The 112512-nt window shown below is 39.2% G+C and overlaps 9 protein-coding genes across 17 annotated transcripts; 2 read left to right on the top strand and 7 right to left on the bottom strand.

Annotated features, from left to right (window-relative positions):
• Positions 1 to 32722: 32722 nt before the first annotated feature.
• On the top strand, positions 32723 to 46186 carry RB195_020943 (uncharacterized protein; the record flags this gene model as incomplete). 2 transcript variants are annotated; one of them, XM_064189506.1, is made up of 12 exons in its annotated part: positions 32723 to 32803; positions 40262 to 40346; positions 41531 to 41643; positions 42153 to 42293; positions 42376 to 42479; positions 42532 to 42681; positions 43257 to 43350; positions 43427 to 43543; positions 43617 to 43747; positions 44286 to 44378; positions 44441 to 44639; positions 45920 to 46186. In XM_064189506.1, 12 exons carry the CDS (start codon positions 32723 to 32725, stop codon positions 46184 to 46186), a joined length of 1575 nt encoding a protein of 524 aa, XP_064045387.1. The 2 variants fall into 2 exon arrangements, with proteins under 2 accessions (XP_064045387.1, XP_064045388.1); XM_064189507.1 differs by having other exon boundaries at positions 32780 to 32803.
• A 1004-nt stretch (positions 46187 to 47190) lies between these two features.
• Positions 47191 to 55219, bottom strand: RB195_020942 (uncharacterized protein; the record flags this gene model as incomplete). The annotated part of the gene is made up of 12 exons (XM_013440917.2): positions 47191 to 47230; positions 47291 to 47375; positions 47430 to 47509; positions 48203 to 48273; positions 48354 to 48449; positions 48509 to 48622; positions 50266 to 50374; positions 50437 to 50574; positions 50907 to 50977; positions 54016 to 54124; positions 54710 to 54750; positions 55160 to 55219. The coding sequence occupies 12 exons, from the start codon at positions 55217 to 55219 to the stop codon at positions 47191 to 47193; spliced, it is 1014 nt and encodes a 337-aa protein (XP_013296371.2).
• A 19-nt stretch (positions 55220 to 55238) lies between these two features.
• On the bottom strand, positions 55239 to 57982 carry RB195_020941 (uncharacterized protein; the record flags this gene model as incomplete). 2 transcript variants are annotated; one of them, XM_064189505.1, is made up of 6 exons in its annotated part: positions 55239 to 55244; positions 55299 to 55307; positions 56967 to 56987; positions 57047 to 57175; positions 57270 to 57345; positions 57942 to 57982. In XM_064189505.1, the coding sequence occupies 6 exons, from the start codon at positions 57980 to 57982 to the stop codon at positions 55239 to 55241; spliced, it is 282 nt and encodes a 93-aa protein (XP_064045386.1). The 2 variants fall into 2 exon arrangements, with proteins under 2 accessions (XP_064045386.1, XP_013296372.2); XM_013440918.2 differs by lacking the exons at positions 55239 to 55244; positions 55299 to 55307 and having other exon boundaries at positions 56949 to 56987.
• A 743-nt stretch (positions 57983 to 58725) lies between these two features.
• RB195_020940 (uncharacterized protein) lies at positions 58726 to 68640 on the bottom strand (the record flags this gene model as incomplete). Of its 2 annotated transcripts, none has more annotated exons than XM_064189503.1 (19): positions 58726 to 58770; positions 58983 to 59029; positions 59457 to 59533; positions 59586 to 59647; positions 59718 to 59866; positions 59924 to 59987; positions 60055 to 60141; positions 60228 to 60307; positions 62416 to 62528; positions 63004 to 63251; positions 64517 to 64735; positions 65332 to 65498; positions 65739 to 65833; positions 65885 to 65964; positions 66020 to 66050; positions 66172 to 66235; positions 66300 to 66384; positions 66974 to 67023; positions 68622 to 68640. In XM_064189503.1, 19 exons carry the CDS (start codon positions 68638 to 68640, stop codon positions 58726 to 58728), a joined length of 1782 nt encoding a protein of 593 aa, XP_064045384.1. The 2 variants fall into 2 exon arrangements, with proteins under 2 accessions (XP_064045384.1, XP_064045385.1); XM_064189504.1 differs by having other exon boundaries at positions 59742 to 59866.
• Positions 68641 to 70642: 2002 nt separating this feature from the next.
• On the bottom strand, positions 70643 to 77273 carry RB195_020939 (uncharacterized protein; the record flags this gene model as incomplete). 3 transcript variants are annotated; one of them, XM_064189502.1, is made up of 20 exons in its annotated part: positions 70643 to 70725; positions 70786 to 70873; positions 70930 to 70986; positions 71046 to 71119; positions 71332 to 71421; positions 71501 to 71711; positions 71808 to 71903; positions 72450 to 72584; positions 72641 to 72805; positions 72906 to 72995; positions 73328 to 73432; positions 73557 to 73679; positions 73742 to 73852; positions 74243 to 74350; positions 74467 to 74598; positions 74662 to 74820; positions 74882 to 74971; positions 75694 to 75798; positions 75852 to 75938; positions 77163 to 77273. In XM_064189502.1, the coding sequence occupies 20 exons, from the start codon at positions 77271 to 77273 to the stop codon at positions 70643 to 70645; spliced, it is 2220 nt and encodes a 739-aa protein (XP_064045381.1). The 3 variants fall into 3 exon arrangements, with proteins under 3 accessions (XP_064045381.1, XP_064045383.1, XP_064045382.1); XM_064189501.1 differs by lacking the exons at positions 74243 to 74350; positions 74467 to 74598; positions 74662 to 74820; ... (2 more) ...; positions 75852 to 75938; positions 77163 to 77273 and having other exon boundaries at positions 73742 to 73792; XM_064189500.1 differs by lacking the exons at positions 70643 to 70725; positions 70786 to 70873; positions 70930 to 70986; ... (7 more) ...; positions 73328 to 73432; positions 73557 to 73679 and adding an exon at positions 74070 to 74101 and having other exon boundaries at positions 73822 to 73852.
• Positions 77274 to 80005: 2732 nt separating this feature from the next.
• On the bottom strand, positions 80006 to 85061 carry RB195_020938 (uncharacterized protein; the record flags this gene model as incomplete). Of its 3 annotated transcripts, none has more annotated exons than XM_064189498.1 (17): positions 80006 to 80092; positions 80246 to 80323; positions 80508 to 80636; positions 80805 to 80879; positions 80929 to 81030; positions 81107 to 81188; positions 81285 to 81383; positions 81599 to 81762; positions 81979 to 82122; positions 82200 to 82275; positions 82437 to 82573; positions 82657 to 82740; positions 82796 to 82906; positions 83026 to 83083; positions 83753 to 83862; positions 83986 to 84094; positions 85027 to 85061. In XM_064189498.1, 17 exons carry the CDS (start codon positions 85059 to 85061, stop codon positions 80006 to 80008), a joined length of 1680 nt encoding a protein of 559 aa, XP_064045378.1. The 3 variants fall into 3 exon arrangements, with proteins under 3 accessions (XP_064045378.1, XP_064045379.1, XP_064045380.1); XM_064189499.1 differs by lacking the exon at positions 85027 to 85061 and adding an exon at positions 84372 to 84472; XM_064189497.1 differs by lacking the exon at positions 85027 to 85061 and having other exon boundaries at positions 83986 to 84087.
• Positions 85062 to 87011: 1950 nt separating this feature from the next.
• RB195_020937 (uncharacterized protein) lies at positions 87012 to 91014 on the bottom strand (the record flags this gene model as incomplete). Of its 2 annotated transcripts, XM_064189495.1 has the most annotated exons (8): positions 87012 to 87101; positions 87158 to 87272; positions 87502 to 87611; positions 87673 to 87801; positions 87866 to 87990; positions 88190 to 88298; positions 90772 to 90934; positions 90992 to 91014. In XM_064189495.1, 8 exons carry the CDS (start codon positions 91012 to 91014, stop codon positions 87012 to 87014), a joined length of 864 nt encoding a protein of 287 aa, XP_064045376.1. The 2 variants fall into 2 exon arrangements, with proteins under 2 accessions (XP_064045376.1, XP_064045377.1); XM_064189496.1 differs by lacking the exon at positions 90992 to 91014 and having other exon boundaries at positions 90772 to 90933.
• Positions 91015 to 94945: 3931 nt separating this feature from the next.
• On the top strand, positions 94946 to 97937 carry RB195_020936 (uncharacterized protein; the record flags this gene model as incomplete). The annotated part of the gene is made up of 4 exons (XM_064189494.1): positions 94946 to 95073; positions 95154 to 95259; positions 95611 to 95951; positions 97763 to 97937. The coding sequence occupies 4 exons, from the start codon at positions 94946 to 94948 to the stop codon at positions 97935 to 97937; spliced, it is 750 nt and encodes a 249-aa protein (XP_064045375.1).
• A 1067-nt stretch (positions 97938 to 99004) lies between these two features.
• Positions 99005 to 110341, bottom strand: RB195_020935 (uncharacterized protein; the record flags this gene model as incomplete). The annotated part of the gene is made up of 22 exons (XM_064189493.1): positions 99005 to 99108; positions 99762 to 99889; positions 99951 to 100123; positions 100208 to 100321; positions 100833 to 100970; positions 101052 to 101263; positions 101318 to 101404; positions 101463 to 101570; positions 102379 to 102448; positions 102743 to 102823; positions 102896 to 103009; positions 104105 to 104290; positions 104375 to 104590; positions 104743 to 104859; positions 105969 to 106126; positions 106216 to 106342; positions 106415 to 106502; positions 109021 to 109175; positions 109831 to 109911; positions 109968 to 110053; positions 110142 to 110217; positions 110285 to 110341. 22 exons carry the CDS (start codon positions 110339 to 110341, stop codon positions 99005 to 99007), a joined length of 2676 nt encoding a protein of 891 aa, XP_064045374.1.
• Between the last annotated feature and the right edge of the window lie 2171 nt (positions 110342 to 112512).

The raw sequence follows: 112512 nt of genomic DNA, 5'->3' as shown, positions 1-112512 counted from the left end.
GGGTACGATCCAAAAGGACAACCGCTTTCTAAACGCGAAAAGAAGTCATCTCTAGCCGATTCTTGACGATGGTTTGGACGGTATACTCCGGCACATTCAGCACTCGGGCCATCTGACGCACACTGCGCTTCGGATTCCGGTCGACGCACTTTAGGACGTTCGCGAGTTGATCGTCATCACAGTGGAGGTCTTGCTGACTGCACCGTGCCAAAAGTTTTGAGCTTGTTGATTATCTGTCCAACCATTCCACAAATCAAACCGAGAGATCGCGCGATCGCCGCACTCGTCATTCTGTGTTTGTGCTGCTCGACATCGAGGTGATCATGGTGCAGATGCCTTCATTATGGCTTTTGCAGTCAATGAATTTCCAAGAAACTTAGTGAGCATGTTCCTACAAATACAGTACGTCAAAAAAAAAAAATCTTTTAGGACACCGAACACGGCGCCAAAACGAACTCATGGTGTGATGTGTTCTTATACATTCATCACACCCTATCAGTACGAAAACTTGATAGAAGCATAGGGTTTGGGATGTAGATTACGAATATGAGCAAGGTCTGCTAAATTTCTCTTACTTTTCTTAAAAGACTGCATGGAAACCGCCTTTCTTCCTACTAGGCACTTTAGAACGCGACACCCTTCTACACGCTCCAGTTCCTTCAGCAGCCTGTTCACTAGTTCTACATGAATTGGGTGCTGAGGAGACTTGATTCTTGACAGCTTTCGTGGATGCGACGTCTGCACAACTGTGGTGCGTTCTCAGCTATCTCTTAAGAACAAATGTCGTTTCTCTTTTTTCAGGAAGATCAGGGAATTGAAGGTGCCCACATTCATACACCCTCATTTGCAACCTGAACTCTATATTTGCCCACAGAAACCACAACATTGCAAGTTTCGTGATATGCTACCTTCAAGCAGTGACTAGACCGTAACATCAGCAATCAATAGCTCACAATGCACTGGTACTATCACCCTGATCGACTTCGTTGATCTTTTCTGTTATTAAAATACAAAAAAAATCCACTCTTTCCCACCCAGGGGTCGAAACAGAGCTGGACAAAATTCCTCTGCAGGGAGTAAATTTCTGGGATTTAAAGTATGAAGTTAGCTGTGGCAATGCAGTTTATTCTGAGTAATAGATTTGGAAGTGAAATAAAAGCTTCTTACAATTCATGATATTCATATTCAGCATCACTGCTTAGAACAAGCATATGCATATACTTTATCTGAGCAGAAAAATGAGAATCATGACGATTCTGTATTTTGATAATCACTTTTTATGCTGCAAGGACAATTATTAATTATTGAAGGAATATGTAGATTAGAACCAATGATGAACAGCAAATGAGAAAAAAAACCTAGACTTTTTCAAAGCCTACGGTCTCATAGGGCTTGGATTGGCTAAGGTTGCGCATGGATTGAAATGCTTGCACTTCATATGTGCATTTGACTGTACAGTTCGCTTGCAAAAATAGTTATCTTCAATGTATGCCTTCAAGTTAACAAATTTAAAATTAAAAATTCTTATTATGAAACAAACTCTGTCCAATTAGCTTTAAAAGGAACCTCTTAAACAGCAAAATCAATGTGAAACGAAGAAAAAATTTCACAGTGAAGGAGCAGAGCAGATTACTGAAGTCATTAAAGTGTGTTTGACAAAAATAAAACATTTGACAGGATGGATAAAAGCAGGGTCGACCATCAAAATTCAGAAATTGGAAAAATTTTATAGAAAAGTCTCTATTCAACTAATAGAAGTTATTTCCGATTGTAAAAACATCAAAGTTAAAGGCCGAAGGTGGCTGAATGTCCTGTGTTTAACAACGGCGATTACCGGTGGTCACCTGTTGTAGTAAACTGCAAATCAACGTTGCACCCAAATAAGCACCGTTCACGATGTCTCTTCCTTGATTATAAAACCTCATATTTTCAATTTTCCCATTATCGATAGAAAATTCCTGTCAAAAATTCTGTTTTTCAGATGTACGTAATCGAAAACCAAATTGGTCGGCAAGAAAAGCAGGTCATTAGCCATAATAGCCAGCCATTGATCATTTTGAAGTCCTTAATCTCTTGATATCACCTATGCTTAGGTTGCTCTATCTATTTCATATTGTTAATACGTATTCAGAAAATCAAGAACTATTTTTGATTCATCTCTACTTCAAATCAATAAGGAACCATAGTTGTTCCATAAATATCAATATTTTGGGTGCATGTGTCATTTCAATTAAAAAAACATGGATTAGAATAATGTATTCGATCTTCGTGATAGACTTTCAATGCCGCTATGCCAAAATTCACTTCCCGGTGACGGAGAATGCCGTCACCCCGCGATAGACATCCACCAGTGAAATCGAAAAAACCGCACTATTTATTGGATAAAACATACATAATACATTTTCTGATTCCAATAACCAAATGGAACAGTTTCGCCTATGAATCGTCGTTGAGCATAATTCTGCAGAATATGGAAGGAGGGAGCCAAATGATGAACGTAACTTTCTCTTACTCGTTTAGATATGGCAATCCCCTGGAATCATGGTAGTACTACACATTAAACAAAGATCAAGTAAATTGGGTCAACGGCACCGCTGGTCAGACAACGTTGGCGAGTGTACAGTTTCGGCAACGCGCCGGTGTAAAATCTACGCTTATGTGAGGTTTAGGTGAATTCGCCTTGACATTAATTGCAAACGGTCAATGCCATTGTTCGCCTTGTTTGTTAACATCTTTTTCTATTTACTAATTGACGTCCACTAGTGGTGATAATCATTGTTGATTTAAACCGTTGTATTACGTTGTCATTGAATAATCTTATCGTTGTCTCGTAACTTCCAGATCTCGTCATTCTTATTCCAGAAGTGTTGACACCCATTTCAATGTCAAAATTTTTTCTGGCAGATAACGTAATAACCATCAGATTGATTTCTTTTCTAAGTCCTATGAAGGAGCTGTCATTCCAACAGCAATAGGGGGATTTGAGCCATTCTTTACCAGTCATACTGGATTTTGTATATTACGAACTGAGTTGCGCACAAACGTGAAATGGTTGTGAGGAAACAATTCATGAATGGAATCCAAAAAAAGTCTCAAAACTGTGAAAGTGACTAAAGAAAGTCGTAGGATGAAATAAAATGTAAGAATAAACGGTGATACACCGGCGACCTCACTTTTCTCTACAATTAATATCCTTTTCTCTCCTTTTATGGAGGGATCTCAAGGATACCCACTCGCTATGAGTGCAATTTATCTACATATATTGTTCCGTTATAATCGCGCTCGCCTAACATCCATTTAGGTTCCAGGTCTGTGAGAAATATTGCAACACGTTGTAAACAGCTGCATATGTTTAAGAAGAAAGTGAAAAAGAGACGCACTCAATATCTTGCCGTTAAAAGTGGAACAGCCATGAAAGTGCGAAAGTGTGGAATGATCTCTACGCGAACCTATTTTTTGCGTGCCTGCTACAGTATTTATTGCACCTCATCATTCTTATACCTTCTAATTTAACTCGTTTATAGCGGCTTAGAAGTCTGCGCCTCATTTTTTCTTCACTCACACCACCTTTTCACCGCATGGAGTAAAGATTTAGATTTTCTTACTGTTCTTGACTGTAAAAAGCAACGGTAACTAAAATTATAAAGAGAGATCCTAAAAATCGAATAACGTAAATTTCCTCATAATTCCTTGTTACTTCACCATAACCTCATAGCGTTCACTCGCCCATCCACCCCACAGTTGCTGAAAGCAATATGAATTTCTTCGTTAGAAAATGGTCAAGTTTTTGAAGTGCTCTTCTTTTGATGTTACCTTTCACGCTATCAATTTCTCACGTCTCCATCTTTTAAATCAAGCTTTAAACTCTTACGCAAAAATAGTCTAAAACTAACATGAACGCGTGTGTTTTTCTCGTCTCCAATTCATGTCTGACTGGAAAGTTGATATTTATCGCCAGGACATGTTTTGATACGAAGAAAACTCTTGTCATCGTCATGTCTGTTACCTTACACTGCATGCGGTTGTTTATAGAAATCTGATCCCCATGTCAGGTATTTTGCACGACATTCTCGCAGTTAGAAACTCGTTCAACTGCGCGGCAGTTGATATCTCGAACTCACGGTTCAGTCAATCACTATAGTTTTTCTGATGACATTATTACGAAAGGTGTACGGTCTAAGCGGTCGTGTATAAATTCAACGAAGCCTGTTGTAATCAGACAGGCTTGCTCACTCGTTTGGAAGCTTCTTCTTCTGTAGCGTGATAATCCCATGGGTGAGTGATTCTTTTTAGCGATTATCTCCGCACATGCCTCTCGCTGCAGTTTCAACAAAAGTCTGTATTATTGTATTCTGTACAACTGACTATGGTTTCTTCTATTATTGTATTTATGCACTTATTATCACTTTCCATCACTGTATATTGGCTTTTGATCTAACGCAACAACGGTGAAAATAATGTCTTTTGAATTTTTCATTGGTTCAAGTAGACTGATTTTAATCACAGCAAGTACCAACTGCAAAACAAACAAAAAAACAACAAACCCAAGGTCAGACGCGAGTCCGCAAACTGAACGGGTCTCTTGTGATATGCTGATAATGCTATAGTCTCACATAGTAATATGAGTGAGCAATAGAGCGGGTGTAGCGCAGTCGGTGAGGGGTTTTGCTGCGACAGTACAATCGCTGGTTCGAAACCGCCCTAGTGCCTACCAAACGTTCCATCCCTCCGGGGAATTCATGGACACCGGAGGAATGAAAGGAACATAAAAACATTAACTTGGAACGGCGGTTCGATCATGCCAGTTATTTTAAGGCTGGACATGTGATCATAAATCCCCACACGTTCCTTAATTGAAGTCGAAGGCATAACCGCATCCCCAGGAGGACGAATCAACACAGTGCATCTTATCCTTTATCCTTATCAGTGCCACGCCACCCTTCTGGCACCACGTAGCACAACTATTCCGAATCCGCAATAAACAGCATGAGCAGTTTTTCTTCTTCTTTTTCAGGCTGTGAATAGTGATGAGACTCTTTAGTGTGTTTCAAACGCTGTTCATTACTAGTGCAATCCTCTTATACAAAATATTTCTTGAATTCATCGTATTAAAATACAGTGGAGCGGGTGTAGCCCAGTCGATTGGAGGTCCGCCGTAGCCAAACGGTCGATGGTTCAAGACCACCCTAGGGCCAAATAAACCCGGTTCATCCCGCCGGGCTTGATATTTTGATACCAGACCTGTCTGGGAGGATGAAAACACTGATTTGATTAGATCGTCGGCTGGTCCTCGCAAGGAATTGTATAGGCCAACACGCGTTCGAAAACCTCAACGATCATTACGTGCTGTAAAACGCGTTGGTGGATATCCTAGGTGGATTGATATGCCAGTGGCCTTATCCTTTAAGATTAAAATGTACTGCTTTGAGCAAAAATCTACCCTACTCTACTCCACGAACTCCACGCTTGGAATTGCTGTGCTTCAGAACTCACCCTGATTTTGACCTAGGATTCATCTTGACTTTGACGTAAATTTATAAGCGCAATGAGTGAGTGTATCGAAAAATCCTGATCCTAAGCAAAATCCAGTAAATGTGAAGCCTCATTTATCAATTTCTCCTTAAACATAGAACGATAACTGGTCTCGACAGTGCACAAGAGCCTGTAGGTGTTTTGAAAGGTCAGTTCTATTATGACTCCTTTTGGATTCATTTGGAATTGCTTACCGATTAACAACTTGAAAAAAATTCAAATGTACAGTTCAAATTTTAAATGTGAGATATTTTGCAGCAGCACATAATCGAACGTAGAATAGTTGGAATATCTAATTTTACGAATCTACGTATTCTACTAAACGAAACCCGTTACCGTCGCACTAAGCAATTTTCGGTTCATATTCCCAAAAAAAGGCATGGGAACTAGTCGCGTCAGTTACCTCTTATAAATTCAGACCTCGAGCATTTCGTTCTCACCTCTCCTTTATTCTGTGTTTTCCCTAATTCTGACGAGGAATTCTGGTTGTGACTGAAAGTAACTGCGCATCTATTATTAGAATGCAAACTTGAGAGCTGTGTAGTAAACATTCTTAGGGAAGAAACATTTTTAGAAACACATCTACATCCTCCAACGGTTAGTGGATTGTTCTTGCTGCTCATTTCTGTGCTAATCTGAAAGTTGTTCCTACCATTTATACGGGAATCAACGTTTCTCAATCCAATGAGTTCTGATTCTTCAGGTCTTCTGAGCTCATGTTCTGATTGATACGGAAGTGATGCATTAGTTCAATCATCAGTCAAGCTCATTTAATTTCTGTCTTAATAATCTCCCTTCTCTTTTACATTTTTCTTCATTTTCTTTCCCAATAGACTTTTATATTCTCCGCTAGAATTGAGAGCATCTAAGAAAACTGACAGTAACTAAACAGTAGCTAGTAGACTTTTTTTATATGGCACCACACAATGTCTCAGAATATGATGGCATACATAAATACTCCTTTTTATAGAATAACTCATAGTCTGGCGGCACACACTTTCTAAAGGCCGCAGATACTTTTTAAAGATGTAAGAGGCGATGTGTTAGATTTATGGAGGGCAACAAGATTTTCTCACACACACGGCTCCACCCCCAATAACTAAGTAACTGCTTCTCTTTTGCAAACACATACTGGTTTGGGAGTCGTTCTGCCCACAATTTTACCTTTAGCTGCATCTAATAAAACAAAACTTTTGGAGAAATTTCTATTAATGATGGAGTCTGCAAAGAAAGTATGGTAAGTATTTCGAAACTGAGGTGAGTTCTAAAGAAGAGTCTTAATCATTCCACGTTATTTTTGTGGTTTTCTGATAATGACTGAGAACAGAAATAGAAACTGAAGTAACAGTAGAAGATAGAGCAGAATGTAGGGCTGCCACGGTTATTCTTGATGCAAAAATTTGGTAATCATACAATTGATCTATCTTAAAGGCATCACCTCACGAATCTGAGGTGGCACGGATTTCAGATAGAGTATTCGTATACGGGATAGTAGATTATCTAGAGGGGGTGATTCCGTCTGTTTCTTCCTAATTGCCGTAAAAACGGAAGATGCGGCGCGTGCAAAAGGCTGGCGCGCCTCCAGAACAACCCCTTGTAGAAAATAGTGCGCCAGAACGCCCGAAGCCGTATCTTGCGGGCCGTTTTTTACGGCAATTAGGAAGAAATGGATGGAATCTCCCCCTTTCCATGATCTACTATCCCGTAACTCCACCTGAAATCCGTACCACCTCAGATTCGTGGAGTGATGCCTTTAAATTTACCTTACACTAGAGAACAAAACCCATACAAGAGGGCGTGGCTCTGCTATGCACATAGGAACACGAAATCCGATCTCTTCGTAGCCATCCTTAATCAAACTGAGTTGAACAATTTCGGAATTTCTTCCACAGACTGATTCCTTTGCGCCCGGTTTTATTCGTATTTTTTTCTCCTAGCAAAAGAAAAAACACGAAGAGAAGATCAATACTGGAGTACAATTAGCAAAATTAGAGTAATCTTCTGTCAATTTTGAATAATTCAGGTCTTTTACTCAATTTTGTTCTCGAACAGTCACTCATGAACTCTGGATTAAACAAAAATTTGACGGTAGCTGCAAGGCGCACATTAACAGCATCTATTATATATGTGCGAACTATGGCTATTTGAAATAATTTCACATTTTGTTGGTCGAATTTGAAATAAAAACTCTGCAAAAACCAGCAATTATCCAAACAAAAGAACGCTCGAAACACGCAGAGCACATGCTCAATCACGTCATTCTCGATTAACCGCTGCTCGTCGAGAGTACGTCCACGCCCGTAGTTTTTATTGCTCACAAGTTTGGTGCTATGGCAATCTTGCTCCCTCTTGCTCCGATCTCAATGCTATGCCAAATTTTCCTCAGTTCTCTTAGCTTCGAGATTTCAAAACTTTTAATTAATTGATTAATTTCGAAACCGAGTTTTCAAGCAGTTTTCCTGACATATCTCCTTCCTGGAATCGTAGTTTTTATCTGTCGACATATCTCCTACATTTGGGTTTAATTTATCATTATTGTCCTATATGTTTTCTGTCATATTGATTCTATTTCTTTGTGTCATGTGGTGTTATGGATTCCTCCATCTTTATCTGCTTCAAAAATGCTTCATTTTGATTTCTTGATGCGGTTTATTTCTTTCTTGCGTTTATATGTTGTTGTCAAACCGTAAATCATACCATATGCCGAAAAAGTCTGCTGCTGTGACCTATGCCCTTCGTGATACCGCGATACCGCCAATTGTTATTTTACTAGCTCGCCTAGCTAGGACCCTAGGTCATTGGGATACTGTAGTATGCACTAGGATGGACAGGATATCCTTCTTATGGGCTTAATTCATGGGCAGGGAATCAATCTCCTCACAGAAATAGTACCCTGGCCACGGTGATGCCTACGCAACCAACAGCACTCGCCTTGAGCAATCAGCTGGGTCAATTTGATTGCTATACTTCAGCAGGTGAATAGACAAACAAAACTGGAGTTGTCGTCTTAGCAGAATGTTAAAGCAGATGAAACTGCTTGTTTAGCCGCTCCCACATTTTGTTTTCCTTGTTCAGAGCGCTAAACTCCGCATCTGAGTACTCTCAGAGTCAATCTCCTTAGAGCAAACATTGCATCAGTTATACAGGTCATGGAAGAGTCAGTAATGAAGCGTTGTGCAGTTGCGTGGGTTATCTGGCTGTGCTCGAATTGGCGTGGTGATCAGCTGCTCAAGATGGGACCCTTACCGATCCTTACAGTCTGCAACACGCAAGGATCTCGATCGCAACTGCTATCTGCTCCACCACGCTCAGCCGCTGCACCTGGCTCCAGATCGTTTTGACCCGACCTAGCACCGTAATTACTTCCACAAAATCACTCAAGTCTGTGCTAAACCAGACACAAAAGGAATAGCAGTGGATCAACGCTGACTGCCACATTTGTAGAAATTTCTGTCTGCTCCGCGCGAATTTTCAAAGAGCCTGTTTTTCCTTCCAAATAACTTTGCGAAAACCTCTAGAACAAAAACTTCTTCAGCCTTGTCTCACGCAACTTTTTTGCCGAGCATATCTACGACAGTGAGTGATGACCAACGTTATCGAAAGAATCTGCTTTTTCACGTAGCTGCACCTGGAACGTGTCCATGTACGTAACATTATTTATCACCTAAGCAATTCTGAATGGTTTTCTTTGCCGAAGGAGGAGGGGAGAAAACACGTTGCCGCTGTATCTGGTCGCAATGACGCCGTTGCTGTTGTAACCTCTTCACGGTCTCTTCAAGAATAATTTGCAAGAGTGGATGTAGATTTTTTACGGATCATCTATAGAGGTTGTTTGGAATTGCAGCTGAAAATTACCGCGGACGCAAAAGAAAGGAAAAATCGAGATGCAACAAGCGGTTTAACTAGTTGGCGGGGTTCCTTCTGGTACATGAATGTGGCATGCTTGAAACATGTCCACATTAACCCGTTACCTACGGTCCACATTAAAATTAGGATTTAAATCGCAATCAAATTAGGATTCGATGAAGACGGACCCGATGGCACACTTGAGAAAACTTCCTACAATGTCTTCGCGTAAGAAAAATTCTGGCATTTTAGCAGCTGTCTGCTCTCTAAAGAACAGATCAATGCCAAACACCTTCATTTTTTCAAATTGTTTTGAATAGGATTCAACTTTCTTCGCTTCCCCACCACTACCTTGCCGACAAGGAAATGCTCTTGCTGATTACAGCAACGAATAGCTAGGCATACAGTGAATAAATCACAGCAATTATTTTCGCACTGATATTAAAACCTTAATAGTTAATATACATGTAGTAGGAAATGCTAGGGGCGGTATAGCGCAGTCGGTAAGAGATTCCACTGCGACTGCACGGTCGACGGCCCGAGGCTAACCAAACCCTTCATCCCTCCGGGATCGATAAATTGGTACCAAATTTGTCCGGGAGGATAAAAACACTGACTTGGCACATCGGCTACCCCCATCGAACTCGTAGCTGTATATACATAGGGATTGAACATCCTCATGTATATACAGCTACGAGCTAAGATTATCCTTTAAGAGAAATGGTGGCCTTATACAATACCTAAAACAATGTACAAATATAAATTAAAGAAGGAAAAAAGTGGAATATTGCGTTCTAAAAACTTAGAACTTTTAATTTTGACCAACAAAAACGTAAAAGTATATAGAAATGTTTATTTGGAGAAAGCAACAGCAAACTTGAACAAGGTTAAATTATGATAATTAAAGTTTAGTGCCGTAATAATGACTGATAATACGGATTAAGTTGTCTAATAATAAAGAAAAAGAATCCCTAATAATAATAAAGAGTAATAATAAAGAAAATTGATATTGTTAGATGTTTTCTAGTGGAAGGAAAAACTGTAGTTTTCAGTGATTGTGAAAAAAGCGAAAGTTCTCCTTACGGCTGAAATAATTATGCTGCCCTCCATTAGTATATCAAATGACTACCCATTTTTAGTAAATTCCAGAGATTGATGAGGCCATAATTATACGTAGAAGTACAGAAAAAGATCTCTTATTACATTTTATTGCTAGTATATCTTACTCAATGCCGACGTAAACGACTTCCTGTCATACCAGGATAAAGGATACACCAATTGCACGACTACGGTCTGGTCTACGCCATTAGAGGCAGCGTATCAGGATTTTGATGAGGTGCGGAACCCACAGTGAAAACGTAGAGTTCGGTTAGTAGATTAGGGGATGAGGTGACCGGAACGTGTAAATAGAAGAGCGTTCTAAAGTACCTCGTAGGAACTAAAACGGTTCCCACGCCATTATTTACGACAGTTAGGGGAAGATGAGATCTACTAACCGAATTCTACACTTTGCCTGTGGGTTCCGCACCATGTCAAAATTGTGATACGCTGTGCTAAGTGAAGATGTTGACCTTACGATGCAACCGTTGCAAATTTTCAGCTAAACAACGCTTTCCAATAAAATGTTGTTTCTGCCGCTGTTAATAGCCGTGTTTTTGCAACTTTTTGATGTTCGCTTGCAGCAAGTTCACGCGTGCCCGCTAGCCGGTTAGTGGTTAGCTACGCGTCTCTATCAAATTGCATCGTCTACAGTCATTTCCGATCTACCCTATTCAAAATCAACCAACCAATGTTGCACTTTTACCATTCTCCTCACCTTATGCCTATCCGGTCATGCCTACGCAGGTTCAGCAAGCATACACAACTACAAATGGGCATGCCTCAGACAAATCCCGAAGAGAGCGGTTTCAATTTTTTTGTTTCGAAGAAAAAACTTTCTCATTGTCTTTTCTCATTGTTCTTTTGGTACGTGTTAATATTTCTGAGTTTTAATATTTGTTTTTCTCTGTAATTAATACATAGGCACAGACTACAAAAGAATTCGAACCCTGTGCAGTGATTTCCGAACCTGCTTGCAGGAGCCTGAAACTCTGCAGCATGCTTACTTCATAACTTCCTATTTTCGCTCATCCATTCACTATTCATCTCCCTTTCTTCATTCGTTCTTTTATCAATCTGGCTAATGGGACCAATCGTTCTTTATATGACCGTTATTTGAATGAAAATCAGGAGAAAATTTTCACTCACCCCCTATTCTTTCCCCCTAGTCGAAACCCGTTGCAATGCTAAAAGTTCATCTGAAATCGACTGGTTGTTCCACTCTTAATTTCTTCAAATTAGCGATAAATCGAATCCTACAACCTTCTCTTCCTGTCTATACACTCTCTGATTAGGGCAGAGGCGGAACCTTTGGATAGACATGGACTTAATTGTAGTTGGTGTTGATTATTTACCGTAATATTAAAAGTAGAACAAATTTCACAGAAATCAATGCGTTTTGCAACAGCTTTCTCATAATTGGTACCTCAATGGCAATGAGAAAACCGAAATGTAGAAGGAAGAGTTCCGTCGACTGTCAAACTAGTGAAATTGGTCCGTATTTTGTATACGCGCCATAAAAACAACTGGTTCCGCTATAGTGCATTTCTACTCCTCTTCAAATTGCTTCTCATTTTCACCACTTGCGATTTGGTTCGATAGCTCTAGTTTTGTCCCATCTTTGTTCCCTGTCCCAATTTTTACACATCCGTACATTTGTAAGAGGTGTACATAGTTTCTAGCGATTCAAGTCAATATTCAATGAGTACTACGGGATTACGGTGTCCAATATGTTTCAGTGGTGGGCGTGACTGCATCACAACTGTTTTTTTTTCTCTCGAAGCTTAAGCAAAGCTTGTTTCACCTAAGAAGGTCTCATAAATTTATTCTATGGAGTGGGTGTCCTTGAGACGTACACATTGAAGAAAACTGTGAATATCGTCGACTCTAAATCACTTCTTCAGAAGTTGCATTTCGTTGATTGCACCTTGACAGCAGCAATTACTGACACGTTGTCGAATTCTTCCACATATACACACTTCACGATGGATCACCATCGATTTCGTCTAATGGTTTCCACGTTCCAGAAACTGCAATCTTTCCGTGAACTATCCTAATATGTTGCACCGAAATTCTCCGCTTTTTGTCTATTTGGCTACTTTTCTCCTATAGTTTGAGCATCACTGAATGGACGAGTTACATCAACCTAATAAACTTAAATGTGATCTAAATACAGTTTCAAGGAAAAAACTATCTGTCACCTCATGCTCTTAGCTACTGTTCTTTTTTATTGTTTTGAAAGTATTCATGTCTAATTCCTTGGCTGAAATGATCGGTCAAATTTCAATTCGCATTGTTCAACTCCAGTTTGATTTCAGGATGAAATAATATCTCCCCGAAATCGATGAACCGGTATCAGGCTAGTGTGGGAGGATAAAAACACTTGATACATCAGCTAGCCCAAGTCATTGTACTGTGCATTGGAATCCTTAAATGACTCCAAGTAGAAGTCGCGTAGGTGCATCTGAAAGAGATTGATCAATGCCGCACATTCTTATACTTTATTTATTTTTCATTACCTTAAGCTTACATTCTCTCTCTTCAGCATTCTCTCTTCCTCCTCCTAGCATTGGTTTTTCTTTTTACTTTTCTCGTACTAGTGAACTAAATTGCTTTTTTCAACCGCAGTTCAGGCTAAGGACTAAAGCAGCGACAAAAATTACTTCCCCACCCCCGTTGGGAAGGGCGAAACTGTGGCAGAAAAGGAAAGTACCCACAGTAGAGTCTCTCTGACCTAACCATGATTCATTTTATAAAAAATAACAATCCCATGAGATTTTCTCCGAATCCCTACTTCAATCTGCGAATATTCCATCAACAAAAATTCCCCATTTCAACCGAACATTCAAATAACCTTGTGGATAATAAATAAACGGTAAACAAATAATAAATCAGCAAAGTGCTAAAATACCTTTTGTCTATTTGTTATCACTTTCTTGATGTTCATATACTTTAACAAACCATTACAGCGACTCTTCAATGATTTATTTCGCCACTGAGTAGGGCAGCGTCCTTCCAGGTTATCAGCATTAATTATTGATGGTCCAGTTTTTCGTCTTTAAATTGCATGTTTGCGTGTTTGGCGTTACCACCGTTTTCGAATTCGCTCCAAATTTTTAGTTGGATTGCTTGAGCTGTATGTAGTTAAATTTCTTCAATTTCTACTCACATCTCCCCAAATCATTATTCTCAGAAGCTGTACTCTATAGCGTATACGAGGGATGTGCTTGCCGTAACCTCGTCATGTCATTAAAACGGAAACTCTTCCACGGTGCCACCCTCATTTTGGCGCCTCAGTTTCACGCTCTGATTAGTACGTTCTATCGCATGAAGAGGTGAATTAGCGATGAATCTAAATAACTTCGCAAGAAAAAAAAAACTCCTTTTGTCTGCTATTACTAACGGTTTCGTGAACTACAAACCCATTTTCGTAAAATTATCAGAGCCCAGAACTGACATGTGAAATCGAAGAATCACGGCAACCCCTACTTTCCGGGTCTTCGTTCCTATTTCTCCTCATTTCTGATATCTTGACATACTGGAGTGCACGATAACCTTACCAAATATGCGAGCATAAATTGAATAAAGCCCTCGGGGAAAGATAGGAACGCAAAGCTACAGAATTTGATGAGTATTTCACTCTCAGGGCCCTCTATTACTTACTATTACTAGGGTATTTTCGCCCAATCTATGTAGTTACCTCCTCCATCGTTTCTGCATCTCCACAGAATACGCGCAACGTGTTTTTTCCTTCAACTGCAACGCAATACGCTCGCCCTCTCCATGTTTCACATGATTGCACGCTCCTGCACGTGACCGCACGCGCCGCAACGCTAAATATCAATTGGATAGGATGCAGACTTCCTAACCAGGAGTACCAAAACATTGTGATGGATTTCGCCAATTTTACTTAGTACGTTTTCCTCCAATGCTTCCAATGCTTCAGTTTTCTGAAGTTCTTCGTAAGAAAAAAATCGTCCAAGTCCCTCTCCACCAATAGCAGCGTCTTTACTTTCTCATCAACAAAAAAAAGAGCATAGCGCCAGAAAGAAGGTGGTAGTAACCCGTGAAAACTATACAAATACAAAAGTATTGACGGAAATGAACAACTAAAAATGGGTTAAATACAAGTCGAACGGCTTGAGAAATTTAACGAGAAAGATTCAACGCTAAGGAAGCGATAAACTGATCTTTCTTTTGTTCTTGCTCTTCTTTCCACCTTCACAACTTCACATATGTGGTGTTTTCATACCGTTTGGCTTAGAAATAACGACCAAACTTATTAACAAGAACGGAAGAATTGTCACCGAAGTTATTTATCAGCACTCGTGTTTACGGCAAAAAAAAACTGTCCAGAGATGCATCTGTTTACGTATTCTTCACGTATTTTACATTTTGGTAGATCAAGCTGTTTGCTCAAAGTTAGTGAGTAAATACATAAAGACGGGTGCAATCTTTTTTTTTTACAAGCGCAACGCAATTATTTTCCATTTTTTTTAAGCGTTGAAATTATTATACCGTAGGCTTATGAGCTGAGTTCCAGCCAAATCTTTCCTTCTTCCTCCGCAAACTGTACTGCTACTTATCACTGTTAGTAGTTTGCAAATAGTTCTTGTCATTCACAAAACCGAAACATAATTTGGAAACGAAACCTGAGATTACTGCTGCTAATACTTCCGTCGTTCTGATTCGATAAACCTGCGCCTGCGAAAAAAAAAACAAGAAAAGAGAAAACTTTGATTTGCTACCGCAAAATCCTTTGCACTTTCACACCAGTTCGATCATAGCTGAACTAATTAAACTCATCCAGTTCTATTGGATCGGTTGCACTTCCAAAACTAGGGATCGAATGTAAGCCCTCAAAACAAGATGTGAACCAACAGGTACTGGAGGTCAAAATTTGAGACAGCTCCGTCCGTTGCTTTTTGCATATTTTACAAGAAACTACATCTGAGAGTAGAGTCTACGGCAAAAATGTAGTCAAAATAGATCTACGCAAGCAAAGGGATTGACGTTGAAGACACCTTCCACCCGTTGCGTTCTTTCCTTCCCTTTAGTAAAGTGTCTACGAAATCATTTTTACGTATAGATGGAGTGATGGAACTTTGAACCGTTCCCCATAGAAGATAGTAGTGGAAAACACCTTCCTTTCTAGGTTAAAGGCATCACCCCACGAATCTGAGGTGGTACGGATTTCAGGTGAAATACTACGCAAGCAAAGAAATGAAATCCGTACCACTTCAGATTCGTGGTATGCTGCCTTTAAGGGACAAACATAGCCCCTATCCTACGGACAATGACGAAATTAAGTCCCTCAAGAGAGTGAGTCCTTTTTTTCCTAACGTGAAGATGAGTTAATCCAACTGGTGGCGGTCACAGAGCTGATTTTGAGACGAGCAATTCATCAAACACAGTTCTTTCTTCGTGAAAGGATTATTTTAACCATAAATTGAGCATTGTTGATGATTGAGTATGATTTAATAAAAATTTGATAGAAGTTAAGCAGAAAATTTGATTACATGCGAAGAAAGTTCATAATTAATCAATTAGAGGAACATGAACAACTTTTCTCCGGTTTTCACTAATAGGATTGAACCAGCGCGCTCCATTGCTAGCTGTTTCCTCCGAAACGAATTCGAACGCTGCACAAGCACTTCTGGCTATCCGATCTTAGATGAATTCTGCTCACAAATTGGATGTTTTTAAAGTTCTTGTCTCTAAGTTTTCAAACAAACTCAGTGAATCACAAATTGCACAGTCTGCGGCTACGTGAAATACAAAATCATGGAAATCATTCCCTCATGGTTTCGTGATACTATTTTCTTAGTAATACAGATATCACAGAATTTATCATTTCAAGAAAAATCTTGAAAAACTCAACTTTCCGCAAGGCAAGAAGATTGTAGAAAAAAACACGATCGTTATAAAAACTACAATCCCATAACAAAAATGCTCAAACAGAGCAGCCGCCATAAACAATATGTATATGGGAACTCGTCGAGCGGAGATTTCCTCCTCACCCATATATTTGCCGGTAGCATACACGGAAAAGCACTCTTACAATATGAGATTTGAACAGTGAAATGCGATTTTACGTCCAACTAAAAAACATATCTGAATAGAACGTTAAAAATTGTGCTATTCATCAATCAGGCTCGTTCTTCTCCGCACGTTCATGCTTTCACATTTCAGCACTTTTTTCGTTGTATGTTTGGCGTCGTGTAATGTATGCGAAAGCAACGTGTATCCGTGTACAAAATGTACGTCACCGACGACTGCCTCCAGATCAAATTCCCTTTACCCCGACATGGACCTATTTATTCTGCTAGGTACATACAGTTATCCCACTATCTGCTTATATCCCAAATTGTGCGTCTGAACTGGAATTCGCCACGAAACACATGATTCAAATCAACTACAACTTCTAATCTTCTGAAGGAGCCAAACTCCTTTCTGTTATGAATTTCGATTCAGGATCCACTAATCCTCTACGTTTTGCAACTCATTTTTTCAAAAGACACTCACTACCTTTGCTTCTTAGGGCCATATCCTTTTTTTGAATTTATTTATTTTTAAAGCGCAGCAAATTATTAGCTCCTATGAATTTCAAATTTATTCTAAAATTCTCGACATTATAATCTTTGAGTTTCCCGTTGCACACTCAGAAGTGAATAACTCTTTCTGATGCTATAATTGGAATTTAAATGTTAAAATAACATCATTTTGAAAAGAAAAAGAGACAATTAGAAAGCAATCAAAACATAAAGTTGACTAATATGTGTAGGCAACATTATATTTAATATTATACATAATATTCAGTCAGATGACTAGTCAAACTCAGTGAAATACGTGAAATTCACTACGATACACTTCATAATATAGCTCTCATCCTTGTGCTAAATCCGCTCAGCTTATTCTCGGGCTTCCTCCTGGGATACACAAAACATTTTGTGCCTGCGAAAATCTCGCTCCAAAACAGTTACTTAAATTGGCATTTGAAGAGATTAAAACTGCCTTTGAAAAAAAAAATAGAAATTCAAGAGATCCGATCTAAGAGGTCTTTTTCCTTTTTTTCTTTTTTTATTATGAATAAAACGCAGAAATCCCTCGAGACATTTCTGTAATTTCTAGGGATATTACTATAAGTCGATGGATTTCCTTTTGCAAGTAGTGATGTTTTTACGTGACTGAATTGCATGTGAATTTTACCGAAGCAGTCAAGCCATGGATTATTGGTTGAAACTCTTTGGAGGCCCTCTTTCAGGACTCATCAATGTAGGATCAGCTTCTTCTATTTTCTCTTGAGTAATCATTTTTCTATACGAACATGTATTCCGTATTTCGTTGTAAAATTACTTTTCTTCAAACATTAGAGATTCCAAACCTGCGATAAGGGCTGGGTCTCTGCCAGGATCCCTACTCTAATGAAAATTATGGAGCTATTCGAATTAAAATTAATTGGCGTGTTCTCTTTCGGGTACCGCCCCAGCTAGTACCAGTTGCCCGATCCGAAGCCGACAACTTTCACTATATTACCGTTGCGTAGCGTTCCACATCAATTCATCGTAAAACTTTCACGCTGACGACGTGTGTGCTTGACAATTGTTTGGTGGATAATTGTCACAAAGAACTAGTAGCACCTAAGCCCCACCCTTTCTTGCACACTTAAAGAGGCTAATAAAGCTATTTGCTTCGAGTATTGTTAGATTCATAGCACTGTAAAACGGGTAGTGAATGGGTTCACAGTTACTGTATGTCTATTGTGTGTAAGAGTTAAATAGTGGTTTTCTATCGTTTTCATTACTGTTGCGCATCCAGCGTTTGTTGCATGCTCTCACTGATCAATACCTATGCTGCCCACAGCTTTAGACAGAACTCCTAAACTGCTCACATTTTTTTTTATTTTGAAATAATGTTTAAAAAGGTTCCGAACGGTCAAATCTAGACTTCGCTTTTCCCATTGGCTGATTAAACTCATTAAATCCTCTAATAGCGACAGAAATCAATTCATTCATAGCGATAGAGCAGGAATTCTGCATTTCTCAGAATTGTCTTTTTTAACGTGAATAATTTCTGGATACTTTTCACATATATGGACATGCCCTCAGTTGCACTTATTTTAACAAAAAAAAATTCTGGATAAGTTCATTCAACGCAAAGAAAAATTGAACACACGTTTTTTTCTCCAAATGACCTGGTGAATTGTTTGCTTTTAATTGTTTGCTTTTATATCCTCATTTTTACAGTTTTCAAAATTTTCCGAAATTCTATAATTTTTTATGTGTAGTCGGTGGTAATTACTTAAGCCTTTGAGAAAATTCTTCACTGTATTCCCTTCTAAACTCAAGCATCAGGAAGTAAACCTTGGTCACTTCGGGTTGCGGAAGGAAATGATTGGGATTTCACTATGGAATGGTTCAAATCGGAACTTCTTTTCGAAAGAAAGACCTGTCGTTTCGATAAGGCAATTGAAGGACATATGAAATACCGTTAATGTCACTAACGCAAAATACGTACATTGGTCAGTTACAAATCATACTACGTTTTAAACTATGACAGCATTTTACGTTTACAATTGTACAACGATCCTTTTTGGGCAGACTTTTTTTTGCTTTCGAAAAATAAGACCTATACCTTAAGACCTCTGCCTATCCAATGACACATTTAAAGGAACCAGAAACAGTGTTAAGCGCAAGCTTTCATGTGAACTTCCCATGGCTTATTTAGCTTCCAATCGCATTTTCGATGGAGCTACCAATTTCAAGTCGCCTATTCATGTGACGATGAAACACGCCATCACACGCACCAATTCTTCGACCAGCGTATGTGGTTTGAAAGAAAATCATCCGTCTGATTCAAAATTCCGGTCGAAACTCGCTATTGTTGCGACGAGAAGCGTTAGTCGATAGCGGCTAACATTACTACTACTTACGTTACTACCTACGTTACTTTCGCCACGACCACTTTAAGTCGAGGAACCTTTTTATGGTTTTTTTTTCTTCAAAGGCACAATTTCTAAACAACTTTTACTGCACAGTGCCCAAAAGCCCTTGACTACAGAAGTCGTGGACTACTTTCCCCTACTTGTAAAAAATGAATTTTTATCTGAGTACTAGTCTAGTCTAGTCTGAAACTTCGTTTACAATTCAACATTTTCGACTTTCAAGAAATAAAATTGAATCATAAGTAAAGAATAAACTTTTTTCATCTGTAGTATTGGCTGCGAACAAAGTATTGAAGAGCTGTAATTGTTGGGTCAGCAACAGATCTATGAAGCAAAGTTTTTTTTGTAAAAATAAATTTACTTACGAAGTCCGAAAGACCGAGGGAATTGGGGACGAGTTCTTGTCAGAAAAAAATGTCTACTAGGGAGAACTAATAACGCTAACAAGGAATAGTAGGTATGCTGGCAAGCTAAGAAACAGAGAAATCAGGAGGAGAGCACACAGCTGTAATCTTATTGTAGTGATCCTAAAAGCTCAATTTTGATTTTAGAGATTCTTTCTTCTTTGAAAAAAAAAATTTTGAATTTTTTCTCAATTCCCCAGTTAAAATGCGATTCTCAAGATCGTTATTCAGAGCTTCTTTGCATCTTTACAAAAAAGCTGACGTCATTAAATCTGCTCACTCACGTACCTCGTTCCCCTCAGTCTTACAAACAAAAAAAAGACGAAGCAATAAGAAATAAGGACAACCCTCAAACTTTAATATTAAAATATGAACACGTTCAAGAACGTTTCTCGTCATAAACGGTTTAAAAAAATGGATATTTACGTTTTTAATAAATCTTCAAAACACCACTCTATTTTGAGTTACTGTGCAAAATTCTCTTTCATTAGCAGCCCATAAATTCTTTTTGATAGTATACCTGTTTCCACCAATTTCTAATAGTTTGTAGCGCATACATACTTCTCCTCACATCTGAACATTTTTAGAGATTCGTTTGTGTCGAACCAGTTCACGTATGTGAATTACGCTAACAAAAGCTAGTGTCACCTAGTAGCATCTGATAATTGGAAAGCAAAAAACTATTCTGGTATCCTATTGAACGGTGCACTCAATGCTAGCAATTCCTACTGAATAATTTCCACGTATTGTATACAGCTCATAAAGGGCTGCAATTGTGTTGGCAGGAATGACGCATATTTGCATGCCAAATAACCTTTGCCGCATAAATCACTCACAAAATATGCTAGATTACTATATAGAAAATTGCTAGAAACAAAAACGCTTCTCGTATGACCATGGCCTTTTGCACTACCTTCACATATTTTCACATATTTTTGTTTTCATGTTTCAGAAAAGACCCCTTTCCTTAATAAATACATAATTGATAACAAATAAACTGCATCTAAACAGAAGACAAATTAAAACAAAATTACATTTGTTTATTTATTTATTTGACTATTATACTCCAGTTCCTTGATTACTTTCAAATTTAGCCCAGTAATTACAGTAATTAGTAATTAATAAAATAATAATGATTTAATTTAGTATATTTCTCAACTGCAATTAGGTGGAAAGTACAAGTGCAAAGTGCTCCTTTTTTAATCCTCCTCCTAGATTAAAACAAAATCCCAACATTTCTAGCAATTTTTTTTTCTGAAGATGCATGAGATAATTCTCAGATCAAACTAAAAAAAAGTAATAAACAATTCCTCCGTTCACATTCTTTGGCTTACGGCGGCTTCGAGCCATCGACCTGCCAGACGATGTGGGAAAGTTTTATCGTTGCGCTAAATCCAGCCTCCAAATCCAGGGCATGGACACCTTAGTCACAGGACATTGTTCAGAATATGAACGTTGCATTGGATGGGTGGAACATCACACGTCGTCTGTCTGCACAAAGTACTTTGTGCAGACGAAAAGAGGACCTGTATTAGATGGTTTTAGGAGGTCGAAGGAGGCTCTATACAATAGCATATGTACTTCCAATAGCACCCTATCAATTCAAGTAAACCACCTCTTTTCGTTTCTCAGCGTCACTGCTGTGTAGTTGGCAGTTTTGCTGACGAAAATGTCAGCGAAGTGTCTATTGCTTTTCTTACAAGAAGAGGTTTCTTTCTCTTTTCAACCCTCCTCCCCTCTCTAATTCACATTTTCGTACATTTACAGAAACGTCGGGCGTGTCGCTTGTATTTTCATTCCCAACACATTTATCAATGTGTCTAATTTAGAGGAACTTGTTTCTTATCACTGATTCTTTCCTCACTCTCGTCACAGTCCATCATCCTTTTTTGGTACTCACGGAGAAGAGCACTCTGACTGGAGCGTCCAGATTAAGAAACAAGTTGGCTGTTGACGCCCAACTTGCTTCTTAATCTGGACCAATTTGTAGATAATCTACAGCCGTCTGCTTTCCTCACCTCACCTCTGTTCGGGATATAATTGTGCATTTTTTGGCGAAGCCGTAAATGGTAGCAGGTATAAGAGTTTTGATCAGTGTCTCTGCGAGCCTGTAGAGGTGGAAATTACAACTTTTGCTGCCTCGGGCGATTATAGAAATAATAACCAAGAGTAGTATGGTCGAATAGACTCAAAATTATTTGAATCATTTGCAATTATTTGAAATTCAAAATTATTCGAAATTTTAGCGTCTACAGACGCTGGAAGAACTGTGACATCAGGCTAACAAAGATTCCACCTAAAGACCGCGTAGCCACATAGAAAATATAGACTAAACTAAACTATTCCCGGAGGATCCGAGGCGCGTGAATGTGCGAAACAAAATTCTACGAATCGGCTGATCCTCTCATTGTTTCTTCCCTATTCACAAATTAAACGAGAACGGGGAACTGTGGACATACTGTAACGTCTGTCGCAAAAATGCACGCACCTAATAAATCATTTAGACTTTATTGGTGGCTGTATTGATATGATGGGAGCAAATTTCTATTTTCTTGTTTCTGATCGTAGCCTAAAATTTATTTTTTGATTTATTTTCCTTTTCCATGTTAGCGATCATCGGACAGACTTGAAACTGATAGTTGTTAATTAGTAGTGAAACCGAACACCGAAAAAAATCATGCCGAAAAACCACTAATTTCATCATCGAATTAGGTGTTTTAAACAAGCACTTTGAAGTCTCCAATACTTTGAACATATCGTAACAGCTGCGTTTAAAATGTATCCATCCGAAAAAAAATAACAGATTCTATGAATGGGCAAAGAGTATAAATTAATTCCTTAAATGCAAGCTACGTTAATGCATGGCACAGTCCCAAAGCCACGTTGCTGATGGGGGCACCAAGCTGAAAGCTTTCTCCTCTCTCATTTCATTTGGCATCGATGCAGAATAAATTTCTTAGATTTAACGACGACCCGCACATATAAATATATTCCCTTGAAAGCAATCTATTTTGGTACACGGCGTAACCTTAGAGTCTTACAGCTAGCAGCTGCAATAGCTTCAGATCGGCAACTTTCTTTTTTTTCTCTTCGTTTTAGCGTAGGCCCAGGAAAAATCTGTTAATCCTGGCAATTTTCTAGTAAATCCAAGGAATTTCGTTTTTTTTCCGTGACTGAAATTTGCAGCTTTCAGAGATCTTACCAATGTAGTACATGTTGTCATGGTTTCATACGCGAAAAAGACTTCAAAGCAGATGATTTACTTTTTTTCTCCTCATTTCCTTATGTGAAAAATGCCCGAATCTTTGCTCCAGCTACTAACTAGCTCAAAAGTTTAGTAAGAAGTTTTTAGTGCAACATTCATAGCTGAACCATGTACGTAATTTGTAAATGTTGTGTGTTTATGAACTCTGCATGGCGAAAGCTGTACTTTTCAATACGTCTGATGTATTACTTAGAAATTTCACGCGAATTTTTCGAAATTTTAAAATCTACAGTCACCTTTCTTCCTATTTCTTTAGGTCCTCATTTCTAAATATTCAATTCATATTATTAGTCTGCAATAATAAATAATAATAGGGTTCTGAAATAGTTTATGGCCGTTTTCTTCTCACCTAGAAATGCACATAGAAATAAAAACTACTGACAAAATATTAGATAACGTTTATTTATTTATCTAGACAATTAATATGGAATGTAGGACGAACAAAACGGAAATTTTTCAAATTTTTCGCTTTTTTTATTTAAAAGAGATGATAAGGTTGCCGAAGCTGCGAATGACGTTGTGAATGTAGAAAAGGAGCAATGCTTGAAAATATCATCCGCTGTTGTTGCGGGCAGGCTGGCTGCAGGTTTTAGAAATGGGTATTTCGACCTCAAAGACGGGTCAACATCCGCCGACCCATTGTAGCGGGTTGATGAAAAATCTATACCTTCCTAGTTTTTCAAATAGAAAAAAAAAACCGAAAAAAAAAGACTGCGAAAAAGTGATTAGTACGATCTGTTTTTGTTTCTTCTATCGATCACAACGTTTTCCATTTATCACTCATTAAAATCCTCGAAACCTTATCACGTTTTCCACAGTAATCTTTTTTTTTGTTTTCCCCTGTCTCTTTTGTTTGTGTTTTTCAAGTTTTCGGTTTCAGGTCATTCGATGCTTTCAAAACAGAGCACAAATCTCGCAAACAATTTTGGCATTTGTAACACCTCATTTGAAATTGAAATGCTAGGGAGTACAGGATGTCGAAAATGTTCCATTTGTCCACTTGACACTCCACCTTAATTATTTGGAAAAAAAAAACAGTAGTCGGTTTAAAGAATAAATAAAAATAGTAAGTAAAATAAGGAGAAAAATTGAAACGCAATTATATTGTGAAGCAAAAATTGCCTTTCGAAAGATATGATACATTTTGTTTTTCTTTCCGGTTTGAAGAAAACGATTCGAAGAGAGAATTATTCCTCAACCCAGTACAGCAACACAATCCCGTACACGCTTGTTGTAGCATTCAATTGAGAGGCACGCCACTTTTTCTAGCCATACTTTTGACATTTCTTCAGAAAAATCTTCCTTCTAGCCACACTACCATTAAACTGTAATTTTTTTTTCAAACAAATACTGCTTTAAAGGACAATATATGGGAAAAATCAGGACTAATTAGGAATCATCATCGGCAATAAATATTGATGATAGTCTAGTCCAACCGTTCTCTATGGTAAAACAAGCATTGTACACATGGAAAACTGTATCATTGACTCATCCCATAAATAAAGTGGAATGAATCGGCGCTTTATTTCTTAGAACAGTCCAAAACACCGCAGAACTTCTTATTATTTCTCTGTATTTTGCGTCTTACAATATGTTCAATCCCCTCCGTTTTACACAGGAATATATTAGCGATTTCAAATACCGTATTGACTGGTTCTTTTTTTCTCGTTGGCTACTTGCTTCTTTTCCAAGTTATTCCCGTGAATCTTTTTGCACCAGAAGAGGAGGGGAAGTAGGGAGGGCAAAAATTACTTCCGACTACAACTGACATATGCGTTGGAAATCGTGCGTATGCAAATAGAAGGAAAGTGCGGTCAACGTTAATTCGCACGCCATTCAGAAAATGCATCCGGTAGTTCATTCAGTTCATTCATATGCAATTTGGTCTCATTTACGCGAAAGAAAGATCCATTTCACCTATTGTGGGTAGGCAACAATTGGTTCCGTATCAGCCGCTGTCGTTTTCATCAGATTTTCGGATTCATATATCTAAGGTTTGGGCTAGTACCAACCATAAAACCCTGGATATACGTAGCCGGGTCACCGGTCCATGATCCTATGACCCAATGTTAACGAACCACTCATAAGTTTGATTAGTTTGATTGAACAGCGATACTCTTGTTGATCTCTTGGATATTTATCAAACTTCGAATGCAATCGTATTCTCAAGAGACCAGAAAACGCGGTCATAGTTGACCGCCAGAATTTTCCACATTCACCATTGTAAATAGGGAATTAGAACCCGTTTCGGTTTAGCAATACCGCTTCTCTGCGTGCTTCATTCTTTTATTGCTTTATTCAAATTGCATGGGTATCTTCCTCACAATCCGTACGATCACGTCGCATTCTCCTAGGTTTTTCTTCGCAATTTCCTCTTTCAGAAAAAAAATGAGAGCAGAAATACCAATACGGTTGAAATCAGCTGGATTTCGAATTAACGAACACGTTGTAGCGTTGTAAAGCTTTTCATACATTTATATTTTTGTTGAAGTACAAATTATTAGAGCTTTCTGGAGCAATGTACAACAGTGAATCCCATCACACAGGTCACCAACGCTAAGCACATGCGAAAAATTGTAAGTTCTGTATGTGTGTGTGTAGAATTGAGGGTAAGAGCAGCACAGTCAATTATTATTTCAAACCATGAAGTAGCGATAAGTTTGACGTTCACAACAGCTCTCCTCTTCTGCCCTCTGCTCTGCTTCAACAGAGCGCAGTAGTCCAAACAAGCAGATGAAAAAATGGCTAGCAGCTTCTTCGCCTCAACCTACTTCACGTTTAGAATATGAAGAGATTGGAGTCGACCACTGTGAAGGTTGCCCCAGGACTCGCAATAATTGTTATGTGGATAACTGATCACCCCTCCTATAGCAGTGTGAATGCCAAGGGGATTGAAGATGAGGGGATGAGCATCATGGCATGACCTTGTGATGCTCATTGATTACATATAGTAATAGTTGCCGCGCTACTCAATTATTTCCTTTTTCCTTTTCCCTTCACTTTTTCATGTTTCTGAACATCTTTGCAAATCGCTCCTGCTCTGGTTGCTCGGTGATAAAAGGAGTGATAAACGCCATAGCTTACTTCGCACTAATTACTTATATTTTCTATTTACATCTCCCTGTACCTCCTTACCCTTCCCTCGAGAATATCATACCTCATTCAAGTCATCTCATCAGAAAGTTCTCCAAATGTTCCCTGGAAGTTCAAGAACTTCACCGACTTTTCCTTTCTCAAAAATTCAAAGTGTAAGTTCACGTTCGACTACTCCCCGCTAGAATTGCCTCTGAAAATTTCTACCATCGTTTGTGTTAGCGACCTCTGTGACCTCCACCACTACAATAAGCCGCTACAAAAATCTTATGACTTACGATACGATGTGAGTTTTTTGAATTCCGAGCAACCGCATCCAGTTCGTACGAGTTGCTCATATTTCCTTCGCATTGTTCAACATTAACTAATCAATGCAAAGTTAAATCGGTTGCCTAATTTACTCTACTTGGTCTTTTTCAAAGAATATCTTTTTCTCTCGCTAATCTGGAATTGAAAAAATACTGAACCACTCAATATATTTGAGGGCCTGGAGTTGAAGTGATCAAAAAATCGAAAATTTTAGAAAGGAAGGTAAGCTCAGTTTACCGCGAAATGCTTGTCAACGAGGATCGAGTGAGACTGAAAGTCTCTCCGTCAAGAAAGAAAGCGTCTGCGTGAATAACTCGCTCTCGTAAGCAAGATTCATCCTTTCTTATCGTCACATTATTTGTGACGATAAGAAAGGATGAATCTTGCTAGTCTTCTTCAAGAAGACATACCACAAAGGAAAGCTGCGCACTTCTAGATATGCATTGCTTAATTTTAATGTTAGCGCACAAATAATGTGACGATAAGAAAGGGTGAATCTTTCTTATGAGAGCGAGTTGTTCACGCAGATACTTTCTTTTTCGCTATATTTTATTTTTTGTAAATTTAATTTTATTACTAAATTTGAATAAAGCTCGTCATAAAATCCAACAAATAAGAAAGGTTTTATACACTAAATAATCTATATTTTCCAGAGCAATTTTCGGTAACCCTCTTTTCATGTATTAAGTGAGTTAATGTTTTAAGAAAATTTTCCTAGAATTTCATCAATTTAACTGTCTGGAATTTTTAATTAATTTTCAAAAATAAAAAGAATCGCGATAACATTATCAAAGATTTTTTGACTCACAAAACTCTGACATTCTGTTACATCTACGTCTGCGATGCAGCTGCACGTCGACTCGGGAGTCTTAGTTCCAATGGGTCTTTTGATAAATAACTAATATGGATTTTCTGGCTTCCATCAGAGGTTAGCCGCTTTTCTAGTCCGCGAAAGTAGCAAGTAAGTATTTGGTCAAGGGATTAGGTGAGGATTTCGAACATAACCTCTCTTCAGAGGACTCGAAGAACAAATAGAGGAACAAATTATCGCAATAAACTTTTTCTAAAGTAAACCAAGGACAAATGATCTTCAGGTAATCGGAGTTTTAAAAGTTGAAAAGGTCACGCATTCGAAAATAATCGGAAGAGACATGGTGGAGACGTGGATTTGAAAACATGACCTCTTCTTATTCCGAAACGAAAAATGATTTTACTGTAGTGGCTCTCAGACGTAATGAATTCTAATCCCCTGATTCTATTCCACGAGTTACGTTCTTCCAGCATGTTTGTTTCCAAAGCTATTGATAGTAGTTCTTTATTCTCCGTCGTTAATCAGCATGTCCCTCTCTAGAAATTCCATATTTGGGCCTAGTAAAGCAAAAAGAAATCATCCGCACAGAAAACCCTTACGGCTTCACTTTTTTCTTATCTCCATCCTCTAAGCTTCAAAAACTTCTTTCTCGTAAATGCTGGCAGTTCCAGTTTCCAGGTCACGGATAGTCATTAGCATCTGCACAACCCTGTTTATTCGTTTTTTTTTTCTTTCCGATGTTGCTTGTTTCAGGTTGATTATTCGTAGTGTGATCTAATTCTAATTCTATTAGAATATTAGAATAAGAATAGAATAGAATATTATTCGTGGTTCTAATTTGTGCACTACTTCATACCATGATCTTTGTGAGATCCACTGCGCTTACAAACTTATTTGAGAAGCTGTGTTCGAATGAAGAGACCAAGGGTTCACGTTTTTTTTTTCTCAAATTGCCTCCTCTCAAATGCTTAGCTTTTTTCTCCACTGTTTCACTTTGAAACTTGTTTCCAACTGCGGACACTGCTTTGCAACAACCTTTTCTGGTTCTCCATAGGAGGTCTTGCACTGATGAGAATTTCGAAGTGAATTTATGATGCTCAAAAATACAACTCCAATACCTCCGAATATTTTTCAGAGGAAGAACGTTACAAAAAATCACTTTGACATCGAACACCCAACGTATTCTCTACTGTAGATTTCCGTGAGCTATTTCATTTCTTTCCTCGCAAGTATTCATTTATTGAGCATTTCTGCACTCCCTGCTTTTTTGGATCATCTTCATTTCCTCTTTGCGACACTTTCAATTGCCTCATTTATTTTTATGTGGGAATCTTCCTATCATTCCTCCCTTATTTTCTTCTCCATTTCTCTTTTTAACACTTTTCGTCCATTTCTCACATCCTGGGAATTATCCCTATACCGATTTCTCTTTGATTTTTTCTGCTCTCTGTTCTTCACAGCCTTCCCACTTCTTTATGACTGTCCTAATATTACATTTACACTTCCTTAATTCTTTTATAGAACAAGTTTGTTTCTATTCTTGACCCTTCTTTAGCTTTTTCGCCTCCTTGCAAGTTTTGTTCGGCCACTTTTCTATACTTAGTTATCTCTTTCCTGTTCTCATTACCTTCGATTTTCTTCCTCCTTGCTTTTTTTATGCTGTTTAACATCGCTTGTCTTCACTGTCCAATTCGTTTCTCTGCTAAGATTTTCTCTCAATTTTTCTCGCTGCGAGTATCTTTTTTCATCCATTTTTGCTCTCTTTCAAACCTTTTTCTTTCCTGTTCTACCTCATTTATTTATTTCAATATTCACTCGTCAACTGATTCTAAGCATTATTCCGAGTAACGTAATCATAAATATTTCATTTTTTCCAGTTAGACACAAAATTTCCGCGTTCATCTCATATTCACCTCTTTCTTCTTCTTTTCATTTCTTTTCCGCTTCTGTCACAACTTTTCAATTCCATTCCTGTAGCTATCCATATAGTTCTAGAAGGTATCTGTTTATGAATATTTTTTTGGTGCTCTTTTGTCCCTACAACCTCTCACTATCTTCATCTTTCCATTTGTATGATATCGTCATGGTCTCATTTTCTCCTTGCTCAACCATTTTTTCCCCTTTTACAATTTGAAGAAACGATCTCGGTCGATTTGAAGAAATGATCTCGGTCTACAACCTCACGATTTTTATAAGAGGTACCTGTTTCTCACGGCGGACAGAGATGTCAAAACATTAAAAGACCGGAAAATAGGGGAAGTCGAACAAAAAAAAAAACACTTTCTTTGCAAAATACAACTGCACATGAATTTTCGGCCGCAATGAAAAGAGGATAAAGAAGAAATTGAATAGCCGCTGAAGCACATTTCTGACTTTTTTTTATTGTTCCTTGCCCACTTTATTCCCTTCCGGTTTTTTCTTTCATTTTAGTTAACCTCTACCATTTAAATTGACTACCATTACGTCTGATTTGGAGAAACTATCTTAACAAAAGCGTGCCTATTCTTATAGAACCATGAGTGAATGGGAAAAAATACATTAAAAAATTTACTAAGGTGTTTCCACCACAACAGACCGTGATAGGAAATATTGCTGATTCCTACAGTTTGAATTGGAGCAGTTATCATCTCGCTGAAGAGAAAAAAAAAACGTCAAAAATTAGCTGGGGACCAGCAGGTCTGCTCTGCATAGTGACAGTTTTTTTTCCAACAAGTGGTATAGTCGAGTACTCAAGTGGGTCTCGTTACGCATAGTTGACGTGCACCGGTAAGTGAACGTTGCATGGCGTGTCGTTGTAGTGCAATTTCCAACAACACAACGACTTTTTCTGTATCGCACAGTAAGTGAAGGTCGCAGAATCGTCGATTAGTGTAGATTGTTATGCAGACGCCACAGTCGTAGTATTGTTTTTCAATATGGCAGGATATTTTCTAGAACTTCAATCATACGTGAATGTGGAGCAGTTATAACTGTGAAGCAATACTGTCACTATATTCAGTCTCCTGATAATGATATGAGCTTTGATATAAAAGTTTCACTAGAATTCAGAGGATTGAAGTGCAATACAAAATCTGCAGCTCTACGCTACTTTGACATTGAGGAGTATCGCCTCCATGTCCCATTGTACGAGATTTTCGAGATTCTATATGAAATCCCGCGCATTTTCGGGACACTCTAGAAAGAGGTAGATATTTCATGTTCGTTTTTTCTGCCGCATCTCGAAAGACTCTTATCTTCACTTCTTTTTCCTTATCTCATTACGTATATAGACTTTAATCACCGATTAATCCTAGGATAATAATCACACAGTCTTCCTATTCTCGGCGGAAACACTTTTCATGTCCGTACCTCCCTCTCCATCCCATCGTTCTTTCTACTTCGTGATTCGTGAGAAAGCTCAGTATTGAAAATCTGTGTAGGAGTCTCTCAGAAACTTCTAAAACCAAGGACTCCCATCTGATGCGAAATTGAAATTCCAATGCCCAATTGAATTTCCCTCTCTAAGCACTGTTACAATCGATTTTACAGAATTTTCGATGAGAAAATTTTTAGAACTACTCCCAGCCGTTGCTTTTACACCGTTACCTTTACCGTCATCTCAATTCAAAATTCTTTTGATGGAGAATTTCTTTTTCTTTTTCTTTGAAAAAGTAATTTATTCTTCTTGGACCATTGCTTTTGAATAGCTCATCTTCTTTTTCTTTGGTCATTCAATGAAGACTTTGAATAGTTTGTCCTCGTTTCCTTTTAATGCTTCGATGAAAGAAACTCAGTAAACAATTCAAAATTAGCAATTTAATCGTAATTCCAAACCTCGACTTTGAAAAAGGTTTTTATGAATCTCCAAATTTTCACAAGGTCTTCTTCACTTCTGCTTTCCCCATTCATTCCAAACGATATTTTCTACCAAACTTGGCAGAGTTTTTTTTTTGTTGGCAAAATCGGTCAGTCTCAGAAGTAGCTTTGACTCTAAAATCGGATTTCAAATTGATTTCTACCGCTCAGTTCTTCAGCTGTTTGCATTCTACGACCTTCAGTTTCCGTTTCTGTTAGTGTTTCCATTTTCTTAGCTTCGTCAATTTCATTTCTTCGTCTTCTTAGTAAATTTTTCCAACTACATACTGTTGGTCTCTTTTTGCTTCAACATCACCACTTCATTGACTCAATATCGTCGTGTTGTTAATGTTGAATTTTGCATCCTTTTCTCTTCACAGGCTCCTTTCCTTTACAGGCAGGGATTCTTCTATTTCTCAATTTTCGTTTTACTGCTGTGGTTTTGTTTTCCTGCAATTTTATCACTGTCGCACGAACAACTTTCATCCAATTATTCGTTTTTTAATATCTTTTATCAAAATATGAATTTATAAACTCAATGCTCGCATCTGTTCCGGAAGTAACGATTTCTTGGCGTCTGAAGTTCCGTTAACTCCAGTAGAGCGATTACTATAATTTCCCGTGCTTCACCTTGGAATTATTCTTGCACGATATTGGGCACGTAAAGCACTTCCACTATTCATCGACCTTAGCTCAAACCAGTCGCAGAACCGTGCAAGACTCCAGAATGATGTGCACTTTTTCAGCTATGCAGTTTCCCGGCAGCCCATGATAAATGAGTGTGCCTGTGGCACTAGCAACTCAGCAATCATTTTCCTTTGTTGTCCTTAACTAGCGAAGTTCTTCGCATACGCGACAGTGTAGTAGTAGTAGTGAACTACAAGGTTCGGACTTAAACACTTTCGCGTTCGTATATGGTCAGTGTGGAAATGAAGCCGAAAAACCCATACGACAACTCGTCCGCGCATAGGCTCATCACGAGAAAGTCATCGTAATTGACATGTCGTCGTTTTGGTCTGCTGAATTTAACCTACTACGACGATTCACTCTCTTTTGGTGAAATGTTTTTGTCAACTCGATCGTCGCACACCACGCCCACTTAGTTTTCCTTTAATGTTTCTGCATCTGGAATTCATTCTACAGCTTATAATTTTTGCGCTCTCTCCAATACGACCGATTTGGGGAAAGCGATAGATTTGTGCCGATATTTTGTCAGAAATATAGAGACAAGGATTTTTATTAGTTAGTGGTTGTCGATTTTACGAATTTTTTTTTTTGAAGATTTTCACTACATGAAAAAATTCCGAAATTACACATGAAATTAGGTCATAGTCCAACCAGAACCTTCTCTGGCAAAAAAAGTGATCTTCGATTTTTTTCCCTACATCCTCTACTTAAAAATTTGATCCTCCATAAGATCCATGTTCATAACATCGCTGAATCCTCTCAAAAAATTTTTTTTCCCAAGAAATTTTTGCCTAAAATCGTACCGTTCACGTCAAACGTCAGATTTTCACATGATAGTCGTTTTTTTCAGTTTATGATCTAAGAGGCTGTATCGGATTGTTATTCTTGAAATATTAGTTATGCTGAAATTACTGTATTCTATTCTCATACTATCAACTGCCATGTTTCATAGTGGTATGACACAAATGGACAGCTTCCCGGTGAGTCGGAGTCTCTTCGTTTCATAAGTTAAATTATATCATAAATAGTATATTCACGCCCGCAAGGTAGTAAAAGTAATTTGTTCGAAGCGCTTCATCCCTCCGAGGTCGATAAATTGGTACCAGACTTGTCTGGGAGGATAAAAACACTGACTTGGCACATCGGATAGCCCCCGGAGGTCATTGTATAGGCCAGTTACACGTTCGTAAACCTCAAACAATTCTGAATTGAAGTGAATGTGGGGCGCATTCCAAGCGGATTGATTAACGCCAGAAACTTTATCCTTTATTATAAGTGCAACTGCCCATACACAAGCCGCCCATGATTTTCCACCCGAAAGGAATTGGGTTAATTTCTCCATTTTTTCTCTGTCCTGGCTTTGCTCCCAGGAAACACCTTTAGTTTTATGTAAAACGGCGTCGTAAACGCTGTAGCGTACGTGATCAAGTTGCACTCTGTCCCGGAATTTACGCAGAAGCAGCTACTCGAAGGCTTCTGCTTGTCTACTCATTCTATCGATAATAATCCAATGGAATTCACTTTTCTTTGCAAACTCTGCTTCCGAAATATCCCGGAGAATCGGGAAATCTTGAACACCCAACTTCAGCAGAAGATATGGTAATACACGATACCTAATTCTACGCCTATTTAAACCGATCTGTAGCTACGTGATCAAGAAACGGTAAATAACTTCACCATACCTGAACCTTTCGAGGGAAAAAGGATGAAGAATTCCCCTGCTGGACTGCTCTTTCGAAGGATGCGAGGGATTTCCTCAGAAGGAATTTTTTCACGTCTCGTTAACGTCTTCAGTATTGCAACTCCCACACATGGAACATTCTGAAAATTCATCACTACTGAAATCTTGTTCAATTTACCTAATTACTTTCCTACTTCTAGTTGTTTTCATGTGCTGATACTACTAAGACTATTTAGGTTGTTTTTCATACGTTTGTTCTCCCTTTTTGACCATATACATTTCGACCCTACCAGGTTTATTCTATTCGTCTTCTGAAATGCCTCATATAGATCGTTAAAATCGTAATTTCCATAAGAAGTTGCACAACGAGATCTTGGTTGTTACGTACATGGGCTGTGACATGAGGTAACAGGGTTTATATAGTGTCAAGAAAAGTTGCTTGGTTATATATGCACATCAGGACTTGACTAGTTCTTTAGAGAAAATTAGGAGTGCATTTCTAAATGTTCTACTCGAAAACGCGATAAGAGAGGGGGACGTTGTTGCCAAAAAAAAAAAAAAAACATGGATCTCCATTTTAGTTCGGAATGGTCTCCAGCAGAAAAAAATGTTATGTGCTGATCTACTCCTACATCAGTAGACGGAAGGATTAACTACCAATCATTACTTTCCTCATCCTCATCCATATTTTGCACCTCTATTTATCTTCGTGCTAGACATTTCCATTTAAAGAAAAAAATGAAAACAACATTTCTTTTCAAAATAAATGAAGAACTGTGGAGAACACACTCATCTAATTTTTAAGATCTATAACTAAAACACTGCCAATATATAGCAGATACGTTGCTGTTGCACAGACCCTCATAAAACAGAAAAAAGGAATTTGAAAGAAAAACGCCAATAAGTTCTCAGTATACTCAACACTTGCAAATTAGAAGTGCTGCGAATAGATTCCAGATCGTCTTTTGAGAAGTACAAAATCCAAAAAATCATCATAAAATTATGTCGTTCTCAACGCTTGTTTTCTCTCACCATTTCTCTCCTCTCCTATCGCCACTTACTTTTTTCTCCTTTGTTTCCATTGCTAAACACAGCCCGTATTTGTACTTGTTAATAAATGAGACCTCGAGAATGGTTCTTAGTGAGAAGAAAAAACATTCTCGAGGCCACCATTTTTATTTTTATTCCCTTTTAAACTGCATTTCATCTTTTTTTCCGTAACAAGAAAAATTTTTAAGATCGCCCGTAAACTAACAACATGCAATCAGCGAAACTGAAATGACTGGGTGCAATATGTCTTTGTAACTTGAGGATTCGAAATAATGTTGAGAATCCTTCAACCTGGAAAACCCTATTTTCCGAATAACCACGATAATAAGATCGAAGTATTTAATGGAGGCAGAGCGCTTGTAATCAAAACGTTAAAAATGCGGCCCTATGCCGCCACATTACGTGATCTCCGCCACAAGTAGAAGCAGATCTACACAAGCACTCTCGTCATCCACATAAAGCAAAAACGAATTGAGACAGTAAAATAATCTCAGTAAGATAACAGACCTTTACTTCATAAAATCTGTAGGAGATAACGAAACAACCGCAAGAATCGTGGATCGATTCCGATTCGAGAGATCTGTGAAATAGTTTTGCTTTAATACAAAGCAAGAATTTCCTAACACAAAGAGGGACAACTGTAGCGATAACGCGGCAAATCAGCGATTTATGTAGGGATTTAAACAGCAAATCTTTTTCAAAGACCTCAATTTTCTAGATCCATATTTCATTCCCACTTCAATTCTCATTAAACTTCCTTTAACTTTCTCATAAATTAAATAAATTTTAAGAAATTAAACTGCATCTAGAGTAAAAGCTGGTGGCTTACAGCTGCAGTTACTAATTCACTCACATTTACACGTCAGTCTTCGGAAACATTGGAGAAACATTGAAGATTTTTCGTGTCAGAAAATACATACTTTACTTTCTAGACGCAGAGAATAATTTTTTTTTTACTAAAATGAATCCTCCATTTTGTCAATATGTTGACACTTTCAATTTCCTTGCAAAACACTCAACTTTAAAATGCATCCTTTTTCAGTAGTCATTGCATTATTGGCTTTAATAAACTGAACATAACTAGTACTAGTACTAGTTATGTTAAATTATTGCCTATTTGGCTTCTGAGAATAGCTTAGTAGTAATCCTGCGGCTGTGCCGTAACAAATGCATTCCATCATGAGAGGATTTAAAGTCACCGCATATCGCGTTTCGATGTTCCTGTCAGCGAACAACGTGAACGAAAATAGTGATAGGAAAAAATTAAGGGTATCAACATAATTAATGTGCTTGGAAGTGAACATCAATAACGGTTGTTCTGATAAAAGAACAAGATCAAATACCTAGGAGCAACCTCGTCCAGCGATATGACCGTAGTTCAGTCACGATGCTGCGGCATCATGTACTGAAATCTTCGCTATTTCATACAAAAAACTCCTACCCACTCTTTTTTAGAAATAGTTTGTTGGAAATCAGCAAAGTACAGGACTGTTTGTTTGCTCATTCAGTGCCTCCAATATTTACACATACAAAATTAATAATTGTCGCTATTTAAATGACAAATTAATGATAATTTGATAATTGATTTAAATGATATTTACTCAAACAAATTTCACTCAAACAATGGACAAACTACTTTGAAATTTTTTGAAGGCAACACAGTTACGCAATTCTGTACATATGTCATAAATATATTATCATATGCCGGTATCTTTTACTTCTAAGTTTTCGACTGTAACTAGGATTTCAAACAATTCGAATTCTAAAGCTTTATTGGTAGAGAAAAAATCCCCTCATTACCTTGATCCTTGACCACAATGAAAAATAGGTATAATATAAGCATAATATAACTAATTTTCTCTTGTCATTTTTGACAAAAAAAAAGGACATTGTTAAGATTTAGTTCCTTACAGTTAGTTTCCTCTTTTGATATTACATCTTCACAAATGAGAACGAGAGACAATTCGTCGCCAAAGCAATTCACGTTCGCTCGCATCACAAAAAGTTCATCCAATGTCTCTTCGCTGCTTCGCATAGATTTATGACTACAGAGTGCACCGTTGAAATCAGAACAAAAAGTGTTTTATGCAAAAAGTTGTTTATTTAACACATTGACGACAATGTCCGACGTTTTTTTTTGCCACGGGGACAATGTCCGATGATGTTGGGAGACAGATTGATAAGAAAAAGATAGAATATTTAATGATATAATAATCTGTTTTTTTTTTCTTGACATTCTTCGATAAAGAAAAACGTGGTCTCACACGTATTTTTTTTAATGTATGAGGTGGATGCTTAAAAACCCCCAGTCGTCACTGTGTTAAATCAACATACAAAGATATCGGAAAGAAGGCCGTTATATCTCATTTAAGAGATCATTGCTGAGAACTTTCAGTCTATGTAGCTGCCCTGCGCCTCTACATCTGCTCGATCCTTGCCCTATGGCGCACGGAGAAAGTAGACGTTAGAGTGACTAAACTTGTTGGTTTGTCGCTCGATTACGTCCCACCTGAATAGTCCATAGGGCTTATGTCAGGACTGTTAGGGGGCCAAAAATCCTTCGATTAAGCACAGAAGAAAATTGCTGCCGCTAATGCTGAGCTTAGCGTCATCGGAGAATCTTTTACGTACTTCACCCTGAGGACGTAGGAAATATGTCTTGATATTGAGCGATCGTTGAACTCATCTCCAAGATGGAGGCCAATTTCCGAAACGAAGTTCTCGCATCTTCTAAAATCATGTCCAGGGGTCTTGAGATCATCTCTGCAGCAATTGTTGAGTTCTGTCTGAACCGTATTTTGCTCGTCGGAGTGAAAGAGCTCTCGTCGGACTTCTCCGAGACTGTGTATCTCTTTGCAACATCACATACTGTCGATCTCGGGTACCCGAGAATTTTAATAATTTCCTTACGCGTTTTCCCGCCGTTTCTGCAATCGCCGCTCTTCCTTCCATCTTTAGTTTGAATACCTTTGAAGTTCTGAAGTTATGAAGGCCTTACTGATACCCATTCCTGAATTCAAATGCAGCTTCAAACGTAATTTGTCCGAATCCTAAAGGTGCATCCTGTAGATATATCCTCTGTAAAATTCGGTTTTCAGAACGATCTGAATACGATCTGTTTGAACTCATCCAGGAGCTATTTACAGTTCAGATCAATGAATAAGCATGAACTACCAGCATAGGTTTTTCCAGACTTGTCCCAACATAAAAAAGCAGTGTTCCTGCCGTCTTGCAGCGATCAGTTACTATAATTACTACCATATGTTGAAGAAACGCTAGTTTAGAACAAGAAAAGTGTAATATTATGAGAGAAGTAATATAGAAGTCCATGCAAATTTCCAGTGCCGATTCCTCCCTAATCATAGAGTTCCGGATCCCAAAGAACTCAGTGAAGACGGAAAATTTGCTGCATAAACCTAGCAATCTGAGGACAATCACGGTTCAACATCTTCACCCTGCAAAGTAACCCTTTATTGTAATTGAATAAAGTGTGAATGGATGAAATAATGGAACGAAAACATAGAATTAAACCCGAAGCATTTCTTTCCAAAGCAACTGCTTCCATCGACATTTGCATGTTCTGTGTCATTTCGAGACGCTTTCACTTAAAGGCATCACTAAACGAATCTGGGGTGGTACGGGTTTCAGGTGGAGTGCTCGTTTAAAGGATCGTAGGTTATGGAGAGAAGGGTGATTCCGTATATTTCTTCCAAATTGGCATAAAAAACGAAAATTCCGAATTGCGCCGGAATACATTTCAATCTTTATCAACTGCTGAGAGCAGTTCAACATTGAAAATCCCAGTTGTACACCTATTCCTGAGTTCGAGAGCGAAAACTCATTTCCTCTCATTGGTGCTATTTCAATTGCAACTTCAAAAACTGTTTCAGGCCGGGATCAGATTTGGTAGGTATGGTCATTTTTTGCACAGATACTTAGTTCTCTGAATCAAAACATTATTAGATGTTTAGACCCTGAAAATCGGAAACTATGGGATGACATACTATACGTCCCGAGTCAAAACCTACAGTCCAATTTAAGATCTGAGTCTATCGGAACCAAATACAGCAGCTGACATTCGCAAATCGCAAAAAAGAACAAAATCAAAAATTGCTAAACTGTCCCAAAACTTGCAAGCCTTTAAGCTCTTCTAGGATTTCCCTCTACGCATTCATGGATAAATAGAAAAACATCAGTGAAAATCGCTGCAAAACTGAGTCCAAGGTGAACTAGCCTAACTAACTAGACTGATTCCACTTTAAAATGCAGGATTAATTAGGAGAACACTTTTTGGGGAGGATGTCCTAACATGATGATAATATGGATGCTCTGCTATCATTTTTTCTATGTTCTCTAGCACTTAGCAGCAGTTCGGTTCAAATCAAATCAATCAATTCAGCCACACACTGACAGCTGAGGGTAATGAGTCTGCTAGTGGTGGGCGGAGTGAGTTGGAACCTCTCCAGATTTCTATTACTTCCGCAGTTTCACCTTTAGAATTAGCTATAACTGACCGAATTTCCCACCTACTCTCTCTATCATTTCCAGCATATTCTCACCTCACTGCGTTTTCTCCTTCCGTTCTTAGTTGGCAAAAGACGCTAGAGAATTCTATAGAACATAGTGTACGGTTGACAAATGGTTGCAGATTTCGACTATCGTTAATCATTCGCGGAAGGAACGAAGTCGACTTTGTTTTTCTTTGTGGTTGTACTTCTTTTGTAGCCTTGAGGTGAATAATGACCGCATACAGCGTCAACTTTTTATAGTTGCAGCTTACGAGCTGAGAAGTCCTACGTAGGAAGTCTCCAGGGATATGCCTAGACATCCGTTCCGTTGAAAATATGAAAAGCTCATTCAAAATAGGTGAAAATACTATCTAACCAGGGAAGAAGCAGGTTTCCTCTCCAACGCGCGGGAAAACGTTGGTGCTGAGAAACTTTGTCTATGAGATTTTGAGCACAAACTTAAGTTCCATGCGTACATCGCCAAAGTAATCACACTCTTTAACCACAACGAGTTATCTTCTTGCAGTTAGATTTCTTTGCTTCTACTATTGTATTTATCTAGGTAAAACAACTGGACTAGTAAAAAAAAGAAAACATTTCATGTCACTCTTGTTTGAGCAGACATGCAAGATAACATAGAAACGAAATTTCGGCAAAACATTGGTGTTGAGAAATTTTGTCCATGAGATTTTGAGCAAAATTTGCACAAAAGAGAAGAGATCTTCATCTCATTACCATTTATTTCGAAATCATTCTCATTCTCATCTGGCTGTCTTCTCCAGCAAACATATTTTTTATTTTTTATTTTTCCATCACCACGATTCAAAGTATAAAGAAATGTAGACGCAAAATGTTGGTGATTGCGGATATTACAATTTCTGGACGAGAGACGAACATACAGCGGGTGAGGGCCAAATTTTACGACATAAGAATCTCTTAGTCACCAATATAGAAATTTTTAAGATTTAAAAAGACTAGATGTATAACTATTCGACAATAGATACGTAATCTGCTCAAGTAATAATTGCATAGAGGTGTCCCAGATTTTTGTTGTTAGCCGCTAAAGAGTTTAAGATGCTAGATTAAAATGTAATCTCTACCCCAACTTCCACCAGCACGTTCGAATGTGCCATTCGCGGGAGAAAGAGTTTTCTACAGTTTCATCGCTTCTAGTCTTCAATAAGGTTCACTATTTTTAGGTGTATTGGAATGTCCCATCAAAAGTTTGTCACAGCCGCAAAATTGACATTCCTCTTCAGGAGTTTGGAATAATACATAATAGAGGTAAGTTCGCAAGATAGAAATTCGTTATTATACATTCACTCTCTTAACCATTTGGATTTGCTCGTGTTTTTTATTTTTATTTTTGGTCCTTCTTCTAATCATGAATTTGTGCTACTGAACGATGAATTTTCTCGAACAAATCAAATCGGCCACGAAAATTGAAGATTTGTCGCTCACAGATTTTTTTGGCATGCATCCCTTCTTATTGTGAGTGCATCATTGTGTCCGCGTTCTTTTCCTTTCTCATCACACGTTTTCTTGACTAAAGACAAATTGCTAATTGATTCGCAGCGTTCTAATCCTATGACTTGAAATTGACCCAGACAATTCGAGATGTGCCAATAGATCTTGAACAGAATCCGTTTCCCAAACAGAACTCCTAAAAGCTTTCCAACACAATTAATTTTTGTGATATATGATTACAATTCTCCCGGTTAAAGGCATCATCCCCCGAATCTGGGGTGGTGCAAATTTCAGGTGGAGATTATGGGGAAGAGGGTGATTCGTTCCATTTCTTCCAAATTGCCGTAAAAAACGGCCCGGAAGATGGAGCGCATGCACAAAGCTGGTGCGCTCCAATCGAACTCGACGTAGAAAGTAGCGCGCCGGAACGCTCGAAGTCGTATCTTCCGGGCCGTTTTTCACGACAATTAGGAAGAAAGGAACGGAATCGCCCACCTCTCCATAATTTACGACTCCGTATAGGCATAACCCACCCGAAACCCGCACCACCCCAGGTTCTTGGAAACCATTTAATAACTGTAGGACTGCATAATTTCCAGAGAACTCAATCTTGCAAAGCCAGACTTAAACTTTTTATTTCTCTTGTTCCATCTTCTTTCATTCAGAATATGAAATCCGAAGATAAAAAAATATGCATGTGATATTTTCATGGGGCACACCTTAAACTACGCTTTAACAACATCAGCGTCAAGATTTGCAGCAAAGTCCTTCGGTTGCACATATTGCTTAAGCATAGTATAACTGCTGAAATAAGTGCGTCCTTCCCTTCAATTGACGTTTCCAACAGCGGCGTGTAAAATAAAAAAGTGCAGCTTAGACAAGTTCTCAGTATTTCCAATCATACATTTTCGTGTTTATGTTTTTGCGAATAATTCGCCTTGTAACCTAATTTGTACTACTGTTAATTCTTATAAATTATGAGAAAAATTGATTATTTACAGGTCACGAGTTCCAAGGAGATCAAATTGTGATCTTTTACGAGTACAATTTCGGTTATTTCCCCTACTATATCGACTATGACGCAGATCAGCCCGTCAACGGTGGATTACCGCAGGTTCGTATGCTTTAGAATTGTCGTTTCGCTCCTACTGCTATAGTGGCTCAACTCTACGAATGTGTAGACGTGGGAAGAATGTCCAATAGTGGGGTGCAACCAGGAATTTGGACAAGAGATAAGAAGAGAAAGTGAAATACTTAATAGGTCCTACTAATCCAACCACACCAGCAGCAGTTCAAGGGACGCCACTCCACCCTCTCTTGAGAACAAACCCGACAATCTTCGAGAACATTCTTGTAGTAACCAAAAATTCGTTCCTAGCCTATTATTAGTTGTCTGCTTTAATGAATGCCCTTCAAAAATCCATTCTATAGCAGCTATAACCCTGATTATAAAATTATTGCAGTATATGCCCTTCGTCAGCACTGCCACCTACGTCTTTATCGGGCGCTCCACTGAAAAATTCTAACACTTCTAAAATTCTAAAAGATCCCCAATTTCAAAATTAAAATCATTTTAAATTCTTCTTTACAAACCATGCAGTGTTCGATGACGAATCTCTTCAGAACTGCCCGCTTGATAAACACTTGGCGCTGGTGTCGAAGCAGATCCGTGAAGCAATCCCACGAGAGGATTTCAACGGTATCGCCGTCATCGACTTCGAAGAGTGGCGGCCGTTGTATCAGCTGAACTGGGGGAAGAAAGCTGTTAGTTCTTTTTTTCGTTTAGATTTTTTTTTGCCTGAGAACAATTATTCATCAAAAGAGTCATTTTCCAAAGTGTCTTCAGGTTTACAAGGCCGAATCACTTCGTCTTGTGCGAGAACAATTCCCGTCGATTTCTGGAAAGTCGGCTGAAGCGCTTGCGAAAAAGGAGTTCAACACTGCAGCCAAGTAGGTTTGCACTTATTTTACAGACACCCCGGAAAATCTCTTATTGATTCAGGAAAATCTTCCTTTCAACGATAGGACTTGCTCGACAACTGAGACCTTACGCTCGCTGGGGGTTCTATGGGTTCCCCTACTGCAACTATGATGCCGGGAACTCCGAGTCGGACATGTTGTGCAATGAGAAATTTAGGAAATACAATGACGAGTGCGTCTTGTTTTGTGACCTTGTTGAAGATTTTCTTCAATTGCCAAAATTCTCAGTTTCTAAAATGTGAAACGTTTTCGAATTTGTTGTGACGAGTGATTTGTGGTCACACACAACACAACCGGAACCATCTAGACAACAAAATATTGAAATTTTATTTTTCCAAAGTATCCATCTTAGTTACTTTAGAGCGTTAAAAACATAATTCAATGTATAGATGGATGCTATGGATCCCTTGATCCAAACAAAATCCATTTTCGAAATCTATGCATGCAGAATATTACGAGGGTGGAAGTACCCACAAAGTTATGTGATTACCGGAATATGGTTTGGCCCAGACGCTTCCAATCTAACAATTCTACAGTATTCACTCGTGTGGAACTTTCCTCCTATAAGTCGCAAGAACCACCGTAAACCTAGACAAGCATGAATTCTTCTATGCTGATCTCTTTTGAGCTTACCTATAATGGAAAAGTTATTTCGTACTAAACAGTCAGGCACCCAAATTACTGGACAATTAAAGTATCTTTTTCTGTTAAGCAGAGAGTCTGACCCTAACCTTATTGCGATTTCAGGATGTCTTTCATATTCGAAGCAAGTTCGGCACTGTTTCCATCGATATATCTCAGCTTAAAAGGCACAAGTGCCCAAAATTATCGGTATATCCAGGTTGGAATTTTACCCAAGTTTATAAACCACTGAAATTGAACCCCTTATAGGAGGATTTTTAACCAAGTCCTTTCAGGCAATAATGGTGGAATCTGCAAGGATTGCAGCTCTTCAGAATCCTATTCTCGATGTTTATCCCTATACAAAATTTGAATATAACCCATATCAATCTTTAGACTCATTCTACGCAAAAGTGAGTCCATAAAGTCCTCGATTTTAGTGATAAATTTCCGGAATCATTTTTTTTTCTGAGTCGATTATTGCAGAAAGACGTGTGCAATTCGTTGAAACAAGCTGCTGACCTTGGAGCTCGTGGGATCGTTTTGTGGAGTAGCAGTAAAAATATGAAACAACGTTGCGAAGGCCTAGCGAAATACGTACAGGATATGCTAGGACCGTAAGTTTTAACATACGTTTCATTGCTACTGCTTTGCGAGGCCAACTTCAAAATGTGTTGGTGCACCATTCCTTGAAGGCATCACCCCACGAATCTGAGGTGGTACGGATTTCAGATCCACTATTCGTATAGTCGTAGACTATGGAGAGAAGAGTGATTCCGTCCATTTCTTCCTAATTGCCGTAAAAAACGGCCCTGAAAATACGGCTTCGAGCGTTCCGGCGCGCTATCTTCTACAACGAGTTCGATTGGAGCGCGCCACCCTTGCGCACGCGCCGCATCTTCCGGACCGTTTTTTTACGGCAACTAGGAAGAAATGGACGGAATTACCCCTCTCTCCATAATCTACTATCCCGTATAAGAATACTCCACCTGAAATCCATACCACCTCAGATTCGTGAGATGATGCCTTCAACTCATTCCCACTTTTTCTAGTTCTAATATGTTCACAAAATTAAATTAAACTGAAGAAATCTGAAGCTCTGAGACAGAATGATTCGCTCAGCAAAAGAAAAGCGCCATGATACGAGCATTACAGTACGGTAGCGCTGATTCGCAAGCGAAGCCAACGTTGCCGCGAGAAACGATGTTCCTCACGAGGTCAATGCGTCCTTCCAGAACCTGCCACTAAGTATGTTAACTTTTTTTTTCTCTAAACTACCAATGACAGGATATGATTTCTCATCAGTTTAGGTGCACATTCCGTATGCAGCCGTCCAACTACGTATGCCGATGCGATCCGCTTTTCACTGGCAATAACTGCTTGCGACGAAAGCATTTTAAATGGATTTATAATATTGGACCAAAAACATCAACGAATAGCAGCAATATAGCGAAAGGAAACAGGCGGTCAGGAAGAAGAAAGAAACTGAAGAAAATTAGATTCATAAAGGTTAGAGTTAGCAGAAAATGCACCGACAACCAACGAGAGTTGTTATCAAGTGTAGGCACTATTCATTAAGGTTATCATGATTCTTCCAAGTTCACGAATACATTTGCTTTTCTCGAGTTACAGTAACATACGGCCTGACTTGAAGGCAGCATACCACGAACTTGAAATAGTGAGGGCGTCCGCGGGAGAAACTAGATATGAAGTTTTAGCTTCCGGGATCAAACGTTATTCCACCCATTTTTCCGTGATCGTCGTAAAAAAAACGGCGTTCGAACCGCTTTACTTTCTACCCTGTACATTAAAACGCCCCTGTATGTGCAGTTTCCGGTCCTCTCAGCAGTCTATTCCTTTGTTTCACACGAAAAGACTGGCGAGGAGACGTCGTTAATCTTCGACCGCTCGCATCTGGATGCAGTGCATGCAGAAAGGTGGCACGTTGCAACTGAAGGTGCAATTAAAAAAAAACAACGGAGTTTTCATGTCGTTTTTTTTTACGATGATCAAGGAGAGATGAGTGGAACCACCGCAAATCTAGCTGTCTACAACCCCCATCCCAACCTTGTCCCGCGCATTCCTCACCACCTCAAATTCGTGGTATGCTGCCTTTATCTGATAATACAAGACGTAAATTATCAGTGAAAACTAGGCATACTTAGTGATATACTTATACTTATACTAGGCATACTTTAGTGGTAAACTTATACTTAGTGGTGAACTTTAAAGGCATAACTCCACGAATCTGACGTGGTATGGACTTGCAAAGGCCAAAGACTACATTTGGACGTAGATTGCAAAAACGGGATCTCGCTCATCTCTCTCTCTCTGCATCACTGTAAATAGGCGGCTTCGACGTTTTCTATTGCATCGCGTCACCCTTGCGCCCCGACCCCACCTGCGATTCGTCGAAAATCCATTCGGACTCCCCATTGGGCAAGTCATTTCATTTCACGAATCGCAAGCGGGGACGGGGCGCAAGGGTGGCGCATTGCAATAAAGGACGTTCCGAATCCATCTGTTTACAGTGACGCAGGGCGAGATGAACGAGATCACCCGTTTTGGCAATCTACGGCCCCGTATGGTCTTTGGTCTTCGAAAATCCATACCACGTTAGATTCGTGGGGCGATGCCTTTTATGACGAAATTCCTTCTGGAAACAATTCTAGCGTATCTAAGCAAAGGTATATCTAATAGTAGGATGGAACAATTATCGCACAAAACCACTGCAATCCATCTTTTCTTTCACGCTTTTCATTACTTCTAGTGACCTTTCAACTTTCCAGGTTTCCGGTGATGCTGGTAAAGAAACAGAAGACGGCCGGCCAGCTAGCGCAGAAGCGATTGTAGTTGCCGTGGCGACTCCAGCTTCGCGGAATACGGATGAAATTGGACCATCGCTGGCAACAATGAAATCGACGACCCTAAGCGGCATGAGCACTAACGTCAAGTTCGCGAACCCCTTCATCGCAACTCATACACCTCCCGATGTCACGACACCGGATGCAGTATTTCGCTTGACACCTCCTCCACTGGACTTTCGATTAGTTTAAAACCTTGCATTTTTTTCGGCGAAAAGGTTTTCTTTTTTTCGGTTTGCCTTCCCCCGGTATTTTAGGGAAGAATTTACTACGAAGTGAAATAGTGCGGTGGTGCCAGGGACGCAGAGAAAAAAAAAGCGCTAACTGAATGAGCAATTAAGATAAGGCTGCTGCTTCAATGGCACTATTCTGAGTAGTAGAATATAGGGTACCCATTTGAACCAAATCGTTTTGCCTCATGTCAAGAAGCTAGTGAAATCAGATCTCTAAGATTTGTGTTCAAATCTGCCGAGCGGACTGAAATAGGAATCTTAGGGATTTACTACTTAAGTATCTCTGAATTGACTGGCTCTGACTTGAGCGATTGTTGACCTAAACTGCTTTAAACGATATAAACGAAACAAATACGCATGTGCTCTGACTCTAGTCTGTTCACTATACATCTAGATGGTGACCAATAAGTCGTTTATGTTGAAAGGACTTAGGTAACGTTATACTAGTCACATTACCGTATCTCATTTGTCTGTCTGTCTGTCTGTCTGTCTATTTGTGCAAAACTATGCATCGAATTGTAAATATGAGCAACTGCTGGTCTTTTTTTATGGTTTTTCGAACGAGTTTAACTTTCTATGATTAAAATGCTTTAGACTTGTATTGTGATGATTAATTAACTGTGAGAACTAATTGAAATCATCCGGAAATCATCGGCGGACTCCTGCGAAAGAAGAAAACATTCTATTGTCATTTATGAAATGATGTTCAACTTCACAGAGCCAGATTGGTTTTTCTACGTAGGGGATGATTCCATAAATACTGTGTATCTTTGTTCATTGTAGCTTACTATGAGAAAAATACAGGGCTGATTCTCTTACTTGGGTAATCAAATAATTAGATCACGTTTAAATGCTCTATGTAGAACAAAACCCCACTAGTACCCCTTTATTTCAACGCCAACATAATCAAAAGTACATTATGAGACGCCCACTTTTTTTGGGCAATATTTCAACTCTCTGCTGTCAATTTCTGCACCACTGACAAACCGCTAATATGGATCGACTGGAAAAATTACTATCAGTGAAATACTACCTCCCACAAAAGAAAAAGAGTAAAACTTGCCGAAAGCCATAAAGTCGATTTCTAGTATTTTTAAGTGCCTTTTTTCGTGAAACTGTGCAAAGATCGGCTGATTTACTGATATTCCCTGAATTTTAGTTATGGTGAGTGATGCAGAGGAAGGATAACATCTAACTCTTACTATATGTCAGCGTATTATGCTTTATCTGCTTTCGAAGCTGTATCAAGATCCACCCACTTATGGCTTGCTCAAGAGGTAGCCTAAAGGGTTTTGGTGAACTTAGAACGATTGATGATGGATCACATGCCCTTCTTTCTTAGAGGACATTTCCATGAAAATCCACCTTATTACACAAAAGCAGTTCAGTAAAGACTAATTTTTCAAAGAGCTGTTATTCAACAGTTCTTATCCATTAGTATTACTATTACATGGTACACATTAATTGAAATTATGCAAAAAGATAAGGATCCCTCTCCTCTCCACTCTGTCCCACGGAACACGCATTGCTGTCACCCAGGCAAAGAATTTCGGCGGGTACTGTACATGATAAAACGTCATGGTATGACCTTAAATTTGTAACTGTAACTTTAAAGAACGCTCATCAGGCGCCAAACGATGGCTGATGATTGTTTACATGATTGTTTCCAAAGATCGGAAAGTCTTGGGAAACACAAAGTATCAAAATGGGTTTGCTAGCCTAGCTTTGTGAGAATGTAAACCTACAATGCATAGAAAGTCACCTCTCAGGTCTTTCCTGTTGTTCTCGAAGATTACACGGCCTTGGCTGAGAAAGCCAGAGCAACACTTTGTCATTTATATTCAATATGCTTTAAGAATGATAAATAAGAAACACTTTCCTCCGTAAACTCCGGGACGTCTACTCCCTATTAGGGGGAGACACAAAAAATATCCCGGATAATTAGGCACGAAGAGCACGAATTACAATGAATTACCTCTCGGACGGTATCCTTTGTAGAAGTTTGCGAACCAAAAAGAGAGCTCCGTACGGTGTCTGCTCAGGCACCTAAGCAACAAATAATGAGCGTTGAATAAGAGCCAAGGGCAAGCAACTCCAAGCGTTATTCTCTACCTTAATTTACAAACCTTAATTTCTCTTGATACCACCTCTTTGGCGTTATTGAACGGACGATAGCCAGTAATCATTTCATAAAGTACGATGCCAACTGACCAAACATCGGACTAAGTACAATAACCGGATTTATAGGAAGGATTTTCACAATAAGAAAAGAATGGCTTACTTGTGTAGTGTATGTATTCTGCAAATATGTCTCTGGAGCAGCGTAAGCATCAGAGCCGTAAAAACATCGTCTATGTTTCTGACCAGGTCCCAAAGCAACACCAAAATCAGTTATCTGCAACAAGTTCTTAAGGGCGAACGCTCTCAACAATCGTGCACTACTTTTTCTAACCAAGATTCGAACCAAGATTGGTATCAATAAAATAAATAATAAATATCAATCTTGGGTATCTTGGTTTCGGCGTCGGCGTGGAAAACCAAGGACTATATCTTGCTTCGATATCTTGGTTCTGCTCAAAAAAGTAGGAAGTTCAAAAAAGTCAACTCTACAGTGCCAAGATTCGAAGGTCAAACTTGGCACTTGCTCCACACAACGTTCTGGAAAAAGTAGAACATGAATGCTTGAAAAAATGTAATATGGTTCAGAAACACGAAAAGGAAAAGTGGCGAAGGAAACGAAATAAAGAAGGAATAATAATAGTTATTTTCTATTAAGGGGTGTCGGTAAGAGGTTCCGCTGTTTGCACGATCGATAGGAGGTTCGAATACGCCGATCGACTTGCAAATCGGGCCTTTCATCCCACCAGGGTCGATAAATTGGTACCAGACCCGTCTGAGAGGGCAAAACACTAAACTGAGATTTCGAGTAACTCCCTCAAGTCATTGTACAGGCCAGTTACACATTTGTAAACCTCAAAAGGATTCTGAATTGAAGTGAACGTGGGGGTGCATCCTAAGCGGATTCATCATCGCAGGACACTTTATCCTTTATCTGCTAGGAAATTGCTGTAGGAGATTACAAGGTTGAAGGTTCTTATCAAGAAAGATATGGTTGAGTTAGATTAAACTGCCGGGCAAGCAGGACCGACTGATTTCAAATCGATTCACGCATGCAATGGTCAAAAGCAGCTGGTCAGTGGATTCTACTCTTTCGACAATTTAGTCAACACAGCCTTTTGAACCTTTTGAACCCATTGTACCACGAACTTGACCTGTAACTTGAGGGAATCCACGAGAAAAGGCATAGATGGAGTTTTAACTTGCGGGATCAGCGGTATTGCCGCTCCTATCTCCCTAATCATCATAAAAAAAAAGACGTGGGAGACGCTTTAGCTATAAACTACGTTAGAACGCGTCTCTATGTACACATTCCATTCCCTCAGCAGCCTATTCAATTGTTTTTGTGAGATCTCATTGATCTTCGACCGCTCCAACGTGGACGTGGCGCGTGCAAAAAGGTGGTGCGTTGCAACTGAAATCCTTACTACATATAGATAGTTATTTTCCGAAAAAACTGAACTTCTTCAAAGGTCATACACACGGTACATTTCTTGACACTGAAGAGGTCGAAGTCTGCGAGATGGTCGTTGGCAGTAGCGGTGAATTTCTCAGTGAAGAAGAACTTTACAACTGACTTATGATTTCATGACTGAGACAGGAATAAGTTGCTTGAGACTGAAGCCGGAGAACAAGATGGAAGAATAACAACTTTAAACTTCAACTCGCACAATTCTACATTTTCTTGGTTATGCGATTAAGAGTTAGCATGCCACTTATGAGAAGTAGAGGACATCAAAGGGATAAGTCGACAACTAGCTACAGCGATCTGTGTGCAAAGGCGAGGAAAAGCGACGGAATGAGGAAGGAAGGAAGGAAGCTTCAAAAACGTTCAAATCGCAAAATACAAAACAAAAAAGTGGATGGGAACTCGTCTATCTAAAATATCTCGCTCTGATACATTTAGTCATATCAGCACACCTTTGCAATTCCTTCGGCTGTGAGTAAAATGTTGTCAGGTTTTATATCACAATGAATAATTTTTTTGTTATGTAGATACATCAAACCACAACATGTATCAGTGAAGATCCTGAATGAGAAACAAGTCAATCCATTGACCAAATAACTAATTTATTTATTATTTCCACCTACTTTGCTGTTAGGTGATTCTCAAGTTTTCCACGTTCCTCCAGCAATTGTTTCAAAGTACCCATATCACAATATTCGAGTAATAGTACAATTTTTCTCTTGTCTTTAAATCCATAGTCCAATAGCACGATTGAAGGATGCCTAGAAAATGCACGCACTTTGAAAAAGCAGTATTCTTGCATGTTAAGAAGCTTCGATATAATAAAAAGAGATTATGACCGTTGAAAAAGAAATAACCATCAAAAAGCTTCCTAGATCTCCTCATTTCTCTCAACTAACACTCCACTGAAACACTGAATGAGGCAATTTACCTTTGTTAGAGTTACGTTATCTCCATTTTCAACAACATGACTGTGATTCATTCGCAAAAATTTGGACTGTGACACTTGGAAAGTCACAGACCCACATTTGTACAAAAGAATTTAAAAAAGTCTAGTGCGATAAATATGGTTAGCATTTTTTGAAATTCTAACCTTAATCCGTTCATAACATAAATCTCTCGTAGTGCTAGTTGCTTCTGGTGAGAAGTTTTAGGTTTGATTACCTGAACGATCGAGTTTACATCAATGAAGAGACGTATACACACGACCCACAGCAGAAGCACCGATGCAGAGGCAACTTGTGTAGTGCTCGCTGTAGAACACCAAGAGTAGAGAAACAGGATAGAATGACGACGAGAAAAAGAAAAAAAAGATACAGATCAATTACAAGGCAAAACATAAGGCCAGATTCTAGAGTCTTAAGGTGCGAGCAAATCTTACAGGTGGAGACGCTTCTTACAGATATGGTGTTAGAATAAAGATAAAGTTAAATAAAAAGTGTCCTGCGTTGATCAGTCCGCTTTGGATGCTCCCGCACGTTCACTTCAATTCAGAATCGTTTGAGCTTTACGAACGCGTAACTCGCCTATACAATGACTTGCGGGGCTAGCCGATGTGTCAAGTCAGTGCTTTTATCCTCCCAGACAAGTCTGGTACCAATTTATTGACCCCGGAGTGATGAACGGCTTGGAGAGCACTAGGTGAGAGGTGTTAAAATATCGGTCGCAATATATTTTCTCTCAATTAATAGGCAAAACAAAACGAATATGATTACAACATGCAGCAGAAATGGGTAAGAATGTCAAAACGAGTATAGTATGTACAGAAGGGTAAAAGCGACATGAAGCACGGTGCAATTGGATAAACGGCTGTGCTGGAGCGGTAAGACGGAGCGTTGCGGTCAGAACCTAGACGGGACCTTGCTGACACCATTCCTCACTGTCGTTCGCGATGGTCACATCTACTCTAACCACTATCTCCGCCGCAGCGCTTCGAGCGCAACTGCTTACGCAACTGTACTGTGCTTAATTTCCTACAATAGAGTAACCTACATTAAGTTACGTGGAAGGTTCGGGGTTGCTGTGGAAAAGGACCGTATATCAGCAATCCGCTTTTCTAGCACTGTACTCTGCCCCTCCTGTAACTTCTTCGGAAGCAGAATGGGGACGATGACGAGCCATAGAGCCGTAGATTACGCTGCAGATTAGGCAATCTACGAGAACAAATCAAGAATGGAAGAAAGAAAAAGGTGCTAAGATAGGTGGAAAGGCAGCTCAACTGCGCTCTCTTTGCTTGTACTTCGGCGCGCAAAAAGAACGTCCATAGAGCACAAAGATCATTCTTTATTGACAAATGGTTTTCTAATTTGTAAACCAGAAAAGCATTTGAGGCCCTAAAATCGAAGCGTTAATCTTGGAGGACATGTAGGCTAAAGCTACTAAGGAGAAAGGAAGATAGAGTTGGGCCTACTAATCCTTTGCCTTCACCAAATCATCTAAATAAGCATAGTGAAGTGAGCAGCTAAATCATATCATCCAGTACCTTCACCGAAAAAAAAAACAACCAAAAAATCGCGTGCAGCAACATATATCCACACGGTGATCTGTATTCACAACATTACGGGCCCAAAAAGGGTTAAAGCGGGTACGAAGGTCGTTGGCTTACGAAATCCGTCAAGAAATGGGATACTTTGCTGCTGTATTCGCGTTTTCTTTTTCTTGCTAGCTTTAACCTACATGTCACGAATCCTCGAAGAATCATAGAATGACGCTAGGTTTTAGGACCCCGACTGACTCAACCATTGACTTCCTGTGATGAACTGTCCATTGATGGTGTATTTATGTTTTTTTTGTTATACCAACGAGGTTTAAGAAGAGAGGACTTGGAGATTGTTGTTCATTGATGAACTATTTCAAGTTTGAAATACAGAAACACGTTCTTTTTTTCGCGTCAAGAACAAACCAAGAGGAATATTGCGATTTAAAAAAAAGAAGGGGACAGGGGGAGGGGGCAGCGGACATTTCCACGACAAGGCAGCCGGGGTTTTTGAAACATCATGATGGCGCGGGCGGGAAGAAAGGCATACAAGCCGAGGGCCGACATCCGCATTCACGGCCTCTGCACTAGGTTGCTTATTCCAAATGGCTCTTCTCAGCGTGTTTTTCTCCACAGTTTTTTAGTTCTTGGCTTTCCTTACGTACTCGATTTCGGCTCTAGCTGTGACTTGGTGCAGCTCATCTTCATTGAACTCGTAATAGCATTTAAAAGCAGCATACCACGAGTCTGAGGTGGTGCGGATTTCAGGTGGAGTATTCGTATACGGGATCGTAGATTATGGAGAAAAGGGTGATTCCGTCCATTTCCTGGTAATTGAGGTAAAAAACGACCCGGAAAATGCGCGCGTGCGCAACGCTGGCGCGCTCCAGTAGAACTCCTTGTGGAAAATGGCGCACCGGAACGTTCGAAGCGGTATCTTCCGGGCCGTTTCCTACGGCAATTAGGAAGAAATGGACGGAATCACCCTCCTCCCCATAATCTACAACCCCGTATACGAATACTCTACCTGAAATCCGTACCACTCCAGATTCGTGGGGTGATGCCTTTAACATGCATCATCGCTTCGTAGTCCATCCACGTGTTTTGCTCTATTCGGTCCTTGCGTTTCTTGCTATTTTCTAACTCTTATGTACCTGATCAGTTTTTGTAGTCGTGATACGGTTCAATTGGCATTACAGTTATTTTTTCTGTAATCGTTTTGAACTGAGAACCTAATGATGATGGAACTGTTTATACGTTAGTTTAATTACCCAACTTTAAAGTAAACATATAATTCAATCGTGTTCGTGTCTTGTAAGAGAAAAACGGCTGGATAGTAGCTTATACTACAGTTGGAACCACAGCAGTATTCTAGACCCGTGTGCCACGACTAAATCTATTTTAAAGAGTGCGGTTGATTAGCCCCTCCCAACTACCTTAGCAAGCGAAAAAGAACTGATCGCTAAATGTGCTCGGTAGCAATAAATACAACTATTACAAATAATATGGTAGATTAACCGAGCAATAAGGACGTTTGTGCAACAGGTAATTACTAATTAACTCAGCGTTACTAACTGCCAAGTGAGTAGACTTTCTCAATCCAATTTTCACAACAAAGTGAAGAACAAATAATTCCAACGTGTTCGTTAGGCTTGCTCATAAAATGCTATAGTTACATTGAACGTTAACCGTACATGCCGTATGGAATTTTAAAAATCTGACGCACCTTCATAGCATACCATTTTTCGTCAGATCCCCGTCGCTTAGCTTTCCAAACTTTTCCAAAGGCCCCTTTTCCTAGCCTTCCGTATTTTTCGTAGTTTTTTATCTTGTCACTAAAACAGCTGTTTTTGTTAATTGTTGAATCGCGTACACATCAATTCAGACGATCCTATTCGCTAACAACACCATCTGTGTTACAAACATAGTCGAGTGAAAATCATTTGAAGCACGGTGCAGTTGCGTAAACGGCTGCACTCGAAGCGACGTTGTGATAGCAAGGGTCCCACCTTGAGCGCGGCCGTTTACGCAACTGCATATTTCGTTGTAACCCGACTGTACCTTAAAATGCTGGAAATAAAAGTGGGGGAACTACACCAGACATAGTTTGTTTGAATACCCCTCAATACTGATCGATTTTTCTCAACATCAGTTGATGAGACGACAGTAGAGAAAACAACGGCGCCCCTTCGGAGACTTTTTTCTGTACTCGTGGCTAGGATCACTTCATGGCTGTGTTTTTCGCGAAACCATCCTTTACTGCTACCCTTTACGGGAACATCTCCCTATCCAGTATCGTCAGAGGATGCAGATACTGGTGCCCGCTTCCGTAGTGCACGTAACGCAACAAAGTGAACCAGTACGTTCGGTGACCATTTAACTTTGAAGAATCGACCAAATGTGATCAAATAATGACTTACTCTAGCAGTTCCGGTGTAACCATGTTCGATCGGGAGATATACTGTAAATTTGCATTTCAGTGGTTCAGCAAAAAAAAAAAAAACGGAAGACTAGGATTCATATAACTCGCTATTATGGTCTTTATTACTTTTTATTATGCTCGTCCTCGTAACAGCTCGTGACCTCTATGAGAAGCTCCAAAACACTTTGCAGTTTTCTAGCATTACTTTCAGAAGAAGCGTACGCTAAGAAACAAAGATACGAGGAGAATAGAATTTGATGGGGAAATCGCAGCCGTGCTAGCGGAACCTTCGTTCTTGTCATTTCGAGTGGAGGGTACTCAGAATATCAGCGCGAGTATAACTGCATCAGAAGTGAAGTCGTTTCGGCAGTTTAGAAATATGACTGGTCAAAAATTTACTGGAAACCAGAGAGAATGTAATAAGGTTTGGAAAAACCATAGGGAGAACCTTTTTCAGCTTGTTTTTTCTTCTCAGCACACACTTCAATCGTTTCCATAGGAACATCATTGCAGCATATTACGATATCTCAAATCTAAATGGAACTTCAAAATAAGTAACATACTACAGCACCTCCTCTAATACTAACTAAGATTGACTTGACCAGGAGTGGATTAAGCACTTATAAAACTGAACCCAACCATGCATTCCACTCAGTCGACAGCAAGATCATCACGATAAGACAGGATCTTCATCACGATATTACATAACATGACACATGTACATGTTCATTTCCCAATATGACCCTTGATCATGGAGAAAAAAATCGAGAAATTAATATGAAATTTACATTTCATCATCACGACAACTATTAAACGAAACTCTGAGGGCAGGAATGAACTGCGTACTTATTAAGATAGATTGCATCAGACCGAGGATTCGTCCACGGGAATTATTAGCGTTCAATTCTTTCTACCTGCCAGTAGATTTCGGGAAGCAACTTGTAACAGCAAAAACGTGAAATCTTCTCTATAAATCTAATAAGAAGAGACACATTAGAGCACGTGCAGCATCACTTTACTCAAAAAGGAAACTCTTTACATCCACAGAACTAACAAAGTGAAACCGAGTAAGATGGGTTCCTTCACTCGAAATGGTGTGAAGAGAGGGATGTAGTCCTACATCAGGAATCTTCTCATACGCTACATCCAAGTGAAAAATTCTAGAATGTAGAGCACGAGTTCCTCGCAATCAATGATCGTAAAGATGATCGCTCCAAGAGGTCAGTCAACGGGACTCTCTGGCTGAATAGACTCCGTTCCTCCTTTTTGCAAAACCCTACATGTCTTCAACTTAACTCTCTCAGCTATCGTTTACCGCAATATGAAGGATTAATTTCCAATCTCTGGGAGTCAATGTAATAAACGAACAACTTAAGCAGGACACCATTAAGGCTAGAAGTAGCGCACAGTAGTCAATAATTCATAGGTTCTGAGTGCTACAAGTAGTTACATGGGTACATATCGTTAAGCACCCACAGCGCCCGCGACAGCTTATCTTTAGGGGAATGACTGGCGACGGTGATCGTTAATTGCGCTGTGCTTGGATGTTATATCGCATGCAGATGCATGCAATATAAGCAATCAATCTCAGCATTTTCATTTTTTTACATTTTTTTCACTTCCTTACATTGCTACGTTGTTGCCTTCTTGTTCTTTGACTCTCCTAGAAACCATATCTATAAAGTTATTGCAATGCAGACTCAGGGCATGAGGTCAGTGACGTGATGATGGGTGGGCGTGGCTCAATAATCATCACAATTAACCTAAAATATGCCTGATCTGGCCTATCGACAACATCCCCTCGAAGCACTTATGCGGCTTCACATAGTCTGCTGAGAGTCCCCAAGGACCGCCTCATGCACTGCCGCTACTAATAACATTTTTTAATGACTTTTTTTGTTTCATTAGAACATGAGTTAGAGTATTACGAAGAAAATATGAGGATAAAACGAACCCATTTAGGCATTGTTAATCACATATGAAAGAAAAGAACAAAGCAGAACATTTTTTCGAACATAAATGTTGTCTCCGTTATTCAAACATATCCGCATAAAAAAAAACTCCTCATAAAAACTTGTATTACTCATGAATTCAAACTAGACGCATACAATGAGTACAAAGATATGTGTGAGTACAATACTGGAAAGTCAATTTATAGTTGCATTTACAGATGTGTATAAAAGTCGTTAGTGGGATATATCTTTTCTAATCTCTAAAACCTAGTCTCCTCAAACGATTCATTGCTTCTCCAGTACAATTTTGAACGCAGGCTTTCCCTGGAAAGCAAAGAAATGAGAGGCTTTTGATTAGCAAATAAATATTAAACGTTGAGAACCTGAGTATCTTCTTCAATTGGCACTTTTTTTCCGTGCAATAAGTATGGTTGTGCTAAATCATGACGACAATTCGACCAACCGGTGCCTACTCCTATGCCCGATCCAAACCATATGGGCCATGATCTGCTCTGAAAGAAAAAAGAATACAATGGAATGGAAATAATTTCATACAACAATGTCGCAAATTGTAAGTTGAAGGACTGAAGAAATGAGGATCGTTACCTTGAAGAACGCAACACTCGCAACAATTCCGATAGCAATCCCTCCACTTATTTTCAAAAGAGAGTCAGCAAAACACCTGCAAAATCAAACTAGAAGAGAATTAGTAATTTTAGCAGCATTGGGAAGACAATGCACTCGAATATGATCTGGCGCGGCTCAAGATGAGGCACTACCAAGAAGAAACATAACTGCTTAAATGACGTCATGGTCGTCAGGTTATTCCCTTCTAGATATTGGTCTGGATGATTCATGCAATACCCATCCAGTCTGTATAGTACTCTGTAGAACACACCTTGCTGCGAAACAAGACATTTCCGCGGACATAAAATATGCTAGTTGTGAACCAACAAAATCCAGTGCCAAGATGAGACTGAATATTCACACTGCGAGTCAACGAGTTTTTTTTTCTCAGATAAAGAAGCAAAGTATTTCTCTCCCATCAATTTCGAATGTTCCAGACAATAGCTCTGCTTCTATGGTTAACTACACTACAAAATAGCCACTACTGGACACCAACTGAGCACAAAACATGTCTCTAACTTAACTGCGGAATTGTTTAGATAACTCATACACTAGAAATTTCCCTAGAAAACAAATATTCAAAATCAAAGAGTTTTAAAGAGGTATTCACATAACACTCATCAGATCTTATATACTCCGTGCTTAGCTCACCTATCAATCTTCTCTCCCAGTTCGTCTTCACTGCGCACCATCTGGTAACAAGAAAGCATTATTTACACTGCGTTCAAAGTAAGGCGTCTTTTGTCATTCTTATAAGCAAAAAGACTTAGTCGAAATAATATGGTCTATGACCAAAGCAACATTATAAATTGAAAACGAACAACATTTATTTGATAACTTCAAAACAATCACTACATGAATTACACTACACTAACATGATGACATTAGAAAAATCACATGAAAAAAGAATAACATAAGAACGAAGAAAAAATTAAACAAGTTTGACAAACTAGTACTTTCGATGTAACTTTTCTTTTGCATAAATATGATTACAGTATAGCACAGAAACAACAAAGCGAGATGCCCACAAAGCACTTGAATTTAATATTTAGACGAGGTGATCCTCATTAACATTGCAACTATTATCTCTCAAAACAAACCAAGAAAAGAGACAAAAATGGGCAGATAAGATCTACACTCTTATCGCTGACATCCTATTCATAACGCTACTTAACTCTCAATACTATGTTGTCTCCTCGGGGCAAGACATCTAACATGAAGATAACGCAAATTATTACAAAGATCTTCAAATATAAATACCCGATAAATAAAAGTTAAACATGATAACAAAAAGAAGTCAAAGTTCAGAAAAGAAATTGGCATGCAACAGAACAACAACAGATTAAATTTGAAAATCTATTCAGCATTCTGCGAACATCCTCATCCATCACGAATTAACGACTCGACCACAGAAAGAGCACGTCTTAACACGAAACTAGTGGAAGTACCCACCATAACTCGATTCTGCCCCATTATCAGGCTAAAAAGAGAAGACTATCTACAAACAAAAAAAAACAATATACAGTTTTAGAAAACGCATGCAACCGTAAATTGAACAAAACAAACTAGAACTCGCCTACGATTTTACAAGGCGTAATGAAACTAGGAAACTATTTCCTTTTGCAATCAAAGAACAAAGTCATTTTAATATTTTTAAATGAAACCATTTTGAAAACTAGTAGAACCACCCACCCTTGAAGGTCGTCCTAAACGCCGCCAACTGGTGTAGTTGCCATCATCTAAATTACAACGCTAGGAAAACACCACATTTATATTCAAGAAAAAAGATTCACATATGCAGAAATTGCTATCTCCTTATGTGTATTCCTCATTTCCGTGGAGAGTATATACATACAAGCTATACAGACAAGCTTCCCAAAGCTAACACATGGAGGATAGATCGATTAACGAAAATAGCACTGCTTACTTCAAATGACAAGGCTCAATAAGCACAGTTGGCATCGAACGTGTTGTGTAGGCGTTAACTCCTCAGGTAGGATCGGTAGACTATCTGCCCAATCACCAGGGTCTCTACCGAAGATGCAAAACATCCCGGCAACACAACACGTTCGAGCCCTATCGCTAAGATAATAAAATCGATAATAACTCAGAACAAAAATATGATCCGATGGATCTTCTTTCAAAATTTCGCTACATTCAACCAACCACGAGGAAAGGGTGCAGCTGGAGCGATGCGTGCTTGTGGTGGAAATGCTTCACCAGATTCATCTTCCTGTTCACCTCTAGAACGAAGTCGCTAGAAATATCCCAAATTATAAATTTTAATAAACTTACAGTTTGTGACTAAAATAAATCCTGGGCGAAACACTGGGGAACTCCATGCGAAAAAATGATTTCTGTAAAAAAAAATATGATTACTTAATGCAAAGAGAGCGCAGGGATGCACCATTGTCTCACGGCACACACCTCTGCGGGGTGAACAAAACTGACACTTGGATTAGGTTTCGAGTACGAAGGCTTCGACGCAAGCACTGCTGGACGCTGCCAAGGGTCACGAGACGCAACCATTGGAGGACTGTTTGGAGATGGTGGAGCTCCAAGCAAGCCGCGTTTAACTAAAATACGCATTTGCAAAGAAAAGTTAACATTTTTAATTGATTCAACTGTCTTACGCGGTCTTTCAACCGATGTATCTGCTGGTCGCTTTCCGTGAATCTTAGGAACCAGTCGTCCAACCTAAATTATTGATGAAAAAGATCCAATTACAACGAACACAGCTTAGATCCAGTGCAAATATACGTACGCTATCAAAATCTTCGTTATCACTAAGCTCCTCGATGTATTGATTCGGATCAATCAAAGCGCCGGAAGTGCTCGTTTTTCGAAGAAGCTAGAAAGAAATTGACGATTTCAGGACGTATGTTTTCAGGTGATGAAAACAAAAAAAGAGAAACGTAGAGGCTAAAAAAGTAATACCTCTTGTTTAGGTGTCAGATACATCGGAGAACTAGAAGAACTTGACATTTGCGAAGGACCACGAGGTGCAGAGCGTCCACCTGCAGATGAAGGTAGAATAAGACAAGACAACCGAAATCGATGACGATGCTCACAAATTTAGAACTGCAATTGATCACAGCTCTATCTCAAATTGAAACAAATTCTGTCGAGAATAACTAAGCCACTGAATACCCACGACTAATACGAACATAATTCCATAAGTTTAGTTATATCAGAGAAGCAATTTTCCTTAGAAAAACTGTATTTAAAGAACCTGGACTTCTAACTTATGCGCTAATTTGGAAAAGTGCCAGTGCCTCAAAGTTTCGCTTTTCTAAAGGTTCAATTGCAAAAGGAAATAATATTTCACAGCCACGAAATGCGTTAATGGCAACCATACGAAATCATCTCATAAAGGTTGGTTGTATAAAAAAAAACCCTTGAAATAATTTCATAAACGGGGATGTCTTTAATGAATTATATCGTGACCAGGAGAGGAACAGTAAGTAAAAATTGAACAGAAACTGACGGGAACTTACTGATACAAATTATGCCTTTTTGAATTCGTAACCCTAAGTATATTGTTTCTTTTGGAACAGCAACATCCCATGATACAGGGACGGATGTGAAAACGATTGTGACGAATCGGGAGTTAATATCCAATATCATTCACGTTTATTCATGCATAAAGTCATCCATCAGACTCGGTTATTTATTCGGTTATTAACGGGACGCGCTCTCCGCTAGAACTGACGCAAAGGGTGTCTCCATTCTTCTTTGCCGTCTGAGAATTTTTGACGTGGTTCTGTGACCCCAAGCCTTACCCACCACTCGTTAGGCACCAAATCAAACGTGTCACTCTGGCTCACTGCGGGTGACTTCTTGTTCAAACGCCGCGTTTGGAAAAACTGGAGGATGATTGCCTTAACTGGAGATGGGCGCCCATCAACCTCTATCTCTTTTATCCGCTAGAAACGGAGAAACCGACAAAAAAAAGCATTTTCAGCGAATTTAATACGTTAGTGAAGTCTTCCACAGCTACCATAGGACTCGACTACGGGAGTAGAGTAACGCAACATCCAAAATATCATCCTAATTCTATATATAAATGAAACCCAGCCAAGAAACCTCACACCCTCTTGCAAAGAACTCATGCTATAGAATAAGAATTCCCCATGTCCATTTATTCTCTCTCGCTCTTTCGAATGTGAATACGGTAATAGTAATATATATTGGTGCATTTTTTAAAGGACAGCGAACTGTTCCTTTCAGACTAGCAACATCCATAAGTTCTTTTTCCTCTATCTGAAGCATCATCAGCAGCGCCTCTAAATTGCTTAATCAGGAAGAAAAGATGCTAAAGAGGCTGCATTTGAGCATTCAAAGTATTTCGAAAACAGCAGTTCGAAATATTGCTGACATTTTTACATCCTGTTCCTTGTTTAAGAACACAATAATTTATGAGATTAACACTTTTATAAAATCGCGTATTCGATTCTGATTGCTATCTGCTCGCAGTTGCCCTGCTTGTACTAGAAGCAGTCAGTCGTTTGAGTATACGAGATATATAATTTGCACGGCTATATTTCATAAGTTACCCACATATTGCAAAAAGGTGCTGTCGCCCTGTAAACCGCCGAAGTCCAACCCAAACAGAGGGTGCATGAAACCATGGAAACAACAATTTTTAGAAACTCTTCCACACTTGTTACGGTGAACAGCCGGAAATTGTCGACGGAAGGTCCCACAAGTCACTCAATGTAGATGGGCAATTCCAGCGAAACGAGAGACCTCGCAGGCTATAAAACTGTGGAGAATGGATGGATTGTGTGAGAGCTCTGGCTGCACATTGAGTATATAGAGCAGAGTTGTGTTTACGGACGTCACGGCTCTGTGAATATGCGAGCAATCCCCTTCGTCGATAATACCAGCTAACCGATTAAGTCAAGTCATGTTATTCAAAATACCCTCATATGGGTTTCATTTCTGTTGCATGCTAACGTCATTAGGTTAGGATCACGAGTATATTTCCTTCTTGTATTTGAACCCGAATAATCAGTATCGAGAATATAGATGTGGCATGGATATGTGGCATTATCATATAGGGATTACTGGAAATCTGAAATGCTAATAAAGCATTTTTAACAGACGACAGATGACAACAAACCTAAAGCTGTTGGAGAACCCGGAACGTAGGCTGGAACTTGAGGGGGATATCGAGGACCATTAACTCGCCCGCATGATGATGGTGTCTGCGACAAGGGTGGAGAGACAGTCAAACTAAAAGACTCTGACGCAAATAAACAACACCTAGACCATGAACGGAAGCATGAACTTCATTGTTGTTGGTTTTTGTTAGAAAAATGTATGTTTGTTTCATTAACATTTCATTAACATTTTTTCCTGTTTTGAATTATCTTATGATTTTAATGTCGTGTTTGAGCAATTTGGCATCGAACACAAAATCTTGCAGTTACTGCCCAGTGCCAACTACCCCCGAAAAGTTGGTATGTTTTCAGTGCCCAGATGGTGATTAGCATGTTTTCACATAATCAAACCCCGAGTAAAATTCAGAACCTTCCGGTCCAAATGAGGACCACATGGAGTTCACTACTGCTAAACCCAAACTTCTTAACGGTCACTACAGAAACAGCAAGCTTAAAGTAATCAGTGTTAGATAAATTCGATTTTTGTTCTTAATGATCAAGTTCATTTGCTTCTTGTAAGAGTTGGAACTATTGTGAACAAAACTGACCCAGATAGCTCCTGCTTTCTTTTGTTGACATTCATCAAATACTGTTCATACCAGCTAGCACAACCGCTATGCGGCGCAGCTGCTGACGTATCGTAAATCTTGTGTTTCGCAAACATATGAACATCTTCAAAGTCTGCTTTCACAATCAAAGATACTTCCTCAGTCTTCTTATTCGGTGTCTTCTTAGCTTCAGCAATTTTATCCTGTTTTGTTTCTGACGATTTTTTCGAGACAGCAGCTGTTTCATTCTGAAACAGACGCATTTTCACGTTTTTGTTAACATTTACAAGTTTCTGTTTTTATTTACAGAGAAACTTCTAGGGACGTGAAGACAAGACATATGTGTCATCGGAACATTTTCTGCATATGTGTGTTCCCAATTATTTCCCTGTTATATCCCTAACGCACGAACTCAAATATTCTCCAGCACAAGCTCATCAATCGAAATGATTTCACTGAAAATGAAACCCTCAAATTGGTTTTTAGAGAACTTTACGACATCAAAAATTTATTACTGTCCAAGTTCATGGGTTGGTGAACAAATCGGGTTGTTAATGCTGAATTTCCGAACACCACCCCCGATAGAATTCATTCGATAGAATTGTTGGTGCTTGATTCGCCGACTTTAATTTTTTGCCTCCTTCTTGAGTAAACTTGTTTCTCCTCTCTTTCCAGCAGGTCATGAAACTCATTGCCGTTAATTGTAGTCTGAGCACTTGAATTAGATATCATTTTTTCTTTTCTCATTTTCCTTTGCTTGGAACCATTGCCTAACCTATATTTAAAAATAGTATTGAACCAACAACGCGAAAACGTAGCATGCTTGGTGCGGGTGCATCGTATAAGTTAAAAAAAAAACAGATAAAGCAGTTGCTCGACGTTGTTCGATGAAATACTCAACGTTTCCTGTCATAGCGACGTTACTATGCATTTGCTTAAGGAAAACGAGGGCTGAAGTAGAGCTTCTTTGATCCATCAGATATGTTGCGGTTTATTCCCAGCCTCAAAAAAGTCCTAGCCTCTAACGACCGAAGATAAATAATTTAAGATTAAAATAAACCGTATCGAACATTTCGAATATTATTTGACGTCGGAACCTCTTTCTCTGATGGAAAGGTCTCCTTTACCTATTGCGATTTTATACCTATCCGGTTCGATTTCGATTCGATAATTGGAATTGCAATTAGTGGCAGTAAACGAAGTTACTTCTCCAATCCTTGTTGCAAGAAATCGACCTAGACACTATAACCGGTTTTTTTTATAACCAATAACTATGTACCGACACTTGTTTTCCTTTCGTATAGTTTTGAAATTACCATTATTACTCCGAAAATCGCGAGTGCTTTGCACTACATAGCAGATCTATCTGCCTGATTTGAAAAAAAAAGCGGCAAAGAAAACGTGAACAAATAAAAAAAATGGATTCCAAACAAAAACGTAAACCTTTTTCTAGAATATTCAAAGGAAACTAGAGCTTCTAGTAATCCGAAAATTCTCAAAAAAAAAAACGTACCTCCACATACGAGTGCTCCACATCCTTTCGAGGCGGATTTTCCTGTCTTGCTTGCCTTATCCTCTGATCCGTCATTTTACCAAATTTCAGGTGGTTCTGCGAAGTTTCGTCAGAATACTGATTATCATCGAGCTCCTGTTTGTTGTTATCATGTGCATTGATCGCTTTCCCTTCTCCGCCCCGCTGCTCTGCCATTAGTTTCATTTGAAGAATAGCTGCCTGAAAATGTGAGCTAAGGAATCTGCATTTTATAAAAAGCTAGGGAGCTCTCGGAATTCAAACCCTTTAATCTACGATGTAATTCCACGAAGAGTGTTATCCACGAAGAGTGTTGTTAGTATAAATTTCATTAAATTATCAATTTATTAAAAATTGATAATTTAATGAAATTTATACTTCTGATATGATTGTTTTTTTGAACAGATTTTTAAAATGAATAGATAAGGTCATATGATCACCAAAATCTATGCGGCAACATACAATCATCGCTTACGGAAATCTACTATTTAGTCAAAAGTGAGTATTGCTGGGATTATTTGAAAATTGTTCTATAACTTTCAGAAAAAATAATGTACAAACTTTTGAGAAGAAGTTTGTTTGTTTTCAGGATACACTTGGGCCATTCAACACCCTAATACAATACAAATGATGCAGCAGGAACATGTGATATCACTTTACTTTAATATCACTACCTACGATATCACTTTACTTTAATACAATACAAATTATGCAGCAGGAACATGTGATATCACTGTGTTTATTTCCTGACTCATCTTATAGCGGAGTTTGCATATTAAAGAAATGAAACTCCTCACTTTTTCGAGGTCTTCGTCGCTGAGATTCTTTAGGGGTTTTTCTATAACTGAGTCGGAACGTTCGTTTCGTATCTCTTCGCGATTTGCAGATCTACTTCTTGATCTTTCCCCTCTGGCATAACGGTCTTTATTTCCAAACGACGTTTCTCTGGACCTCTCCTTCCAATCTGAAATTACTTTTAGAGGAGGATTCGTACGAGTTCATAGGAGTGGTTGTTTCAAGAAATTTTCACTGTAGAAGAGAAGTGAAAGATTAAGATAAATAAGATTCTAGGTTTATCGCAGGAATAAGCAACAAAGGTAATTGAGCGTAGAAGTTTGTAAAACAGATAATTAACGACAAAACACTTCTTCACGAACTCATGTGTAGCCACGTTAAATGAAATTCAAATCGAAAATGAGGTCACCTGGCCTCCGTCCTTCGGCGCGGACATATTCTCTTGATGGATCCACAAAACGTTTAGGAGAAGGTGAACGATCAAGCATCGGTCGAAACGACGAACTAAAACTAACGGTCATAGGACTGTTCCATTTGACAGAGAAATTGAGCTACCTATCTCTCCACCTATCAGGATACTCTCGATAGTGTTCATCAACACCTCTTCTCCAAGAATCACCTCGAGGCTCTTCTCTCTGCAGAAGATACCCGTAAGGAGAAAAAAAAAGAACGAAAACAATGAAAACCAACCCAAGAGGTAGCCCTTGCAGATTTCCATGACCTAAAAAAACAGGTTGCCAAAAAGGCTTTGAGTAAAACTATAAGAACGAATTAAGATTATATGCGCTAAAAACACAAATATAAATATTTCTCTCTACTTGAAAAACCTCTGTATAGCTTACTCATACGATCTTCGCTGAAACGGTGCCGTTCTTTCTACAAAGGGTGATGAGCGCCAGCCGTCATCTGTAACTAACACACCTTCAATTACAAAAGAAATTTCAAAAAGAAAGAGAGGACAGAAAAGAACCTCGCATCGGCGGAGCTACGATATCCTGTCTTCCATACCTATGAAAGTCATCGGGATCACGTTCAATGAAACGCCCTCGACCAGCCTAAATCCTGATTATTAAACAGTTATTATTAGCAAAAGCCATTTCTTTTAGTGGTGCATCTATTGATTCATGAACAGATGCATGGGTAAGCTAATCCAGAAACAATACACTCTCGATTTCATTTGGGTTATATATGTTGTCCATAATGAGGACCCTCTGAGACCTAATTCAGCGAAAATCAATTCGATCCACGTTCACAGATGCGATGGTCGGAGCCGGTGCTCTGACTCCTTCACTTTTGGACGGTTGGGGAAGGGACCTCCTTCACTTTCAAACTGTTGACAAAATTACCCCTTCACTTTTGGACGGTTGGCGAAAGGACCCCCTTCACTTGAGCCGATGAGCTCCCCTTCACCTGAGGAGGGTCCGACTTCTCCCCGTCGCAGCTATGTTCACATTTATTCTAGCCATTTTCCGGTCAGATTAACGATCTCCCACATGGGCATTGCTTTCAAAGAAAGGAAAGAATCTACGAATTCAATTAACAATCATATTGAGTTTCTTCAGTTTTTCCACTACAATTGACGACAATGACAAAACCTCGAAACAAATGACACCATCAAAATTTAACCATAACATACTGACAAACCTGATCAGGAAATGAAGAATAGCATTCGTCATCACCTCCTGGATAGCGATCTGAACACGAAAAAAATTAGAGAGCTCGTACAGAATAATTCAACGTTTTGTATGGTATATATGTAACGCAGTCACGCATAAAACGCCGACTTCGGTGTTCCTACCGAACCGCACGTGAAAGAGAAGATCATGTTATTATTATATTATATTATATTATTATTGACAGCTCCAAATCAGTAAAACGATAGAAAGATAAAGTCGGTTGACGTTGATTGATCTCTCCGATCGATTTATCTACACGATTCTGGAGTGAAACCAAATGTGTCAACGCATGAACGCGACCTATACAATGAACTGCGGAAGAGGCGGAGGTAGATGGGGCGGAGGGTTGCCGTTGTATCAGTTCAGTCCTTGTCTAACAGACAAAACTGGTCCATGAATATGAAAGAATGACAGCCTTAGTTGGATCACAGCGGTTTCGAAAAATCAACCGCAGAGATACCGTGCAACACCTTACCACTGCGCTACATCTGCCGGCATCGATTCAAAAGTACCAGAAATTACTCGCGCCGTTCCCATGCTCCAGAAACAATTCCTAATATATATATTATATATATATATATATATAATATAATATATAGTTTTTGCAAAAGTTTTCAGGACTTGGACTAGAGTAAAGATTTCATTCCAAGAAGAACGTATAAGAAACCGATGTTTGAGAAAATTTTTCAGCAAATATTATGATAAAATCTCTCTGGCGCGTTTTACTGAAGTTCGTAATCGTTGAGGTTTTGGGGCGCGCGTTGGCCTATACAATGACTTGAGGGGCCAGCCGTTCTGTCAGGTCAGTGTTTTTATCCTTCCTGAGAAGTCTGACACTAATGTCTCGACCACGGAGAGATGAAAAGCTTGGTTGGGACTGGCGTGACTTCGAACCATCCACCGTGCGGCTACAGCGGACATCTTACCGACTGCCCTGCACCTGTCCCTACAAATCAATAAGATGTAGAAAAATGGGCAAATGTCGGACTAATGAGAACTACAGCCAGTAGGAAGAGGAATCAAATAAAGCCCTCCTTGCGTTAGTCTGTCTAGTGATCCGATCGATGTGGCGTTTGAAAACGAATATATACACCTGAGTTATTGTCTGAGGGGTAGCGAATTTGGTACTGATTTCCTACGCGATTTTCTCTCGTTTGATAAGAGAATTGAGAAGAAAAATGTAAGGATCAGAACAGTTTAAGGAAGAGAGTACAGCCTCTACCACAATGTGAAGTGAAATTGAAAAATTATCTACGAATTCCGACTGCGCCCGCCGAGCATGGACAAAATAGCTTTGGAGTACTTCGAGAAAACAGTTCAAAACTGATAACTTGGAGGATCATCGCGAGAACTATAATGGAACGATGATTCACCAATCATTCACATAACTTTTTTTACCAGTAAAAGCCTTGGGTAAAATGTAGTTGGTGGGAGGGGGAGGGGGCAATCAGTGGCATCCTTATTTCTCTACGTAAATAACTAAACTAATAACATGTAAGCTAAAGTAAAGCTAAGCTAAAAAAGCAGCTAAGCTAAAAAAGAGCCAAGTTAGAGCGTCGAGAAATAGGGCGACACGGCCCATACTTTCTCAAAGCAAAGCACAAAATAATACTCACCTCTGTAAGGCTCATACATCAGAGGGAGCGCAAAGTACTGCTCGAACTAGTGAGAACTGAAAAATTTGAAATATTCAGGGCGTGATATGAAATATTCCGATGAATCGGCGATGAATCATGGAGAGAAAAAGTAGGAGAGTTTCAAGTCACTGAGTATCACAATCGCGCAGATCAGACACAAAAATGTACCTAGCTAGTAGCTAGGTACACATGAGACGCAAACATAGGAGGAAATCATTGATACGGAAGGTTTGCCTGGCGCAGGCGGTCGCGACGCGACGCGCCGCCTCGCTGCTAGTTCTGCCACATCTGACGACCCTACTAGAATGGCTTGGCTTGTAGAATGCCTTGTGGGTGCTTTGAGCAGTCCAGAGATATTGCATATAGCATTCTCTAAACACTACCTGTTCATATGTCCCATAACCCCCAGGTTTTATGGGCAAAATGACAGGTAATCGCGGAAACTAAATAGCTGGTTCAATCGGGGCACAAAAACCTAAGCAATAGAACTGGAGAATAGACCACTAGGCTAAAGCTACTTAGAGAAAAAAAAAGAAGTTGGAATTGGTGAATAGCTAAGTCAATTGAGGCCATAAACCTAAGCATTAGTGTTAGAGTATCTATGAGAGGAAGGTTAAAGGTACAAAGAGAAAAGTAAGGAAGATAGAGCTGGAACTACTAAAGCTGTGTCTTCACAGAACTCTTCAGAAAGGCTTACTGGAAGTGAATAGCTAAAAAATACATATGAAATTTTTGAATCAACGAAAAAGCGATGAAATAAAAGATGGAGCAAAATAATCAGGCACAAATACTGGAAAGTAACGACGATGACAACGGATTAGAAATGTGTCAAGCGTTTACGGAAACATTGATCCATTCTTGCAATGTGACAGCCCATTAACCCCTTAACATCATAATTTTGCAGCTGAAAATAAAAACGTCAGTGATATCGGCTCCCTAGAGATTTTTCAAAATATCTTTTCCAATGACTAAGTATTGGATAGATGCGCGCACAGATTTCCATCTCATCAGATTCCGATGATGGCGTCGATTGATGGATGTTAGAAAAATGGATTGACATAACATTTCATAGGCGACTCATTGCAGTGCTCAAAAATGTTGCTTGTCTATGATCAGGTCAAAACGACATGAACTTCAGTGCAGATATGAAACCGGCTGCGCTCGAAGCGACGTGGTGGAGCGTAGTGGTAAGGATCTAGAAGGGCCCTTGCTAGCACCATCCGATCTCAACCGTTTGCTCCACCGTGCCGCATCGATCCTCCCACTTTTCAACCGTATTGACCTACATGCAGTTTTGACCCGAATACACCAAACTCTCATTGATTTAACGAAACACACCGATGTACTCCCTGAATAATACATAGATCTCGGAGAAAGCGTTTCTGTCGAAACTTCAGATCATCAAGATAATGGAATTCTTACAGCAAAACAAAAATATATGAACTAAACAATGAAGACGTTTCGTCCAATGGCACAAACATAACCACATACTCACTCATGTTGCGGCATCTTGTCACGGTTCATATGTGTTGAGAAGGCGACCCAGAGTTGGTATGAAAATAGGAAAATGGAAGTGTGCCTTATATGCATGTAGGTTATACCAACCATAACAAATTAGTTTTATTAAACTGCGAATCAAATGGACGAGATGGAATTACTCCGGAAAGGCAACTTCATTGCTGGATAAAATCACATAGGAGGCGCTATTCACTTCAAAACAAATCCTGTACAAAACAACATATTATGTGTTGCAGGGAGAACAAATTACTCGATTAGTATTGCTAAGTGGCAATCTGTATATGAGAAACGTCAATCGATATACACGTTGAAATAATACAAAAAAAAACTGGAATAAGTATGCGGAATGAACTTGTTATTAAATGAACTATATTTTACAATATTTTGCACAGAGATACCTTCGAATAACTACTTGATCTAATAGGTGTTTAAGTATAATAGTATGCTAAAGTTTATCATGGAATGTTAAGCAAGTGAAATGTTCACGTCGCTGGGGAAGACGGTCTGGACAGTCGTGGGATCCCGGTTCCAGCAATTCTCGCAATGGCAGTGGGTGGTCGCAATCCTAAGGTATCAAATGAAAATAAATAAAAGTATATCTCATAAAAAATCATTTGAAACTAACCCGAATTCGATCGAGGGAGTGCACTGTTCGTCCTCACCGGAATACTCCCTGCAGCATTTCCATTGGAAATGGGAGTATCGCGGTTCCCCTGAGATAACCACTTCAAATACAGAGCAACCCCACGGCTAAGGAGAACCAACTTACAGTGACTTTCACCGGTCCTAACGCGATTTTCCCAACATTATTTGTAACATTATTGGTCTGAAAAATACTGCTTGTAGCTATTAATTCTGAATTTGTAAAACGGACAAAGACCATACAAGATGATTTGTAGTAGAACTGCGAACAACGTTAGGAGCGAAGATTGGTCTCACAGACGATCGATTCGTGGTCACTGAATATGTGGAAAAACTGTACAGAAGCGATATAGTTCAATTATAAAACTTGTTAAGTATAATTTCAACGCCACAAAGGAGCAGCCCTTCGACTCTTTCGCTTTTAAGAAGCAGATTCTATGTTCTTCTGGAAAAGTTCCTTCCCTATGCAAACAGAAAGAGAAAGATAGTGGAGTGGAAAAGTGGAAGTAAACAAAAGAGTAATCCCCACGAGGGACTGCAGCTAGTTTTGTAGGGGCAGAGAGCCGTCGTGGAGCTGACTGTTGCATTGACCGAGTGCCAAGTGGAGCTCGGATAAGTTCTAAAGTAAGTATTAAATAATATTAGTATTATTAGTTACTACTTGATGGAGTCATCAAGATTCGGTTATTCTGACTCACCAGACCGCTGAGATTGTTGGCTCGGACATTTCACCACGTTTGGTCGTTTTGGTGCGGTCGTTGGTATTCTCTTAGTTATATCTGATAATGTCGATGACGGCCGCACAATTGGAGTTGTTGTAGCCCGGACATGCGCGCGCGCTGTCGCTGAAGCTTTTCGTGGCGCAGAAGAAGTGACTGGACGCGTCGATCCCGACGAAGCTATGCGCGGCTGGAACCAATGAATTTCCATCAACAGTGATGAACTTAGTACAGAAGTGAATTGATCGGAAATAGATTTCAAGCAGCGAACATTGATGTTGTTTACCTTGGGTTTAGACTGAGTAGATCCGTGAAGTCGAACGATCTCAGGAGCTGCCTTTTCACCAAACTCTTTTCGGATTGTATCATAATACTCCATGATCTAAAAATACGATAAACAACCGACTCTGCATCAACTTACGATTCCTTAAAAACCTTTGAAGACATCGTATAACAAGATTAGCCATTTTACAAATTTTTCCGGAATTCTAAAGCAAAACAAAAAATTAGCGTATTATGAATGGTATTTTTAGAGTAGTCCGAATGTTCTTCAACGTTTGGAGGAGGTTTTCAATATTAAATTAGGTTGCGTGATCCCAAAACACCAATATTTACAAATACCAGCTCTCCCAAGCTCTGCTAGAGCAGTCATTAATACCAAGTTTGTATGCACACAGTTCCGTGGACCTACTACCAAAGAATTAATCCCTATGGTATGCGCCAACGTGTTCGACTTCAACGCTCATGCAGCCCATACAATCACTTGCGGAGGTCATGCGTTGAATCTATCGAATTAATGTTTTTCTCCTCGCAGACTATTCTGGGACACTCATATGCGGGCTAACTGCCATAACCGTAACGATAATAATCCCAGTAATTCCTACTATGTATTTATATTTGTAGAATATAGAATCTAATTTATTCCCACCTTTGCCATTTTGATTTTATCCTCTGAAACCTCCCCGAACAAACGTCTCGCTGCTGCCTCTCCTACACATCGTTGCACAGCGGCCATGGCACGGAAAGCCGACTCGCGAACATCACCGTCCGCGTCAGAAGAGCACTAAACCACACCACTTAATCACAGACATGTATCAATGGACTAACAGTGTACATTACCTTGACAATATCAGGAACTATCTGCTTAACAGCTTCGACAGAAACCGTGGACGAGTCATGGCGAGACAATAACCTTGCTGCGAACTGCGCGGTCTGAGCTCTGGATTGCGGATTTGGCCTAGTTAATCCAAAACAAACAGCTTCGGAATAACACTCTAAGGAAGCCTGAACAAATACTTGATAAAACGAAGATGATAACTAAAAGTTATCAAAACTACGTATGGCATAAGTAGAAAATACGCTTCTAGGCGACATGTTTACCTACCGTTACCGAAGCAGCATCGCATAGCTCAATCAGTTCATTCCTTAGTACAGCTTTCTTCTCCTTCAGTTTATCGAAAGCAATCGCCATAATCTAAAACAAAACTGACCACCAAAATAGATTTTGTTTTCACGAGAGTATATATCTTTCTTCAAATAAATCTCAGAGGAAATAAACTACTCTGAAGATACAAATTTATAAAAAGGATGAATTCACACCAAAAGACACCGGCATACTTCAGTTAAACATGGTACTATTATTGCTAACGATTTCCCTTCAAATTAAAATTACTTCAGAAAAAAGACAAAGATAGCAATAATTTGTTCTTTAGAAACTACATAATCGACTTCTTACAATAAAAAGTACAACAACACAGAAAATTCATTTCTCCTTCCTCATTTCATAACCTCAGTGGCAAAACTTACCTTCGGCACTACGGTAGCAAAATCGGTCCTCATGCGCGTGGCAAGTTTCGAAAGTACTTTCGCACTAACGCTACAAACGTTGATATTAATATCCTTTTCAAGCACCTGTAATGGTAGAACTATTAGATAAGCAAATCTTTTTCGCTGTTGTTCAAGTTACTTGCACCTCACAGATACCACAACATGTATACAATCCTGCGATTCGCATTATTTTCGATAACCTCCTTACCTTGATTAAAGCCATAAGGACCTCTTGCAAATCGGGTGAAATAGCCACGCGAGGCGCGCTCTCTACAATCGTTAGTAGACTATCTACTGCCTCCTTTCGTTCCTGCCACTTCTTCGAACCTATCTGAAAATGACTGCGTGAACAAGAAGGACACGTAAACAAGTATAAAGTTGTACGAAACATACCAATTCATCGAAATCTTTCCTTATCTTTCCGACAATGTCTGAAGGCTCCATTAAAGTCCATGGGTCAATATCTTGTGATACTACCGATACAGTCGCATCTGAGGATTCTGCCTAAAAACAAATCTTAACGAGAAGTTGAGGATGTGTTAGCAAGGCTGAATCTGATTAGCATCGGTCTTCAGAACTCATTTATCCACAGGAAAAAATGAGAAGATATACTCGGTTTCCTGCTAAATAGCATAACGAAAAAAGAAGAAGCGAGAGAACAACATCTCGCGTCGAAGAATGTCAGGAGAAAATTAAGCTATTGGAACGCGTAAACACTGACCATGAGGGTTCTACTAGAAGGAGCCAAGATACCTAAAAAATGTAATGATCAGAAAATACGTGAGTTCTAGGTAGCCTCCATGCTTATACTAAAGAAAAGATGAGTCCATACGGGTATCATGGTTTGATTAAACACTTATTCTGGTTATTTCGCTCATTTAACGAAAAACTTACGACGAAAGCATTGTCTCCAGCGGCACTGTTACAAGTTGTGACTCGTTGTGGACGGCTAGCCATGATTTCAGAATGTTGTTTTGCTGCTTCTCCGCAATATTCCTCGATCTAAAGACAATGTGTCAAAATCATGAATGCTTTAGGAAAGAGTACCTTCTAATTCCCTGGATACTGAGGAAAATTAAGAAGGATTTCGATTGTCAAAACGAATAGCGTAATTGTACCTTCTCCAACTTCGCTTTTTCTCCAACTAGTGGAATCAGAAAAGCATCAAGCCCATTTACAAGCAGTCGTCGTGCAGATCCCAAACATCTACACGCTGCATCACGCACAGCAGGGTCACTGTCTGAGGCGAGCTGAGACAACCAAGTAAAACCAAGTAAACAAACAACAAGAAACAAGGGAAAAATCAAACAAACCTTAACAACGATAGGCAGCACGGCCTTTGCGAAATCCATGGATGCAGTCACTTGTCTAACGAAATATCTGTACAAAAATGAACAGAGACACTGTTTCGATTGTGGATTCGGCTTCAATAGATGTTCGCAAAGCTCTTTGGTGAGTTTGTCCACATCACACTATAAAACTAACATCATAATTACGGTGGTTTGCAGTGAGTAGTCAGAGAACCTTCCCTACCGCTTCTGAAATGGCATCCATTGTATCTCCAAGGGCATCTCGAACATTGGTTTTCTTGTCTTTCGACTTGTCAAGCACAACCGCCCAAATCTGGAGAGAATTTTCTATATTTAACATAGCTGATAAAGTCACTCTTGGAACCAATTCGACGGACATCTTCTTCACAGAACCCGCATCCCATGCCAAGAGCAACTGTGAACCGACGATGTCAAAAAATCAAGTGAGTATGCTGACCCCTGCACCTTGTTGCATATAATAGAGTGTACTGACTGGTAGGAGAAGATTTTGATGATGCTAGACGACATTAAGTATAAAAAACAGACTTCGAGACAGACTATAGTAATTTGGAAAAATTTAAGGAGCAAAGTTAGAAGGGCAAAAATAAATGCCTAGTTTACAAAGTGGATCAAAACAACCACTTTATTATTTCATCACTGTGTGACGCGTTATAAATCGCAGTAATCTGTCTTTCTATAATACACGTAGAAATCAAGTCTACCCTCTGGTTTATACGAACGTGTTTTTTTTTGAAGATAAGAACGTTCGTAGCTATTTACTCCATCTAACGACGAACTATAATTAATTACGAACTATAATTAACTACGAACTACAAATAGTAATCACCAGATGTTAAATGAAAAGTTTGCTCACTAAAAAGTAAATCCAATGGGAAATAAAAATAAATGCTAAGATTTTTCCGAGTCGCCACAGCTACAACTGAAAGGTCTGGATCACTGCCTCAACCCACTAAGGTGACAGAAGTGAAAAAGAAAACTAGGTAGCTCATGTTGCGTACTATTAATAAAACTAACCATTGGGATATAACAGGCAAACCGGCTTCTGAGACCATTTGCTAATCCTTTTAGAACGTGCAACGCAGCAATCACGACATTGATGTTGCTGTCCCGGGCAATTATCTAAACTTAATTTTCTATAGAATTTACAAGGTAAGCATTTACTAGGAACATACTTTTTTCAGGTTGTCCATAACCTCACCATAAATAGTCATTGAAGAGGTAGATAGCCTAGGGTGTTTTTCGATTAGCAGAAAAAGTGCCTGAATACGGGAGGAAATAAAAAAAAACAGTATGGAACTATTCAACTATTTAGATCCAGTAAAAATCCTGATTGTTCATTTTTCGTATAACGCAAATGGTTGGATTTAGCATAATCTGCGGCCTTTTACAGCATGGAACACAATTGAACTCAGTCTTCTCTCAGTTTTGAGCAAACTAGTCAATATTGTCATACAGGAGATCTATTAAAGGCGGTACTACTAAGAACAAGAATTGAGAGCAGAGCTAAAAATGTACGAGTGAGCATGACAGTCTGAGGGTTTCTAGGGCGTATAACACATCACTATGGCGCGACTTGTCGTCTATAACCTCGACTATTGTATCACGGCATTTTCAGTTTCATTATTACCTCCAAATACAACACATTTACCGATATACTCGAATTAGAACGAAATGAAGTTTGGTTCAGTCTCCCAAACGACTGCAATAAAAGAGCATGTTGGTGGTTTATCTAGCGGTCAATGTGGCACCTCTGCTTGCTGCAATTGGCCAAGAGATGAGTAGGGACTCCATCTCAATCGCAGCTATTAGCTTCACGGCGCCACTTCAAGCGCAGCCGTTTATGCAGCTGCACCAGCCTTCATGAAGTTCCGACTCGAGTATACTCCCTGTAGCGCATTCGGTGAAGTTCCGCTGTAGCTACTCGATCGATGGATAAAACCGTCCTCGAGCCATCCAGTACTTTCATCCCTTCGCAGTCGGTACATTTTTATTAGTTTCTTGAGATCATAAGAACAACGGCCCGCTCCCGCAATTCAAAGTAAAATTGCACAAGCAAGCAAGACGCCGTGCACTTTTTATCTCTTGTACCTTTTCTTGAACTTATTAGAACATAAAACCGAGCACAGTCCCATTAGTCCTAATTTTAGTATTTTGGAAAATCCTCCATTACAACGTTCACTACTACATTTTTCAAAAAGTTAAAGCGAACAACGTAATGAAGGTTAAGCGGAACAAATGGATAAGCAACTTACTAAACTTAGATAGTGGAAAGTTAGACGAAACAAATCAGTAATTGGAAAGTCTGACAAGCCAACAATGCTATTAGAACGAAAAGAAAGTGAGAGCCTCTGATCCATCTTTTCTCCTCACATTTTTGACTCACAGGAATAAAGCATTGACCAAACGCTGTTTCCCATGAGTTAACTAAGTCAAAAACAATATCATTTTAAAGAAATGAAAGCACATGTATACAAGTCACAAACCTCGAGAGCCTCCTTCCTCTCTTGCCATTTTGTGGATTCAATATTCTTCTTGTGTTCGCCTGGCCATAGTGCAATAACATCTACTTCATCTAACAAATCCCACTCGTCCATTTAAAAGCTGATAAAAGAAACCCCTTGAGGGATGTAGCAGGTCATTAAAGTAATCCATACATGCAATTACTCACGAAACAAAGGAACATTCACGAAAGAATATGAAAAGCAGAGAAGAACGAGAGAAAAAGCCGGAAAGGAGCTCATAAACTAATCGATCTAAAACCAGCATCTGCAGTATGATGCGCCGTATGGTTCAGGGCTAATATCGCCCTCCACAGTTTTTTTTCATTCTCTTACGAAATAACAAATGATCGATTTCTCGGTTTGCTTCGAAGCATCTACGCTGGATGTTCGTATATTTTCTTGCAATTACTGAAGTACAAAATCAAGAAGCGGACACAAATGGAGAGATTTTTGTCGTAAAATAACTCAATGAGTTCAAGAAATTGCAACCATAACTCAAAAATACATTTGTTTTCATTGTTTAATGTGACATTGAAAGTTGTTAACATATAAAAACTGTGAAATCAGGATGTGTTTAACAAATAAACAGAGTAGAAGTGAAAAACGGCACCAAAACCTGGACACTGAACCAATACATCCTCAAGGTAAGATATAGTCACTTGAAGGAAATGGTATACCTACGGAAAATCATGATATTTTCCCTTATTTACGAAAAACATTTCACTAGACTAGGATATAAGAGAGACTTGCAAATTTCTCGCAACTGTAAAGCTACACAACTCGATAGTCTACAAAATGGCCAGCGCGAGATCCGCATACTACGGAGGAGTGAATTCTATTTATGATGAAAAACAACTCCCGCAACGTTTCGTCAGCGAGAGGTGGAAAAATCCTGTCAGACAGGTGTACAAACATTGTGCATGCGGGCTGGTTTCACCTCATTGACACAATTAGTTTATAGTTTTTACAAATGTTGAGCCTTCACGAGGATCTCATTCACTCTACCAAATCCCGGAACTTTGTAATTATCCCAAGGTCAAATAAATTTTGTGCGAAATGCACCATTGGACCGAGTTCCTAACACACAATCGGACAGAGCAATTGAGCGAGAACTTGTGTATCTATCCTCCAGTATGCACTAGTCAAAAAATAGGTATCCGCACATCATTCCATTCATAATTGTGGTTCTGTACAGAAGAAATCAGCTCAGAACTTTGAAATAAACCCTCCGAGTGAGTTGAATCAAAACTTCTTCGCCTAAACATCTTAAAGGCATCACCCCACAAATCTGATGTAGTATAGATTTCCGGGGGCAAAAGATTGTAGAGGTGGAGGGAGCGGCAGATTGCAAAAGCAGGTGGGATCTTGCTCATCCCTCCCTGCATCACAACAGACGGCTTCGGAATGCGGTTCCTTACGACGTCCTCTATTGCAGCGCCCCACCCTTGCGCCCCGTCCCCGCATGCCATTCGTGAAATAAAATGAATTCAAATAAATGAATTAAATAAATTTCCCATCCATGAATTTTCAAATGAGAAAGTGAAAGATGTATTCGATGCAGCTGAAGAACAAAACGAGGAAAATGTAGTTGGGGGCACTCAGTGAGGCCCTTGTTTCTGAACGCTCCATCCACTTTTTTCTCTTAATAACTTTAGCTTACATGTCATAGATACTCTAAGACTAATGCCTAGGTCTTTGGGCACTGACTGATTTAGTCATTTACTTCCAGAGTTAAGGATGACGACTTAGTACCCCCAATTACATTTTCTCCGCACAGATCAAAAATAGAAAGACATGATGGTGAAGCGAATTTTTATGATTAATAGTGTTTAGCGGTATTGACAGCTGAACTTATTTAATATTTCAGTGTTTCACAGTTGATTAACAAGTAATTTCTAGTTAAAAATGCATCATGATAATACTCAGTGAGACTGTTTGCATCTTCTTACAACAGCAATTTGTTTCAAATGTGTACGTTGGAAAGCTTCAGTTTATCCAAGGCAAAGAAAAATTTTTTTCGTCCAATGAGAAAATATAATAATAGCAAATTAGAATAGCGTAAATTAGAAGGAAAAGTCTTCAAAGTTCCGCACATGAAAAAAAAGATGAGGAACCACGCCTAATGGAATTCTCCCCGGTATCTCACATGGAACTGAACAAACAAGGATTGGCTGATAATCCCTTCATCCATTTGTCGGGAAACTATGCATAAAGTAGCACTCTACAACATATATGATTATGTGAAAGACATTTGCAGAGTAGCTGCATTCACAGACTTTCGGCCCAATGGCTATGCGTGAGGTTCCATAATAGCACCAGTTACGGAGAGCCGAATCTTTTCTGGCACCTCCATTTGCGTAAGCAGCTGTGGTCGAAGCCGCGCGGCAGAGTTCGTGATGAGACTAGCTCCATTCACCGCTGGACTCTGAGATGTTCGAAGCTGCAGGCTCAATCACGCTTCGAGCACAGCAGCTTACGCGTCTGCAGCGAACTTCAGATATTTTGACTAGATTGTATGACTGTTCAATGTTCAAACCAGATGAATATATATGCATCGCTAAACAAAACATGAAAACAAAAAAGCCTGCACAAAGCCATTTATTATGAACAAGAAAAACGATAAAATCAACAAATCCAGCAGCTCCTTAAAACTGATTCGAGAGAGATTTTTTTGAACAATCTTGACTAATTAAGATCATCGAGAAGATTACTAGGTTACCTTCTATAGCAAGAAAAAATATGAGCGAAGCAAGAACGTCAAACAAACACTGGTGGTCCTGGTCGGTATCAATGATGATGATGCTAATCATCAAATTGGATATTGTTTATTGCGGCATCTCCTCGTTGGGCCCATCTCCCTTTTGAGACTTCTTGGTTCCAGAAACAATGTCATCGATACGCAGTAACATGACCTGCATACACAAATGTATAATCTGCAAAGATACAAATTCTACAAAACAAAAATAAACAAGATATGCAAGGCGTGAAGAATAACAAGATTGGAGTCCTCAAAAGAACTGGAAGTAATAGAAAATAATGCACGCCCGGCCAACTTTAGAACCCACCGATGTCTCTATTGCAGTCTTCAAAACTTGTTCTCGCACACTGAGTGGATCCCAAATCTCCAGTTGGCGCATATCAACCTGTGGAAATTGAAGTCACTTTTGAAATAAAATATAAATGCAAACTGGAATTGGAACTACTCGCAATTACCATTAATAAAAAGGAAAAAGATATATATACACACATATATATATATATATATATATATATATATATATATATATATATATATATATATATAAGGCATAAACAGAAGCCTCATACCAGATCTCCAGTCGTTCCGTCAATACCCCAGGTCCAGTTATCAGGACTCTGGGCATGCTTAGCCCGAAGTGCTGTCAGTTGGCGGATGGTATTTCCTCCACAGTTTTGAATGAGAGTTCGAGGAATGACCTGTAACAATGTGCTTAATAATATAAAAAGAACTGTATAGTTCTCCAAAGAAAAAAAAAAGGAAAATTCAACAAGCATTAAACCAAAAGGAATAAAGATGTACTGAAATCCTTTGAAGAAGTAACGAAAGAATCGATAAACCAATAATAATATAAAAAGAATAAGAACCTCAAGAGCTCTAGCTATTGCTTTGTAGGGCCATTGACGCACTCCTTCCATTGATTTGCCTTTCTCGGTGATTGCCTGGAAACAACCAACTTTAACTACAAGAAAGTCACTAGTGATTATGTACCTGAGCCAGGGCCATCTCAAGAGCTCCACCACCAGGGACAAGACGAGGATGTAACATGATGTTGCGCACAACATGAAGGGAGTCTTGCAGATTACGTTCAACCTAAACATGAATTTTTTAGATGCTCGTTCGTAAAGGAAGAGAGTAACATCGTTTTCAATCCGAGAATCTTAATAACCTCGTTAATAACATCTTTAGATGGCCCACGGAGGCATATCGTACATGCGGTGGTGGTTGGGGATGTCACATATGTATAATACCTGACGAAATTAAAACAAAAATAAAAGAGGACCACAAAAAGTAAAAGAAAGGCTGAATCATATCATCATTGCTTGGAGAAATGCGTCTGAACTCACTCATCTGCGATCTTTGTGATTTCAAATAAATCAGCTTCCGTACCAACGTCGCTCTCACGCAGATCAGTGGTGTCATTTACAATTCGTGCACCACAAACTCTAAAGATGCACAAATGCAGACATTCAGTTTAAAGTTGCCATATCAAAAATCTAGAATTCGGCCTAAATCATTTCTTCAATTCGTCCAGAATAATTTTGCTAACGTGCGCTAGAAACGACAAAAGAGAAAAGAAAAGACACCCAAGATCGACACAGGTCCTCGGAAAATCATCGCAAGTAATGAGAGGAAGACAGAAATCATGTTAAAAACTAGCCTCGCCAGCCTGTTATTGTCGGTTTTCTTCAGACGTCTAATTGCAGTGATACCAGCTTTCAGCAGGAAGTGCTGAGCAAGGTCGGATACTCCCTTCTCAGTAAATACCAAATCAGGTTTCACACGAATAATGTCGTCACACTGTTTCCTTATCGATTCTTCTTCCTTTAAAAGGCGCAACAGAGCTATAGAGCAAGTAAGCAAGATTACATGAATATTGAACCCAAATGAATAATTATGCATATAAGAACTCAAGGTATCGAAAAGTTTATCAAAACCTCTCCGAGTTTTCCTTTTTAGGACGACGAAATGCACCGTAATATACGATAATGATATGGCGTGAAAAACACGGTATAACAAAAAGAAGCGCTCTTCACGAACCTGTTCAAGAATCCTGCTAATGTCCTCTTCTTTCATGATTTCCAAGGAAGTTTGCGATTCGCCTTTTTTGTATTCCAAATTGCAGTCAAGCAATACAATACGAGGGTTCTCGATACGTCTACGCATCTTCGCATGTGTAACATCCTGGAGATGTGTTTACCAATTGTTTACCAACCCCGCACATTCTCATGTGTTTTTTTATTCGTATATGTTTTGATTACCTTGTTTAAGACAACACCTTTAATGACTTTGCAATCCTCAATTGTCCCACCAGGAATCTTCTCAATACGACAATATCTGCAAAAATCTCAGCATGACAATATTGCATTGGTGTTAAGAATGGGACTTGATCAGCAAAAACAAAGTTGATTCAAAATCTTAAAAAAATACTGAGAAAGCATGTGAATCAAAATACAATTCCTTTGGTACGAATAGAACCATGAAACGATTATGAATACCTTTTGATATCAATTTCACTCGCGTTACCCTTGTCCACTTTAATGGTCTTGATAGCTTCTAGGGAAATTTGTACGGCAAGGTCCATCCATTTGCTGAGCATTTTTGTTCCAAGACAGGATTGCACTACTGTAGTGATCTGAAGAAATTAGGGCAAAAAAAGTTTTTCCTGTAGTGTTGGTGAATTAATGTGAAAAACACGACTAATGGATGAAGAATCACCTCTTTCTCATCATTAACGTCTACTTGTCTGCTGTATTTCTCCTCGGCTAGTTTAATCATATCTTCAAGCGCAGCACGGTAGGCCTAAAATCAGCAAAGAATTGAAAAGTGGATACAGCACGACAACACAAATATAGACCTGAATAATGATTGTTGGATGAATCTTCTGCTCGAGAAATGGTTGTGCTTGGGCCATAACTTCACCGGCAAGCACTATGACAGAAGTAGTTCCATCTCCAGTTTCTTCATCCTTAAATATTGACAAACTTACGCTCATTTTGCAACTTCGACTTTCTCCATTTCGAACAAGAACTTCAAATAAGTATAAGCAATGCAATGGAAAGACGACAGAACGAAAAGGCTGCAAACCTGTGTTCTAGCAATTTCGATCATACTCTTGGCTGCTGGATGTTTCACAGTGATTTCTCTAGAAACCGAAGTTATACACATATACAAGAACCATAGAACTTTTTCTTTTTTAGAAGAGGAGGTGGGGGAGGATGTGCAAAACGGCAGGGGCTTGTACTTCGGCATGCAAAAAAAAAAAACTTGAAAAGGCGATTGTCCATCAATCGGTTCTAATGAACTAATGAAATAATGCTTTACCATCACCGAGTCCTCAAAACAGGCAAGAGGTGAGTAGCTATGTCATATCATGTAGTACTTTCAATGGAAGGAAAATCGAAACATTTTTGCATACAACTATTTTCATTCAAATTGAGTTAAGGTGTACCCTTAATAAAGGCCGTAGTACTATGAAAATCTTCAATAATTGGATACTTCGCATCTCTATCTTCATCTGTTATCTTAGTACCTTTAGCTTACTGTTATGGATCCTTGAAGACTAATGCTTATGTTTTAAGCCCCCGATTTACTTACCTATTCATTTGCAGTGTTGAACTGTCGATTGATGAAGTATCGCCTTCAAAAATTTTTCAAAAGAGGAAGCCATTTGACAGTTAAGATCAATTTTCCTTTATGGTCTGTGCACTTTTTTCTGCCCCCAAAGTACAACAGAATCAGAGCGCCGTTGAGTGTCCCCCTCACCTCACCTCCCCAACTAAATTAAAAAAATGAGGGTGAACAAAAGGAAAACCTAAGGATTGCGTTTCCGTCATTGGTCATCACAATACCACCCATTGGATCCATAAGCATTTTCAGCATGGCGCGCGGACCAAGGCTAGTACGAATCACATCAGCAATAGTCTTAAACATTCGTAGTACTTACAAAAGTTCAGTGAGTGAACACAAAGAACTGCACAGCATTTAGAATAGTCCATTAGAGACCATATAACTGCCAGCACTAAAGAAATAGTCCTCCGAACAGACCTTACAAGCTGTAATGTTTCCTATCTGGACTTGATGACCACTCTCCCTCTTTGTGCCTTGACTCAACACAATGATCGGCTGCTGACTCGCACCACGCATCATCTTTACCCTGGATTAGAACGAAGGAATCACGTTGATACAGCCAAATAGTGACAGATAACGAAAACATATAGATAGCAATCAAACTAGTTCAAGACATATGTAAGAATGGTGTCATCAGAAAAACAAGACTGAGTGAAATTACAAAAATAAAAAGTAGAAAAGAAAATAAAGAAAAAGATTATAAAAAAGAAATTATCGGTGGAAAATGAATGATAGCTGTTGGAATCGAGATGGACCATCGCGAACCGCAGCAGTGCTAGCAAGAGTCCTCACTCAATCCTTACCGCTGCGTTCCACCGTTTCGACCGCAACCGCTTACGCAACTGCACCGTGCTTCATGTCGTTTTGGGTCTAGTATGTACTGTGTTCGCTTGCTAATAAACATTCTACTAACTGTTATCTACAAAACCAATTCGTTATGAATAAAACGCAGCTACCCGCTTCAGAATATGTCACAATTGTGAACTGCTTTAGTGTTCGAACTGATGGCTTCTGAACTGGGAAACAAGAAATCTTCCGAAAAACTGCGCATAGTCTTGCAAGCCCCCCACTTAAGGATATTCAAAAAGAACCAATTTCCTTGTTTGTAACGTCGTCTCAATTATGTTTTGGACTCCAAAACCTCTGCAGAATGAAGATAAGGCAAGTGAGTGTTGTACACCGATGGATATTTCACTGCACCAAGCGGACGTCTCGTAACTTCCTCATCTCGAAATCTTTTCGAGGTGATGAAATGATACTGCTATTCAATTGCCAACATCGAAGATCCAATTTCTAACAAAAAGAAGCGCAATCACATTTAAGGCCGAAAAAGTAGGATGCAAATCAGACCTACCCGGAATCTACTCCAAAACAAATAAGAAGCACTAAGAAAGAAGACTCATATCCTTAGTTAACGTCAAAAAAAGCACTCCTACACTCTTACAAGAACAAACAGACCCTCTTGCAAAAACTTTCGGAGGGAAAAATTCCATGCTCGAACATTCCTTCCTAATAAAGGGCGGGTGGTACCGTATCACGCAATCGTGCTGAGACCAGATCTATTCGGAACGTCTGCGGCGACGAACCCCCTACGCTGCATTTAGCCTTCGGTTCTCAACATTGGTGGTTTTGTAGGTTCGCTGAGGAGCTGTGCTTATCTTTGACTTTGTTCCTAAATACACAGAAATGTTATTTTTCGGAAGTCAGCACTTTGCCAATGGAAGAGTGGAGGGTAGAACTAAAACTTTAAAACTAAAACTAAAACTTTAAAACTAAAACTTTAATAACGAATAATAACTGTGATGAGATGTGAAGTCTCCTGGCGCTTACTTTATGTCTCGATCGCATCCAGTTCTCTAGTTACTTAGAGGGCCAAGAATATAAAAGTTATCAAGAACACTGTGACTACCCTATTGTCTTAGTCGGTACGTAGTTTCAATCCACGTATTCTATCCTATTTCTATGCAGCTATGCACGATTAGCATCTTCCAGAATCGTTATAGTAAAGGAATTCTTCTTCTGAGAGTTCATTAGTTTCTTCCGAGCAACTTTTCGAAGACTTCGGTTGGTAGGAACTGGTTTTCTTCTCCGCTTTTCGTGTATTTGTGCATAGTTCGTCTTCCAGGGGGTGGATTTCGGGGTTTTACTATGACTACAATAACAACAAACGACAGAATCTTAGGGGCAAAATGTTCATCCACTATTACACGAAAGAAGAAGAAAAACTAGAGGGAGGAAAAGGGATGTCGGAGGGTGCTTTTCCGAACTGTATGGAAGGTTGAGTGCATGTTTTACCAAGGTCTCACCGCGTCACCTCGATACAACACGTTTTACGCCGAGTGTAAATCTACTGCTATAAAGGAAAGCGAATTGTTAAAATTACGTTTTGCCGATATAACGATAAAAAACCATATATTTTTTTTGGTTTTTAAGGGTGTTTATACATGATTATTCTACAAAGTACGCAGCCGAATTGATGGGAAAAAAATTAGCTCGGAACCAGAAAAGCTTCACTTAATCAAAGATTCGATAAGTGAAAAAGCAGCGTGATATAAACAGGCAACATATTACAAAGGTGCAGAATAATACGTTATATTCTACTTGAGAAAGTTACACATTCTGGGGCTCATCGCTCGTCAATGGAAAATGACTCAATCTTACAAATAAGTTTACCGGGTTTCAAATGCTGCAAATAATGACAACTGGTCGCCATTAGTATCTGTAAATATATAAATATAAATAATAATGAATTTTATATGTATAAAATAATATACGACGTAATATATAAATCGCAACATTCATGCCGGCAAGTATCTTTGGCCGCAAATAATACTAAACTTTACATTTTCTCCAGGGACCTAGTATATGACCGTGTGGTAAATGTCGGAAGTAGGTTAGAAAAAACTTCAATTCTCGATGTGAAATCTTTATTATAGCTATCTAACTATTACAACCGTAACATAGAATGTAAAGGACAACGTAGTACCGTATAAAACTGATCATATCACCGGTACCTTACCACAAGTTAGCAATGAGGACTATTTTCTATTTTTTGACAAAAGGGATCAGTGAATCATACAAATCCGATGCAATACAGGACTACGATTTGTCCGTGGTATTCTTGGAGTAATTATGTGGCCTCACGCGGTTTCTTTTTCTCCGGGTTTCAATGACCAAGTGGAAATCTACTGTTACACGAAGAGAAATTTCGAGTAGAACAGACTTACATGGATTCCTCAACGAAGTAAGCTTTGCAAACTGCTGAGCAAGTCGTCAAAATATGGTAGGTTATTCAACGAAATGCGCAACAGGAAAGATGAAAACAATACGTTAGCAAACTACAACAACGTTGGTAAATTAAAAAAGAACTGATCCGATGGTTACCACCCTATTGAAACTAAGCAACATGTCATATAGATTCTAAACACTACAGTATAAATCGTTTAGAACTTGGCAGGTTCTGGAGCTGGCTTGGTTTTAATGCCAGTGAGAAGCGACTTAATCTCACCGATGGCCTTGGCAGGGTTCAGATGCTGCAAAAAATGATTGTAATAAAAGAACACACAAATGGAAATCAGGTCGTTATTACCTTGGGGCAAGTCTTAGTGCAATTCATGATTGTGTGACATTTGAATGCCGAATAAGCATCGTGCATGCGATGCAGACGTTCCATTGGATAATCATCGCGAGAGTCAATGATCCATCTGAACTGTTTGTGATTTCCAGAAATCAATCTTATAATAGGATCGCACTACCTAACAGAGAACAAGCATAATCACTACGAAAATTTCACTAACGGAAGCTCTCTGAACCATAACAGGCAGATTAACGACACTAGTTCAGAAAAATATAGAACAACGTAATAGTGACAATTTACGGGTAGCCAGCGGAGGTAGAGTTGGATCTCAAAAAAAAAACCATCACACACTGCACCTGTAAGCCTGCATCAAGACAGCCGGCCCCAAGTACTTGTCAGCGTTCCACCAGTAAGATGGACAAGAAGTCGAGCAACATGCGCAGAGAATGCATTCGTAAAGTCCATCCTTTAAGAGTAGTAGTTTTAGTTTAGTATTAGCTTCCTCCCGGTTAGATGAAGTCGCTTACCAGTCTATCGCGTTCCTTGACACTCTGGAACATCTGTTTATCGCCAAGTTTAAGACTGGTTTTCTTCTGAAGCCATGGCTGAATTGATGCGTACTGTTCATAGAACAGATTCATGTCAGGAACGAGATCCTATAAAAGAAAGCAGCACTATTCCACACACTACAAACCACAGTAGTTAAAGTACTGGGAATACCTTAACAACAAACATATGTGGTAGAGGATAGATCTTGGTGGTCTTGCTTGTATCTGTATCAATCTTCTGGATGCAGGCGAGGGTATTCTCTCCACCAATGTTCATTGCACATGAACCACAGATTCCTGATGTTTGTCAGAATGATACAATTAGTTGTAGGAAGATTGTTAACTTCATTTACTGAGAATTTAAATTGATTGTAATGACAGCGGATATCACCTCCGGCTCCTGATTCAAACTTCTGCGGAAAAAAAAGATGTTAACTGCTACTTTTGCAAGATATTATTTTGATAGAAGAGTAAGGAATTGAAGCGAAATCCAAACCTTCCCGACAGCTTCTTCTGAATGTGAGGGTAGGATCAACCTCGTTCTTGATCTTGATGAGGGCATCCAGAACCATAGTACCGCAATCGTTCAAATCAATGTCATATTTCTGAAAACAAACTAATTATTGTCGGCTCTAGCACAACACACACTCAGAGCATCTAATCAGAACTACAGTGGAAAAGAAGTCAACAGTGGGATGCCCATGCCTTCGTTTCCACAATTACGCTGCTCCATTTTCTACCTATTATTACACACTCCTTTGGGCCTGCTGAATGTCCATTGCTATCGCATGAATCAATATGCACACCACTGAGTAGCTTCATCTGCATCCGTTACGACCAATGGAGGTGTTCGCCTACCAACTATATGTACAGACTAATAAGACTGACTGCTAAGAGCGCTACAGCATCTGATCAGGTAGCCATAGCAACGAAGCTGGAAGAGGTTTCTGGTTGAAAAAGCGGAGTAATCCATGCTATACTCGGGCCAAAGCGACATGAAGCACGTTACAGTTGCGTAAGCGATCGCGCTAGAAGCGGTGCGGTGTAGCGTAGCGGTTCGGATCGAGCGAGGATCCCTGATACCCGTTTTGGAAAATACTGCAACAAATTTGGATGTCTTATCAGGTTGTCTAATGGTTAGCCAACCTACAAGTATTGCATAGGGATAATGGAAGACCTTGGAGTTAAGCGTTCGTCAACTTCTTTTCAGAGTCGATGGGCACGAGTATTGGTTCGCTTCTCCATCGTAATGACCTGAGCTGACAGGTCCTAACAAAAAAATGAACTTGAACGACATGTTCAACATGACTAAACCACCTGGATGCTCATGTTTGAAATGTGTTTAACAAGTTAAAACGAGGTCGTCATCCACACAACTACAACTCCAAAATAGTCATTATTTATTTCATCATTCCTGCATGCCTGTCTCTTTTTTTCATGACTATTTTATTTCTTCACTCAAATCACACTAGTTCCAAAATAGTTTATACCTACAGTAGCGCATTTCCTTTATTCTACCAATTCACCCTACAACCTGCTAGAAAAGACCAAGGTTTGTGCAACATGTTACAGGCACTCGTTTTCAATCGATATTAAAGAAGGTCTTCTAGGTAACGGAACACTTGTTTCGTCATGGAAACGTGGGAAAATCGTGATCGCCCAACATCTCTACTACGACGAAACTTTCACTTAAATGAAAAATTCAAGGCATGCATTTGGATAGCGGCTTTAAAGTGAGTGCTCGCTCATGATGAAAAACTTTGTTATTATCGATTTTGAAAACAAAAATGTTATTTAGTAAGTCATCCCTCAAGCAGATATCAAAATTCGTCCACATATAGAACTCACATCTCATCGAACGGTGCTGCTGCAAGTACAGCTCGGTTTCAAAAATGTTGGCGCAGATGTAGTTGGGAGAGACCTCTCAGCAGTAACCTTTTTAGCTTGTATTTCGGTGCGCAATAAAAACTTCCATAACGCACAAACGTTGGAGTTCATTTCGTTGTCAGTCATCAATCGTCGTTAAATCGTTTAATACGTGTACTAGTTGCTGTTAACTTGCTGACTCTTCGCAATTTCACTCTAATTAGTATGATATGATGATTAGTTCGCTGATCGTGGACTTCTGTAGCATGGAGCGACTTCCTACTGTAACAATCCCCGTAAAGTAACGAAGCAGCGAATGCGAACAACCCTAACAAAGTCTAACTCAACGGCCTTATCTGGGAACACCAATCGAAAATGTGTGAGTAAAAACTGTTGCACAGTTATTTGGTTACTCGGTGATTGTGGATTGCTATGGGAGCCATTTTCAATCTTTTTTATTTTAAAGCACTACATGATATAACTTACCTATTCACTTCTGGTAAGCCTATGTGGATGGTTTGGTCAAGTTGAACCAGTAGTAGTTTCAAGTGGCTCCCTTTTTTCTCTTTGTTGCTTCAGCCTACATGTCGTAGATCCTCTACGGCTAATGTTTAGGTTTTAGGACCCCGACTGAGTTAATCACTTCAAGCATTTCAGCATTTGATGAACTGTTAATCGACGGGTTATAACTGGAAATGCCTTTCTGCTTTTCAAATGTTGAAGCCATTTTTCACTTAAGAAGGTTGTTTGTCCGTTATGGGCATGTCTTTTTCGGGCGCCGAAATACAAGACAAAGAGTGCACGGCTGAGGGACACTTCCTAACTAAATTAGCACCCATCGCAAGTGTTTATTTCAAGTTTTGGGTGATGTAAAATGGGGCAGCAATTACGTGCACAGTTAAACGGTAACCAGATGTGTATTGTTTTTACGAGTATTCTAGATTCTTCCGCAACAACACCTGCTTGAAAAAGTTATTTTCATTGGGTTTTTTTGTAACATGCATCGAGACGAAGGTTAAGGACGCGCGGCGATTTGCTAGGCTGCAGTACACCCTGCTAGGCACCACACCAGGGCGATCGCACATTTCTGAATGGACTATACGTAGCAACATCTATTACAGATTGCTGATAGACCAGGAGTTGGAAAACCACCCAAGGAGGTTGTTTTAACTCTACAAAAAACATCAGATGCTTTTAAAACAATTCACTTGCCTGCATCACTGGCTTTGATCCCGGCTTGTCGGGGTTGAAGCGATAAATTTCGAAGGTTTTCACTCGCGAACCAGTTGGTTTTGATGAAGGGGCCGCAGAAGCGGAACGACTAGCAAGCATAACCGCATCTCCACGAGCCAGAAGTAGAGAACGAGCCAGCATTCTGAAAATTAGTGTAGTGAGTCAAATAATCGATTTCACTTTGCAAATGCGAATATACAAAGTATCGTATGTGAATAGCATTGATGACTGTAACGAAACTAAATGTGAGCCAAAAGTTCTGTGCTAAAAAACAACATCGCCGCCAACCACTAGTTCAAACATACGCGTTATATCTTCCGTTCATTTTTTTCCCGGGCACTTTTATGTACAAAATGTGACAAAACTGAGGCGAGTGTTCGGGTGTAGTCGAGGGGGCACACAACTGTTCACTTATTTCTGGAAGTGAATAACTAAATCAGTCGGGGCCCTAAACCCTAAAGTTTATTCATAGAGGATTACGACATGTAGGCTAAAGCTAATAAAAGAAAAGAGAGAGATGAGAACTCCCACAAATGAGAGTGTGGTTAAGTTTCCATCCCCAACTACAATTTATCGCAATTTTTTAATCACACATGAAATCCCATAAAAATTAAGGGGGAAAGCCAAAAGAAGATTCTCGCAAGCAAGAAAGTGAAAGAAAGTGAAGCAAGCGATGCGAGACCATCGCTAGTTTCACTTGGGCTGGACCGATGAGTGTTGCTAGCAAGGGCATGAGATGTAGTCAGGTCGTACGACTTGCAGTGCAGTCGGTGCAGTTGCGTAAGCGGCTGCGGTCGAAACGCGAGGCGGAGCACTTATCACTCCAGCCCAAGTGAAGCTAGCGATGGTCCCGGCTCGATTCTAACCGCTCGAAGCGGCTGCGCTGCTTCGAGCGCAGCCGCTTACTGCACCGAATTTCAAGTCGTTTTCACCTGACTACATTTCACAACGGTTTCATGTAAGTCTTGAGCGAACCATAACGTCAATCGAGCAATCATTATCGAATTTCAGATGTCATAGGAAATAGTACAGCGACAATATCAGTCTAGTAGTCTTAATATGGAAAAACTTTACCACGTTTATTCCTTCGAAATCTGCACCTCTATTGTCACTATAACACAGAGTACAGAGTGCGTTATATATAGTACAGATCGATACGATCAAGTGAAGGCACTACTCACAAAGTGCAGTCGTACTTGACGATCACAGTGTTGCAATCCCGAGAACTCTAATACAACTTTGACAAATAATTCTCGCATTCCAGGAACTAGGAACATTTCAGAAACGTATGAAACATAGAGCGAAGTCGATAATGTGAGATGTATGATGCATTAGCACAATATTGCAGGTGCGGCAATGTTATGTTGAGATATTTTCCACTGAAAATCACCTGACCTGGACCTCAAACGTTGCGCCGGCGACAGTTTTCTCGCCAGACATCAATGTATTTCGACACGACTGTTGTAAAATGTTATTAGTATAACATGAAAATGACCCTTTCTCAAATTTTCTAAAACGGCTCAGGAGAAGCTATGGATTTCAGAGAGTCGTACATAACATCGCTACAAAAATGCAAACATTTATTCTCTTTTAATCAGTGCTAGTAACATATTGTAGCATAAAGTTAGCTATCGACAATAAACAAAAGCAATAATGCATACTTTAAGCGCTGTTACTTGCAAAACCAATTGATTTCCTGGGGAAAACTGAAGTGAATAAATGAGATTTGTTGCTCTACCTCTACTTTAAATATGAAATAGTGTAAAGAGAATAGCTCCTCCGGAATCAACGGCGCACACGCGGATGTTATAAAGAAAAATGTCGACAGCGGCCGTCCCCTTCTCAAAAATCAATAACGAAGGCACAACCAGCACGTCTGACGATGATTACCACGATTTCTAGTAAAATATTACCAGCTAATACAGTAATAAGCCTCTCAACTGAAAAAAGAAATATTGTGAATAGTTTCCTTCAATTAACTACCATTTAAACTAGCTTGGATTTTGAAAAAAAAAACATAAATGAATAACTTAGAAGACGTGCGTTGTTTTAGTGTTGTTCTTAGCTGGCGTTTAACTGGTACTAGTAACAAATCTTATTTTCAAAAATTACTAGTAACAAATCTTATTTTCAAAAATTATGTTCAAAAAAGAGGAGAACAGACATGTCTTATCTCAAAAAGTCCCTGTCTCAACCTTCCATGACCTACACAGATTCTATGCGCGAACATATTTTACAACATATTTCCGCAGACTACTAATTCGTGCCGGCAAAAACATTTTCCTCCTCATCCAAAAGGTAATATTTCCGAATACATTTACAGAGTTAGGACATCCAACAAAGTACCGTTTAGATGGAAATAGAAGTACATAGAAGGAGCCACCAGTTCTAAAAATATGAAGTTGTTGCGGTCGCCTTGAAGTGTGTTCGAGTGCAGGAAGGGGGATCAGTTGAAGGATACGCTGGCTGGATCGACACATCCACAACTAAACGAGCGAGCGCTGCTAGCAATGACTGCATCGGGAACGGAAGATTTTCACTATGAAAACCTATGAAAACTCGTCCAAAAATGACGATAAACATGAACATCGCCTTAACAAATCACATGTTTGTTCCAACAAAATAGTATGTAGGTGACTAATTATATCGCCTTCAGCTACGCTGCGCACGATTAATTATTAGACGAAGACGTGAGTGTGGACTAGGCCTCCTATGGATGTTCGCAATCACCGCGAAATACTCGTACGCGAAATTCGCGCGCGCGCTCCATCTCATCCCTCCCTCCGCCTCTTCTCGAGTACGTCAATACGCCCTCTCTACCCTTGAAACTAGACTTTGAGAAATAGCGGGGGATTCTTATTGTTTCCCGACTTGGATCAAATTTTTTTTTTCGTGGAATAGGTTGTAAACTTCACAAGAGGACAAAGTAAAGGAACAAGAGCTACGATAGGATCTTCCAGAAGATTGGTGGGAGCTAGGATAAAAGTATCTTTCGGCTTATTAGTTGAAACTTTCTAATGTTGGATTCAGCACCTTTAAGTATAAGTTCTATCCTGTCTTTTTGGAAGGTCGCTTCTGTAAATACTTCCCAAAAATGTATGCTAGAATATATTCTTTTGATAATAATAATGTAGCCTGTATTTAAAAAAAGTCAAGTATTTATTTCAACAAGTTTGACATTCATTGTCAGATCTATGTTGAATACAAAAAAAACAATAAAAACACCACGCGAAGCTCTCATTCGAAACTAGAGCCATGCGATTGCCCTTGTTTCGGTTCATTTACTTGAATTTAAAAGAAAAGAAAATATAGATTGTCTCGTGATCCAATGATTAGGACGTGATATGGGCCAGCTCCAGTACACAAAAAAGAAACCACGTAAGTTCTAGTACCACCTAGTTTTCGCATACAATTCTACTGAAAGGAATGTAGTGGTATACGGTAAAACAGGATATTCTGAATCTGAAAACGAAATTTTCCCTCCTTCCCGCAGCTGAAGTTTATCCCGAATCGAAATTTCTGGAGATATTCTGGAGATAACTTTGATTTGAATTCTAACTTTTGGTGAGAACTGATTAAAAAGTGGTGAAGTGAACTGTGGAAAATCCCAGCACTGTTCTCATATTTCCTTATAACTGCTGTTTTAACTGCGCCTGACAATGATGACAATTTAAATTTCGATGGGTTTTGAGCATGGGGTAACGCTTGATGCACAAACACCGGATATAGCGCGGTGATAAAGGGTTCAGCCGCGACTGCACTGTTGATGGTTCGAAACCGCTCCACGCCAACTGAGCTCTTCATCCCTCCGCAGTCGGTAAAGCGGCACTGTTTGTCTGGGAGGATAAAAACGTTGACTTGATACATCGGCTGACACCTACATGTCGTCGTATAGGCCGCATACACGCTCGTTAACTTTTAGTTATCATGATTTAGAGTCGATCGGTACGTCCTTAAGAGGTAGATCGACGCCATTTACTTCATCCTATACATTTTTGTCCTCACAGTTGGTCATGGTAGTCAACGACAACAGAATGAATCGGTATTCGTACTTATCTCTATATTTTTAAAAGTTTAGTGATAATCACTTCCAAAGTAGTATATAAACTCAAATAAGATCACAACAAGTCATTTTACTTGTAAATCGAGCGCGATGTGTTCTGATGTTAACCCGGAAACACCACCAGTATCAACCGCAAAAACGTGGAGCTCTCTGTCAACGCCACACACACCTTTGACCAGTCGTCGAGGAAATAAGATGCCAAAATTGATGAAAGCAGGGTAAGCACAGAAGTATTGAAGTATTGTAAACGAAGTTCACGTTAAAAATGGAAATCCAGAATACTGTCCAGTAATTCTAGAACACGTGAAGACTATCCACCTGATTTTCTGGATAGTGTGGAAAGAATCGGCATTATCTGTAACAGCTTAAGGAAACTTGAACATCTGAGCCGAGATGTGAAAAAGGTGAGATGATTGTTTCAAAAATTCCGAGGCAATTTCGAGGAGAAATTCTAGTGTATTACTTTATTCTACGTCCTTGACACCACTAAAAGTAGTCAGCGCCTCGGCGGACGATGAGGGCGTGACGCGTTACGTTCTCGACGGAGGCGGCCCTTGCAGATACCTATACCGATCGTCTCATTGAACGGACCGAGCTGGGAATTACCGTCGAAGACGTCTCGCATCACGCCAAAACAACACGTTTGATGCCGACTTTACGTCGTAATAAAATTTGAAGCAAGAATTCTCCCTGTCTAGAGTTCCAATGTCTTCCTGCATACTTATGCGTTCTTGTTTTTCAACAAATGCTTCCAGGAGTCTAAAGCCAAACAGAAAATATGGTGGAGAACCGGTGAGGCATTTAAGGAATACGGTGACCAAATGATGACACAGTCATGCGCAGAGACTTTCCGAGAAGCTTGCAACAATTTTTACGAAATTAGCAAACTTTTTCCAAAGTTCTCAGAAGATGTAGTCGTAGGCTTCAGTGAGGAGATACGCAAATTTAACAGAAATGAAGTGAAGGAGGTAAAAGAAAATCTGAAGAGTCTGGCGAAAGCTAGGAAGAACCTGGAAAAAGCGAAGAAAAAAGTAGCACGTCAAGAAAACGAGGCTACAACTGCAGCAGCAACAACAATGCAGGGTGAACATGACACGTAAGTTTGATGAATTTTATGTTAGAATATTAAAAACTCATATATCATATCCTTAGGGGTTACATGCCACCGAGGGGTGGGGATTAGTTAACACCTTAGTAGTTCTAGACGGTATCTTAGAAGTTTTTACCTATAACAGAGGATGATTGACTCTCGATTTCGTCCTGACTATTGCTCGACTACTCGAATGAATCTTTGTCGAGACATTCAAATATTTCACGCAGTCAGCTATTGGAGAATATTGAAACGACATAAAATCTAAATAGCTCCAAAGTGTAAAATGAATGTAAATCGAATATCTGACCGAGAAACTGTGCATTACAGCAATTAGAGCAATGTTGGGGAGCTAAAATCCTTATGATTCCCACAAATATTTTTGACGATAAATGGTAAAAGTATAATATTGTTTCTTTTTCATATAAATGAGAACTCTCTTGACAGTAATGAATAATCTGCAAGCGTGATAATATTCATATGGTCTACAGAACTATTATTCGTTGCATTTCAGTAGATGGGATAGCTTGGTTGACTCAAAGGCAAGATATCATGAAATGAGATGTAGTAGGAAAACCTCGGAGAACCCGTAGAGTTCGTGTTTAAAGGCAGCATACCACAAATCTGGGCAGGTACGGGTTTCAGGTGGAGTATCCGTATACGGTGTTGTAGATTATGGAGATCGAGGTGGTTCCGCTCAACTCTCCCTGAATCACTGCAAGCAGCCGGCCCCTGAATGCTGTTTTGTACGATGCCTTCCATTGCAGCGCGCCACCCTTGCACGCGTAACGTCTCTTACTGCCTAACGGGGCATTTCGAATTGATTTTCGACGAATCGCAGGGCGGAGGCGGCGCAAGAGGTGGGGCCTTGCAATAGATGGCGTCGTACAAAACAGCATTCTCGAGGTGGTTGCTTGCAGTGATGCAGGAAGAGATGAGCGGAACTACCCCCGTCTCCATAATCTACGACCCCGTATACGGATACTTCACCGCAAATCCGCACCACCTCAGATTCGTGATATGCTGCCTTTAAATTACGGAGCTCAGAGCGGCTCCTCTCAAATAATTGTGCAAGTTATACAGCAAAAACGTGGCGAGAGCGTATACTTAAATGTCTACCTGCTATTCAGTGGAAGCAGAGCACAGATAGCAACTCGTATGAGCACTGCCATATACATACTCTCATTCCCTTGAAAAAAAAGTGGTCTGCTCGCTTGCATGGGCATCTAAAAAGAGCTGAAAAGGGCGACCAAAAAGGAGATCGCAGAGGACTGCAGAAAGACTAAATAGTGTAGCTTGACGACAGAATATTGTTCTCTTAAATAAAGGATAAAGTGTCTGACATTAATCAATCCGCTTGGGATCCTTGAGAGAAAAAAGAATTTTATCCTCCAGTCAAATTTTTAAATTTTTTTTCAATTTTGGCAGTAGTTTTTCGAACTCGTAAGGATGAAAGGCTTGGTGTGCACAAGGACGGATTCGAACCTCTGATCTATCGTGCAGACACGGTGACAGCGATTAAAAAAATACAGTAGAAAAAACCTCCGAGTATTTTCTTCGTGATAATCGTAATGACGACTTTATTAAAATATCTATTTCTATTTCTATGAATGTGGGATAGATGTCAGTGTTGTGAGGTCAGTATGGACCTGTTTGGGTAAGAGATTTAATAACTATAATATCATAAAAGAAAATAACTGTAATAACTATAATATCATAAAGTAATATCATAAAAGAGCAACAAGGAGTTCTTCTTTTTAATTTTTTCAAAAAGACAAATTTCAAGATCTTTTTGGCATCTTAATATTTCTTTGCAGATGTTTCGCTACAGCTAAGGAATCTATGCTGAAATTCATGAGAGAAACAGCGTTCTTCGATAAAATAGCCGATAAGTACGTCAATGCCGATCGTGAACTATGTGATAAAGTGTACGAGATGCTCAATTCAAAAGCTCGCTCAAACGAGGAACCTGGATCGAAGAAAAGTGATTAGAAATTTTCATATCTTATATCTAGATTTTTTTGTCAGCCAATTCTTATGCTCAACATAATAAAAAACGTAGACGTGTTAAAGCTGGAGAAGTTTCTGCAATTCTCGAATAATGTACTTGCGCCTATAATAATAATGCCTTTGTCATCCAGAAGGTCCACAATCACGCGAATGCCCATTATATAGTACAAGGGAGTGCTCCGTTCTGTTTTTGAATGTTTGTACTTCGTCAATCTTGTAAGCGTCTTTTTTTTTTCTGGCACAGCGCTGCAGAAACAAAGCAATATCCCAGAATCCCAGCTATCAGACGGTGCTAGTAGCATCTTGCAGGAAGAAAAAAAAGACCTACAGAAAATGAAGAGAAAAAACGCCCACAAAAAATAAAATGCCTATAGAAAATTTGTTACTTGCAGTAAAACGAAAGTAAAACGTAAGAAGTATGTAGTACAGAGGTCAGAAATTTTCCAACCGACTGCATGCATGGTACCAATCAAAAACCGTACCGCATTTCAAAACCTACTCGGTCGATGATCGCTTCTATTTTATATTAACAACAGATTTCACCATTCGGGTAGTTTCCACTTGGGATCTTAACTGTAGGATGCACTCAGAACCAAGAAACAAAAACTAAACACGACTTCCTTTTTTGATTCCTCTCCTGAATTTTTGAACTTTTGAATGAGAAAAAAATCAAATCAATGAAAGAAAAATAAGACAAGGAATGACAAATCTCCATGTAGAAGATCGCTATGCGATTTTTCATGCTACAAAAATCGTCGCAAATATCATGACATTTATCAAATGAACACATCACATAAGAAAATGATACTCGGGCTCTCAAAATGACAGGAGAAGCAATTAACACAAAGAAGTCATCGGACTCAAGTTACCGGTAGATCACAGTTGTGCGGAATGAAACAATAACACCAACTGTCACGTATGTACAGTCGAATAAACTGACATAAGAATAAGGAAAAGAAAATGTGCTCGGACCTACTACAGATCATTCAGTGGATAACGCTGAAAGAACAGAATGAGCAGCGATAGTTGAGTGGATCGATCCGCGTAGATCATCTTAACCTAGCAAGTGCTTGCGCTCCGCGGACAATATCTAATCCCAGTTCACCTCGTTTCAGTTTCTGCAGCATTTCCCGGCTACCTTTACCGAGAAGTTCTGAAATATAACAGATGTACTATGAGATAAAGAAGAACCGTATGAATTGTGAGTCAATGGGTCGAAGTAACTCCTCCGATAAGGCTGATTGTGATCAAGTGTTCTTAGACAATCAATGATCATGACCACCGGGAAGTAGCAAAGCAAGATGGTAACTGCATGCTGAACACTATAGCGATTTGTACTACGCAAATTACAGACGACCAGTTATTAATATCACTACTTATTTATTTATTTAGTTGTTTATCCTTCAAATTAGCGATCTCTCCATCTCATATACAAAAATCTCTGCCGTAAGAATCCTGGATGACGTTTGACAGTAGTTCGGGACCGTTCAAGTTTTAAGTGTATTGAGTTGCGAGGCCAGCCGATGTATCAAGTAAATGTTTTTATTCCCCGAGACGAGTCTGATAGTAATTTATCGACCCCACAGCGATGGAAGTGGTTGGCGCTAGTGCGGATTCGAACCATCGTTCGATCGTGCGGTCACAATCTCTTACGGACTGCGCTTGCAGTACCGCCCATAAGAGAGGTCATATTCGAATCAGAACGTCACAAAGGTCATTCTTCTGACCCACTCTGCGGATGGAAGAAACATATAGTTCTCTAACCTCACCAATGTCGCTAAAATGGTAAAATATTCGTAACCTTACCTCTCAAAGTCATTTTGAAAGCTTCACGGGCCTTCTGTTTGAGGCAGTTCTGTTTATCTTCGTTCAGTTGCGCTGTTTTGCTAATAATAGCCTGTTCCAACGTGATATCCATGGTTTCCTGGCGACAACTAGAAATTTGTCTAGGTTACGATGGAAGTAACAATTTATAATTGCACAAAACAGTCTCACCTGTCAAAGTTCGGACAACATTCTCTGAGCTTAGTACATTTTTCCTGGATCAGATTCGCATCACGGAAACATTCCGATGAATGCTTGTAATCTTCGCTCAGCAGCCGAAGAAATGCAGAGTTAAATAGCACATGCTCTTTCGTAGAGTACGGTACACAGATCGATGATGAGAACTGAAAATTTGCAAATACCAAAGCTTATACTGTGAAAAATTCAGATCAAATTCAAAACTTCGTGAAAATAGTCTGAACACTTACGAAAATCGTATTCTTTTTGTCTAGGCATGTTCGTAGACGTGTGTTACGATTAATAACCATTTCATACAGCTCCTCGTAGAGCGGTTGTTCCGCAGGATCACAAAATTCGTCTCCCTGCAATGGATTGTAGTTTAAGTGCGTAATGAGATCACAGTAATAGCGAAGGTAACAAGTACTACGAAACTACCTTGGAATTCCGAGCCATGATTTAAATATAAAAATACTTTGGAGGTTAATAATTCTTACACATTGCTCTGTTCGTTAAGAACAAAATAATCAACTTTATAATTAAAATAATCTAATAATCATATCATCTAATAATCTAATATTCAAAATCACCGATGCAATGATTTTGAGCAAAAAAAGCTGTACTACTGTAAAAACTGTACTGTAAAACTGTACTGTAAAAATCGCCTATGCGACAATACATATTTCCAGACTTTACCCGGATAATTCTTGACACATCTCTCATGTCTCCAAAACAAAGCTCGATATTTAATCAAGACGTAGATCTAGTAATTATAAATAAATAGATAGTTTCATCAACTGAAACATCTCCTCGACTAAGACAAACTCGAAAAAATGGAAAATCCCGCTCTCTGTTCTCTAATGCCTCTAAACTAACCTTGTAAAGTAGACTTTCAGCACTTTCCGCTAAGGTTGGCAATATTTTACTGCTCGCAAATCTCCAAGCACAACTATCAACAGCTAAATGCATTTGATTCCGGCATCGCATGTATAAATCACAAGAAGTTTCATTTCTCTGAAAGTTTTTTCTCTTCGTTTGAAATCCACATGTATTCTATGAATAATTTTTAAAAAGAAATTGCGCAGTAAAACCCACGCCATCAGTAGTGGAATTTATGTGATGTTCTCTTTTGTATTTCTCCAATTCCCGTTTATATTCCTCATTTGACCAGTCGTGAATAATGTTATCCTCTTTACTCGATGAATCCACCTTCTCGTCTACTTGGACACTAGTATTAGCTGGATCCACATTAAGGTCGGCAGCAGTTTCAGCATCACCAACGGATAAAATCACTTTCTCGACCCCTTCTGAAAAAGTAATCCACTGATAATGTGGAATCTATTTGAAAAAGTTCCAGATACCTTCAAGAACTATGTGATCACCATGTTCATTGGTTCGGATTTCTTTGTTAGCTCGATCGAATTTATGTTTGGGTTCTACAGCAGGTTCTGCAAATTTGAACAAAAATAAATTCTTTCTACAGTGAAAGAGAGCCCCAATATATACCTTTGTGATGCTGATGGACGGCTCCATCTTTGCTAAATTCTTCATTCGGTTCGCAACGTTTTACATCGACTACATCGTCTTCATCAGGGTAATCGGCTTCATTGACAGCTAATAAAACGATTTTTAGGGACTGAGAAAAAAAAACTGCTTAAGAAACAAATATATGCTTCCGAAAGCTCACTATTCCATCCTTTTCTAAATGCCATATCGGACGAAGGAAATATTGGGCAGTAGCTATAGGGTGGGTACGAGTGAAACTTGTGTCCAGATGCAAAGTTTCAGGGGATTAAAGGACGGCGCGTGACGAAATTGACGATCTTCTGGGCTCAGTGAGACAATAAAGAGTTCAAGTTGTATTACGACTACGATAGTTTAATAGAATAAAAGAAAAATAGAACAGAATGAAATGGATTAGAATAGGAGTGGCCACAATTCCCCCGCAATCGTACTGAAAAACGGCGTAGGAATCGCCTCAGCTCCTACGAACATGTCAGAAGGGCCATCTTTGCTCTCTCCGGTTCCCTCAGGGCCCTTACTCATTCGTTTTACATTAACAGGCTGTTGAGGAGACCTCGTTGGTTTTCGTTCGCTCGTGGACGTGGCGAAGAGGCGAAGGGGATGACTTCTTCAAAATAAGCCCGTAAGAACTAAGACCGTCTCCCACGCCGTCTTTCAGGACGGTTAGGGGGAATTGAGAGTGCCCACGTTCTCATTCGCTACAAGCCGAACTCAATATTGACTCAGAGAGACCCCAATATTCGTCAGTTTTGTGATATGCTACTTCCAAAAATATTGATCTACGAAAATACGGATCCGGCATCAGACCTCATAGATACAGCGATGAAATCGTCAAATATCATATCGAAACAAAATAAGAGCTATTTGGGTAAATATAAATAGAACAAATCATCCCCACTTGCATTTCTGATCAGCTGAAGATTGACTCGATCGAATTGATTGATGAGATCTTGCAAAGCCTTCGCAATCTGCAATCACTGAATTGGTGTACAGTAAAAACATTCGCGAACTGTTTAATACATATACTTAAAAATGCCATTATCTTTAACTTTTTATGGAGGTGATCTCATGCTTTTTTTTAGATTTAATGCCTTACAAGTAATCGTAATGCTAAGTAATGGTAGGTAATTAATCGTAATGCTGCTCTAGAGATGCAGCTCCGATCTGGATCACGACATATCAAGTACATAGGTGTTGTAAAATTACCACTACATATATTTAATGACTTGATAGGCAACGAATCCATAACAATGACCACTTACCTCAACTTTTTTAGCTTTCTCCTTAGCAGAGACTACTCTGTGACGAAGATTTTTATGCCAATCTTCGACAAGATCTTTGATCTGCAAATGACCACAATCGATTAGTACAAGGATATCCGTGAATTGGCGGCGGTGGAGCTGCATTCAACTGACTTCTTTCATATCTTCCGAGTCTTTCTTCTCTCCTAACAACGCCAAAATCACCTGCAGTCTCTTTGATTGTTTCTTTATCGTTGGTTCTATACAGTCTCCAGCTCGACTAAGGTTCTGAACTATTTGATATTTAACAAAGGAACGTTTAACCGCATAGGAACCGCATAGGTTCATTGATTCAACTTCGTATACTTCGAGTTTATATAATATTTGGTGCAAGATGATTGTAAGAGATAAGGTTTCAATGTAATTTAATAGAAACTACTTTCACTTCGTTGAGTACGTTCCAAGTTCGACCTTCTTTGAATCTTGGCATCGTAGAGTTTGATTGTGTACTACTTTCTTAACTTTTTCTTTCTTTACTTTCACTTCACTCAAAATCAAATAGCTGTGCCAGAAAAATCGCGAGATGTCGAAAAGAAGACAACCAAACGAATATAATTCCGCACCAAAAACTAGGTCTTGATCGACGATCTTGATACCAATCGAATAAAAACCCAATAGAGCATTAGTCGTATTTAAAGGTGAACCACGTGAACTCGCTTTTTTTTCCTTTTTTTTTGTACAAACTTTTGTACAAACAGGAGGAGCAGTATCTGTGACAGTGTGATATGCGGGAGCAATTTATAACAACCTGAACTTGTTTCCCTCAGAGATACAAAAGCCACGGAGCTGATTTTGTGCGTTTCTCTGTTGGTCTGTTTTTAAATCAGAGCCTAAGAGAAAGGTGTCCGTCCGATTACCTTGGAATTACTTGTTTCAGACCATATGTTGCTTTTCTTTCCTGTGCTGATCAATTATCCAACGTCGATCGATCATGTTACGGCAATTTCGCCACAATATGGACCGTGACCAACTAATTCCTTTTCCGAATTGTTTTTTTGAATGCTTTTTTCTTCTGAGTTTTTGCTTTGTTTAATCCACATGAGTCAAGTTCGATTATTTGTGTAAATCAGGCGAACATCTTGCTATCAGTTCAGCAGAGTTCTGGTAACGGCCGCTACAATACGTACCGTAACGCCGACCTATTTGTATTGTAATTGTAGCCCGATATCTCTGCAGGGAACGATTTCAGGCGGCTGTAAATTCTTGATACACCTCAACGCGTAATACTGCACTTCCGTACAAGTTTATAGAAATAATCAAAAGGATGGGTTTAAGCAGTTTTCTTTTTAGTTTCGGCATATGATAACGTTGAATTACAGTCACCTTAGAATTTGCACTTTTTCGAACAAAAATCACTGGCGATGATGTCACGAATTCACCGCGTCGACCGCCTTCATCGCTTTGATCATCGGTCATTTCAAGACGGCGTCTGGATCCAGAAGCTTTCGGCACAACATTCTTTACAGCTCCGGAAATCACCAACGGATTGGAGGACACTTTTCCGAGCGCCTTTAAAACAACACTATATATATGATATGTATTCTTGAAGGAAAATATTTTCCATGGATAAGTTTGGAAACTTCAACTCCCCACCTGACCAGCTTGTAACAGACTGTTCAGTCCGGTGCGTGCTGCTTCTCCACGGTTCAACTGCTCGACCTTAGCTTTGTATTCGTTGGTGTTCTTCAAAGCGTGTTCAAACGCTTGATCATGAGTTTTGTTGCTCCGATGGAACGATCGTTTGTTGGTGAGGTTTGAAGTCCTTTCATGGATATTCACTACTAAGATGCCTTTGCTGGTAGCTATAGCCTAGAATATTCCATATTGTTTAACAAAAGTAAGTATAGTCAAACCGGTTCACCTAATATTTTCCAAGATTTATAATTTGGTAGAAAACACAAGTAAATATAAGCAAATAGGCAAATAAATAATTCATCGAGGAAGAATTCGATTAAACCAACCATTTTGTCGTCAGGGAACGATAATTTCGGCCTGCTAGAAAATGTAAGCGAGCCATTGTCGTCTCTCAGTTCACTTCGCCTGCCTCCTTCACGATTAGACGAACGAGGAAAGTTCACCTACCATAAACATATTTTGATTTATAGTTATAAAAACGTGTAAAATGTGAATGAGAAATCCAAACGCCTTTGGAATATAATTTTTTCGACCATATAATATAAGAGTTGTGTTTATTAGCATTAGCGTACATCAGCAACCTCACAGATCAATCATTATTCGGTTGAATTTGAGCATTTGGAGATACTCCGCCCATTCCAATTCCAAATTCATCTCATTCTGTTATTAGCACTGATAGCGGTACCATTGCAAATGGAAGAAATTAGTTACGAGAACTTGCATACATCTGCATTTTCGAATGAGTAGTTATAATTTTTAAAGACATTTCTTAATTAATAACTCATCTATTATTTATAAAATCTTGTAATATTGAAGGTGTTGAGATAAATTTCCGAAAACCAGCAAACAAGGATACTACCTGTAGTTTTTCGTGACAGGAAAATAATGTAAAGATGTTGTTAGTCACTATTTAAAAAAAGAGCCGTGTGAGCCTCCAAGAACACGAGGTTTACAATAATTTGCTATCATAAAACTTCCGTAAAATAAATTCACATTATTGAAAATTTCACTTGTAAGAAATAGCACATCATATTTAAAGTGGTATGAATGTTGAAAGGGTTTGTTTGGGACGGAATCTTTGACAGACTTTTTTTTTCTTAAAAAGGCATACACCTGCCGCATAAGGAGCACTCCGTAGAGACTGAGTACTTCGAACATTCGACTACTCAACATTCGTACCCTATAAATTCTCTCGAAAGACGTTACAAAGGCCATGTTCACGGTACACAGCCATCAAAGCCATGCTCTCCTAACTGGAACATTTTTCACGAATCTCTGTGAACCCCTTGAAAATCTGCATTTCTGTTTGACTCATTCCAGAAACTATTTTTACCATCCGTTACCTTCTAGATTACTGTCTTAATTTGTTCAAAAGTATTTTCAAGTGGATCATCGATTCGCGGAAAAGCACGCACTTTTTGCTCCTTGTTCGGTCCTTTCTCGTCGCGAGTGACCCCTACGAGGAACATTTCTGGGGCTGACACTGGTATATAACTGTTCTAGACAACGATTTTTTTTCTGTGCTTTTGTTTTATATTTTTTGTATCCTTACCTTTTCATAGCCTCCATCTCCACCGGGGCCACCTTCGCCAACAGTCTCGCCCTGATCGTATCCAGTCGTTCTTCCATCCCCTGCCTTATATTCGCTCGCTTGATTATTGTATCCACCCTCGCTCGCGGATGTTATGTGCACATTCACATAACCACTTCCTAAAACATCAGGAATGCAGCAGCATTTCACTCAACCTTATTTTTCAAAGTAGTAAATAGACAATAGAAATGTTATCTGTGACTAGTACCATCATCTCCGCTCTCCTTACTGCCACCTTCGCTGAAATTGACACTAACAGAACCTGATCCTATCGTACTCCCTTCATTAGGAACATAACCAGGAGGTAGGCCTAGTTTTTCTATGGGGATGCCATTCTGAAAAAAAAAGTCAATGAAATCATTTGGAGTTGCAAGAAAACTAGCATTAAGCTGCTGGTTTTGTCTTACTTCGCAATCCTTTGCTCTCTTCCTCATCCTGATGCGGGTTTCGTTTATTGATTTGCCCAGTGCGGATTGGGTAGGAATATGCGAACATCTTGAAAAGCCAAGTAAAAACGAATAATTAAAGCTACATGGCCTGAAATATTTCACATGCGTAATTTTGAAACAGGACACAATTTTTCTGGTATGACAAAATTGATGACCAGACGATCAAGTTGGTTTCTAACATGTTTTGGAGATTTAAGGGTATTTCAAGTTGAAAAGCGATCAACTAGGGGGAAGGAGGGTGAGTGAATCCGGCCGAGCAGAAAGCAGCACTGCGCTTTCCTGTAGACGCGTCGCGGTCACTCGGTCAAAGATAAGTCAGGTGATAGTATGTTTACCACCTCAATCAGCACCTGCTAAACTTTTTCTGATAGCAGCCTACGTTTCCATGATGATGTTCCTCTACCAGAGCTCAAATAGCTTCTGTTCTATCTGAATCCGTAGCCCGGAGAGAAGCAGGAAAATGGGTCCATTTACAACCTTCTGAATATCCCTTATAATATCCCCTTTGGATAATAATTGAATACTTTGAACCTCTCAGTAACTTTAGATTTTACAAGTTGACAAATTTGATCAGCGCATTGTTACATCATAATTTTTACTTTAAACGAAATAGTGATATAAGCCACAAAAAATTTGAAATGTTTCCATCCTTGCGCAATTTCCCTCAAAAACATTCACAAATTATGCGGGAGATAGGGATCATCGCCGACGTTTGACCCATTTTCACTAGTAGCTATATCAAGCGTCTTTTTGCCGAAAACACCGAAAATGTCAGCGTAATCATTCCGAGCGCGAGAAACGATAATGACTGTAGGTCAACGTGATGCAAAATCTTTGAAATAACGACATTGAGTGACAGGGGAACGGTCGTTATATACTCAATATTAACAAATACATGTTAGTGGTGTACCTTTTTGGTCTAACTTTTGTAGAGGAGCGCATATTAAGAGATATATTACGACTACAAAATATCCCTAAAAATTCCTTCAGCCAAAATGGGAATCAAGCCTTTAGATAAATTTCATTGAACGAGGAAGGACGAGAAACAGTGCAGGAGTACTTTTTCAATTTGGCCGAAAATTGATACAATGGCACACTTAAAGTACAATTACGAGAAAAATACCAAAGCAAAGTTCAAAGTTTTGAATCTTCTTGTAATAAATCACCGCAAAGCAGACCAGCATTCTGATGAAATATGACAGAGAAACATGATGAAGTTCACAGTGTAATTTATGTTGATAGAGGTTTTGAAGGGCGTCTAGGTTGCAGAAACATTTCTTTTTCGAGAAAAAAAGAGGTTCCAAATAATTTCTCAAAATGGTTTGTACCAAATCCCCTCTTTCATTGGAGAAAAAAAAAACTTTCTATGTACCAGTTACCAGTAATAAATGTTGGAATTGTTAGTTCCACCAAAAGAACATGGTTATCACGTCATCACTTGATATCGTTCGATGCACATTTTCAAGACTTGGTCAATCATGGATAGAAGCTGGCCTGCGTTGACGAATCTTAGTTTAGCATAAATTCATAATGGAGACATAACCATGATGGTATGTATGTAGCATTATACAGATGGGGATCACAGGTAGGTAACATAACGGTGGAAGTTGATTATTAGGAAGCATAAGTAAGAACTATGGAAAAACCCTTCCACTAGAAAGTTCTCAAGTTCACTACTTTTTATCTTCCAGCGGTTTTTTTTCCACTTTTCACTCTCCCTCTTTTGTTTTTCAATTAGATGGGAGTTTGGCATCGCAAAACATAAGCGCATAAAAAATTAGGTCAAACTTGGTGAATTTCGTCGACCATTGATTCTCCTGGCAGTCAGGTTAGATCTGCTTTTCATTTAATTTAAAATAAATTATTGTTCACTTCGATTCCAAAGCCTTCGATATCAAATATGAACAAGTTATGCTGAAGAATACCGAGCTAGTTTCATGCATGACTTGACTTCGCTACAGATAATCCAGTACCACACTTTTCTTTCTTTCATCGAAAAGAAAACTACTCAGAAGAGACATCGCCGAAATCCACAATTTGGTCTATTCTCCTCTCTCAGAGAAATCATTCATTTTTTAGAGACCAGAAGCTAACAATCGCGATAGCTCAATGGTAGACAATTCAGAACGTAATTGTAGACCATTTCGCCGACCTAGGCGTCACTGCATTGTTTCCGTTCTTAAAGAGAATCTTCGACGAAGTGAAGTAGCTTGGATTGTCGTCGACGCGTCGAAAACAGAGTGCGGCAGGGAAATTGAGGTTAGTGAGTGAAAATAGAGAGGATATAATGAATAGACGACAAGATATGAGTGATCATCAATGACCAAAGACTATCGCTTCTTTGAAGTGGTACTTGAGCTGTTCTACTTCGTAAAATGAATAATTGGGCAGATATTTTCACTGTTCAGAAGGCTGAAACGCAATTTAGTAATCCCATAGCGAAAGCGATTATCACGTCAATAGTGCATGGCGGCAATGAGCGAAAAATTCAAAAGAAAACCGAAAAAATGCAAATTCAAGTGTAGGAGAAATGTAAGAAAAAGAAGTTTTGTAGCGAAACTCACTTAGACAACGCAAAACAACAACTTCGCACTTGTCCACACTCTCGTTCTCGTCGTCTTTCGACACCAGCGAAGCAATGAGTGGGTACATAGTAGATATTACGCCCGTACGAGAATCTCGATGCCGACTTCAAAACGATCGAGTCGCACTGTTTCACCTTGAATTAGAAGTAGCAGCTCGTTTAAAGGAATATAAAGAAGAAATGAAAAAGGAATTTTTTGAAAAAAAAAATCATATTAGAATTATATAGAAGAGGAATTGCAGCTGAATTAGCAGCAGAAAGAAATTCGAAAGCAGTTATGGAACTTCAGAAAAAAAAAGGAAAAAGTAAATGAAAACTGTCCCTTCCTCCTGAGGTAAATCTACACGATAAGAATACCGAAAGGTAAAAATAGCCAGCGTGTGATAAATAGTACCTCAGACAGTCAAAAATCCAAAACGCAAGTGGTTATCACAGAATGAAGTAATATCACAAAAAGTTGAGAAAAATGAAAAGTTCTAGTGAATAGTGAAAGCAGTTTTCGAGACTATCAAAACTAAAGGAGTCAAAAAGCTCAGAAAATTTGTAATTTTTTTAAACGAAAGAATGGAAGCTCTATAAATTGACTTTCATAAATGGATAAACTAAGCAGAAGACAAGCTTTAGCACTAACGTACTAAACTGTATGTTATGGAAATGAGAAGAAGAGCTAGATGAAAAAGGAAATGTTGCGAAGAGGTTGTATTTTATGAGCTTGAAAGGCTATTTGGACCAATTAAAAAAATCATGAAATTGTCCAGTGATACATATATTAGTCAATAAGAGTAGATACCTGGTTATTGCTGAAGGGAATCGTATTCTGAATAAGACAGGATGTGAGCAAATGGTCGAGTTCCTCCTCCATTTTTTCTAACTGGAATTAGAAATGTAGTTTCATTCGAAGAACGCTGCGACTTTCGTTAAACTCACGATTATGTAATCATTCCGTAATTTTTCATGGCAGTTATGTTTGTCACGTGAGTCTGGTAACCAGTACGGACGTAAAATTGAATTTCCTAAAATGATTTATAGAACTCTCGGTCTGAATTTCAATTTGCGATACGCTAAATTTGAAGATGAACAACAAGTGAGACATTAACTCACCTAAACATAACCGCTCTTCTAGTTGCGCTACTGCTGCACATTCCACATAAATTTCACAAAAATGTTGTGATTCCTTCTGAAAACAGTTCTTTCATGGAATATCCAATTTGGTCATAGACTGGAAAAACAGGCTGTAAACTCACGAGTGAATTCTTAGCTGCTGCTACCACAGCAGTGCCTAACAGTAATAGCCAACGCATTTGATTAGAGACAGTATGATTAGTGCTATGGATTATTCAATGCAATCCTAAAAGAAATAATGTGCAAGGCACACTTGATACTCTCTTAAAATACTTCTTAATGATACTGCTCGTAAAATGACAGCGGTGTCAAAGTTTTTTGACAGACAGACAGGAAAGGTGAGGTCTGATAATTTATGAACCTTGGACTATTATACACAAAAGTTTTTGTTTAGTAGTCCTTCTATAGGGGTTCAATTCGATTGCTACCGTAATTTTCGGGAGACTTTCAAGGAACATTTATTTCCAGATGGTGGATAGGAATATTAATCTGAACATTCTAGCAGGAACACTTTAAATTACAGAACCCTAAATAAAGCAAAAAAAGAAAAAGAAGAAAGAAACAGGAAAAACTATTTATTGATAGTTTATGGAGCGTAATCATGAGTTTGAAAAACGCAGAGAATACTGAAAGAGAAAAGTGACTCACGTAGTAGCATAGTTGTCGTAAAATTTCAAATAAAAAAATTGACAAACAAGTAGTTCAAAATTGAAGTCATGCATCCTTTTGATTACGACGATGGAAAAATGACGATCACTTAGAGATTTTTGGACTTTTTATTAATTCTTTCAGTCTTATTTTAGGGATACCGAAAGCAAAAAACGCGAAAGCGGGAAAAGCACAAATTTGTAGGAAAAAACGAATCGCCCTTCAGAAATTTTTGAGAATCCAGAACAACTAAAGTGAACTTTCCAAAATTTGTCAAGCCAATAAGGTAAGGAAGTTCACAATACTTCATTTCGGTTCTCTCACAACGTCAAGGTTCATCGAGAGACTATCAGGTTAAAAAAGGGGTCGACAAAGGAGACGAAATGATTCTCGGTGACGGATTAATGACAATCCATAGGATCCTGGATTTCGCTACGCAAAACAATGATCTTGGCAACTCAGTGATTTTCAAGCATTCGCAGCGCGTGTTCCACTAATAACGACAGTGAATGGGCGTTGACTTGGCTGATGACGCGATCCGTGTTAAATTTCAATCGACGATGAGGCTGACCTCGTAAGCCGACCGAATAGCATGAATTATAGTAGGCGCAAATGGTATCGACATGTAAAAGACGCTGATCGATTACAGTAATTGGTTATGGATATATTAGACGTAGAGAAACCCCAATGAAAATGAAACCCTTGCGAAAACTTTGCGGAATTCTGCAGCGCTGTTGAAGGTGCTTCCGGTCTGTATACATTGCCCGTGAACACACAAAATGATAAAAACTTAGAATTTCCGTCCTATATTTGCGACAGTGACCTGCATATTTTATTCCAGCTGACAAGAAAAAGAACAAATAAAAAGGTAAATCTAGGAACGCTCTTACTGGGAGATTATCGTAACGCCACTGTAGCTGATGAGGAAGAGGATCAAGATTTTAAAAAATCTACGCCATTAAATACTAAATAAATAAGTAAGAATAACTAAACTAAAGATGCCTAAATAGAAATGTTAATAAAGAAAAAGGGAATACGTTAAAAGACTATTCAAGACATTCTACGAAACGAGCAAGACTTTAAAGGCGGCGTATCACAAAATTAATGTTGATGAGATCTCGCGGCGAATAGATAGAGGAACGGGCGTAGTTGACGCCAGAAAGCATGATCACGCTCAATTTCCTGTAGTAATCCAGGAAAAGTTGGATGAATCAACGTTGTGTGAGCCCGTTTCCCCAACGATGCATCTCATTACGCAATAGAATGCGAAACGAGCGAAACGAAAATTCCATAGTCGTAAAATGCGTCCTCAATCCAACTAACATAACTTAGATAAGCAGCATAAACTGCCCCACCCACATAACCGTAGACGTGTTGTGGATTACCCCTCGTTCTATTATCCTTAATATGTTGCATCGTTGAAGAGACGGGTTCACACAAGGTTGTTCCATATGCCTTTTTATGCATCGTAAGGGGGAACTGAGGGTGATCACGCTTATAATCGTAAGATACACCCCTTGTTTTACCCATTCGCTTAAAGATCCCAACATCGTCAATTTCGCTATATGCTGTCGTTAGGAACTTGTTGAGGAAATGAAAGAGCGCATAGGTTAGAAAACGACCCGCTTGCCACCAAGCGATATCATCTCAAGTTATGGTTTCATAAAATATTCCCGTTATCTATACTGTATGATTTTGGGGA

Source organism: Necator americanus, chromosome II (genome assembly GCF_031761385.1).
Source record: "Necator americanus strain Aroian chromosome II, whole genome shotgun sequence".
Lineage (NCBI taxonomy): Eukaryota > Metazoa > Nematoda > Chromadorea > Rhabditida > Ancylostomatidae > Necator > Necator americanus.
Note: the sequence above shows the minus strand (reverse complement) of the source record. Positions and strands in the feature narration are given on the sequence as shown.